Source organism: Myotis nattereri (assembly GCF_964212035.1).
Source record: "Myotis nattereri genome assembly, chromosome: 8".
Classification (NCBI taxonomy): domain Eukaryota; kingdom Metazoa; phylum Chordata; class Mammalia; order Chiroptera; family Vespertilionidae; genus Myotis; species Myotis nattereri.
In genome coordinates this window covers 29178122-29322300 of record NC_138083.1, presented here as the reverse complement: position 1 = coordinate 29322300, position 144179 = coordinate 29178122, and the positions used below count along the sequence as shown (strand labels likewise).

At 43.2% G+C, this 144179-nt stretch overlaps 1 protein-coding gene across 1 annotated transcript; it reads right to left on the bottom strand.

The window, feature by feature from the left end:
* Window positions 1–61766: 61766 nt before the first annotated feature.
* On the bottom strand, window positions 61767–123383 carry GPCPD1 (glycerophosphocholine phosphodiesterase 1). Its single transcript, XM_081096802.1, has 20 exons — window positions 123200–123383; window positions 116864–116940; window positions 114910–115006; window positions 107545–107629; window positions 100433–100508; window positions 98422–98463; window positions 91780–91903; window positions 86912–87143; window positions 82707–82869; window positions 82256–82388; window positions 81195–81249; window positions 80472–80564; window positions 77697–77774; window positions 76744–76783; window positions 75422–75483; window positions 72261–72326; window positions 70861–70997; window positions 70030–70165; window positions 69463–69623; window positions 61767–63758 (listed from the first exon to the last, which is right to left on the bottom strand). The coding sequence occupies exons 2-20, from the start codon at window positions 116910–116912 to the stop codon at window positions 63569–63571; spliced, it is 2019 nt and encodes a 672-aa protein (XP_080952928.1). The 5' UTR covers window positions 116913–116940; window positions 123200–123383; the 3' UTR covers window positions 61767–63568.
* Window positions 123384–144179: the final 20796 nt, after the last annotated feature.

The following is a 144179-nucleotide window of genomic DNA, read 5'->3' as shown; positions in this document are numbered from 1 at the left end:
AAACGCAGCTGTAATAAAGGCCTCAGCCAAGCTCATGGCGGGCTCTGGAGCCAGAAGGCCCTTCAGTACAAGTTGAGATTCGGGGTAGGGCTTTTATACTTCTGCTTGGACCAGTCATTGGTTGCTCAATGTCCCTAGGGAAGGAGTATGACCTTGGGCAAAGCAGTTTCCCAGGGAGGGACCGAGCTGTGAGCCCTCAGCAGGTGACACTTCAGCAGCTTGGGGATTAAGTGCCTTGATTCTGTGGTGGATTCTGGGTAGTGAATCACAGCATCCACTGCAATATACGGATAGGGCTCCTGCATATGTCTAGATAGGGCCCTATCTGCCTATTGAGTGCTATCACTCCCTACTTATACGACCTTGGGCCAAGTTAAGGACCACAATATTATTAACATTTCTAAAGCATAAGTGTATTAACCAGCCTGGGTTGAAGAATTTGGGTAGAGATGGAAAAAAGCAGAGCTCCAGGTACAAGGATTGGCACTATCCACAGAAGACCTGTACCAGACATTGCCAGGATTCTCTTCCAGAGACAGCTGCCAGGGCCCTCCCAGCTTTCCTGTTATCCAGACCAAGCTCCTTGCTCTAGGCCCAAGCTCCCCAGGAGGCATTTGGGCTTCCCCTGTTGCTAGGCTGCAAAGACCAAGTGAATGTGGCGGTGTTCTGCCCTGAGAGGTCAGCTCCTCTGACTATGTAGGCATGAGTCCCAATCCTGAGTCTGAGACAATGAGATCAAATTTCTGAACTGGCGGCCGCATCAAGGAAATGACCCCTTGTGGGGAGCTATGTGAGACGTCAACACGCTTTTCCCGGGCCTTCAGCACAGACATGGTCACTCTTAAATGACTCTGGACCCTGCAGAGCCTGGTGGCATTCTGGTGAAGCCAACCAGACAGGTAACAGGGATTATAGGGAATGCATGGGAGAAAGGAGTCCAGGTAAAGAGAGATACAGCTGAGTGGTGACCATGAAATCCACATGTGTGCCAGTGGTTGAGGTCAGCATGGAACCACTGAGTTTGTCAATGTGGGGCTGAGCATTAAAAAAATGAAGGAGCTTGAGTTTTATTTATTTATTTATTTTTAAATTGATTTTACAGAGGGGAAGGGAGAGGAATAGAGAGCTAGAAACATTGACGAGAGAAACATCGATCAGCTGCCTCCTGCACACCTCCTACTGGGGATGTGCCCGCAATCAAGGTACATGCCCTTGACTGGAATCGAACCTGGGACCTTTCAGTCCGCAGGCCAATGCTCTATCCACTGAGCCAAACCAGTTAGGGTGGAGCTTGAGTTTTAAATAGGCAGGACCAAATTACTTAAAGGATTAAGGAAGTTCACTTTGTTGTAGGGACAATTTGGTGCAAAAACCCCAAACCTAGCCCAGCTCATTTAATTCCAGGGGTGTCCTTGCAGGGGACTGGGGCATCTCACAAAGTTCACAGCAAGAAGACAGTCCATGAGGACAGAGAAAGGGACATGAGATACCCTGACATGGGAGGAGGAAGGAGGCTCCATAAACACATCACAGCCATTTCTTCTTAAAGTGATTTGAGCTCAGTGCTTTTGCTAATACTTGTGGGAACGTGAAGAAGCAATAGAAATAACTCTTTGATAGTCAATGACCCCTTACTAAAGCTGAATCTTGTACACATTTTTGAAAGGATCCTGAACATTATTCAAAGACCTCTAGAGAGCAGATTAGGATATTAGGAAATGTAACAGAAAGCAGAAAGAAGTTTAACTGAAACATGCAAACTTCAGATGCATTAGTGTTATGGCCACCAGCCAGATTATCCCAATTACGTCCCTAATTGAGCCCATCAATAATTTATATCCCACCATTTGTGTCTGGGGCAAAGGATTTCTAACAGCAAATGCTTAAGTAGCTGTTAAGGTCTAATGATTTCCAACTCTGAGTTCATCCGAACTCCTGCAGGCTATGATTCTAAGGCCCCTCTTGAAGTAATTTGGTGGGAATTACTCAAGAATGGAGAGGAACCGTTTTCAGTGTCTCGTTGGACCTGTTAGCGAAGAAATGAGCTCACCTCTCTTTGCTTTTAACTTTGCCATTGGCTTCAATTAAGGTTGAAAACCAAATCCATGAAAATCAGAAATAAAACGGACAGCAAAGCTTTGAGTCTCTCTGATTAGCACTCAGACTTCTGAAGCAAAAGGTAATTTCCCCTTTCTGATAGTCTGCACTTGTTTCAGGTGTTTTTACGCAGCCTGGTGAATTTTCACAGCTCTTCTAGGTCTTTAAATTTTTTAGTTTGAGTATATTAACATATGTATAGTACAGTGAATGAAGGGCACACTTCTTAAATACAGAGCTCCATAAATGATTTTGCAAATGGATTCACACATGTGATCACCACCCAGATTGAGAAATGGAACATTCCAGCTCCCCAAAGGCTCCCTTCCTGCTTCCCAGGGTGCTTGGTGCCTCCGTGGAGTCCGTGGAGAATGAAGCCCAGATGCGTGGATGCCATAGGATTCATGTGGAGTCCTCCGCAAGGAGCCACTGAGGATCCTTCCTCCTTGAGATCAACAGCCCAGCAACTATGGGCAGACCGTTTTAGAATTCAGGTGCCCACGGGGCATTTGATGGTGAGATGCGTGTTGGCCCAGCCATGGGGAAAGGCCTTGTTTGCTTCCTGCCAAAAGCCATGGGGCCCCTTGTCCGGAGGCCCTGTCCAGGGAAGCCACCGCTCCTCTGTCCAGAAGCCTATTAAGTGTCCTGTGATCCCGGAAGGCACTTGCATGGCCACAAAGGACAAGTGGCAGCCTAGGTGTTTGGTTTGGCTAAGGGACACCCGGAGGCCTCCTGCCACTGGTCACTTCTAGGGAAGAACCAGGTCAGGGGTCCTACTTTGTCAAGACCCGTGATGCAGGATTTCAGTTCTGTGAATGAAGACCCGTGATGCAGGATTTCAGTTCTGTGAATGAAGACCCGTGATGCAGGATTTCAGTTCTGTGAATGAAGACCCGTGATGCAGGATTTCAGTTCTGTGAATGAGTATTAGTACAGGGTTGTGCCTGGCAGGGGGAAACCGCCATTTTCTCTTGTACACATGGCTTTTGACCCTCGGGGAAGGGGTGGCTAATAGCTCATATTCACTGTACATTTTTTAAGTGCCTGGCACTGTGATGAACACATCAGTAATCTCATTACTCTGTAACTGCATTGACCAATATCTTCATTTTAGAAATAATGAAAGAGAGGGAAGACACAGCTACTAAAAAGGTTATTGGGGTGATCACTTGGTAAGTTATATAATGTCTAATCACTGGGTTATTCACCTGAAACTAACACAATATTGTATGTCAACTGTAATAGAAAAATAAAAATTATTTAAAGTTAAAGAAAAAGTGGCCTCAGACTCCAGAACTTGCAATCCGGCTCCAGGGCCTTGGCGTTTCCCCGAATGGCCCACTGCTTCCCACAGGGTTCCCAGGGAGCACTATTCATTCTCAGCACCTTCACTCGCACAGGGGCCTGACTCTGGGCAAGGAAAGGAAATCCAATTCACCCGACTTAGGAGTTAATTAAATTCCTGAACCTCGGCTGGAAACCAACACATCATAAATCAAACCTTTACTTCCCAGAGGCACAAAGTTTTATAAACGGGAGTTCTGTTTCTGGAAATCCATTGATTTCACAAAAATATAAAAATTGATAAAAATAAAACAAAAAATGCAACACACACACGACAAAGATTTATTTATTTTTTAAATATATTTTTATTGATTTCAGAGAGGAAGGGAAAGGGAGAGAGGGACAGAAACATCAATGATGAGAGAGAATCATTGATTGGCTGCCTCCTGCATGCCCCCTACTAGGAATTGAGCCTGCAACCTGGGCATGTGCCCTTGAGCAGAATCAAACCTGGGAGCCCTCAGTCCACAGGTCGACATTCTATCTTCTGAGCCAAACCAGCTAGGGCACGACAAAGATTTCTTAATTAGAATAAAGCAAATAATAGAAAACATGTTATAAACGTTAAATTGGGTGGCCTTTCCTGCAAGGGCTGGATTAACTAGGGTAACTTAAACATGAGCTAAATGAGATTTAGAATAGAGTTGTCTTCCACCTTTTCAAGTACAATCTCCCTGTAGCAAAACTAGGCATTCTTTCCTGTTCCAAGGACTTTTGAACTGAGCTCAAATCAAGGGCATCTTTCTTAAAACTTGCCAAGGCACCTGAATCTTTAGATAGTATTACTGCTGCTTCGGTCATCTCTTCTGCTTTGTTAGAAGTTGTTGTGTAACTGCCATGTGAGATTTCGCCATTACAGTGGCGGGGGGCGGGGGGGGGGGGCAGGGGGGGCAGAGATGTTTTAGGATGAGAAAAGATATAATGATGGGAGTGCCAATTCCTGTGGTGGAGAGTCAGGGATCAGCCTGATGCTCACAAAGCCGCCAGGACAGCCCCTTCCCCTCTTCCCCCGTGCCCCCCTGCACCTCCCCCCCCATCCCTGGTCTCTGTACCTCTGCCTGGCTGCCCGGGGGTCCAGGATCCTAGGCAATAGGGTTAGAGGTACAGTAAAGGTATGTATAGGGTTAGAGGCAAACGAGTGAGGGAAAGTGGAAGGGGTGGGTCCAGCCAATGGCTATCTTACTTTTACTGTCTGTCCAAGGCAGTCAGAGCTGAAAAACAAGTGCTTCAACGGATTGATGGCGGCCCTGCTCATTTTATAAGTGTATGGAATCACCGTGGCTCTTGTTAGAGGGCTGATTCTGATTTGGCTGGTCTGAGGTGGGGCTTGAGACTGCATATCCATTGAGCCAAACCGGTTAGGCCTGAGACTCTGCATTTCAAATAGACTCTCAACTGATGCCAGTGCTGCGGGCCTGAGGCCTACACCTTGAGCAGCAAGATTCACAGATAGAACAATGGAGCAGTTGTTCATGTCTTGCCTTTACTTGGTGCAAAGGTGTCTCTGCCCTAGGCAATACTTCCCTGGGGTCCCCATCCAGAATCACTTAATCTCAGGTCATCGGTGCTTTTACTCTTGGTAGCTTTATATTTGGTCATAGTAATTAGCCCATTCAATATTTAAGCCTTCTCTGAGTCAAAATAGAATAAGGCTTTCTTAAGGGGCTCTGTTGAAATTCTTAGGCCTCCTCCTGCAGTATGCCCTTCTCCAGACTTGCCCCCTCCCCGCCTTATCCCCAGAAATCTCACTCTGATCATTTTCATCCTTTGTTCTTTGACTAAAGGCTTGCCCCGTCTGATAAATCTGTGCTTCAATTTGCCTCTTCTCCGGTTGTTAATAAAAAGCTGATCTATGTTGGTGATTTTGTGTCATTTTGGGTGTATAGGAAATTTGAAATAAATGAATGAGGTACACAGCATATTTCAGATGAGATTCTGGGGTTGGAAAACCAGGCTTATACAAAGTAAATGAATAAATATGATTCGGGCTGGATAAAGCACTGGAAGATTAATCACAAGCTGGCAGCTGGCTAAAATTCGACCCAGCGTTAACAAGCCAGATCTAAAATGCCCGCTGCTTCGGGAGACGCTCCTGTGATTTCTCATCACAGATGCCTGAGGGGACATCCAAGTGCGCACTGACCTCCTCCTCTGTGTCCCTAGCCTAATTACAGGCCCACGTTGGACGCTTGTGAGGGTTGGAGAAAGAATAAAAATGGAGGCCCTCAAACCATTAGTCTAAATATTTAAAATTATGAATCAAGTTAACATACTGTAAATAAAATGCTCTACCTTCTATGTATCTCTATAGTCACTGGAATGGCCAAGTTTAATGTCAGAATTCTTGGATTCCTTGGGTTTCTGAACCCAAACATGGTGGCGCCAAGGCAACTGACCCCTTGCTTGTAGCTTCCTCCTATTCCCTTTCTCTTCACTCTCAGCTGCATCTCACACAAAGGGGGACCTGCTCGCATGTGTCTGGACATTCCCGCCTTTGGTCCAAGGTCCTTCCACACCCCTCCTAGCAGCAGCCCTTGGCTACTCCTCAAGCCCAGCGGAGTGCACACCTAGGGTGGGGTCTTCCCCTGGAAGGAGGCCCTCAGGACCCACTCAGCTCCCTGAGGGATCGGGTTATACTGGAAGGTGAAGGAGGAAGGAATTGTCTAGTTCAGGGTCACTATGAAGGGACACATCTCCAAGGATTCGGGGCTGTGATGTGCTTCTCCTGGGACATCCACAGGCCCTGCTCTGTGCATTGGGTTCTGCTCTGTGAAGCAGGCCAGGCCGCATCTCTTGGGCAAATCCATACATAGATTTTCGCGTTTGCTCTGTTAAAATGGGCAATTAGCTCTTTAGAGAAATCACTGCTGCATTTCTGGCATGGATAACATTGCAGGGCTGTGGGGCAGGAACCTCCCCTGTAATTTGATTCATGTTCTGTTGGAGAGAAGCACAACCTTCTACAGTGGCTGATGGCTTAATTGCCACATGCATCTCGTGGGGAGCCCTTACTTGGCACCTCTAGGCTTGATTCCCTGGCCTTGGGAAGCAGCTGACACCTGGAGGGGCCAGAAGTGTTGGTGGCTGCCACCCAGCAGTGAAGGAGGAATTGGAAACATTCCTCTCTTGCACCCATTTAAATCACCTCTTTGTTTTTAAGGACCATGTGATTTGGTGATATTTTAGCCACCAGGGACTGCACCTTAATTGTTCATATATTGTATCCTTTGTACCAAGTGCAGTGTCTGGCACAGGCCAGGGGCTTAGCAATGTCTTTTTGGTAAAAACACACAGTTCTCCTGCTAGCCGATTTGGCTCAGTGGATAGAGCATTGGCCCGCTGACTGAAAGGTCCTGGCTTCAATTCTGGTCAAGGACATGTACCTTGGTTGCAGGCTTGATCCACAGCCCTGGTCGAGAGGCAACTAATTGATGTGTCTCTCTCACATCGATGTTTCTCTCTTTCTGTCTCTCCCTCTCCCTTCTACTGTCTCTGAAAATCAATGGAAAAATATCCTTGGGTGAAGATTAACAACAACAAAACAAACAAACAAAAAAACAAAACACACGGCTCTGGGCTGGTTCTTTCAGAATGGCTTCATAATATTCCTAGTCTCCACAGCCCACACTTTTCCCTTTTGGTAGATTGCACTATTTGTCAACAAAGATTCCTCTTCCCCGCCCCTGTCTGAGGTGGAATGCATTTCTGCACCCCACGGATGTTGGGCTCGGCCTAGTGACTTGCTTTGGCTAATGGCCTGTGAACTGAGGCGATGCAAGCAGAGGCTTTAGAAGTGATTATATGATCTCACTTATTACACTTTAAATGCAGTGATAAAAAAGACAGTGTTATGGTCTGCTAGTTTCCCTTTTTCATGGCCAAATAATTTTACAGAGATAGTGGAAATAGTGTCTGTTTATCAGCCATGTGTGCCGAGTGGAACATGCTATAAGAGCAATGCTTTGGAAATTGCCTGGTGAACCACTTGGCCTTGACGCTATTAAGAAGACAGGACAGTGTGTGGTGAGGTGTATGGCTGGCGGCAGGAGGGGTTGGGAGGAAGCAGCATGGTTGACATCATGAGCACTTTGAGGATGGGAAACAGATCATTTATCTGTACAAAGGGCTCTGTTTCAATCTACGCACGTGTGAAAGAAGAAACTTATTTCTCCTCATCTGGCCCATGTTTTCATGACCCATTTGGGGGCCCGTTTTTTTCACAGCCCATTTGGGTTCCCACTAAATTCCTCTGGCCACACTTATGCCTTGGGCTCCTCAAGCTGGAAGGCTTTGAGAAAACACCACCCTTGCTAGACCAAAGGCTCCTGAAGGAACACATTTAACATTATTCTTCTTTGTTTCTCCAGCACCTGTATGGTTCAGTCTAAAAGAACATAATCAAAGCAACCAAAAGCAATGTACAAATATTCAAGTTCATCCCAGGCACTTCTCACACTCCAGAAAAGAGATCCAAGTCTTTAGCAGTACTTCTTCCAACCCCTGTGTCCTTCTGCTGTCAGCTGCCCTCAGTACCCCATGGGTGATGACTCCCCCTCTTTTCCATAGCTCTCCCCACAAAAGCTCATCCTCCCATCACCCCTATTAGTCACCTGTTTCTTCCTCTCTTTGCCCATTCCTCCCCAAGACAGTCTAGAAAACCCTTGAAAGATAAGGGACCTACCTAGTGGACCACGTCAGAATTCCATGGAGCAGACAAAAGCAAGGAGAAGCTGGGACACTCTCACATCATCATCTAAATTTGCCCAAATTATGGCAGCTAAGACACAGTAGGAAGCTCAATAATTATTAGTCGAATGAATGAATAATCCAATGAATCATGAATACTCTTAGTTCCAACCTCTCCTTTTCAAATGAGGCCCAGGGAACTGAAGGGACTTGTCCAAAATCTCCCCAAGTTAGTGGCTGAGTTAGAGCAAGAACTCAATCTCCTGACATAGGCTCTTTCCACCATGGCTACTCTGAGCTGTTATCAATGTTTCTTTTCTTTTTTTTTTTTTAAATATATTTTATTGATTTTTTTACAGAGAGGAAGGGAGAGAGACAGAGAGTTAGAAACATCAATGAGAGAGAAACATCGATCAGCTGCCTCCTGCACATCTCCTACTGGGGATATGCCCGCAACCCAGGTACATGCCCTTGACCAGAATCAAACCTGGGACCCTTCAGTCCGCAGGCCGACGCTCTATCCACTGAGCCAAACTGGTTTTGGCGGCAAATGTTTCTTGTAGATGGAGGTGAATGTACAATTTATCATCTGCACTTGGGTACTTTTAGAGGAAAAAGGGATATCTCTATATATAAAAGCCTAAGTGACTGTTATGACCAGTTGACTGAATGACCAGTCAACCAGGTTGCTATGATGCACACTGACCACCAGGGGACAGACACTCAATGCAGGAGCTGCCCCCTGGTTATCAGTGTGCTCCCACAGCCAACCTCCCTCGGCTGGCCAACCTCCCATGGTCCCTCCCCATGGCTGGCCCTGATCGACTTAGATCGGGACTGGGCAAGGTGGCCCCAATTGGCCCTGATCGCTAGCCAGGCCGAGGGACCCCACCCGTGCACAAATTTGTGCACCGGGCCTCTAGTTGTTGATAATTATCCAACAATAATAGGTGAAAATTAGGGTGGTCCTGGGCAAACTGAGATGCATGGTCACCTCATCTGTAGGTCTTGGTTCATTGGATGACAACGACTTCGAAGACAGAACACCTGTCCTGCACTTCTTCATGCTCCCCACAGCATGGAGGGCCGGTTTGCGGGCTCCACATTGCATTGCACTGGAAAGAATCCTGCACACAAAATGGTTGGGATTCCACTGTGGATCTTGGAGGGATGTTACAGAACTCAGATGTGCAACATGTTTGCAATCAGAACATGTGTTTTTACTGAGTTTTACTCATATTGACACACTGCAAACATCAGGTCACAGGAGTAACAGGCTTTTGAAATTCTTCAACCCTTTAGTCTTAGACAGCACAGCATCTGAGGAAGAGAGAGGGAGAAGCAGAGAAGGGAGCGAGGGTGGGAGAAGGAGCTGGAGGGGAAAGCAGAAGGAGAGGGGTGAAAATAGAGAAAATGTAACAGGAAAATAAAGAGGGGAAAGAATGGAAGGAGAACAAGCAAACGGGGAAGAATAAGGAGCAAGAGGGAGTAGGAAGTCTTAAGTAAGAGAGAGAAAGAGAAGGGTAAAGAACAGGAGGACCCCGTGGGAAGGCAGCAGGACAGAGTAAGCTGAGCCTCCCCCCTGTGATGCTATTCAGGGGTGGGGGTAGGTTTGGGGCCCATTTATCAATAGGCTTTACACTCACTTCAGGTCAATCTGATAAATAAAAATCTGCACTTACAAATGAATTAGTTTTATCACCTGATGCTACAGAATGATGAGAGTAGTTGGCATCCCCTGTTTTTGCCTGCCCCTTGCCCATCCCCCTCCTCCATTAGCAGCACCCAGATTTTCCATGGGGAATGCGGGTTCCTCTGTGGTTTGGATAGGTCCCAGGTGGCCACATGGCCCAAGCCTTCCAAGTGGAATACTCTGGTCCCTGGTCTTTGTGAAAGGGCCAGGGCAGGACAGTTTCTATTTCTGTCCTTTATTCTTCTCTTCCCCTCTCTTTTATCTTTCCCTCCTCCTCTCCTTTCTCTTTCCTTCCTTCCCTCTCTTTTCTTCTCTTTCCTTCCTTCCTTCCTTCCTTCCCTCCCTTCTCAGTGTTGTACTAAGTATCTTTGTCAAAATCTGTCCCTTGGGTCATTATTAGCACTTTAAAACATGAATCTTGCAAAGCAAGATTAAGAGACAGAGGGGCGTCTCCATCAATGAGCTGGGTTGGAGATCAACCCTAGTGGTTTGTCAAGGCTTTAGACAGATATTGGAGAGAATTCCGTCTTTCCAACTTCAAAACAGCCCCTCAAGCCTTCCCAAGAGGAGGGACTGAGGCCCCGCTTGTCCACTGCTCTTCATTTTGCACCCAGGAGGCCACAATCTCCACCAGCTTGTATAGTGTTTTATGGCCCCATCTGGCCTCTTCTCACTGCCTGCTTGGCCTACGAGGCCCAGATTCCTCATCCTTCTCCGTTTTGACCCTTCCTTCCGCCAGGGGATGGTCCACAGGGAGCTGGGATGGAATGTCAGACTGCATGTAGCTTTCACTGAAACATGTTCAGGAAAAACTAGTCATATTCGTTTCCATCTGCTGCACCTGCAAGGGTCTAAGGCAGGGGTGGGCAAACTTTTTGACTCCAGGGCCACAATGGGTTCTTAAACTGGACCAGAGGGCCGGAACAAAAGCATGGATGGAGTGTTTGTGTGAACTAATATAAATTCAAAGTAAACATCATTACATAAAAGGGTACAGTCTCTTTTTTTTTAAGTTTTATTCATTTCAAATGGGCCGGATCCGGCCCGCGGGCCGTAGTTTGCCCACGGCTGGTCTAAGGCCAGACACTCATGCTGGACGTGGGGCAGTGGTCCCTGAGGGTGGCAGTGGTGGTCGCAGTGGTGATGGGGCCCTAAAACTGACCATGAGGCCATGGCAAGCTTGGGAACTATGGCACTTCTGAATTTTACAAATGAAACAATGCAGAGAACGAGAAACTTAGAGCTGCAAAGGCTGTGATAGACCCTGTGATCTGGTTCTCTCCTTTGACCCTGTGGTTAAGGGAGTTTCCAGATCATGTAATCCCCTTAGTAGTGGAGCAAATGAGTGGATAAAAAACACACACACACACACAAAAAACAAAAAACAACTGGTGGCACATTTACACAATGAAATACTACTCAGCTGTAAAAAAGAAGGAACTCTTACCCTTTGCGACAGCATGGATGGACGTGGAGATTATTATGTTGAGCAAAATAAGAGTCAAAGAAAGACAAACACCATATGATTTCACTTATATGTGGAATCTAATGAACTAAATAAACTGATGATGCCCAGCTGGCGTGACACAGTGGTTGAGCATCAACCTATGAACCAGGAAGTCAAGGGTTTGATTCCCAGACAGGGCACATGCCAGGGTTGTGGGCTCCATTCCCAGTGTGTGGTGAGCAGGGGGTAGCCGATCAATGATTCTCTTTCATCATTGATGTTTCTACCTCTCTCTCGCTCTCCCTTCTTCTCTGAAATCAATAAAAAAATGTATTTTAAAAAATAATAAACTGATGAAGAAAATAGAACCAGATGCATGGTTACATGGAACAGACTGACAGAGGTCAGACAGGAGGGGGTTGGGAGGAACTGGATAACAGAAAGTGAAGGGAATAGTCAAAGGACATATGTACATAGCCCATGGACACAGACAGTGTGATGAAGGCCAGGAAAGGGGTGGCGGGGGCTGGGTGGAGGTGGACAAAAGGTGGGGGAAATGGAGGACATCTGAAATAGTGTCAACAATAAAAAAAATAACAGCAAGATTTTTATTTCAGGGTGCCAAAGGGATATAGCACACTTTATTGCACTTTAAAAATAGGAACTGCAAGTATTAAAAGAGCAAAGTAGCACATTTAATAGTTACAGTTTGAGGCTTAATCATAAATTACTACATCTACATAATACATTATGTACTTGTAAAAATAACTATTAGAGGAAAATTTATGGAAATATAAATGCTGAAGTATAATTAGTTTTATCTGCAACAGCTATCTGTTGTTTTTGTTTTTTAATCCTCACAGAGGATATTTTTCCCATTGATTATAAATATATATATATATATATTTTTTTTATAATAATAAAAGGGTAATATGCTAATTAGACCAGATATCTTCTGGACGTCATTTGGGACATCCTTCCTGACAAAGCCGGGGCTGGAGGGAAGATGGCCAGGGTCCCGGGTGCTTGCAGGTGGCCAGAAGAGGGAAGCAGCCCAGGTCCCAGATGCTGGAGGGAAGCCGGTGCCCGCAGCCGGGGGAAGGAAGGCCTACTCTAGCATGAATTTTCATGCATCGGGCCTCTAATATATATATATATAATTGATTTCAGCAAGGAAGGGAGAGGGGAAGAGAGAAACAGAAACATCAATGATGAGAGAGAATCACTGATTGGCTGCTTCCTGCAGTTCCCACACTGGGGATTGAGCCCGCAACCCGGGCATGTGCCCTGACCTGGAATCAAACCATGACCTTCTGATTCATAGGTCGACACTCAACCACTGAACTATGCTGGCCCAGCCCTATTGATTTTTTAAGAGAGAATGGAAGGGAGGAAGAAAGGGAGAGAGAGAGAGACAGACAAACACTGATGTGAATGAGATGTATCGATTGGTTGCCTCTGCCCGTGCCCCAACCAGGGCCTAGGCTGGGGATCAAATCTGCAACCCAGGTATGTGCCCTTGACCAGGAATTGAACCCAAGACCCTTTCTTTGGTGCATGGGTCTATCCTCTAACCACTAAACACACTGGCCAGGGCGCTACCTGTTCTTAATTATCTCTTAATCAACCTGGCTTTGCCTGAGTTCTCAGAGGAGCAGGACATCATATTTATCTTAAATTCATTTAAATAAAAAACATTCAAGAACATATACCCAACACAAATGCTTTGGGGTTACTGAATAGCAAAAGCCATTTCAGAGCTGAATTCTATTTAGTGATCTTCTCCTTATTAAAAAAAAGGTTTTAAGAACCTGTTTCTAACATAACCAGAAAGTATTCCATGACTTTCTAAGATTCCCAGTTAGTTCTCAAATGCCCCTTTTGACTTCCTTAACTCTTCTTCACAAAGGAGAGAAAGGGTCTCGATGCAGCATGACCCCTCTGATAGGAGTAGGACCGTTTCCTTATTGACAGAAAGGTGTGGTCTCCTGCTTGCTCAGGAAACTCTCTCCAGATGCATCTCTGGGAATCAGCCCACAATTAACCTGCAGCTTCCCATTTATTTCTGTATTTATGGCTTGACTTTGACACAGACTTCTTTTAAGGATATCTGGAGTAAATCATTCTAACCCTCTTCTAGAAGGGACTTTACATTTCTTTCCTTTACTAGGGGGGAAGAAAAAAAAATTCAAGGTATTTGCAGGCACAAAACAAAACAAAACAAAAAACAAAACAGGAGAGCTGTGAAAAGAAAGATGCTGTGAAAGTTGGCAATGCACTGAGCAGACGGCGTGGAGGACAGAAGCTCTGACCACGCTGCTCCTCCAACACGTGCTTTGCTGGTAAAAATCTTCAGAAGCGCTTCCTGGAACAAAACCATGTTAGGAATCTCGATTCTGTCCACAGACAAGGCAGACACAAAGTCAGTTCCACCTCTGGGGCGTTTCCTGAATATTTCTCTGCTGTTCTGTAACTGAATATATTATACAGGTTAAAGCATTCTCGATCTCAGCTTCTACACAGAAATTGGAGTTAAACCCAAAAGAAAAGCAATTCTCAGTTTGTCTGTGGGTCTGTTGGTTTTGCAGAATCTGAGGAGAAAAGGATAATTTGGTGGTAAATGAATACTCCCCCTTCCCACCTCCTGAAGAGAAACTCTCAGGACACAGCCCCTCTGAGAGCCAGTCTCCACATAGGGCATTGTGCACGTTTCCTCCTAGAGATACCCTGAATGCCCGCCTCACTCTGTCCCAGACCCCAGGACTGTCCTCTAATCACCCTATTTTTCTTCCCAATGAAGAGCCGCCCCTTCGTTATTTCTATTTTTTCTAGACAGATATGTGTGCGCTTGGCTAACCAACCATTCCATTATCAATGTAGTACTTTAAATATATTTTATTGATTTTTCACAGAGAGGAAGGGAGAGGGATAGAGAGTTAGAAACATCGATGAGAGAGAAACATCGATCAGCTGCCTCTTGCACACCTCCTACTGGGGATGTGCCCGCAACCCAGGTACATGCCCTTGGCCGGAATCGAACCTGGGACCTTTCAGTCTGCAGGCCGATGCTCTATCCACTGAGCCAAACCAGTCAGGGCATCAATGTAGTACTTTAATATAACATATGCTGTTGAATATACAAACCACCCTGCCCGAGGACATGTTACCATTCTCTGAGGCTCAGAGTCACCAGGACAACTCAGGTCACTCCAGTCACTGGCAAGAACGGTCCCCAAATCAGTCTTCTGCCAACTTCATTATAGCCCATAATAATTTTGACTGACTGTTTCTTGGAAGAGCTCAGTTTTGAGGCTGAGGCTGGGGACTTAACATCAGCAAATGCTCATACTGCTGTGGGGGAGCTGGGTTCAGTGCTAGTCTATTCCACAGTGTTCATCTCACAGCAGAAGGTATTCTGGACTGAATGCTTGTCCTCACCCCCCGCCCCCAAAAATAGTCATTTGTTGAAATAAATTTATTTATTTATTTATTCATTTACTAGAGGCCTGATGCATGAAATCGTGCATGGGTAGGACCCTGAGGGGAGTTGGGGGGGGGGGCAGGATGTGATTGGCCCTCTGGGTGGGTGGTGGGACACCCTTGCTGGCCCAGGATCCAGATCCGTCCCACTGATGTTCGCACAGGTTGTCGGGAGCTTCCTGGTGGCCGCTTTTATATCCATTTTCCTTGAGAAGCATCTAGGGAGGGAAAGCAGCTGCAGTGCCCAAGGCTGACTTCCAGGAGGCCAGCAGTGCTGTTGGGAGGGATCATGCCAGTGGCACTGGTCCGTCGGTGCCTCGCCCGTTCTCCGGAGATTGGACCTGCAGGACTACTGAGGGAGTGGCTGCCACCAGGATGGGTCTGTCAGCTGAGCAGCGCTCCTGCTGTGGGAGCACACTCACCACCAGGGGGCAGCTCCTGCGTTGAGAATCTGCCCCCTGGTGGTCAGTGTGCATCATAGCGACCGGTTATTCTGGTTGTTTGGTAGTTTGGTCGCTTAGGCTTTTATAAATATAGATTTTGTTGTTGTTAATCCTCACCCAAGTATATTTTTCCATTGATCTGTAGAGAGAGTGGAAGAGAGAGGGAAAGACAGAGCAAAACTTTGATGTGTCTCAAGGAGGAGTCTGTAACCAAGGTACATGCCCTTGACCGAAATTGAACTTGGAACCCTTCTGTCCACAGGCACTCTATCCACTGAGCCAAACTGGCTAGGGCCATCTGATCCCCAATGTGATGGTATTTAGAATTGGAGCCTTTAGGAAGTAATTGGATTAGTGCCCTTATAAGAGAAGACAACTCAACCATGCTGGCACCCTGGCCTCAAACTTCCAGCCTCCAGAACTGTGCAAAATATATTTCTGTTGTTTATAAGTCACCCAGTTAAAGGTATTTTGTCAGAGCAGCCCAAACAGATTAAGACAGAGATAAGGCACTGCAGTTCTGAGAACTTGGGCTCCTAGTACCATGCAGGGTAGACCCCTTCTTCAAGGCAGCACTGTGAGCTGGACATCAGGCCCATTTTACAGATGGGAATTGGTGGCTCGGGGAACTTAAGGAAACAGCCAAGCTTCAGAGCCAGGATTTGGATCCCACCTTCCCAAAGCCCACATTTCATCACTTTTTTCCATACTATTTCAGGGACCCAAAGAAAACAAGAACCCCCTGTGCAAAGCCACTGTCCCACTCCCTGAGCTGGCCCCTGACATTGCCCATAGGCCAAAGGACCAAACTCTTAGCTCAAATAGAAGGTCCAAAGTTTGTCCCCATTCTCTGAGCCATGCATGAATGTACCTGCCCTTCTGCTCAGAGCCCTTAACCCTCTCACCACTCAACTTGGGCAGCCACGGCTTTGAGGGGGCAGCAGAGAAGCCTGTATATGTCTCACGTTTCTTTGGGTGGAACTGTACCATGAATTCCTACCATCCCACAATTATCTTATATCTGTGACTCTGACCTGAGACACCAATAGAAGCTATTGTCTGCCACATTGGCCCTTGGCTGGCACACACAGAGTTGAACCATCTGCTGGGCAGTTTGCCCAAGCCATGTCTTGCTGTCGGCAGCCTATATTTATCTACAATGGGCCCCTCTAATACAAAGAACGGCTTTGCTGGAGGCCAAGGAAACACCGAATAGGAATTGTGTCTCCTTCCCTGGTTTTCCAAGATGCCTTTACAGAATCCCCAACCTCCTGACACTTGCAGGCTATCAAAGCCCTTCCCTTTCCCACAATTGTAGTTAAAAACATCAGACGAAGGTAGAGCAAGTTGGGAAACTTGAGGAAGTGTCCCTGAGAGCTGTGTGGGGAAGAGGCCAGGCCAGCCTCTGATCCTTTCCCCAGTCTCATGAGCAAGGCAGGACAGGGCTGTTATTCCCACTTGCTGGGACCAGGAGATGACACGTCTTGCTGAAGGTAAAAGGAGCAAAGGCTTAGAATGAGCTTCCATGGGACTCTCGCTCTCCTCTCTTGCCACTCATCCTGCTGAGGATATGTACAATGAAATACTAGCGTGGGACAAAAATAGACCCTGTGCTAAGAGAATTACTGCTCTCACCTGGGTTGTCATGTTATGAATTGAAATGTTGGGTGCAGAGGCTTCAGGCACAGTCGTCTCTCTGGGCCTTGCCAGGTACCCCTCCACATTCCTGCTTCCATCACACCTCTCATCCTTACTGCACAACCCCAGTGGAACTATCCAGAGTGCTGAGCACAGCACTTGGCACTCCTGGTGTGGAAGATGTCTTGGCGTCCTCATCCTCCATGGATGCACCTAACTTCTGTACTAGTGGCTTAGTGACCCACTGCTGACCAGGACCCGTTCCATACATCTCATCTTCAACTGTCTGCCAAGAGGAATCTAAATAAGCATTCTCCCTTTAGACCAGCGGTTCTCAACCTGTGGGTTGCAACCACTTTGGGGGGTCGAACAACCCTTTCACAGGGGTCACCTAAGACCATCGGAAAACACATATATAATTACATATTGTTTTTGTGATTAATGACTATGCTTTAATTATGTTCAATTTGTAACAATGGAATTGTGGGTCGCCACAACATGAGGAATTGTATTAAAGGGTCGCGGCATTAGGAAGGTTGAGAACCACTGCTCTAGACAAAGTGGAAAAGAGCAATAGCCAAATCAGGACTCAAAGAGGGGAGAGTAAAAGATAATGACCAGATATGACGACGTGGTGATGTTGGACCCAAGAAAATTCAGCACCAACCATGTAAAACCCCCTCCTGTGCCCAACGTTGAGGATCAACACACGGAGCCCAGAGCTGGAGCCTAGAGATTCCTCCCCAATCACACCAGGAAGCCACAGGAGCAGGGCTTGTGTTTCTTCCATAATTGTATGATTTCAGGGGCAATTTATTGGGTGCTTTCATCTTCCGCAGGTCTTGCCATGCTCTAGTAAGCGTAGAAATTGTTGATGGTTTTACCTTGAAAAAAGGTACATGAAATTTCTTTTTAATTAAGTTCTTAAACTCCTTAAGCTAAATTGTTGATGAGACCATCTTGTTCTGAAAGTCACATTCACACTGGAAAAGACCATTCGGTAGACTGATTCTTTTTTGTCAAAGATGGTAGCAGCTTCTTTGAAATGTTATCACATCTTCATCTGAATGGTGAGAAGACCATGTCCTTATGGGAAAAAAAAGCATTTTTCTCCAAATTCTTTTTATGAGAAGTTAGTGCCTTGGACATCATGGTCACTTCCATTGAAGAACATCTTTTGATAAGTAGGAATAGTTTTTCAATCAAGAATCTGATGTTTTAAGTCCAATAACTTGTTCCAACAGTATGTCAAATTCTAGTATGGAGAGAATGTTCACAGATGTGGGAGTTTTTTGGGTTTTTTTTGCAAGTTTTATGAGTTTTTTTAAAAAAATATATATTTTTATTGATTTCAGAGAGGAAGGGAAAGGGAGAGAGAGAGAAACATCAATGATGAGAGAGAATTATTGATCGGCTGTACACCCCCTACTGGGGATCAAGCCTGCAACTCGGGCATGTGCCCTGACTGGGAATCAAACCATGACCTCCTGGTTCATACTCGATGCTCAACCACTGAGCAACACCAGCTGGGCAATACAAATATATATATATACATATATATATATTTTAAAAAGATACCTTAAACATATCATTTTCAAAACATCATCCCATTGGTTTCCTCGACTAAGCAGCATTTTTTTTTCTGGAAACACAGGAAATGTGAGGTTAAAGAAAGGTTTTCTTGAAAATAATTCCTCCATTTCTAAAATGCAAACCAGGCAGGACAGATATGACTGACAGCTACCTGCATCGATTAAGGAGGCATTTCTGAGATAGTTTTCGTGAAGTGGCAATTTTGCAGACACTGTGGAATTCAAAACCACTACGACAAGTCAGGCCCCGATGTGCCAAGCACATAAAACAGCACCTGGCAGTTCCTCCTTGCAGGCCTCCTGTGCCAGCATTTCACTTATAAGGAAAGTCTTCTTTCCAGCAATCTTCTGAAACACTTTAATTTGACACTCTCTGAAAGTGATACTTAAGTTGTGGGAAATCACATTTAATTGCAGCAGTCTAGTTGCTATTATTTTACTGCTGCTCTGATTTCTCTCTAAGCTCTCAAAGGCCCTGGGGAAAAGAAAATATCTCTGAATTTGGTGTGCTCCCATGCTTAATGACTTTGTCCATTCTAGGCCAATTAGTTGGACATAGGCGAAAGCAGCAGTGGTCATACTATAAGGTCAAGAAAAACTAAACATCACAGCTCCGCACTAAGAGCTCAGTGTTTGATGCCTGTGTTTTTATCTCACTCGTTAGGATGTAACTTCCTTAAGGGTCTAGATCAGTGATGGCGAACCTTTTGAGCTCAGCGTGTCAGCATTCTGAAAAACCCTAACTTAACTCTGGTGTCGTGTCACATACAGAAATTTTTTGATATTTGCAACCATAGTAAAACAAAGATTTATATTTTTGATATTTATTTTATATACTTAAATGCCATTTAACAAAGAAAAATCAACCAAAACAAAATGAGTTCGCGTGTCACCTCTGACACGTGTGTCATAGGTTCGCCATCACTGGTCTAGATCTTGTGTGAGCCACGCTGTATCCACAGCACCTGTTTCTCTACCTCAGTGATGTTTGAGTCATGAATTTACAGAGTGACTACGAGCCATGAGGCTCTGACCTGGGGTGAAGACACAGATAGGGGAGAAGTGAACCAGTGATCATAAGACAGGGTGGCCAGGCTGCTGAGCTTGTTTCCTGAGGAACTCTGTGCCGGGGACTGGGCTGGCCCTCAGCAGTCATGGCCACTCTTCCCCCCAGCAACTCCACGAGGCAGGAAGAGAGGAAGGGACTGAGGTGCAGAGGAGTTAGGGAATGTGCTCAGGTTTTCATAGCTGCTTGGGGGTCAAGTTGGGATTGAAAGCGAGGTCGCTTCACAAATACCATATGATTTCACTGACATGTGGAATCTAAAGAACAGTATAAACAAACAAAATAGAAACAGGCTCATACATACAGAGAACAGACTGATGGTTGCCAGAGGGGAAGGGGGCTTGGGGGAATGGGTGAGAGAGGTGAAGGGGAAAAAAAAAAGTGAAGGGATTGAGAAGTACAGATGGGTAGTTACAAAATGGTCATGGGAATATAAACTACAGCCTAGGGCACATAGTCAATAATACTATAATAACTGTGTATGATGCCAGTGGTTACTAGAAATATCGGGGGGTACACTTTGTAAAGTATATGATTGACTAACCACTATGCTGTACACTTGAAACATAATAACATTGAAAGTAAACTGCAGCCCTAGCTGGTTTGGCTCAGTGGATAGAGTGTTGGCCTCTGAACTGAAGGGTCCTGGGTTCGATTCTGGTCAAGGGCATATGCACGGGTTTCCAGCTCAATCCCCAGTAGGAGGCGTGCAGAAGGCAGCCGATCAATGATTGTCATCATTGATGTTTCTATCTCTCTTTCCCTCTCCCTTCCTCTTTGAAATCAATTAAAACACACACACACACACACACACACACACACACACATTTAGAGGCATAAAAATAAACTGCAATATAAAATTTTAAAAATTGGTCCTAAAAAATAAAAATAAATAAAAAAGAAAGAAAGAGAGGAAGGGAGAAAGAAAAAAAGAAAGAAAGAAAGAAAGAAAGAAAGAAAGAAAGAAAGAAAGAAAGATCTCTCCAGACCGTGATGGAGGTTGCCGTGCCATGGAGGTCAGAGAAGAAGGCAATGACAGTCACTGTGAATGTGGCAGAAGTAAGGCAGAGGAGGCACCCAGAAATGATGAGAAATCAAAAGGTTTTCTTTATAATGATTAAGGATGGAAGGAACCCTCAAAGCTATCTGGACCAACTTCAAAGGCACAGAGAAATAAGGTATTCTACATGTTACTACTCAAAATACTCAAAACAGTATGCCATGATGAATTGGCTGGGTCAGAAGAGGGACCTTTTGCGGGTCTGCCTAGAAAAAGCAGTGGATGTTGGAATTTTGGTTGAGAAAGAACATAAGGGGATTCTAGAAAAGATGTCATATTGAGGTTTTCCATTTGGGTGGGCCAATATTAGCTCGTTGGGAGAGAAATGCCAGATGGCCTGTTAACTTTAGGGCACCAATATCCCGAGTGTAAGGTAGAAATGGCATCTGACAACTTCCACCAGAGCAGAGGGATGTAGGGAAAGACCACACACAGCGTGGGTCAGCAGACCAGGGCTCACTTTCTAGAACCTGGTTCTTAATTTCTTCATCTGTAAAAGGAGGGACTTGTCAAGATCTTGCTAATATCCTGTAGTGGGTTTTAACTTTATTTTACATTACTTGATGCAAAAAATCACCATTACTTTCTTTTCTAAATCTGATCTAGCTTTTCCAAGTCTTCACCCTCCTGGATGGAGAATTTTTCTTCACTCATGTTCTCTAGGAGGCCCTGGATCTCATGCAGTCTAGAACGTTCAGGTATGTATGCCGTGGTCTTCTAAACACTTTGGTTTCTTTCATGGGTCCATGGTTTGGGCCACCTTTTCCATTCTCCAGCTGAGCTTTGAGACAGCATTTTTGAGGTGTCTGAGAATGTGAGCTCCCTGGCTACCCCTTTGAAAGTTCAGCCACCCTCTGAAAAACAGCAAGGAGAGGGGTTTGTTCTCTGCTACTCCCAGAGCTCGTCCTCACCGTGGGAAGCAATGAAAGCCTCTTTCCCCTTTCATTAGATCCATTCCCACCCCTCCCACCTGTGGCTTCTCTCTCCCCATCACACAGTGAATCCATTACTACCATATGCTTAATTTTCCCAACACATAGGCCATGGATGAAGAATATCTTCTGGCCCTGGCTGGTTTGGCTTAGCGGTTAGAGTGTCGGCCCGCAGACTGAAGGGTTGCAGGTTTGATCCCTGGTCCCGGTCGGGTGCAAGAGGGAGACAACCAATTGATGTGTTTTCTCACATCGATGTTCTCTCTCTCTGGCCCCCCTCCCCTTCTTCCCTTCCACTCTCTCTCTCGCTCTCAAAAAAAAAAAAAAAATCAATGGGAAAAAATATCCTTGGGTGAAGATTAACAAACAAAGGAAAATAAAAAAGGATGTCTTCTGGGTGCCTAAGAAATTCTGCATTTGGTTGTGTGCTGGATGTGGTATTTGTAAAATATTTGATGGAAATAAGTTGAGGCAAAGGCCTTTCTCTGAAGATGTTATTTGCCTTTGGAAAGGACCTTAGGAAACAAGCAATCCAAGATCACATTCATTCAAGTTCAGGTACTCTTTACAAAGTTAAATATTTTAACAATTGATATAGATGTACAGGTGTCTCCCAACTGAATATCAGTCTAAATACCTCCAATACTTAGGTTAAATTCTTATGAACATAGTTATGTAAGATATTGCCCCCGATTTTAAACAACAATCATTTATTGTCTCTCATGGTTCCAGTGAGTCAGGAAACTCAGCAGCAGCTCCCCTGCGTGGCTCAAATTCAAGGTCTCTCAAGATGTTGCCGGCTGGGGCTGGAGGCCCCACTGCCAAGACGGTTCACTTACACGGCTGGCAAGTTGGTGCTGGTTATTGGCAGGAGGCCTCGGTTCTTCTCCACGCGGTCTCTCTACAGAGTGACTTGTCTGTCCTCAGAGTGGTGGTTGGCTTCTTCAGAGCTGGGGATGGAGAGGTCAAGGCAGAAGCTGCAAAGCCTTTTGTAACCTAGCCGCGGAATTCACACATTGTCACTGTCACTTCCACCATATCCTATTGGCCACCCAGGGATTCGGTATCCAAGGGAACTGGGCAGAGCATGTATACCAGGAGGTGGAGTAAACGGTGGGCTATGATGGAGAATGGCTGTCACACGCAGAAATTAGGGCTCAAATCCAGGGCTGTGCCATGGGAAAGCCCCTGTACCTCACCGTGCTGCCCTCCCCAAGCAGCCTCTTTGAAGTTGGGGTCCTTCTGAGTGTCACCGCCGTAAGCCTGCAGCAGCATGGTGTAGGTAAACTGATGATCGTAAGGGTGTCCTGAGAGAGGCAGAGAAGCCTGGAGCACGGCATCAGGCGAGAGAAATGGGGACACTGAGCAGAGGAGAGGGCCAAGAACGAGAGATGGGAGGGGCCAGATAACGGCCACTCACTGTACATTTTGCTTTTTGCTGTCCCTGACGTCAACGATCAGAAGGTCTCTGTGCACCCTTTAAACCGTTAACAATCCCGCAAAGCGTCTTATCGGTAGGTTTGGGTTTTCTTAGGCAGTGCCAGGATTTTAGAACAGAAACGGACTTGTTCCTTCCCCAGAAAGTCTGCACCGACTGGCTTCACCGATTCTCAAGAAACTGTCCATGTCGATCCCCAGGGTCTGCCGAGCGGAGTCTCAGTAGGAAACTCTGCAGTGGGCGGCTCAGTGGTTTTTCTCCAGTTTATTTATACCGATACTTAGTGCTTCTTTGGTGGTGTCTGTGCTCATTATGTAAACCCTGAACATTGGAGCCCTGCGGCTTTCACAGGAAACACCACCGTTGACGCACTGTGGTGAGGTATGTAAATATTGCTCTTAATTCCGCGTACAGTGACCACTGGGATCATTTTCCCGGAAATGATTTTTACTATTTTAAAAGGTAGGCTTTGCGTTCGGACTTAGGAAAGGCAACGGTTTCCTTGGAGGTCTCAGCTCTCATCAGTAAGTTTTTCTTTACTTTTCTTTCCCTTTATACTGCTTTATTCATCCTCCCTGCGTTTCTTTTGTTGTTGATGACGCCAAAGTTACCAGTATATGAGACTTTTGGACTCAGAATTTGGCAAGTAAATAATCATCACTTACTCGCTTGTATTGTTATTTTCAAGCATTTCGTTTAATGTGTGTTATCACTCAATAAAGCACATAGGACAAGCCCCCTCCCCATTTTACAAATGTGAAAGCCAGAGCCCCAAGTATCTGAGGTGCTGTAGGGCTGGTTAGATCCAGAGTGAAGTCTGGCCTCCCACCGGGGCCTGGGAAACATAACGTATGTTATGAATACATGCCTTTGCCTATGGAAAGTTGGGGGGGGGCAGTACCCCAGATTAAGATAGGCTCTGAGGAGCTGGTGGGCGCTCTGTTATTTTAGAAATTATTTTAAGTCATTTTTTGGTGGTTTCCTTGGATTTATTTATTTATTTATTTTTAAATATATTTTTATTGTTGATAGTATCACAGATTAAACCATTTTTTCCTTTCAGTTAAAGAAATGGGTCCAGCAAACAATTGAAGAACCAATTAGATTTATCAGAGCTGATATTTTGCCATATGTGCCTGAAATTCATCCATCTGTCTCTCTTATGAAATGAAAGGTGACACAAACAGCTCAATCTCTTATCCCCCTCCCCACCTTTCCTTGTCTCCTCCCAAGGTGGCCTCCACCCTCCCCACCCCTCACCAATGGTGCTGAATTCTGCTATATATATATATATATATATATATATATATATATATATATATATTCCTGCCTGCATCCTATACCATCATCCTTGTGGTTTAGAAGGACTGGCATGGATAGTTTCCTTCTGCATAGACCCATTTAGGCTCCCTTCTGAATGATTGCAGGCTGCCTTTGCTTTTCTGAATGTCTCTCTCTCCTGGTTGTTTGTGGGAGTCTCAGGAAGACTCGGGAATGGCCAGAACATTGGCGGTTCCTCCTGCAGCGAGTGCTGCTTCCCGTGACCGCGGTTCCCTAATTGAGGCAGAAGACAGGGGACCAAGCTTCCACGTGGACTAAATTGCATGGCCATTAACAAGGAAGGTTAGAAGAGACGATGGCATCCCAGAACAGGCCGGAACTCGAGCCCAGCCGTTTCACAGACACCAGTGCCAGAGCAGAGGATGATTTTCTTAAGGTCACACGTCCAGAAGCTGGTAAAGCGGGGACCAGCTCAGGGCGCATGACGCCTTTGCACCAAGTCTCGCTCTTCATCCAGCAAACAAGGGGCCGTCGATTTGGTGATCTTCTCGCCTCTGCTTCCCCGGGGGAAGTGCCAGCAAACTGTGAACGCCCATGCCAGTCTGGCCAGCTGCTTGGGACTCATGTGCCCTTATCGGACAGTTGCGGAATTTGAGGGCGATGAAGTGAAAGGGGTGAAGAGCCTCCTTAGGATCCTTTTGCCCGGAGCGCCCTCTGGTGACTGAATGTGTGGCAACCCTTTTAATTCACCATCTGAAATGCAGAGCGCCCTTTTACTGCTCCTCTGGGAACTTGCTCCTCCTCCCTCATGAACGTGCCCCGGTGCCCACTATGTACAGGACACGTTCACCTCTTACCGCACCCCTCGGTAACCGGCCCGCGGTCAGTATTTTGTGTGTGTGTGTGTGTGTGTTGTGACTGGAGCTGTGGGGACCCAGGAGGCCTTGTTTGGACCCTTAAGGAATGGGTGAGACAGGCAGGCAAGCTGACCAGACTCAGAGCCAGAGTGGCCAAGACTGGACGAAAGTGAGCCAAGGGCTGGGGGAGGCAGAGGAGGAAAGGCAGTGTCGGCCACAGCGACCCAGGAGGTCTTCCTGGGGAAGCCTTGTCTGAGGTCTCAAGGAGAAGCAGGGTTTCTGACGTGAGAAGGAACGTGGCCAACTCCTCCCTGTCTTCCCTTCTCTTGGGGCCTGGCCCTCCTTCCTCCCTCTTCAGTCACCACAGCCCCGGTCGCTCTCCAAATCGGGATTACCCCTAATGTCCGCTTTCCGGGAGGGATGGCCGCTCCTTGTGCCTCTTCCAATGGGAGAAGGCCAAAGCAGTGGTATTTGGGAAAGACTGTCACTAATCTCTCGTTCAATGGACTCACTCGCTCAGGGAACAAGCCACAGGCGTTAGCTACTGGCCTCTAGTTTCCAGCAGTCCTGGATCTCCTCTTGCTTCCAGATCTCGCCAGCCGGGTCAACTTGGGCAAATCACATCACCTCACCTCTCTGGGGCTCAACTTCCTCATCTGCTAAGTGGGTACAGAAACACCTCACAGGGTGGTTGTAAAGATCTGGTGGGGCAGTCCCTACTAACTCTTAACCCAGGGCCTCAGCAAATCAGAGCCATTATTAAAAAATAAGTGTTCCCAAATTAATTGAAACAGCTTAAATCTATATGGACTAATTACTGAAATCCACAATGCCTGACCAAAACAAATTGGTTGCTCAATGTAAGAATTAGAGTGCATGGGGGGGGGGGGGGGAAGTACAGTTCCCTAATTTTCAGCACATTAGGAAGAAAAGGTGTTTTAATCTGTTCAGGCTACTATAAAACAAAACAAAACACAAAACCAAAGACTAGATGGCTCAAACAACAGAAGTTTATTTCTGAAAGTTCAGGAGGCTGGAATGTTCAAGATCAAGGTCAGGGAGGACTCAGTTTATGGTGCAAACTACCTTCTTGGCTTGTGGATGACCACTTTTCACTGTATCCTCATGTGAGGAAGATGGAGATAAAGCTGATGTCTCTTCTTAAAGGGAACCGATCCCATTGTGAAGGCCCCACCCTCATGACCTCATCTGGACTAATCCTCTTCCAAAGGCCCCAACTCCAAATAACATCATGTCGGGGGGTAGGGCTTCAAAATATAAACTTTGAAGGACACAATTTATCCTAATCCTTGGCATTCCCTAAGGTGGCATTCTTCTAATACACCTTGGGCTTCTGGGACTAGTAGCAAAATGAGATTGGTCTAGCTTTATTCTGACACCTTCCTGATCTTAAAGGGTCGTTTCGAAGAGGTGGCTCCTGACTTCTTGCTAGATAGCTGCTACTGTGCGTCCTCTTTACGAGGGTGAATATATTTTCGGGCCCTGCAGTGTTAAGCCAGAAGGAGCCTTGAGTACAGATAGTGGCTGAGCCTGTGCACCTTGCCCCCAGGCATTCCCCATCCAGCCTTCCCTCTCTCCTGTCTGACGTCCGTCTGTCAGGCTCTCCTGGCTCCCAGGTCCTGTCTGTCTCACAAGCAGCTGGTGATTGGGTAGTTGGTCACCAGTTGGTCAGGTGGGCCATGCTTCCCAGCCAATCAGGATCATCGGCAGTTGGTTCCTTGGAGATAGAATCCGTTAAACGGACAAAGCCTCCATCAGACGGTCCAGTGTCTCAGGGAGTCAGGACCATTTGTGGATCCCGGTCAGTCGGTCAGGAGGGCAGTTGCTGGAATGTTCCCAGTCAGGTAGGCGGCCAATGGTCAGCAGGCCAGGCCACACAGGGACAAGTGTGAGCCTGCGCTGGGCCCTGGAGAAGTGCAGACACCTGGTGGCTGGGGAGTGGGCAGAGGAGCTTGTGAGGATGGAGAGTCACCCTCTGCCTGGAAGGGGGACAGCACGCAGCAGGCAGCCCCGAGTGAGGCGTCTTCCGGGGGCTGATGCCTCTTGGGAGCTGAGGGCAGGCCTCCTTCGGAGCCCACTGCTGACCTGGGAGGAGGAGCAGCAGCTCTGGGCACAGGGACGAAGAGAGAGGGCCCTGGGGTCGGAGCTGTTGGGTGGAGAGGGGCTGCCTGTCCCCGGGGCAGTGAGAAGAGCACCCACCATGGCCCACGTTGGAGATCATGGTCTGAACCTGGGTTTAGGTTTGACCTCATTCCCACGGGGGCACAGAGGCAGGGGCCATGGGAGCTGTGGCCCAGCAGGGAGGGACCCTGGTGCTGAGCTCCTCAGGACTCAAGTGCCCTCACCTGCTGACCTTCGGAGCCTGTCCTTGGAGGCTGTGCCACAGGGGCCTTCACACCCGTGGGCCCAGTTCTGACGTGATGACATGCCTGCTTGTGCCTGTTTCCCTGCATTTAATGTCAGGACCAGCCCTCCATGGGGGACCCTGTTGTGTTGTGTGAGAGCATCTCCCAATGGGAATAAGTCAGGATCGGGAGTGATTAATGTAATAGGCTGAGAGCTCTGCCTGGCGTCTAGGACCACCAGGCACAGTCAGAGGGTGGGAGGAATTGAGCAACACAGAATATCCCACCCGCAGGGCACACATGCCCATCAGTGGTGACCAGGAGCCATCCCGGGATGTGGAGACATTGGGCTCTGTCCTCTGTGCAGGGAGATCCCATTGGAAGTGTCATTGGCAGAGTGGAGAGGGAAGGGACCACAGCCACAGCCAGGATGGCCAGGGGCCCCTTAGCCACTGGGCACCATGTGAGCAGTGCTCAGGGACACAACCTTATGGGGCCCATGAAAATAGTCTCCTGTGCTCATCAGAAGAGTCACCTGGGCCCTCAGGCCAAGGGGAGGTTTGGAAAGATTCCACAAACAGAGAAGAACAATCACAGACAAAGCTGCACTGAGACGCCACATTCAGACACAGCTGCATTCCTCCTTGCAGCCCAGAGTTGGCGTGAGGTCCATTGCAGTGGCCAACAGCTGACATGCTCCTCTGAGCACAGGGACCAACATCCTCCTCAACACATCTCAACTCAGCAAGGACAGGGTCCGAGGCCCAACCCTTCCTGCTGCAGGGCCATGGCCACATGGAGAGCCACACACATCACTGGGCCTGGGGCTGAGCGGCTCAGGGGAGGTGACAGGAGTGAAGGATTCGGTCACCAGGCTCAACTCAGAGGGGTGGCTAGGCTCCTCTGCACAGCCCACTCCCCCGAGGGTCTTCAGTGGACAGGTAAGGCCTGACTCTCTAACTTGGGCTCCCCATACTGCAGGCGGGCAGCCACTTCTGTGCTAGGCACCAATTTTCCCATATAAATACCTGATGTCTGCCAACCAGGCTGCCATCCAGGCTTCCATAGTATGTGCAGCCTCCCCCCAGCACACCTGGGCTGGACCCTGCCATGTAGATAACAGGCTATGGTCACTTACTTTACTGTCTCCTATGGCAGTGATGGCGAACCTTTTGAGCTCGGCGTGTCAGCATTTTGAAAAACCCTAACTTAACTCTGGTGCCATGTCACATATAGAAATTTTTTGATATTTGCAACCATTGTAAAATAAAGATGTATATTTTTGATATTTACTTTATATATTTAAATGCCATTTAACAAAGAAAAATCAACCAAAACAATGAGTTCACATGTCACCTCTGACACAAAACTTCTATTAACCCGTTGGGTGTGATATTGTTTATTAGAAGTCCAGTGCATGACATTTGTGCACTGGGCAGTGGGGGGTGGTGGTAGTGGTGGGTGTTTCTCAGCCCAGCCTGCGCCCTCTCACAGTCCGGGACCTCTCAGGGGATGTCTGCCTGCAGGCACTCAGACATCCCCTGTGGGGTCCTTAGTGCTGCCTTGGAGGCAAGAGAGGCTCCCGCCACCACCACTGTGCTCACCAGCCATGAGCCCAGCTTCTGGCTGAGTGGTGCTCCCCTATGGGAACGCACTGACCACCAGGTGACAGCTCCTGCATTGAGAGTCTGCCCCCTGGTGGTCAGTGCACGTCATAGTGACCGGTCATTCTGCCATTCAGTTGATTTGCATATTAGGGTTATATTATATAGAAAACCTCGTATGTTTGAAAAGCCCGATTCTAAGAGTGAAGGAATTGCAAACATAAGCATTAGCAGGGAGTCCCCAGAGATGAGCGAGTTCTTGCTGATTCTGCTGCAGCCGTTGCTGGGCTGGGCTGGACTGGGCTGGGCTGCAGGCATCAGGTGGTCAGACTCCCAGAGGGACCATCAGGGAGCAACCTGGACCCATGTGACTCTGCCCGAGCCAGTGGCACTGGCCACTCTGCCCAAGGAGTGGGAGGAAACACAGGGCTGTTCCCGACACCTGCATCTCCCACCACCTGCACCTGGACAGATGTTAGCCTCTCATTTTGAACAGAAAATGAGCAATGCAGACAAAGGCCCAGAGAACCAACAGAGCCAATAGGGTTAATGGGAGCCCTCAAACCTCTCACTCTCTCCTTGTCAGTTAACAGGTGCTGATTGGTTGGAAGCTGATGGAGCTAAAGGTGGTGGAGGCATGGCTGGCTCCCTCCTCCCAGAAGTGGACCAGGCCCCTCTGTGGCCTCAGGTTCAGGCTCCAGCCCTGAGGGAGGCCGTGGGTGCCCACACCACCTCCCTCCTGGACCAGGTCAGGCCTTGGACCCTCCGGGGAGATCCTGCCCCTTCCGGCTTCCCCTGGAAACTTCTGCCCAGCAGAGTGCTCTCTGCTGCCGCCTGGTCTTTGCCCTCATTTCTGCCGAGAGAGGGCCTGGACTCAGAAGGGAATCTGGAATCTGCACGCAGCCCCTGCCGGTTAGGCTGGGCCCACTGTGAGCCCTCAGGCCTCGGGCTCTCCTCCTCCGCCCCCTGAGCAGGGAGGCCCAGGGGAGTGTGAGCTTGGCAGAGAGCAGGGCAAGAAGTCCAGAGAACCAGGACTTGTCAGCTAATGCTCTTCAGATGCTGAGTTCAAAGGCCAGCTGGGCTGCCTGCTCGCTGAGTGCTGTCGGGTGGAAGGTGATCACAATAATCGGAATCAGCATCTTCTCTCTCGCTCAAGACAAACAGTGCAGTTACTCAGAGTACGTGGTGGGATTGCAAAGGTACCCAGAACTCTTGCTGGATATATCAAAGGGCGAGGCGTGGGTGGGCCTGCCAGGCACCCTGACAGCCTTGCATATATACACATAGGTCTCAGAGAGGCTTGAATCATAGGGAGCTGGACTCTTGGCAAAACCCCGTGATCCTCCTGCAACGCAAGGATGGGAGCTGCGCTGGGGGCCATGTCCCACTCACCTCCCTGTTCCAGAGAGGCTGCCGCGGCCTCCGGGCTTCTGGTGAGGTGTGAGGCTTCCCCCTGGAACCGAGCTGCAGGATATAGACCTGCTCAGCTGCAATCTAGAACTGGCTGTCAGCAGTGGGGCATCCCCAGCCTGTTAGTCTCCGGGCCCGTGTGTGTGTGTGTGTGTGTGTGTGTGTGTGTGTGTGTGTGTGAAGGACTCGGAGAGCCAGGGCCATTGGCTATTCATTCTTCCTTTCACCGTCATGGACATAATAAACAGGTTGGTACTAAAAGTAGCTTTTGTATCTGGCAGCGCTCATTAGCCCAGTGCCCCAGCCCCACCCTGCCCACCGACTTGTCCGAGGGGATCTTGGGCGCCCTGGAGCCTGGCCCCAGAGACAGAGGGAAGGAAGTGGAAGTCCGTGTCAGAGGAGGATGTGAAGGGTCTGGGTGAAGGGACCCGGAGGAAGAGGAGGAGGAGCCGCAGCACCCTCTCTCCGTGCCCACAGTCTCCCTTCCGGCTCAGGCCGTGGCAACCAAACCCTCCCCCTCTGCTCCCTCTGCCAGTCCCCGCTCCGCTAGGGGAGGGTCACAATGGGCCTGTGACGTCCCTGCAGCCCATCCCCACAGTCCTTTCTGAGAAAGGCCCCTAGAGCTGTCCCCGCCCTACTCCCTGTCCCAGGCGACCCACCCACCCAGCCGCAGCTCTTCATTCTAACGCTTATCTCCCCCTCACTCCATCCAACCCCCCTCGGACCCGTGTCACTCAGGATGTGTTCCCTTTGAGCTCAGGAGAAAAACTGGGGGCTCAGAAAGGGTGACATTCTCACTTCACCAGGTCGAAGCCCGCAAGCCCTGGACCCCTGAGCTCTGGGTCAGGTTGCCACCTGGGCCGCCGAGGGGCGGGGAGAGGTGAGGAGCCTGCAGGGGGTGCCCCAGGAGTGGAGAGTTGCCCCGCCCCCTCAGCTGACCCGCCCCTTGAATATCTGACCTGCTGTTTCTCTATCGCTGGGCGCTTGGGGTTTCCATGGGGATGGAAAACAAGCCTCTACTGCCCGGTCCACCTCTGCAGGACGCCACAGGCGCCCAATCTGACTTTGTCATGGAGACTGATAACGCAGGTGTGATGAGCAGGGCGGGAGCCCGGCCCAGGGGGGAGAGGTGTGCCCCTCTGGTCTAGGACTCAGGGCTTGGGACAGCCGCGCCTGGGAGGGGAGGGGGTTGAGCGTCTGTTATCCAGCTCCCTGAGAAGCAGCTGCCAAGAACAGACTAAACGTGCCAGGATTTTATTAGAGAACATGCCGGTTTGAAAAGAACACGAGAGAGCTAGGAAAGGCTGGGAGCGCCCTCAGACCTCCAGGCGGGCCTCCTCCTCAAGGGGCGAGGAGGGGAGGATGGGTAGGAGCACCCTCATCTGTGGTTCAGTCTACGGAAGGTTCCAGAGCCCGCGGGGACTCTGAAACACAAATCAACAAGAAGTTTCCGATCTCCCAGCGAGCAGTCCGACTCGGATCTCGCCACACTTGGTCACCGGAGGGGAGCTGTTGGCTTGGCACAGGTGCCCACGTGGACACGAAACGCAGCAGCCGGCCTGGGTCACCGATGCTCTCAGAGGAGGAGGTGGGCCGCAGGGACTCGGGCGCAGAGGCTGGGGCGGCAGGAGGAGTGGCTGAGAGAGCCCAGGGGTTCCTGTGCTCCAGTGGGCAAAGCTGGGGGCAGCCAGGACACACCTGCTGGTGCTCTGGGACGTTCTCGTTCTAGGGAGCGCGGGAATACTTTCTTGCTGGTGGGAGAGTTCTAGAATGGAAATAGGTGGGGCCGGAGCCTCCTGGGACCCAGGCATTGAGTCATAGTCAGGAGAAAAGCTATTTCCTATTTATTTTAAAAATATTTTTATTGATGTTTAGAGAGGGAGAGGGGAACATGGATGTGAGAGGATAACATGGATCAGCTGCCTCTCCTGAGCCTCCCACCAAGGATCTAGCCAAAACCCAGGCATGTGCCCTGACTGGGAATTGAACTAGCAACCTTCCGTTGCAGGGGGCAATGCCCAACCAACGGAGCCACATGGGCCAGGGATATTTATCATTTTAAAATCCAAGCTATACATTCACATTGAACCAATGAACCAACCACCAAATAACACTAAAAGCTCTATTTCAGAAAACAGCAACTCGGTCCCTCCTTTCCTTGTTGCCTGGCAAATCTGAACACAATGCCAACTGCAAGAGAAAAATGGTACCTGGATGTCAGCTGGGTGATCAGAGTCCAAGCTGGAATGCCCTCTATTTTCAATCAGAAAATGAATGGGAACTACTCCCAAAGAATCCTTTTTTTAAATAAGTTCTGACCATAACCACATTTTTTTTAAAAAAATATTTTTGATTTCAGAGAGAAAGGGAGACACAGAAACATCAATGATGAGAATCATTGGTTGGCTGCCTTCTGCACACCACCAACTGGGGATCAAGCCCACAACCAGAGCATGTGCCCTTGACAGGAATTGAACCTGGGACCCTCCAGTCCACAGGCCAACACTCTATCCACTGAGCCAACACTCTATCCACTGAGCCAACACTCTATCCACTGAGCCAAACCAGCTAGGGCCTAAAAGCAGTGGTTCTCAACCTTCTGGCCCTTTAAATATAGTTCCTCATGTTGTGACCCAACCATAAAATTATTTTCGTTGCTACTTCATAACTGTAATGTTGCTACTGTTATGAATCGTAATGTAAATATCTGATATGCAGGCTGGTCTTAGGCAACCCCTGTGAAACGGTTGTTCGACCGCCAAAGGGGTCGCGACCCACAGGTTGAGAACCGCTGGCCTAAAGAATCTTCTTTACCTACTGTCACAACACCAGTTACATTCGTGCACAGGCCCACAGATGAGAGATGGCATCACTTTCAGTGCTCAGAGAACCAGCATGGCCATGTAGGCGGAAGCAGGGTAAGGGCAGAAGGACTAGTGAGCAAAGGGAGGTTGGGAATCGTCATCTTTTGGATTCAATTCCTCACTTTAACTTTTTTTGCCAACAGCAAGCATTTGAGACAGGGGTGGGCAAACTTTTTGACTCGAGGGCCACAATGGGTTCTTAAACTGGACCGGAGGCCGGAACAAAAGCATGGATGGAGTGTTTGTGTGAACCAATATAAATTCAAAGTAAACATCATTACATAAAAGGGTACGGTCTTTTTTTTTTTTTTAGTTTTATTCATTTCAAACGGGCGGATCCGGCCCGCGGGCCGTAGTTTGCCCACGGCTGATTTGAGAGCTGGGTTATACTGTAAAGGCAGGGGAGCCATAGATGGTGCTTGAGCTGGTGAGGGCCCAGGCAGACTGGAAGCCTGGAGGAGGGGGAGGTTGCACCAACTCTGAAGAGTGGGAGGTCCCTGAGGGCAGGACTCAGGGCTCACTCACTCCTAGAGTTTGGATGCTGCTCTGTAAATATCTGCTGACCTGTCTTGGGTAGAATAGAATGGGAAAGGATAAGATGGGATAGACTGAACTCAAAATCTAAGGAAGAGGGTAAGTACAGGAACGGAGAGGAGAGGGCTGGGAGATTCCAGAGGCAGAAATAGCACAACTGAATCCAAGCCTCTTTCATTCTCTTCCCCCAAACAGCTAGGCACAGGTGTGATGCTGCCCCTTTTGTCACTGAGGATATCAGTGGAGGGATCTGTCTCACCTACTCCTCCATTTTCAAATAGTCCCCAGTTAAAACTGAAACGCCTAACCAAAGGGTCAGTGGGAGAGAGGCCAAAACCGTAGGGAATGAGCACAGAAGAGGCTCCAGGATGCAGAACTGCAAAAGGAGCTTGCAAAATGCATCCGTCCAAGAAGAGGGAGTTGAAAAGCCAAACCACACCCCTTCCTTGCAAGATGGTGCTGCGTGGGGTGCACAGGTCTGGTGGCCTCGTGTCCTCCTAACGAAGAGGAAGGAGCCCAGTGAGGCTCCACAGGCTGGCCACATTGGCAGGACGCAGTCTGTTTGATGGAGAAAAAGTAGAGGCTGCTTACTCTTGTGCCTGTCACTGTTGGCAAGGTCTGTCACTCTGGAATCGGGGGTATATATTGGTCTAGTAACTTTGGAAAAACAGTTTGACCTTACTCAGCAAGGTTAAACGTGGATCTCTCCTGTGAACCAGCAATTCTGCTCCTAGATGTACAAAAGTGTCATTCTCAAGCTGCTAAAAACAATTTTCATAGAAATAAGTGGCATGTTGTGTTAAGATTTTATTTCTCATTAATGAAAATAGCATAATTTCAAAATTAATTCAATGAGGACATGCGGCTTTTTATGTAATGTATGGAAAAATACTAAAATAAAATTGCTAAGTTCGATACAAAACGGATTACTATCCCACAGGACTTGGTGTTACCTTCTTTATAGAATACTCGAAAAAATCAACACACCTAACCAGTTTTCTACAAGTTAGCCTTTAACATTAGGGAGTTATAAGACATTGGAGCCCCAATAAACAGCAAAAGTCAGTCAACAAAATTTCATTCTAAGATAGTCAGCTGACCTTCAAGTAGACTTAATAAATGTCACACAATCATCTTTTCACTTTACTTCACATTTTTGAATAATTATGCTAAATAGCTACATGATCTATAGCAATTCTTGCACACCTGCCCCCCGGACACATTTCCAAGATTGTTCAAAACAGTATTATCTTCATTAGCAAAATTTAGAAACCACTCAAATGTTTATTAAGAAAGCAATAGCTCAACTAGTGTGGCTCAAAGGTTGAGCATCGACCCATGAACCAAGAGGTCAAGGTTCCTGGTCAGGGCACAGGCCCAGGTTGCAGGCTCAATCTCCAGTAGGGGTTGTGCAGGAGACAGCCGATCAATAATTCTCTCTCATCATTGATGGTCCTATCTCTCTCCCTCTCTCTTCCTCTCTGAAATCAATAAAAATATGTTAAAAAAATAAAATAGAGAGCAATAGACAAATAATCTTAACCAGGAAACACTATAGGAAAGTGAATAAACTACAACTACATATGCCAACAATATAATCTTGACATTATTTGCCTTTTGGGTAGGCAATTAGTCTTACTTTAGCCAATATAATTAGTGGATATGGCCCAAACAAAAACTAAAATGAAGTTGCATGTTTGGTCTTGATCTCTTATGCTTCTTTTGCCATCCAAAGCGCATGCCTCAGGGAGCCATAGGTCCAAACAGATCAGAGACATGTGGTCAGAGCCTAGATCCTGAACCCAATCCCAGCAAAGCGGCACTGGCCCGCGATCACACTGCCATGTGCTTATTGTGACATCACAATGAGATCTGGAATGGTTAGGTATGTTGCGTTATTGAGCAATGGTTACATAAAACAGACTAAAATCATTTATATAAAAGTTCTAGGACATGCAGATGCAGGTAATGAATTCTGTGAATGTATCCAAAAATTGTGGTAAAACTGTAAAGAAAAACAAGTGACTAATAAGCATAAAATTCAGGATAGTGTTTACTCTGGGTGTGAGGGAGGCGTGGTTGAAGGCACGCAGCGACCCTCAGGGATAACAGTGGTTTCTGTCTCAAGCTGAGAGGCAGACACACAGTTCATTTGTTCGTACTCACTGTCACTTACTATGCATACTATGAAATCTCTTGTATACACTGTATATTTTAGGTTCCTCCAGATAGGTAAAAATAATGACACACAAAATCTTGAATCACAAAAAATTATATTAGAGCCTATAGCCCCCATGAAAACTTGTACAAAAACTTAGTACCAGTAAACTCATTCAAATAGGAGTTATCAAAAGATGATGATCACTCAATGTAATCAAAGATGGAGCCAGAAAAGGGAGAACAGGAAACTCACCATCAAACATTAAAAAATGCTGCCACAAGGCAAATGAAAAGTAGGACCAAACATTTCAGTCAACTTAGAGTTAATGAAGTAATCGCCTCTGCAAGCAAGAGGCAAATGTAGAGATACGAGAGACTACGGAAGAAATATCAGGGGTAAAGGATGAGATGAAAAGAGAGTTGAAGGAGATGAGAAGGTCAAATTACTAACCATGCTTCGTTCTGAGAGCAGACAGTGGGGGAGGAGGAGGAAGTTCTTTGGGTGCCACATAGAGCTGCTTGCCTCTTAAAAGCATGCAAATTTGTAGCTTGGATTTTGAGAAATGATCAAAAGCACCTTTTCCTACCCCCACCCCATGTCTGAGGCCCCTTGGCCCTATCCCTGCAGCAGTGCTTGGGCCTCCAGTGCCCGGGAGACCCCCACGCTGATCCAGGTGTTTGCCCTGTTCTCAACAACTTCCAGCACCCAGTCTTCCCTCCAGCCAGTCCCAGCTCTGCGTGCTGGGGCCACATGAGCATCAGGATTGTCTAAACCATGCCTGCACTTGTTGCTCAGCATAACTTTGATCCTCAGCCCCTCCCCCACCCCCACCCCCCACCCCCCACCCCCGTTCTCCCAGGCACTGCTGCTCTGCTCTCAAGGGTTGAAGACCCTCAACTCAGAGCCTCAGAGCCCCCGGCCCATTGCGACTCCCATGCTGCCACTCCCAGGGTCTGGCCCCTCACCTCCAGGCTCCATTCCCTCTGATTCTGTTGGTCACATCTGGACATCCAGCGTGAACTAGGATGAGAGGGGAACGGGGCAGTCATGGGAGGCTTATTTACCATCACCATGAAAACCTCAGTTCCTCTACAATGCGGGGAGGGGGCCTAGGAGGTGGCAGGTTCCCACATCCCGGGAGCCTCCTCATCCCGGCTCATTGGGACTGTTGGGCATTAGGAATCTGTGAGAGGGAAGACAGCCCTATGTTACTGAGCCCTGGATCCAAGGGCTTACCACGCCGCCAGCTCCATGTGGTCTTGAGAAGACAGCCTTCTCTGAGCCCACGTTTTATTTTAACCTCTCGAGTGTGAACTCTTTCCTGGCTCCGTAAGGAACGGTGGGAAGGTAAAATGGAGAGAGAGGCAGCCCAGCTGAAGACAAGATGGTGGGATGGCTCCCCCCGCAGCAGGGACGCCGAGAGTAAGCAGACCCTGGGAGCTGTCTGTGGATGTCACAGAGGGAAGGAAGGGAGCATGGGTCTCACTGAGACCCAGTGGCCACTGAGAGGAGATCAGTCTTGTCCCAGGCCCTGGGACAAGGCGGAAGGTAATCTTGGGCCCCTGCACTTTTTCTGATGCATCTCTTTCCAAATGCGAGTCCACTGGTGAGTCCCTCTGGAGTCACAGGGGCCCTGGGAGACCTGGGTAGCAGGGTGGGGATGGCTGCTTCAAGAAGACAAGACGCCGTGGGGGTGGGGCAGGTGGCAGGCAGAGTCTCAATGTAAAGCTCAACAAATCAGGTCCAAGCTCTCTTCAAAAGAGGGTCATGTTCCAGGGGCCACTTCTTCAACCTTGATGAAACCCACTTAGAGATACTTGGACACTCCCTAATCAGCAAGGCGTTGAAAAGAATTGAAAAAACAGACAGCGAAATGAGAGGAGAAATATGAGAGGACATGAGAAAACGAGTCCTCAAACGGAAGTGCCTAGGCGCATTTAGACTTGAACCCACTGGAGCTAAAAAACATCAAAGCTCACCATCAACGTGGTAGAACTACAGACGGAGAGGACAAGGTTGGATTGATATTGGTGACACCACCAGAAATTCCCAAACCTGGCAAGTTTTGTCTGAAGTTTAAGGGAGCCTATAATCTTTTTTATTTTCTTCTGGCACAGTCCATAAAAAGACACTATCAGGGGATCAACAATGGATTTAGCAGCTCAAAACTGTCACCAAGGAATAAAGAGGAGCCAGCCAGCGTGGCTCAGTACTTGAGCGTCAACCTATGAACCAGGAGGTCATGGTTCGAATTCCGGTCAGGGCACATGCCCTGGTTTAGGCTCCATCCCCAGTGTGGGGCATGCAGGAGGCAGCCGATCAATGATTCTCTATCATCATTGATGTTTCTCTCTCTCTCTCTTCCTCTCCCTTTCTCTCTGAAATAAATTTAAAAAAAAAATTTTTTTAAAGAAACAAAGAGGGAAATATTGGAAATATCATCAGATTATGAAAAAAAGACAAACCAGCATGGCTCATCCAAAGAAGCAAATTCCAGAAAAGAGTGGGTGGAGGCGAGCTTCAGCTCTCCGGGGAGGTGAGCCACAGGAAGGTAGTTGCTCTGTAAAGCCCTGTGAGCAACCAGCAAAGGAGCCGCAGGGAGAGTAAGAATGGAAGAGAACCGAGTGAGTGGAAGGGAAGTCAGAGCCCAGCAAGAGAAACACTCCAGCCATTAAAACCTGTGATACTGTCTCCAGGATGATCCAGTCATGAAACCTTCCAGAGAGAGGCCCTCAAACCCAAATTCGCTGTTTGGGCCGAGACCAACACAGGCCTGGGGCCCGTCACCCCAGCCATGTTCCAGGTGCCAAGAACCTTCTCCCCTTTCAATGAGAGAGACTGGCTGACATTGAATTTGGGCCTGAAGAGGGGCCTTCCCCTCACTTCTAGGGGATATTGACTTGATGACGTAAATGACACGCATTCCCATACTTCTGTTTCCTGCCATTCAAATCGAACAGGCACACCCATACCCTCTCCTGGTGAGTCTCCCGTGGGAGCTGGACCCACTGGCCATGTCTAAAGGACTTGGACTTGGTGAGTCTGGAGGGAGAGAGACATGCCCCGCAGGCTGGCTCCGGATGAGAGCCCTGGGCCTTTACCTCATTTTACGCCAGAGGCTGAGCATGAGGTCCACATGCCAGGAGCGCAGCCTCTCAGAGGTCAGCTCTCCAGGTCTCTCCCGACAGCTGGTTGTGAGAGGTCTGTGCACTACATCAGTTGAGACCCCCAACTTGTCAGCAGAGTTGATTCTCTTGTTGAGGACAACACAGGAACAGAGAGGTTAATAAACTTGCCCCAGAGCACTCAGCGAGCAGGCGGCCCGGCTGGCCTTTGAACTCAGCATCTGAAGAGCATTAGCTGACAAGTCCTGGTTCTTTGGACTTCTTGCCCTGCTCTCTGCCAAGCTCACACTCCCCTGGGCCTCCCTGCTCAGGGGGCGGAGGAGGAGAGGCCGAGGCCTGAGGGCTCACAGTGGGCCCAGCCTAACCGGCAGGGGCTGCGTGCAGATTCCAGATTCCCTTCTGAGTCCAGGCCCTCTCTCGGCAGAAATGAGGGCAAAGACCAGGTGGCAGCAGAGAGCACCCTGCTGGGCAGAAGTTTCCAGGGGAAGCCGGAAGGGGCAGGATCTCCCCGGAGGGTCCAAGGCCTGACCTGGTCCAGGAGGGAGGTGGTGTGGGCACCCATGGCCTCCCTCAGGGCTGGAGCCTGAACCTGAGGCCACAGAGGGGCCTGGTCCACTTCTGGGAGGAGGGAGCCAGCCATGCCTCCACCACCTTTAGCTCCATCAGCTTCCAACCAATCAGCACCTGTTAACTGACAAGGAGAGAGTGAAAGGTTTGAGGGCTTCCGTGACCCCTGCTGACTCTGTTGGTTCTCTGGGCCTTTGTCTGTATTGCTCATTTTCTGTTCAAAATGAGAGGCTAACATCTGTCCAGGTGCAGGTGGTGGGAGATGCAGGTGTCGGGAACAGCCCTGTGTTTCCTCCCACTCCTTGGGCAGAGTGGCCAGTGCCACTGGCTCGGGCAGAGTCACATGGGTCCAGGCGCTTCCTGACGGTCCCTCTGGGAGTCTGACCACCCGATGCCTGCAGCCCAGCCCAGCCCAGCCCAGCCCAGCACCGGCTGCAGCAGAATCAGAAAGAACTCGCTCAGCTCTGGGGACTCCCTGCTCATGCTTATGTTTGCAATTCCTTCACTCTTTTCCTAGAATCGGGCTTTTCAAATATATGAGGGTTATAAAAAAATAATATCAGTGCTCCCTTCGACAGCACATATACAAAATTGGAACGATACAGAGAAGATTAGCATGGCCCCTGCACAAGGATGACACGCAAATTCGTGAAGCGTTCCATATTTTTTAAAACAAACAAGAAATAATAATATCAAAAGTTTCAATTTTTTCCTGTGACTGTGATTCCCTAAGAGGGAGTGAAGTATGTGACTGTATTCCTGTTATCTAAACTGGACAGGGAGCGTGCAGGAGGCAACCAATTGATGTGTTTCTCTCACATCGATATTTCTGTCTCTCCCTCTCCCACTCTAAAAATCAGTGGGAAAATATCAAGTGAGCATTAACCAAAAAAAAAAAAAAAAAGTGAAGTTTAATAAACTGCAGGGTCCGGCCCAGGGGAGCTGGTGGGAGGCTGTGCATGCTACGGCAGCCTGCCTGGCAGACATCAGGTATTTATATGGGAAAATTGGTGCCTAGCACAGAAGTGGCTGCCCGCCTGCAGTATGGGGAGCCCAAGGGAGAGAGCCAGCCTCACCTGCCCACTGAAGACCCTCGGGGCAGTGGGCTGTGCCAGGGAGCCCGGAGAACACGCTTGAGTGAGTTGAGCCTGGTGACCCGCTCCTTCACTCCTGTCACCTCCCCTGAGCCGCTCAGCCCCAGGCCCAGTGATGTGTGTGTGGCTCTCCGTGTGGCCATGGCCCTGCAGCAGGTGGGGATGGGCCGCGGACCCTGACTTTGCTGAGCTGAGACGTGTTGAGGCGGACGCTGGTCCCTGTGCTCGGGAGCATGTCAGCTGTCGGCCACTGCGATGGACCTCACGCCGCCTCTGGGCTGCAGGGAGGAGAGTGCGGCTGTGTCTGAATGTGGCGTCTCAGTGCAGCTGTGTCTGTGATTGTTCTTGTCTGTTTGTGGAAACTTTCCAAACCTCCCCTTGGCCTGAGGGCCCAGGTGACTCTTCTGATGAGCACAGGAGACTATTTTCATGGGCCCCCTAAGGTAGAGGCCCTGGGCACTGCTCCCAACATGCCCAGTGGCTAAGGGGCCCCTGGTCATCCTGGCTGTGGCTGTGGTCCCTTCCCTCTCCACTCTGCCAAAGACACTTCCAATGGGATCTCCCTGCACAGAGGGCAGAGCCCAATGTCTCCACATCCTGGAATGGCTCCTGGTCACCACTGATGGGCATGTGTGCCCTGCAGGTGGGATACCCTGTGCTGCTCAATTTCTCCCACCCTCTGACTGTGCCTGGTGGTCCTAGATGCCAGGCAGAGCTCTCAGCCTATTACATTAATCACTCCCGATCCTGACTTATTCCCATTGGGAGATGCTCTCACACAACACAACAGGGTCCCCCATGGAGGGCTGGTCCTGACATTAAATGCAGGGAAACAGGCACAAGCAGGCATGTCACCTGCAGAGGGTGGCTCTGTCATCACGTCAGAACTGGGCCCACGGGTGTGAAGGCCCCTGTGGCACAGCCTCCAAGGACAGGCTCCGAAGGTCAGCAGGTGAGGGCACTTGAGTCCTGAGGAGCTCAGCACCAGGGTCCCTCCCTGCTGGGCCACAGCTCCCATGGCCCCTGCATCTGTGCCCCCGTGGGAATGAGGTCAAACCTAAACCCAGGTTCAGACCATGATCTCCAACGTGGGCCATGGTGGGTGCTCTCCTCGCTGCCCAGGGGACAGGCAGCCCCTCTCCACCCAACAGCTCCGACCCCAGGGCCCTCTCTCCTCGTCCCCGTGCCCAGAGCTGCTGCTCCTCCTCCCAGGTCAGCAGTGGGCTCCGAAGGAGGCCTGCCCTCAGCTCCCAAGAGGCATCAGCCCCCGGAAGACGCCTCACTCGGGGGGCTGCCTGCTGCGTGCTGTCCCCCTTCCAGGCAGAGGGTGACTCTCCATCCTCACAAGCTCCTCCGCCCACTCCCCAGCCACCAGGTGTCTGCACCTCTCCAGGGCCCAGCGCAGGCTCACACTTGTCCCTGTGTGGCCTGGCCTGCTGACCATTGGCCGCCTACCTGACTGGGAACATTCCAGCAACTGCCCTCCTGACCGACTGACCGGGATCCACAAATGGTCCTGACTCCCTGAGACACTGGACCGTCTGATGGAGGCTTTGTCCGTTTAACGGATTCTATCTCCAAGGAACCAACTGCCGATGATCCTGATTGGCTGGGAAGCATGGCCCACCTGACCAACTGGCGACCAACTACCCAATCACCAGCTGCTTGTGAGACAGACAGGACCTGGGAGCCAAGAGGGCCTGACAGACGGATGTCAGACAGGAGAGAGGGGAGGCTGGATGGGGAATGCCTGGGGGCTCATCCATAGGCTCTTGGGTTCATTTTCTATCTTCTCCCTTTTTAAAAAGGGGTTTGCTGAGATATAAATCTCATGGTGTACAATTCCCCCATTTACAATGCACATTGGCTTTTAATATATCACAGAGTTGTGTGTCCATCACCACAATCTAATTTTAGAACACTTTTATGACCCCCCAAAAATTCTGTACCCACTAACAGTCATCTCCATTCACCACAACCCCCAGTACTAATTGACTTTGTTTTTTACAAATTTGTCAATTTGGACATTTCATTTAAATGGAGCTTATATCCTATAGATCTTTTGTGACTATCTTCTTTCAGACAGCATGTTTTCAAAGTTGATATTTGTTGAATCGTGTCGCAGAACTTTCATTTCTTTGTTGCTAAAAGACATCCCATTGCATATATAAACCACATGTGTTTGTCCACTCGTCAGTGGACAGACTCTTGGACTGATTCCAATATATGTCCCTATGGATAAATCTTCTATGAACATTTGTGTAAAGCTGGGGGTAGATATCTATAAAGCCCTAATATGCAAATAGAGTGAACAGCAGAACAACCAAACAACCGGTTGCTATGATGTGTGCTGACCACCAGGGGATGCATGCAGAACATGGCAGGCGTTGACAGTAGGTGGCAGTGTGTGGAACATGGTGGGTGTCAGCTGCAGCAGGATGGTGGAGCAGGTGAGCAGGGGTGCCAGACCAAGGCGGCAGGGCACTGGTTGCTGTCATTGGGGCCAGCCTCTGGTGGTTACTGAAAACTCTTTGCTTCCATGCACCAGCAAATTCTTTGCTGCTGCTTGCACCTGTTGCTGGCCCTGACCGTCCCTCAGGGCTTCTCCACCTCCCCTTGCTCCTGAGGGGTGATCGGGGCAGGCAGCCACCACTTGCACCCGCTGCTGGTGCCAGAGCCACTGCTCTCACCTGCTGCTGGTGCCTGGCACTGGTCCCAATCGCTCGGCACCGTCATTGGGTGCGAGTGGCAGCTGCTGGCCCCGATCACCCCTCAGGGCTTCTCCACCTCCCCCTGCTCCTGAGGGGCAATTGGGGCAGCAGCCGCTGCTTGCACTTGCTGACGGTGCTGGCCCTGCTCACGCCCACTGCTGGTACTGGCCCCAATCGCTCTGCGCCGTCAGTAGGTGCAAGCAGGGCCAGCCCTGTTAGTGTGTGGGAGCGGTGGTGATGGGAGCAGGGTTGCTGGCAGATAGGAGACTGGGGGCCGCAGTGGGAGGGGCCAGGCGGGAGCATTGAGGATAGGCCGAGACCTCCCCCTGTGCCCACTGCAGCCTCGAGGCCCACAGTTCCTCTCAAGGTGCATGAATTTGTGCATTGGGCCCCTAGTGTATAATAATAAAAGTATAATATGCTAATTAGACTGGACGTCTTTCCAGATGATCTTCCAGACGAAGCCGGGGGGCGGAGGGGAGGGGAGGGGGGGGGGAAGCTGAGGCAGAGGCGGCTGCTGCAGCAGGTGGGAGCTGACCCCCTTGCACAAATTTTATGCATTGGGCCTCTAATATGTTTACATTATTCTTGAATACCTAGGACTGGAATCTGGGTCAAGTGGAACTCTACAGTCAACCTTGTGAGGAACTGACAACCTGTTTTTCAAAGTGCATTATCATTCTCACCAGCAATATGTGACCATTCCGTTTTCCCCCATGCGGACAGAAAGACCTATTACTGTCTTTCTTATTATCGCCATCCTAATGGGTGTGAATTGGTATCTCACTGTGGTTCTGATTTACATTTCACTAGTGACTAATGGTGTTGAGCATCCTTTCATGAACTATTGGCCATTTGTATATCATCCTTTGGAAGTGTCTATTCAAATACTTTGCACATATTGTTTTTGTTGTTATTATTGTTGAGTTTAAAAAACCCTTTATGTAATATGGGTGAAAGTCTCTTATCAGATACATAATTTTCAAATATTTACATTCATTCTGTGAGATGTCCTTCCACTTTCTTGGTGGTGTTTTTGAAGCACAAAAATTTAAATGCTGATGAAGGCTAATTTGATTTTTCTTTAGTCACTTGTGTTTTTGGTGTTTTATCTAATAAAATACTGCTTAACCCAAGGTCACAAGGATTTACTCTTATGTCTTCTATGAGTTTTATAGTTTAGTTCTTACATTGAAGTCTTTGATGCATTTTAAATCAATTCTTGTGATTTAAAATGGTGTGAGGTAGGGGTCCAACTTTATTATTTTACCTGTGGCTGTCCAGTTGTTCAGCATCATTTGTCGAAAAGACTGCCCTTTCCCTATTGAATTGTTTGGCATCTTTCTTAAAAACCTCACCATAAATTCAAGGGTTTTTTCTTTCTGTACCCTCAATTCTACTCCATCGATCTATGTGTCTATCCTTACTGCCAGTGCCACACTGTTTTCATGAGTGCAGCTTTGGGATAGGTTTTGAGAGCAGGAACTTTATTCTTCTATACCACGTCTGTTTGGCTGCTATGTGTCCCTTGCATTTCGGCGTACATTTCAGGATCAGCTTGTCAACTTCTGTAAAGAAGCCAGCAGGAATTTTGAAAGGTATGGAGTTGAACCTGGTGTTAGTCAGGGTTCTCCAGAAAAACAGAATAGGAATGCACATATATAGAGAAAGATTAGTGTTTTTTAAAAAAATTGGCTCACATGATTATAGAGGCAGTTGAATCTGAAATCTGCAGTCTGGGCCAGCAGGCTCAAGACCAGGAAAGCCCATCTTGTAGTTCTAGTTTGAAGACCAAGGAGAGCTGATGGACAGTTCCAGCCCAAGGTTGCTGGCTTCAGAGCCAGGAGGGCTGATGGTGCAGCTGAAGTCTGCAGGCTGCCTTTCCTCCGCCACCCCTCCAGGGCAGGCCCTGTGTTGGAGAGCACGGCTGTAAAGGAAAGTCTCACTTCCCTCTGGGTCAGAAGCGGGTCTGAGAATTCTTGCTTCTGCTCAGGCCCGAGGCCCCTTCTTCTGAACTGATACACCTACTGGCACCACTGCCTGGAGTAGCAGCGGCCACACACCTGTGTGCAGGCAGGGAGGTGGGGCCCAGAGGCGGCTGTGCCCAGGAGTGTCTCTGGACATCCACATGCACGACACAGCCGACCGTGTCCCCAATGACCCAGTTTATCACTGAGAACCTGCGGGGTCTGCACCCTCACGTGGAGCCTTAGACCCCACCCCCTCTTCTTAAAGCTCCATGGGCTTTGCCTGGCATGCTGCCCGTGGTCGCTACTGTGCCAGGAGGGGACAGGTGCCAGGAACCCGCTATCAAGCAGGCCCTTGAAATCACACATGCTCTACCCCGATTTTCTCACAAGGCCACAATGTGGGGCCCCACATGGGACCCCTTCAATGCACCGGCGGGAGGGTCCTTTCCTCGGTCTCCGGGCTGGAATTGAAGGTGAGAGCCCTGCTGTAACCATGTGGTGTCATCCTGGCTGCACACAAGGCCCGCGTGGGAGCGTGCCCAAAGGTACTGCCGCCAGGACCTCACTTCCCCTGTCCCTGAGACAAGTGCTTTGTGGTGCTGAGTGAATATCAGGAGGCTTAAGTCCCCCCCACCCCCGCCCCTCCCCCCCCACACACACATCATTGCAAAGGCTGTTCTGGGGTGAGGTGCACCAAAGCTGGGTCACCTGTCTGGAGACAGGACAGGCCCTACAGTGCGATTCACACTCCATAGCAGCGGAGACTAGGTGTCACCACACCCCTGAGTGGGCAAACCCCCTGCCACTCCCTGGGAGCAGCCCCCATGAGTCATGTGCTCCTACATGCTGCACCCAGCTCTGCTTCTAGGATCCTAAACAAAACATTGGGGACGGGGGGAGATACAGTGTGTGTGTGTGTGTGTGTGTGTGTGTGTGTGTGTGTGTGTGTAGGGGAACTAAACGTGTTAAGATGGAGCTGTGGGAATGTGGTGCCAGCGAGGGCCAGGGTGGTCACCCCAGGCACCACGTGCAGAAGTTCAGGGTCAAATGAGAATAGGAGGCTGGTAGCCATGGGAACAAGGGTTGGGATGGACTGGGGTTCTGAGGGCAGATAGGATTGAGCCACAGTTGTTCCGAATTTGTTGTTGTCATCTCAAGAAATGTGCCCATGAATGGAACAGGGAATGGAAAGTGGGTAGACCTCAGGGCAGGATTAACAACAGCAATGAAGTGTGAAGAGAGGGATAAACACAGAAATGACCAAAAGCAGGGCCCTGGGTAGAAAGGAGTCCGTAAGGGGAGAACTTAACCGCGGGCGGGGAGGGACACAGACTGTCCAGGCAGCTCTGCGGGGTCCTTCGGATGCCGGCCCTCTTCACAAGCGTTTGTGTAATTTGAAGGTTGTACACATCTTAATGTTTCTACCTTAATTCTGATTTATTTTATGTTTTTTTTAAAATATATTTTACCGATTTTTTACAGAGAGGAAGGGAGAGGGATAGAGAGTTAGAAACATCGATGAGAGAGAAACATCGATCAGCTGCTTCCTGCACATCCCCCACTGGGGATGTGCCCTCAACCAAGGTACATGCCCTTGACTGGAATTGACCCAGGACCCTTCAGTCCACAGGCCGACGCTCTATCCACTGAGCCAAACTGGTCAGGGCTTATTTTATGTTTTTATTCATTCAATGATTTAACAAGCATGTATTGAATGCCTAAGTGCCTCACATGGTTCTGGACCCCCAGGCGCAGCTTTGAAAAGGCAGATGAAATCCCTGCCTGTGCAACTGGCACCCTGAGAGGGAGGGAAAACCAGCAATAAAGACACAGAGTGACAGTGGGTGGCGCAAATTACTACAACTGAAAACATTTTGGAGGAGGGACGGAGACTTATTCTTGTGAACCGTCGTACATTACCTGCCACTGTCAGCCGGGTAAAAGGTGAAGGATGAATGTTAATACAAATTTTAATGTATTTGCAAAGAAGTAAAATAGAAGGGACTCATGTACACTGAGATGGGTGCGACCACTTTTGGAAGAGTTTGGCCTTATCCAACGAAGAGGAATGTGCAACTCTGGGCCTGCCACTCCGCTCCTGGAGGAAGCGTTGCACGTGCCCCGGAAGATCTCGTTCATGGGAGCAAAACTACAACAGCCCAGCTGTACGGGGACGGAAGAATGAATACATGAGTCATCATAGAGCCATCACAGTGGACTCCTTCATGGTGGTAGAAATGTGCAAACCAGCACTCTACGCTCCAATAGGCAAGAAAGTGCAAACAAGGTTACAGAGCAGCAGCGGGAGCCCAGGCAAACCTCTCCACTGTATCTCGGCAAATGCAAACCGTTGTAATGAAACTACACACAAAGGCAATTGACTGAGAACCTGACATTCCGAAGGGTGGTTCCAGGATGCGGCTGGTGACGCAGCGGCCTGCAGACAGCACCACAGGGCGGTTCTGGAGCGGAATGGCCACCGCGGGAGAGGTTCTGAGATGAGTTCTCTTTTTGCCTCACACACACAATTGTATGGTTTTTCATGTTGGCGGCTGCAGTTCATTTTTTAAGATGGGGAAAACACCCAGACACAGAAACCTGGGCTCCCACGGTAATGTATGAAAACCTGGGCCACAGCGCTCCGCCCTCCTCCAGACGAACATCCCGCTACAAACGGATTTGAGAAAAACTGCCCCGTTCAAAAATAGTCAGAAAGTGCTGGAGAAAGTACAAAAACGCTACAAAAAGAAGCACGGAAAAGGACAGGAGAGGAAAGCAGGTCTTACTGAGAACACTCCCCAGAAAACCATTGCCTTAGAGCGGAGACAACTATGACCCAAATTGCTGCAACAAATGACAACACAGCGAGGATGAGATCTCACTGCTTCCAGAACAGAAGGGGGACGGCAGGGCACCTTGGACTGCAGCTGGCATTGCAGGACGGACGTGGGGAGAGGGAGGGACGATCAGAGAAGAGGGTTGCAGCTTAGCTCAAAAAGGAGAAAACGGTTTTCTGAGGGGGAAAGGCCAGGGGGGAGGTTGCTGTTTCCTGAAATAAAACCCTTTAGAAGTTAGTTGTTCAATCCACATGAATGAACGAATTGAATATTAAATATAGATACCAATAGCAGGGAGCCTCTTTCCGGACCACCACCGGGTGCTGACCCACTGAGGGTGCTCCTGTAAGTCTCAGGCCTCTGCTCACACAGCACCAGGCTGGGAGAGCCACCTTCTCCCCCAGCACTCCTCCCCACCTTCTCCCCCAGCACTCCTCCCCACCTTCTCCCCCAGCACTCCTCCCCACCTTCTCCCCCAGCACTCCTCCCCACCTTCTCCCCCAGCACGCCCCCCAGCTCCCTCCCCACCCCCAATCCAGGTCCTTCCTACCTGCCCCAATGTGTCTTCCTCAGATGGTCCTAGCGCTGGCCACAGGAAAGAGCCAGGAGCCTCCCTCAGCCTCACCTGCTTCCCAATTTAAACTGCTGAAACCCTGGTTTCCTGTGATCACAGCTGCTGCAAGGTCCAGAGACCTTCCCTTTCATTTTCTGACTTCCCAAGGCCTGGCCACTCACCTGGGGGTTCTCTGCTCTGCACATCTGGGCTGTCAGCCTTCGGTTGTGTTACTCTTTGAATGTCAGTTCTTTCTTTCTGGTGCAAAGTTGGGACGTGTGACTGACTTCACTTTTGACAAACAGGGGAGGGACAGGGGTAGCGAGAGCAGGAGCTGGAAGGGGGGAAGGACGGTAACTGGATGAGTCCCTCTGAGAGTGGGAGTTGGGCTGGGACAGGTTTGAGAGGCAATTCCCAGAATCAAGTAACCACGGGAGGGGCAGTGATGTCATAAGGGCCCCATTGTGACACCCACCCACACATCAGGAGGGAGCGAGGATTGGCCAGGAGGACTCAGAAGGGTATACAAGGCCCGTGGCCCAGCAATCTACTAGACATCCTGCTCTGGGTAGAACTCATCAGGGTCAGCTAACAGCTGCAGGGTGCAGCAGAAGCATGTTCCTCAAACTACCACCAGATGGCAGCACGTGCGCACAGTATTTAAAGCTCCTTCACCAGGAGAGAAGGTTGCCTTTAAATTGTCTTCCAGTAACGCCCCAACATCATGGAAAATCCTACGCTTAAGGGCTCATGATGAAGTACGTTTTTATGAGAATGTTTTGCAAACACAGCTTGAAGTAGATACATGGACTCAAAAGATGACAACCGTCGAGTAGTTCGAATTCTTCCTTTTGGTATTGTACTTGAAACCAGAAATCATGATTCTTTTTAAAAAAATTTAATATATTTTAAAAAATATTTAATTGATTTCAGAGAGGTATAGAAACATCAATGATAAGAGAGAATCATTGATCGGCTGTCTCCTGCACGCCCTCCACTGGGGATCGAGCCCGCAACCCGGGCAGGTGCCCTGACTGGGAATCGAACCGTGACCTCCTGGCTCATAGGTCAATGCTCTACTGAGTTTCTATAGCCCCTTTCTTTGCACGCTTTGGAAGCTCTTCACATGCCAAAGATTTCATGCTTTGTTTTTTGTTTTGTTTTTCCTCTTAATATGACTGCTTCAGAGCCACATAGGCAGAAACAGAGGGAAAGGGGGAGACAGGGCATTCTGGAGGACAGGAGACAGATCTGAAATGTTACAGTGAGTGCCTGGCTCTGGTCTAAGTGCTGGGGTTAAGCTCTGTCCGGGGGAGAAGGGTAGTAGAAGTGAATTCTGTCTGCCCGCCCAATCTATATTTTAAAGCCCTAACCCCCAACATGACATATTAGGAGGTGGAACCTTTGGGTAATTAGGTTTTGATGAGGTCATGAGGGTGAGCCTTGCAATGGGACTAGTCTAGTGCCCTTAGAAGAAGAAGTACACAGTAAGATTGCTCTCCTTCTGTGTGCCTGCAATGAGGAAAGGCCACGTGGGACACAGCAAGGAGATCCTGTGCAAGCCAGGAAGAACCTTCACCAGGAACCGATCAGGTGGCACCCTGCTCCCAGACTTTCCAGCCTCCAGCTCGGTGATAAATCCGTCCCTGTCATTTCAGCCAGCAGGTTGGTGGTGTTCCATACAGCAGCACAAGCAGAATAAGACAAAAGCACGAAGCACTGTGCTAAGAGCTACAGGTGGGGCGCTGATGCCAGTGGGTTCTAGATAAACCCTGCCCTTGTGCAGGCTGCCCAGTGCCCTGGGGCCCGGAAGTAGCTGGCCTGGAGGTAGTTGGCCTGGAAGGGCAGGCCACATGGTTCATGGAAGGCTGCCCAGGAACTGGCAGGGATGGGCAGAGGGGGGAGCTTTGCGTGTGGGGCTTTGCTCATTCTTGGCACCATCTGGCTTGATTTCATCGGCACAGATGCAATCTGGATTGACAAAGCGGTTGGTTTGGCTTAAGGTGACTTGTCTGAGTGATAGTAGGGTGACAATAACTCGATGCTGTTATCCAGGGAGCCCCCTGCTTTTCCCAGGGCATGCAGGCCCCAGGTGTGACCCAGCACCAGGTAGGCAGTGGCTGGAGTCTGAGCAGCATTGGCCTTGTGTACCCCATGGGAGTCCTCTATGGCAGGGCATCACGAGGGGTCCTCGGGAGCGTCCCAAGTCTCAGCCTTAAGCACTTCCCGCCCGCAGGTCATACAACAACGATCTCTAACAACCAAGCAAGCACCCATCTAGTGCTAGGCTAGGTGCTGTGTACATTTCTATAGCCCGCACCATGCTCTTCCAGTTTGGGACTCGTACCCATTTGCCAGACAAGGAGACTGAGGCTCAGACAGACAGAGTCACACAGGTGGAGACAGGATTCCAATGTATTTGACGTCGTTGATGTTAACCCTCATGAGCAGGTAACCACATCCTCACTGCTGAGGCTCTAGTGCCCCGCACAGCACCATCAATGACTTGGTCAAACTCAGGGTATCTTGTGGATGTCACTGGAGTATGTAAAGTCATGAGCAGTCCCTGCACCCCAATAGTACCCCACAGGGAAACTGAGGACTCAGCAATAGATGCTACAGTGTTGAGCCCTGCCCATACTGGACCTACTCCATCCAGGACACATGGCAGGACCACAGACAGCAGAGGGCTTGCTGCTTCCACTTTATTTATTTATTTATTTATTTATTTATTTATTTATTTTTGCTTCCACATTTTTAACATCACAAGCTCCCGGCTTCCTTATTTCCGAGTGCCTCCCAATTTAAAAATAATTGCAAGAGGTGCAAACATTTTGGAGACTTCTCCTGAACTCAAACCTTATCAATGTGCCAATAAAAGTGCTGGATCCTGCTCTACCTGGTTTAGCTCAGTGGATAGTGTTGTTGGCCTGCGGACTGAAGGGTCCCAGGTTCAATTCCAGGCAAGGGCACATGCCCGGGTTGTGGGCTCAATCCCCAGTGGGGGATGTGCAGGAGGCAGCCAATCAATGATTCTCTCTCATCATTGATGTTTCTATCTCTCTCCCTTTCCCTTTCTCTCTGAAATCAATAAAAATACATATATATTTTTAAAGTGCTGGATCCAGCTCCAAACAGTGTTGTGACCCAAGAGATGCTTTGGAGAGGAAGAGGGTGCTGGTTCTTGGAGTTCACCCTGCTCCACTGGGATTTTGAAAATCCCAGACGATTATACCCAGCTGCCAATGGGACTTTCCTGTTGGGTGTCCCTCACCACTTACAGACAGGCCCGGAGGGGGATCACTCTATCGCTCCCATCAGCGCTCGGCAGGTCATCCACCCCGTTGCCCGAGCCAGAGACCTAGAGTCCCAACCAGCATGTCCCGTTCCCTGATCCCTCACACCATGTGCCACATCCACCTGCAGATCCCCTGCCCCCTCACTCCTGCCAGGCTGGTGCTGAGGGCGCCATTCCTTCTGAGTGTCCAGCGGCCTCTTCTCTGGACAGTGGGAGAGCAGTGCCTGCCTTGCTGGGTGGCCATGAGGAGCAAAACAAACACGAAGCAGCAACTTCCTCTTTCCTCGATTAAATATCCACCCATTCAGTAAATACTGGATGTGTGCGTTATTTCCAGATCAGCGAGAGCTGATTATTTTGTGCGCACTCGAAGGGCCTGTGGTCCAATAGAGGGAACACATGAAAACTCACTGACTAAAGGTTGCAGGTGCTGCAATAGACGCCTATATGGGAACTGTGGAGGGAGACAGAGGAGGAAGCCAGTGGCCCATTCAACCCAAGGGAATTGGGAAAGAGTTTGGGGAGGAGAGATGGGGAACTAATAGGTCAAAGCCACTAAGCGGTTAACAGACTGAGCTTGCACAGGAGAGCCCATTTGCTGCAGCCCACACCTCCTCCAGCGGAGGAATCAGAACCTGACTTGCCAGCCCCATCTGTTTGCTGCTTCTGCCTTCGCTGCCCCCTCCGTTTGACCTCCTGCAGGTCCAAGTAGGAGAGTAAACCTACTGCCTGGAGTCCCTGGGGGTCCAGATCTGCTGTTTGACATTTCTGCTGACTCACTCACGGTGGCTTGCTTGTATGTTTGGCGACCTTTTGCGTGGACTAACCCTTGGCTTACCTTCAAGGACTTCCCAGGGGCCTGGTGAGAGTGACTCCTTCCACGTGAAACCTGCATTCGATTCCGCAAGGTGCCCCAGGCTACCAACCAGGAAGCACTTGAAAATTATTTCTCTGTCGGGGTGTCTTTTCTGTTTTCTTTTTTTGATGGTATTATAGTGTAAATGCAAACCTGGAACCTGTGTGAGGTTAGGCCCATGATGTGAAATTTTAGGGGAGACTTTTCTACCCCGTAACTCTGAGCAGAAGCCCAAGACAGATAAGTGACTTGCGGGTAGTGGTTTCTTTTTGTTTTTTTGATCACCCTTTCACTCAAACTGCAACCTTTTGGCTGTAGGGACTGCGCCATTCTGCTACCTTGTACAGGCCAAAGACAGTGAGTATCTCCTCTCCCTCCACATGGTTTTTGAAACCCAGTCTCTAGTTTTCTAGAATAGCAGACTCTACAGGGCAGCTGTGGCCTCAATTTTGGTTTTCTTTTGTGGATTTTTCTTGCTTCCTTGAGAGTTTGCCTATTATTTTAAATGTGTTTGTTTTGTGGGGGGAAGTTGTTGCAGGGTATCTCATCTGCCATATTGCTGAAAGTGGGTTTCCATGAGAAATGAACAAAACCAAACCTTGATTTTGGACTTCCAGGCTCCAGAACAGTGAGTAAATAAATTTGTTGTTCATACCACCCAGTGGTGTTTTGTTATAACCCTGACAAATAACAGTGCCTGTCAGTCAGCTTCAATGATTATTAATGTTCTGCCCTTGTTTCCTAATATCCCCTCCCCAACATTCACTTTTTAATTTTTTGCTGAATTATTTTAAAGCAAATCCATAGCATCACTTTACTGGTAATTACATCGTTACCTATTTCTAACAGGCAAGAACTTTTTGAACACAGCCACAGTCTCCATGTGGCTTTTGACTTAAAATCCCATTTCTCGGGATCGATTGTGGGTACCCTTCACACATGCTCCACTGGCCTTTGGGGAGGGAAGGGCACCTGTGGTGGGGCTTGTTGGCAAGGTCCCGCCCCCCTTCACCTTACAGCAGGCCAGGCTTCTGCTGCTCCCAGCACCTTGCTATCCACTCACCAGTCAGCAGCTATCTACTAAAGCCCCCACTTCCACCAAGTCCCTTGGACTGGATGGAGATGTGCAATCTGCCCACCTCTATTTCCCTAAGAGTTTATTATTATTTTTTTAATCCTCACCTGAGAATATTTTTCCATTGACTTTTAGAGAGAGTGGAAGAGAGAGGCAAAGACAGAGAGAAGTATCAGTGAGAGAGAGATACATCGATTGGTTGCCTCCTGTATGAGCCCCGACCAGGGCCTGGGCTGGGGAGAAGCCTGCAACCGAGGTACATGCCCTTGACCAGAATCAAACCTGGGACCTTTTAGTCCACAGGTCAACGCTCTATCCACTGAGCCAAACCAGCTAGGGAAAGAGTTATTCTGTAACTGGAAGGTTGTACCTCTTAATCCCCTTCACCTATTTCATCTGCTGAAAGTAAGTTAACGGATTGGAAGACTCCATCTAAGTACTTCATGTATGTTATGTATGCTATAACCAAGGCATTTCTAGGGGCTACCCACAGGGCCAGATTGGTGACCTCAGATCCAGGCTCCATGGTTGAGGACACACAGGGCCTTGGTCTCTTTAATATGCAACTCCCAAGTAAGTTTCTGACAGTTTAAGAACTAGAACCAGCCACAAGGGGGAAAAAAAGGCCATTGGTTGTCACCCATTGGCACCCAAGGTAGATGATGCTGTCTCCTCTCCAATTACCAGCCACCTGGAGGGGTAACAAAGATCCCCAGTGCCAGGGAGAGATGGGAAGACAAGGAAGATAGTCAGAGGGTGTGAGGGGTTTCATGTCATGAGGGAGGAAGAGGTGTGAGATGTTGGGGAGACAGTTACATGCTATAAGTGTCAGGAAGCAGAGTCAAATCCCTTTTTGGTCAGCTGGTTTCTTCACTGTCTTTGGGGCTGGGTTCTGAAATAAATTTCCTGTGTGAGTGTTGGATCTGCTCACTTACTGGATCAAACAGCATGAACATGCCATCATGGGCACTCAAAAGACAAGGCAAGTGTGTGGGTATCCAGCCTTGAGACAAGCCTCTATGACAGCAGTTCTCAACCTGTGGGTCGAGACCCCTTTGGCGGTTGAACGACCCTTTCACAGGGGCCGCCTAAGACCATCCTGCATATCAGATATTTACATTACGATTCATAACAGTAGCAACATTACAGTTATGAAGTAGCAACAAAAATAATTTTATGGTTGGGTCACAACATGAGGAACTGTTGAGAACCACTGCTCTATGACATGCCATCAAAGCAAGGTATCATTGTCCTTTACATCCTGGACTCAGACACATAAGTAACAAGGCAATAACTGTCAGGTAAGAGACAGTTACTTTGCGAATTCAGGGGGGAAGAAAGGGCACAACCCTGTAGGCTGGGGTAGTCACAAAAGGCTTCAGGTCATTGAGCTGGTCTTGTAGAAAGGAGAAGTATAATAATAGAAAACATGATAAAACCAAAACTGGGCTCCTATCAATAAATGTTTTTTGTTTGATACTAAATACATGTGTAAGGAAAATGCAAGCTGCTGAGCTGTGAGCATAGTATATAAAAATTATACTTGAAAACTTATGCTTGTAGATGCACACACTTGAAAGGGTCCATATTCTATCAGTCAAGTTTTCCTGAGTGTAAGCAACAGAACTGCCTCTAAGGAATTTACCAGAAGAATGTAGGAGATGTCACAGAACTGAAAGGAAGGCCAAAAAGAGCAAGGTCAGAAAGAGCAAGGATCAGGAAGATCCGATGGGCTTCACTGCAGAACCCACTGAAGTTGCCCTGCAATGTAAACACCGAGTCTAAACTGTTCTATCCTCTGGTTGCTCTGATTAATATACAATGATCCATGAGCAAGTCCAGAGTCCAGTTGGTTTGGCTTTGTTCGTGTGCCCCCAACTATTGGCTGGGGGAAATGAGTATATTTCATTTTTCATTCCCCAAAGATTATACCCAGCAGGGGAGAGAGAAGTCCCAAAAAGGCAATGCCACTCCCAAAAGTAGGAGGTGGACTACTGGGCAGCTCAAGAACCACAAATCTCCACTACACACACCACATTAATTCTGGTTTCCTCTGGGGAGAAGGAACCTAGAACACAGTCCTCTGGGATAGTGGGATTTTTAACACCGTGCAATGATTTGGTAAGTTTATGCTAAAAAATAAATCTTTGTTCCAAACACACAGGAAAAATGAGCAGGCTACAAAAAGAGAGGCTACATATATACAAACAAACACACACACACACACACACACACACACAATCTCCTTGAACCAGAAATCAAAATGTTACCACCAGGTGACTCTGGTCTGGGGTGCAATATCCCCAGTGTCCTTATGGGCATTTATTACCAGTTGTAACCATATACCTGGATTTATATTGCGGTCTTGAAGCTCTTAAGGGAAGCAACCACAAGACCATCAGAGAGGTTGGAAGAGTGAAGGAAAGAAAACCATAATCTTACAGAATACATGAGGAAACTCAATGTTAAGATAGCCAATAAAATCAACAAAAGCAGAACAGGAATTCATTCCAGAATAGCCTGAAAGGGTCAAATAAATTATGTTGAGAATATTTAGAGATAAATGAAAGTTATACTTTCATTAAGAAAGAATTATAAATTATTTAACAAAAATGAATTAAATAAAACCAAATGCACACAATCAATTAAAAGTCATGGAAACAAAAATATAGTTTAATATTTAAAATGCAATGAACAAAGTAAGGTAGATATAGTAAAGAGTGAATGAGTGAAACGGAATACTGAAAAAATCACCCAAAATGCAACACACACTCCCCTCCACTTACATGACTAATAGACACTTCAAATATTTTTAGCCAAGGCACCCCATCTTCAAATCACATCTTTATTAGGATAAGCAAAACAAGTCAAAACATAGCCATTCCGGTTGAAGTGGAAGTGGTAGGACTGACCTGTGTTATTAAATGAGCATTAGGGTATAACGTGGTAATTCCATTGTTCTCTTGGAAATTGCTACAGTGATGCGTTTTTAAAAATCATATATTCGCCCGATTAAATAATGATCATGTTGAAGACAGAAGCTGCTTTATCCTCCCATTCAAGCCCTCAAAAAGTATTTTACCTTGGTTATGGTTTAATGAATTACAATGTAAGAAAATTCAGTTCACTCACATTAGCTAGCAACTAAAAAATAAGGTTTATGTTTAAATTGTGAGGGCACTCTAAGGTCAACTCTATTGTTCCATTGTCACAGAACTGGAACTGTATTTAACCATGAGTTAGATTCAACTCAAGAAGCAAGAAAAGGTGCAAAAGAATCCAGATTACGTAGAAATCTAAAAACTAAATTTAAGAGCAGTAATGAAATAGTAAAAAAATTTGCTCAGTACTAGAACCTAGTATACATATAATAAAATCGTAATATGATAATTAGACCAGACAGCTGAACGATCTTCCAGATGTCCTTGTGGACGACCTTTTGGACGAGGTTGGGCCTGTGAGGGCCAAGCCCTCTGCACGAATTTCGTGCATCGAGCCTCTAGTGTGTGTATTTGGCAATCTAATCAAGAATGCAGTCCCTCACCCAGAGAAAATATTAACAAAAAAGTGGTCACACTTAGGGAAGATTTTATGCAGACACACTTTCTCTCACTAAAATACAACACATAGCTTTATATATGTGTTTATGTTGTTGTTTTTTAAGTCTAGGAAAGCTGGATGATTTTCCCAAGGAAATATAAATTCAATGAAAAAGTAGGGAACATGAACAGACTATAACTAAAGAAGAAATTTTAAGTGTAGTAAAAAATACTTAAAAATATGCATATCGTTTTACAGGAGAGTTTATCAAATCTTCAATGAACAGATGATTCTCATGTTATATAAACTATACCACTAGATAGAAAAAAAATAGAAAGCTACTTATTTTATAAGGCTATCAAAAGGGTCTCTAAAACTACATATAGCATAGAAAACTAGATCATCTCATTTATGAGTATAGATAATAAATCCGAAACAAATTAGCACATCAGTTAGTCATTCATAAATAGGTTTTATATAAATTATTAAAGGGGTAATTCAATATTAGAAAATGTTAGCTTCAGTCACTCCATTAAAATTAATAGATAAATGAAAAACTATGATTGTTTTCTAAATCTTTGAAAACTCATTGGATAAATTCAAAACCTATCCCTTGAGAGTAGGGGAGGAGGGGGGAGGAAACCAAGAAAAGGAAATTTCCGTAACTTAACAAAGGCGATCTAGAAGAACCTTCAGCAGCCATCACACTTATTTCCCAAGACACTCAGGAAAGAAACAATTAGCTAATGAATAAGACATTATTAAAAATCAGAAAAATGCATTTTCAGAGAAAATGACTAGCTGCCTAGAAAATCTCAGACTTAAATAACAAAACTATTTTGACTAACTGAATTCAACAAAGTTGCTAGAGTAAACTAAACAAAAATTAACTATGCTTTATTGGTGAAGAATGTACCTAAGGAAATATAATAGGAATTTTTTTTAAAAAGCCAATTCATAGAAGCATTTTTTCTTCAATAAAGGAATAAACTTTAAGTACACAATACCTAAATGGAAAAAAAAAATCTCACTTTACTGAAGGACATAAAAATTCTGAATAAATGGAGACACATATTCTGTTCTGGATAGAAAAACTTCATATTTTTAAAAGTGTTAATCCTTCCTATACATTAATCTAGAAAATCAATCTAACACTGATCAAAATCCCAAGGGAACTTTTCTGGCCCTTGATGAGTCTTATATTAAACAAACAAAATGGGTGGAAGGCAATTTTTTGAATCCAAAGAACAAATGGGCAACTGACCTACCACATATCATAATAGAACACGGCATTAATCTCACGTTTTCAGGAAGAGAGAAATCGTGGGGGACTGGTCAGCACCTCTTCCTGAGACGCAGCACACTGGGGATGGGGCGGAGGCAGAGGAGGAGGAAGAGCTTAGCCGAGGGACAGGAAATGTGATGCCCATTAAGCCCCTAACTAGAGATGGGCAGACAGCTGCAGGTGTGAATCGGGAGCTTGGGAGAGGTCTGGGCTAGAGATACTCTTGAAATCATGGGATGCCATGGAGCTTTTACTAGGCTTTTAGTTTTCTTCCTGTGAAATTATATAGGTTGGCTTTGCAAGTAAGTTTCAATTCAACCATTCCACCCACGCTTCAGTTTGGATCAGTTTAGTAAAGGATTAGATAATTTAACCTCTGTTCTTTTATTATTGCTGTACTATACTTTCTTCACTATTTTAAAATACTTTTTAATGTCATTTCCTCTTAAAATCATTAGGATGCAAAGCCTCTGGCACTCAAATGTCCTCTCCATTGTTGCAATGGCGTCTTCATCTTCCCTGAATACACCATGAACACTTCCCTGGCCTCTGAGGTCACAAAGGCTATAACCCAAATTGGCTTTGCAGCAATTCTGACCTCTTCTCCATGCAGTAAGAGCTTGAGGTTCATGAAGTCTGTTCCACCCCAGGATCTCTCCTCACCTCCAACACACTCATATGATCTTAATCGTATGCTCTCTTGCATTTTAAACATTCAAATCTATTTCTCAGACTATAAACCCACTAAGAGATTCTACTTGAATTTCCACTCATGAATACAAAATTAATACAGTATATTTAATATAATTTGTTTTCTAGACCCTAAGTACATGAACCAAACCTAAAATGCTAGAGTAAATAAGTTATATCCAAATTAAATGAACAGGACTCCACTGTCACTCTAGAGTACCAAACCAGTAATAACGTGATCGACAACATGCAGGTAAGTTGTGAAGAGAAAGCGCCAAGATAAGAGGGCAATGATGGCCCATCAGCACTCATAAGACAGCCACCCCACTGGGCACTTGAGTCCTATCCAAGGCAGCACTTTCCAGAAAGGGCAACCAGGCAACTGGAAAGGAAACCATACCTTATCCCCATAATTGTCCTCACTCAGCATGAGGTAGAAAACTGGTTTTTAGTAAAGCAAATATGTGAGCTCAACCAACCAGGGCAGAATAAGAACTCCATGTGTCAACATGCAAATACACATGAACACACATGCACATGTGAGCACACACTCAACAATATGGCCAAGCATGCCATATAAAATTGAATGTATACTGTGAAGCAATCTGAATTAAGAAACTAGGGTTGTTGCCACCGCCATTTATTTATCTAGTTCATAACTAAGTATAGAACACTACAGTAGTGCTGGAAATGCAAAGAAATCCCTGCCCTTAAGGGGCTTACAATCTTATCAGGAAAATAACAGGCACATAAGAAGTTGGACTTTAGAAAGCATATGCTAACAAATGCCACGAGAACTCAGAAGGCAGCACAGTTTACGAAGACAGCGTAGTCCCAAAACCCAGTTCCAGTCCCAACATGGTCAGTTAACTTCTCTGGGTTTGTTACCTCAGCTGCAAAATGAAGTAGTGAGCTTGAGGCTGTCTGCATTTGTTTGCATCATGATTCTGATTAAAAGCTGAGGAAAGTTCTATGGAGTAGGTGGCACCTGAGCTGGACACAGAAAGAAGACAGAAGGCATTTCCAACAAGGACAGGGGGCTGAGGTAGGCGTACACATGGGATTTGGAGGGGAAGACAAGCGTCATAAGGAAGAAGGGAGTGAGGTAAAGGGTGGCCATGGTAGCCCCCAGGCACTACTGACACAGAATGAGCTGTATTCCTCACACTTACATCCATCGGTTACAGTACATAATTCCAGAGAATAGGAAATACCAAAGAATGGCGGCATTTTATCAGACATTTCACTCAATTTCCAGAAACCATAAAATCATTTAACATTATACCTCTATGACATCAATAAACCATTCCAATTGTTAAAATGTAAGTCAATTCAAAGTTTACATTCTTAGTGAACATAACTAAATCTCTTAATTCAAGAGGACATTTGCTATGAATTATATTGTCTCAATAATTCCAACATTTGTTTTCTATGTTCCATTTACTGTGAAAATAAAAATGAGTAAGATAAGCTTCCTGCCCTGGAAGAGCCCGCATCCTGGTAGGTGAGGCAAACATCAACTGCGCCTACCCACAATGTCCTGTGATGCACATGATCAAGGTACAACCACACGGCTAGAGTCCAGGAGACAGATTCACCCTTCTGAAGGAGCTTCGCAAAGGCTCAGGGCAGAGAGGTCGATGGCTCAAGGAGAAATGAATCTGGCAAGGAGGTGTTTGTGGGCAGCAGAGGGCACAAGGCTTCCGACAGGGAGCATGATGTGGCCAGGGCCTAGCATAGATATAGTGTGTGGCTGGAGCAGAGTGCACAGGGCAAAGCAACTGATAAAGCCTGGACTTAGTCCTAGAATAAAGGGGAGACACTGCTTGCTATGCTTTAATCATCTACAGGAAAGTGAGCAGTGAGGCTATGAGCTCTTCTCAGCATATTATACTGTTCAGCCCTCGCTGGTTTGGCTCATCAGCCTACAGGCTGAAGGGTCCTGGGTTTGATTCCAGTCAAGGGCACATGCAAGGGTTGCGGGCTTGATTCCCAGTTGGGGGAGTGCAGGAGGCAGCCGAAAAATGATTTTTCTCTCATCATTGATGTTTCTCTCTCTCCCTCTCCCTTCCTCTCTGAAATTAATAAAAATATATATTTTTTAAAAATTACACTGTTCAGGAAACCCCCTAACCCACATCGCCTCTCCTCCTTCCCCCATTTTTTCCTTTTATGATCTGCAAGTTTTCAAAGTGGAGCTGGAATGTGAAAGGCACAGGGGAGGAGCCAATGAACAGGACTAGAAATGCACACATTCGGCTAATCAGGTGACGGTAACTGTACTGTACAAGTCTGTAGATGAGGAAAACAACAAAAAAACTTTTTTAAGGAGTTTTCTAAAGGCACCTAATACACACCAAAATGTTGGAGAATCTCACTCAATGTGGGGGAAAAATACTTAGAGCCCTGGCAGAAGACTCCATTTTCCGAAACTATTTTCCATTAAATATCAGTGTTACAAACACAAAACCATACAATTTCAAAGCCTATCTTCACACAATTAAGATCTAACCAAAATTGCATTGCTTGGCTTAAAAAATAAAAAGATACAATGTGTAATTCCAAGTCTTAGGTCTGCAGCTACTACCAAAATATGTCAATACATGAATAAACTGTCTAGTGAAGAACATGCAGTAAAAGGTAGATGGAAATAAGACATCTCTTTAGGGTAGACTCTAAATTCCAATTTCTCATAATATTATAGAACCAATTCTACAAAAGTAACACCTTCTTGCAATTTCAATTTATATTGAAGAAAATAATTCTGTGTGTTTTATTTAACATTCATTCTTAAATTACAGTTATGCCAAAAACAATCAGCTTCTAATGAAAGAATCCTTAGCATAACTCTCAAAACATGCCTATACATTTAGTCGGATCTTCTACATTTCTAAATAAATTACATGCATGATATACATTAATCAATAAAGAATACCAATATGAGAATTCAGGACATTTATTTTTTTGCAAGGAGATTTAACTACTGTACAACACACACAGCACACACACACACAAAACAAACCCATAAAGCAACGGTGTGTAGTAGGTAGTGAGAGAGACCTAAAATAAGCATATTTTAAATGCCTGCAAACAGGCCTTTTTTTTTAGGCAACGAAGTATTTATTTTCAGTCCTTGACACCTTCTCACACTTACCTAGCACCACAGATGCAAGGACTTACGGTAAACGTGTACAATCTCATGCTTAAAACCTAAAGCATGCATTGAGTAGAATTTACACATAATGATCTACTCTACTAAGTATGCAATACACACTTCTTCTAACATTTTATACATTAAATTACCCTGCAGCATTTAAAAAATTTTAACATTTATGCAAAACAATTTGTGAAACAAGTTTTCAAGGATCACCTCTAGGCTGTTTACACAGGCATTGGTTTGGTTAAATGGAAAAACGGCAGCAGCCTCAAGGTTCATACTGAATGAAAATGGTAGATGTGCATGTCAGTCCATGTAAAAAATACATATATACACAGATGGCACAAAAATTTGTGCAGTTGGAATCACCAGTGCAAATGCATGCATTTGAGGTACTTAATTTTCCCATGGTCAGGTATAATTATGCATAGTCATGTTCCTCAAGTGCTAAATATTTCAGACCTGATTGAATGAAAAACTGTAAGAAGAGTAAATATAAGATATTTATAGAGTTAATTTCAAAGTGCTATGATTTTAATGGACATTTGTTTAACATTATCCACTTACATATATAGTTTAAAATATTTACCAACCAATACATTTTCTCATTGTAAAGAGGCTGACTGGTAATTATACCTGGCCAAGTGATTTAAATAGCATACTTGAAATTCTAGCAAGAACTGTAGTGAAACAGTAAAATACTTCATTATTGCTTCATTGGACTGAGAAACTAAAAGGCATAGATAAACAATGCTCATGAAAAGTGAATACCCAGAACAGCAGTGCATGCCCCCCGATGGCCTCTGCCCCATAAAAACTAAGCACTGTCCATGCTATCAATGCCATTGGCATCCACATGGATACCAGGCTCCTCACACAAAGATGAGGAAGCAAAGTGGCTAACAGAGGGACACAAACAGCTCTTAAGCTCTGGCAATTCTTGCTTCAGGCGTTCCAACTGCTCCACTTGGAATATATTTGGCTGTTCAGGCATCCAATCATATATCCTATGATGAAACAAACACAAAACACATAAAATAGGGTAATTTGTGTTTATTTAAGACCAGTCTGACTTAACCTTTTTACAAGAATGTGTTTACAGAATGCCTAGCACATCCAGATTACAAGAATCTTTTTTTAAAAAAGATGTATAAGCACTAGTTTGACAGGGTGTCTCCAAAAATGTACATACACTTTGAAATGTATTTTAATAAACACTGCTTTCTGTAATTATTCAAAATATGTGTATACATTTTTTTGGGACACCCAATACTTAAAAGTATGTCTCTTCTCCCCTGTCTTTCTGATAACCCAGAATAGCAGCATTTCCTTTTGTGCCCTGGGTGCAAAAGAGCTGATTAGAAAGCAACTGAATCAGAAAATGAAATCTGTAGCTTACTGGTCATTCTTCAAGTATCTTCTCTCCAAGTCAATTAATTGGCAATGTCTTATTTTACAGACGGGAAGCTATTTAGAGCTGGAATTAATACCCAACTCTGACTTCAAATCATGAAGACCAAGATGAGAACTTCTCACCCGGTTGAGAACCATGCTAAAGCTGTGCAATATTGGCAGGTAGACCCAGTCACCAGCACAGAAAAGCCCCAGGTGATGGTGGCAGCACTGTCACTGCAGATCAGCAGATAACATGGCCGTGCATCCCTAACTGTGAAAGACAGGAAACTTCTAAGAGTCACCACAAGGCAATCTTTATGATATCACAGTGGAAAAAAATTCATAAACAAGATAAAAATATGCATTGACCCTATTAAATATGTGACTATTATAAAACAAAGACTTTCTGTTCATTAAAGACATATAAGAGAATGAAAAGTGACATCTGGGTCAAGGAATCATCTAACTTGAACAGAATCATCTAACTTGACCTTTCCCCATACCCTCTCCCCTACTCCACCACCCCCCCCCCCGCCCCCCGCCCCCTGGCCCGTTAAAAATAAAGCAAAGGGATTTAAAAAAAATTTCAGGAGTATGGGAAAAACCAGAGACAACAGTAACTAACTTTTGAGAGCTGGAAAATAGGTGGATCATAAAGTGTAATAAAGTGTTTCAGTTAACAGGACAGAAAAGGCCAAATCACAAGCTAGTAATGGGAAAAATGCAAAGGCTGAGTTAAAAGCAGCACCAAATTTCTCCAGAACTGGGAGTGAAAGGGAAAGGGGCTGAAACAGGGAGGGTGAAGACTTCAAGCAGCAGCAACTTAAATCCCTCCTAACTCCCTGCCCCAAGACTGCCCCTCCCCCACACTAACTGAAGTTATTTCAAGCATTAGACAGGAAATCTCTTGGAATAGGGGACTCAACCAGGTGAGGGTTTGGACATTTTACAAAACCTCCAGCAGCACCAGGGAATTAGAGATAGTACATATATATAATCAATGCTACACAGAGACATGCCCTCTCTTCCCCAGCTCTCTGACCTCTCTTGGCTCCAACAACCCTGGCAGCCAGACTCACGTCTATGTAGATATAGATTATTCTAGGAGCAATCTGATAAATCAAAAAGTAAATTTCTAAATCTAGTGATATCAGAGGTCTGATCAAACAGGCCACCTAGATCACCCATAGTGAAATCCAAGTTAACACACTCCAGCTTCCAACAAGCTTTGTAGATTCTAATCTCTTAGGAGAAGCAGCCAAAGATTTCCAAACATCTGAGGAAAACTTCTAACAGGTGAGTAAAAGAGAAGAAAATTCCAAAAGAACAAACAAAAACTTCTGCTTTCAGAGAAATAGTACTTTCATAAAATGAAAACAGGATGTTACACATACAGAAAAAAGAGCATTAGGGAAAAAAGACAGTCCTTGGAAATGAAAAACACAACAGCAGATGTGAAAACTTCAATAGAATGGGTAAAAGGTAAGGTTGCAGAAATCTTTCCAAGTGGAGCAAAAAGACAAAGATTTTTTAAAAAGTCAGAAAAATGGAAGGGACAAAAATCTAAGAAGCAAGTCATGAAACTTTTCACATTTTCAACAGACTAACAGGGCTAACAAGTGCCTGGCACAATGGGTGAAACCAGACCCATAAGACCCATCTCTATGAAGTTTTAGAACACTGGTGACAAAGACTCTCCAAGCTTCCTGACAGGAAACAAAGAAACCATATGTGCGGGAACAGGAATGAACATGGTTTCTTGATCCTCAACAGCAACACTGGACTTATGAAGGTAACAGAGAACTATTTCTAAAATTCTAAGGAAATGATTTCTAACATGGAGTTTTATGCCCGGCCACAATGCTTGCAGAAACCTTTAATCTCTGTGTGCACTGGGTTGCTATGTAAAATGCACATCTAATTGGGTTGGGATCAAAAAGGTTTGAAAGTCACTGCCCTAGAGAAACTTTACAAATATATTCTAGACCTGGTCAACAATATTTACAGCAAATGCTGTAATAGCAAAAACTTGGCAACCACCAAAATGTTCTCAAATAGAATAAATTGTAATAGACACATACAACCATAAATGTTCTACAGCCATGAAGAAGGGCAGATTATAGCTGCATGCAACAAAATACAAATAAAGCCATGCAAAACTAAATGGTATATTGTTTAGTGATAGAATTAAAAGAAATGTTAATGAGAATAATAATTTGATAAGCAGTTATATGTGAGGGAGAAGATAAAGGAACAGAGTTAGAAAGAGGCTCATGGGGGACTTCATAATTTAATGATAATGTTCTTTAAATGTGTTAGTGTATTTTTAAAATTATTTGAGCAGACACAGTAATTTTTTTATAAAAAGAGGGACATTGCCCATTTACTCTACGAAGCAAGTATTATCTCCACACCAAAAATCAAACCATTCAAGAAAGGTAATTAAAGGCCATCTCTGTCATTATCATAAATGCAAAAATTCCAAATATCAGAAAATCAAACGTACCAGTTTATATGATAATATATCATAAAACCATGATGAAATGGAAATCTACTGTGTTAATTCCTTTGTAAAAGAAGAGAACAAATTAGTTTCTGATTGACTAAAATACCCATCCTCATCATAATTCTCCCCAATGTAAAATGAATGAAAGACTATGAATCAATAATCATTCAAAATCTTCTATATAATGTTGAAATTTGATAATGAAAAAATTATAGCATAAGCACATTAAGTACCAGAAGAAACAACTTTAAAAAATTAGGGCATAGGAACTCAGCTAGAGACAATGAAAGGGACAGGAGTAGGGGATTGCCTCTTTTATTGACTAATTAAATGATTTGAGAGAGAGAGAAACATCAATTTGTTGTACCACTTATTTATGCATTCAATGGCTGATTCTTGTATGTGTGCAGACCAGGGATCGAACCAGAAACCTTGGAGTATCAGATGATACTCTAACTGACTGAGCTACCCGGCCAGGACCTGTTGTTTTTTATTATAAATTATAAGTCTTATAAAACTATTTACATTTCTAAACAATATATATATATATATAATGTAATTTTAAGCTATATATGTATATATATACACAAAGACACACAAATAGTTATGCATACATATGTACTGCTTTGAGTAAAATTTTTAAAAAACTTTCGAGGGTAAAAACCAATTCTAACACAACCCACCTCACCTGTCATCAGACTCTAGCAGGAGCCCAGTGCTGGGTGTCTCCTCAAAATCCTCCACACCTTCAACACAGTCCTGCCCTGATTCATCTAGCCTCTGCCTAAAATGCATATCCTGTCAAAACAAATTTAACCACACCCCCAAATCCATCTCAATGCTTCCTCTTTAAAATTATTCTTATTGACCTCGGGCCAGGAAGAACTCATTTTCTTTAGGGCTATATATATCGCAGAGCATCTTCCTATTCTCAATTACATGTCAGTATTTGCCTCCAAACAAGTAAGGCCCTTGAGATGATGGGTCTGTCTAAAATGTGTATACCCTACAAAGTTATACATGGTATAACATCACAATACATTTTCTTGCCCAAAAATAATTACAATCATTCCTCCTTCTTCCTCAAAGAAACAAACAAAAAAATCTTCAAATTTTTGCTAAAGCAAACACTTCCTTCAAATTGTTGATTTAAAATTTTATTTTTCCTTTAATTAGTTGGATATATCTATTAAAAGGACCTATGAAATCTGTTGCTTAAAGCAAAATTAACCAAGTAGTTAAAAGAAAGGCAAACATTATCTGAGCTGCAATTTTAAAACCAGACTCATTCAGACACGACGGTAAAAAAAAGTTTTATTAAGAAAGTGATATAACTTTATAGGACAAGCAGTAATATGAACTAAATCCAAGGAAGGTGTTTTTTAAAGCAGGACTGGTAAGAAGTTCATCACTCACTCTTTGCGTGATGCTGCGCGAGTATTAGCAAGCAGAGTAAGTACATCCTTTCCAACCCCACGTCTTTATATTAAGCAACCTTTTCATTTCTCAGATTAGCGACTCAAACTTACATCTAAACACTCAGGGAACTTATAAAAAAAGAAAATAAAAAGATTTGTTCAACAAATATTTGAAGGCCACTCTGTATCAGATATTGTTCTAACCTCTGAAGATGCAGCAATGAACAAAACAGGCAGAGTCTTGCCCTCATGCAGCTTATGTTTGTGTTGGGTGTATTGGGGTGGGGCAGGCCAGGCAGAAAATAAACAAGTAAAATATTATGTCAGATGGTGGTAAATGCTAGGGAGAAAAGTCAGTTGTTCACTGTGAATGGCAGTTGTTATCTGAACTAGGATATTCAGGGAAGACTTTACTGAGACATTGACATTGGCGGGGAGAGGGGGTGGGGCGGAAAGGACCTGGAATTTTACTCTTAGGTTTTAAGTAGTAACATGATCTGACCGAGATGTTAACAGGCACCCTCTGGCTGTTGTGCTGAAGACAGACAGCAGGGAGTCAGGGGTGGAGGCAATGGGCAGTGAGAAGGCTCTTTCAATAATGCACCTTGGAAATGAGGTAGCTTGCGAGCGACAACAGTAAACATGGTGAGTTGATAGATTCAGGATATATTTGAAGATAGAATCAACATGATTTTGTTTGACTGGATTTGGGATATGAGATAAAGAACAGAATCATGAAGGACTTCATGAGAAACTGGAAAGACAAGAGTTGTCATTTATACTGAAATCGGTTAAATCTATAGCTAGATAAAAAAAAGTACAGAGAACCAACCAACATGGCTCAGTGACTGAGTGTTGACTTATGAACCAGGAGGTCACAGTTCCATTCCCGGTCAGGGCACATGCCCAGGTTGCAGGCTAGATCTCCAGTGGGGGGCATGCAGGAGGCAGCTGATCAATAATTCTCTGTCATCATTAATGTTTGTATCTCTTTCTCCCTCTCCCTTCCTCTCTCAAATCAATAAAAATATATTTATATATAAAAAAAAGTTTAGATAGAGGTCAAGGGAAAGATCTGAGTTGGAGATATAAAAATTTAGGAATATATAAAGGTATGAAAAGCCACAGAACTGGGTAAGATCATTAAGAAAGCTGGTTTAGACTGAAGTGGTCTGGGGCAGACAGCCTCACCCTCAAGGTAACTTAGAGCCCAGTCACCAGAACAAGCTTCCCACGTGATTTCCAAAGTATGAAAAATTCCACTGACAAATGTTAAGATAAACCTCAGGCTGAGCTACTGAATTTTAACTAAGTTTAATAGTATTTATGCTATAAAATGAAAGCTACTTTTTTGCTAACAGTTCATGAAAGTTTTTCATGAAAAACAAATACCTATCATAAATTAGACCATTAACTCCAAATTCCTTCAATTTCTTCCTGTTTTCCGGGTCGTTGGTATCATCACCCCAGCAGAATATGACTAGTCCCTTAGCTTTTGCCTCTTCAATGTAGGATGGGTTTCTGAGCAGATCTTCAGTATGTGCATTTATCCCCTAATGGGAGAAAAATAAATTACTCATGAAAAAGTAACTTAATGACTGCAAATGCTAAATGGTCATATTCTAAATCAGTGCTCTCCAAAGTTGAGTGGGCAGGAAAAGACAATGTATAATTTTTCTTACACAACTTATATTATTAAGTCATTTCAGACAAATCATAAAATCCACTCAACTACAAAACTTACTTAATGTAGGCATTCAAGGAAATGTATATATTTTTTTGTTCAAGTAATTGCTTTTGATTCTGAGACCTAATACTCTCATTTTTAAGTAGAACTATCTGCTTGTTATAAATAGGTCAAAACTAACCAATTAGATGTATAATGGAACATGAAACTTTATTTCTTCTCTAAAGAGCATTTTTAAAAAATGAAAATTAAGAAATTCAAACATAACTTACCAGTAGATTTTCAAACTGTGCAAAACTCATTGCAATAGCAGTTGTCCGAGATCTGAGGTCCATGAGTTCAGGGTAAATATCAGACTTTCCTTGAGTCAAAAATAATATGGGATATTTATTCTGCTTGTGCCGAACCCTAAAAAAGACAATTTAAAAAATGCTTTTCATTGGGATGATAATTATAATATATTGTTTTGAAGCTTTAGACCCCCCCCAAGCATAATCCCATTACTGAGATATAATCACCATTAACATGTGCGTATTGCCTTTCTGACAAAAAATAAAAAAAAATTTAATTTTTCTATACAAGACCTAAAATATTCTCAGAAATGGGCAACAAGAAAGCCTTTAAGGGCCCTGACTGGTTTGGCTCAGTGGATAGAGCATTGGCCTGCAGAATGAAGGGTCCCAGGTTCAATTCCAGTCAAGGGCATGTACCTTGGTTATAGGCACATCCCCAATAGGGGCTGTGCAGGGGGCAGCTGATCGATGTTTCTCTCATCAGTGTTTCTAACTCTCTATCCCTCTCCCTTCCTCTCTGTAAAAAAATCAATAAAAAAAGAAAGCCTTTAAGGGCTTATAATTTGCTAAGGAAGATGTTACATGCAATACAGGGTATGATGCATTAGGACCCAGTGGGTATGGAGTTTACAGGAGTGAAGGGCATCCCAGCAGGTAGTCCTGAAGGGAAGTGAGAATATATATAACTTTTCTGAGAGGATAAATCAAGGGTAAAGTCTGAGCACTTCCCCACCTCCAACCATAATCTTTGTACACTAAGTCCTAACTACAGTAAGAGAGTATACGAGGAAAAAAATGACTATTACTCACATTGTGCAAATATCTGCATCAAATGAAGAAAACACTATTCTTCTCTTTCCAGAGTTTTCTAAGACAGTTTTTAAAATGATATCCAAAAACAGATTCATGTCAAAATATGTTGATAAGTTACCATCCCACATTCCATCCTATGTAGAAGAAGCAAATAGGAAAACAAAAGCCATTAACTACTCTGGAATCACAGTGCTAGGAAAAAAATCTTGAGAACACCTAGTCCAACTCTTAGTTTACAGATGAGAAAAGCAAAGGCCTGAAAAATGAAATGACGTGCCCATGAACACATTGCTACTTAGCGACAGTGCAGCTGTCATAATTCAGGTATAGAGACGCTTATATGCAAAGCAATTATACCATTAATAGACTTTTGTTTTAATGAGATAAATAAAAACTAAAACTGGAAATTTGCAATCTACTGTGACTTTTTAAATAGTTTTATATATTCTTCATAAACTTTGTTAACTCACTGCAAACAACAACAAAACCTGGTAAATATGAATTACTAGTTAAATTTCTCATTCTTTGGATCTTAGGCCTATCAAGTACCCTCATCTGATACATTCAATAGCTGTTCTCCTCGACCAGAATATAGGTTCCAGGAAGGCAAGGCTTTATTCTTTCACTACTTGATCCCAGCACTTAGAAAATACCTGGCCTTTAACAGCTTTTCAATATGTAATTATTGAACAAAACAATGACTAAATCTGTGAGTGATTTAAAACACATTTGTAAAAATTTATTTTCCTGGTTAATTATTACTAGCTACTAGCACTTAATAGAAAACTGCTTAGGACATTATTATGTGTTTAGATGGGGAAGATAAAATAAAAACTAATCAAAGTTATAGAGTTCTGACTGTCCAGTGTTCTTATTGTTCACCTATGAGCATACCCAGAAACCACCCATATAAATGTGCACGAGACACATGAACATGGAAATTTCTACTATAATACATTCATTACTACTTTTAAGTAGCCACAAATTAGTATAAGTATATACAATATGCTTTATTGCCTGGCCAGTGTGGTTTAGTGATTGAGCATCAACCCATGAATGAGATCATCATGGTTCAGTTCCCAGTCATGGCACAAGCTCCAGTAAGGGGTGTACAGGAGGCAGCCGATCAGTGATTCTCATCATTAATATTTCTATTTAAAAAAAACAATTTTTTCTATTTATCTCTCCCTTCCTCTCTCTGAAATCAATAAAAACATTTAAAAATAAATAAATAAAATATGCTTTATTTAAAAGGTCTAAAGGCACTGTGCTTACTGGAAGACACCACAGTAAGTTTTCAGTTTCACTTACTCCATATTAAAGCAAAAAGATAAGAGTGAATGTATTTAAAACACAGAGGAAAAGGGAAAGACGAGAATACACAAAGAATTACTTACCCTTTGTTGGCAGATCCACTTTATTTCTATGTTATACCCTACATCTTCTGGCAAAGACTCTAAAACCTAGAGTTTTGTTTGTTGGTGGTGAATTTTGTTTTATTTTTGGTGAAATGAATGGTAGAATAAGGGGGAAAGAGAAAAACAAAATTATTAAAAAAAGCAATCTGTAAGAAAATATATTGCTAGTAAGAGTAAAATGCTTTCAGCATTAAATCACTAGCTTTTCTTATACTCAACTGACAATCTCATTAATTAAATTAAGAGTCAAAAGAAATTAAACAGCAAAAGCAACAGTCCTAGGTACTATCTGCGATAACTGATCACTACTACCACAAAGATGGATCCCTAACCTGAAATTCTTCTCAGCGTTACTACTGGATATCCAAAGTGAACCGCAATGAACTTATGCGACCTCAAGGATTTAAGAAGACATTTGTTGTGTTTTCTGAATTTTATTCAAGTATATCAATATACTAATACTAAGTCATGGTTATATGAAAAACTATGTTTCCTAACTTTTTTGAAGGTGGTGATGCTTAACAATATCATGCTGGTAACCCCCTGAAAAGATGTTATCTCCAAATGAAAGATTATGCCAAGGTTCATTAATAAGGTTATGAGTATATAAATGAACAAATAATATGGTGTCAACTTATTTAAACTAAGTTATCTAGACATTTTGCAATAACACCATTTTGGCATCATAAGTAGAAAATAAAATTGAAATTATAAAGCCAGGCTATTATACTACAAAAAGCTGACTTGATTAGTCTTCAAACATGAAGGCCGGGCAAATACAGAAACATGTACAAGGCAAAATGAATTTGAAACAGACTGTGTTTTTAAATTCAATTTATTTCAAAAGTTTAGAAATCATTTAACATAGATAATACGTATGATGTTTGATTTTATAACAGCAAATAAAGCACACTAAAAAGACAATGTAATAGTAAGAACATAGCTTGGTAGCCTGGTGACCTGGGATCTAGCCCTGGGTCTAGACCAGTGATGGCGAACCTATGACACGCATGTCAGAGGTGACACGCGAACTCATTTTTTTTTGGTTTTCTTTGTTAAATGGCATTTAAATATATAAAATAAATATCAAAAATATAAATCTTTGTTTTACTATGGTTGCAAATATCAAAAAATTTCTATATGTGGCACGGCACCAGAGTTAAGCTAGGGTTTTTCAAAATGCTGACATGCCGAGCTCAAAAGGTTCACTATCACTAGTCTATACTAACTAGCTGAAAAGTACAGTACCTAAAACAAGTTGTACTCAATTTTGTGTGGGGCTTTTGTCTTTCCCCCTGATATCTTGAACAATATTTATTTTACATACCGTCACTATTTTTAAAAATATATTTTTATTGATTTCAGAGAGAAAAGGAGAGGGAGAGATAGAAACATCCATGATGAGAGAGAATCATTTATTGGCTGCCTCCTGCACACCCCCCACTGGGGATCAAGCCTGCAACCCGGGCATGTGCCCTTGACCAGAATCCAACCCAGGACCCTTCAGTCCACAGGCCAACCCTCTATCCATTGAGCCAAACCAGCTAGGGCACCTGTCACCTTTTTACTGGACCAACACAAAATTAAAAAATAAGAACAATAGTATATACTAGTATATTAATAGTTCTGAGATTGTTAAACATCAAATTTGCAGAAAGATCCTTCTTTAGCCCTAGCTAGTTTGGCTCAGTGGATAGAGGGTGGGACTGCAGACTGAAAGGTCTCTCCTAGGTTCGATTCTGGTCAGGGGCACATGCCTGGGTTGTGGGCTCGATTCCCAGTTGGGAGCGTGCAGTAGGCAGCCAATCAATGATTCTCTCTCATCATTGATGTTTCTCTCTCTCTTCCCCTCTCCCTTCCTCTCTGAAATCAATAAAAAATATATTGTTTTTTTTAAAAAGATCCTTTTTTATACTGAGAAGACTGTATTTGGCCTTTTTGGGGCTTTGAAATTTCTCTGTGATTCAATTATTGTGATGTCAAAGTGAGTGAATAAATGTGTGTGTTGAACTTATTTGACTAAGCAAATATTGTCAAACCTTTCACAAACAATTTTTTTAAAAACTTTTTTCCACTCTATGAAGTCACAAGTTTAGGAATCATGAGATTTCTAAGAACTAAATGATTTCGGAATTTTGGAATAGAAAGAATGACTTTACTTAGCTGGGCTTCAGAAATATCTGAAAAATTATTCAAATCATGCTTTAAATGCACTAAGACAAAAATAATAAATGCACCAATAAGACTGTGTCCATTTGAGGATTTCTCTTGTAGCATCCTTTCTGTAGGGTGAATAATTGTGATAAATTGAAATGACCTATTTTTGCCTTAAGAAATCTATAGGTGACATCACCAAGAAAAGATAATGGAGAAGAGTAGAAGTTAGGAAATGGAGCCAGTAGAATAAAAAGCAGACTTAGCATAGCTAAGGAGAGGGTCTGGTGTCCATATAGGCTTGCCCGATTCTGTCAGATAGATTCCTGTATAAATTGTCTAGTTTCAAAATATTCATGCTAGTTTTTCTTATACTTTTCCAGAATAAATTCTTTAAATTTGTGTCTCATTTTATGTAATGAGGGTCCTTATTTTCTTTGGAGGATCTAATTTCTCTCCAAAATGTTAAGGAACAGTTAAATGCCTTTCTTATAATCACATCTCCCCCAACTCCTTGTTCCCTGCCCTCTCCTTCCTTTTTATATACAGAAATATGTGAATTTCCTATTCTTATCAAATTAACCAATTGAGGTGGGAATTTGTATTAAGCAGGTAAATTACTATCTTTTTTTAAAGTAGCATAGGTACGCCACATAAGAATATATCTTCTCTATAAAACATCAATGATGACAAGTTTATATTAATACTAGAGGCCTGATGCACAAAAATCGTGCAAGAGTAGGCCCTCGCAGCCCCGGCTGCCTTGCAGCCTCGATCCCCCCTCCTCCCCAGTTGTTCCGGGAAGTCATCTGGAAGATTGTTCTGGAAGGTTGTTCTAGCCGTCCAGTCTAATTAGCATGTTAGCTCTTTATTATATTGGATTGCCTTTGATACAACCATATTAGTACCCATTTAAGAGAATAAAGTTATTCAGATATAACAGAATTAATGAGATAGCCTTGCCCTAGTTTTCCTAAGGAACTTACCATCTTAAGAGAAGGAAATGGCTGATTATCAGATAAAGAATTTTCTTCTTCAACCACAGATTCTGAAAAATTTAAATTATAAAAACTCAGTAGATTAAAAAAAATACCATTTTATCACTAAGATCTCTTTCTAAATTTGTAGGCAAAAAAAGACATGCTAAAGTAATTATGAAATCCTTTCATATGCAGTGTTTGAAGGCTCTTATATTTATTATTTGTAACCATTAAACCCCTGATTTTTAAAATAAGCATCCTTTTTGAAGACTAGTATGCAACATTTAACAGAAACACCATAGTTTGTGGTCCTAACAATGATTATTTTCTCATAAAAGTTGTAATACTTCTTTTAAAAAAGGTATTCACAAGAGTGTTTTGTTATTTCTTAATGGAATTAAGAGCTATGTCATCTTGCTAAGACTATCTGAAATATCAAAATCCTCTCAGAAGTTAGAAATTAAGAGAATCTATAGCCACTAATGTACTTTGGTTACCATTACATTTAATCTAAAATAGATTCCATCTTGAGACACAGAAGAATTTTTTCCAAGACAGAAAAAATTAATATCAAGCTTTTCTTTAAAAAAAAAAGACCGCTTGGTGTGGCTGAGTGGTTGAGTGTCGACCTATAAACCAAGAGGTCATGGTTTGAATCCTGGTGAGGGCATTTGCCCAGATTGCAGGCTTGATTCCCAGTGTGGGGCGTTTAGGAGGCACCCAATCAATGATTCTCTCTCATCGTAAATGTTTCTATCTCTCTCCCTTCCTCTCTGAAATCACTAGCTCGAAATACATAAAAACATTTTCCTCACCCTACAGAGGTTTACAGTCTAGTTGAAGAGACAGGGCATATATAAAAATAAAGGGTAACAACAAAGGATACACTAAGCCTCAAATGAATGGCATAGACTATTATGTCCCATGGGAGGAGAAAGTAAAGTGGAATTACAAAGAGATTTTGTAGGCAGAATAAGCTTTGAGGAACCTGAGGCAAGTAAACTGCCCAAGGTCACAATTGGTAAATATTAGGTAGAGGTGCCTTCATTTTCCTGGCTTCTATCCTTGCTATAGTCTTATCATTTTGTAATGTGAAGAATGTTGGAAATACTGAAAGGTACAAAATGATAAAGACCTCTGATCATCTATACAATGACATATATGCACTTGAAGATTAATATATGTAAAGCTTTCATGTTTATAAAATTACTTTTGGATAGCCCTGTATTATATTCATTAAATGACCAACAGTGTGTCAAAATGGATAAGGAAATATTGTATATATGCTAACTATGAAATGAAAACAGTGTTTCCATATTTGTACATACCTTTTAGATCTTTAGATTTTAGTGCAGTCACATGAGTAAGCTAGAAAACACACACAAAATGCAATCATTAGAAAAAGCCTTAGTTTATGAAGAACTTTAACTTGAAGAGCTAGTAAGTTAGAGAAAACTATAAAATGTAGAATTATAAAAATGTATATATATATATATATATATATATATACACAAACACACACACACACACACATACATACACACACACACATACACATAAGATCATAATCAAATACCCAAGTAGGGAAGAAGAATATAAAGATTCTTAAGTTAGGAAACTTATACTCAATCAACCATTTCTTTAGGTATCCAATGGGAATAGAAAGGGGGATCATATAAGATTACATGGAATAACAAAATATACAAAGATCTTAGCGACATAAGTATAAAGCCAATAATAGCATAAAAGGCCAATTGTAGTGAGTTATATAAAGAAAGGCTAAAGTAGAACAGAGGCAACCTAAAATTATGGATGAGAAGGGCTGACAAAGACTTATAGCCTAGCCCCGTGGTCAGCAAACTGCGGCTCGCGAGCCACATGCGGCTCTTTGGCCCCTTGAGTGTGGCTCTTCCTAAGCCTTAGGAGTACCCTAATTAAGTTAATAACAATGTACCTACCTATATAGTTTAAGTTTAAAAAATTTAGCTCTCAAAAGAAATTTCAATCGTTGTACTGTTGATATTTGGCTCTGTTGACTAATGAGTTTGCCGACCATTGGCCTAGCCCCTTGACATATGCAAAAACCAAGGGGGTTCATGAAAACAGAGAAGACAGATAGATCGGCACAAACCCATTCTTCCTAATAGAACAGAAAACCAAAGCATATACTCTATGCATGCTGACTATATTATCTCCATGTGCAGAGAACATTACCATATACAGACAGGTACAAATACTCTTAAAATAAAAAATTATTTACATTTTATGCTATTATTACTACCTTTAACAACTGGAGTTGGTCAAATGTTAATTCCTTTACTGGAATTTCAAATAATTCAACCGGATCAGCCTCAAATTTCTAAATAGAAAAGAAAAAGAAATATAGGCCTCAAATTATTACTGAATGTTTACCCCAGGCAGGACTAATATCTTAATTTACTGAATGACAAGAACAATTATTTGATGACTACAGTGAGCCCATGTAGAGGAGCCCTTCTTATCTAACACTACACCTCAGCTCTTAAATTCTGGTTTTTGGTTTTAATGTAAGTGGCAGTTCCTGGAAGAAAGAAAACAGATGGGAGCAGGTTATGGCACTGGAGACACACTGAAAACAAAGCCAGAGGTTCAGTGATTACCTCTATTTCCTGTCATCCTGTATATATTTTATTCGCCATATATCTATGCCACATGACTAGGCAATCAACATGCAAGTACTATGTAAGAATTAATTTCTGTTAATAAGCTTTTAACCTTTTCTAAACCTTTTAAACTTAAGTTTGGTTAAGAATAGCTGCAGAAATCAATTGTTATTAAAAATGTTATCCTATCTAATAATAGACAAACATGGTAATTGACCATACCTTCGCTACACCTCCCATTGGCTAATCAGCGAGATATGCAAATTAACCGCCAACAAAGATGGCTGTTAATTTGCATACGTAGGCACAAAGTGACAGAGCAAAGACTGAAGGCGGCTCCGGCAAGAGCAGCGAAGGCTTGAAGGCGGCTCCGGCCAGAGCAGCGAAGACTGAAGGCGGCTCCGGCCGGAGCCAAGGCCTGGGTCCCGGGTGCTAGAGGAAAACCAGTGCCGGCAGCCAGGGGAAGGGAAGGCCTATTGCACGAATCTCTTCGTGCAACAGGCCTCTAGTTAACTATAAGTAATACTTAACAGGAACTCTATTATAAATGCTTTCCCCTTGAGCAAATCTGTTTTATTAGACTTTAATATCTTATCAAATGGCCCACTGTTTAGGCACCTTTATCTTAATAAAAGTTAATGTACCACAGATAAACCATCAATCCAACAAATACAGGGCTGGACAAAAGTAGGTTTACAGTTGTAATACAAATAAATAATAATACATAGTAAAAGAATAAACTGTTTTGGGTACTCAAACTCACAACTATAAAACTACGTTTGCACACCCCTATACATTAAAATTTATTACTTTTATACTCATTTATATACATATGGTATGAGTTTGTATATGCATACAGTTTTCTGTGAGAATACATATTATTAAGAGTAAGGGAATGTGGCCAAGGGAAAGGCAAATTTTTATTCAAAATCTTATGAACTATTGCTTTTATTGAAAAATACCAGCTTAAAAATTAAAACTAAAAATATACACAATTCATTACTCTCATTCCCCAATTAACTCATCCAGATTCAAATTAAGAGCGAAACAAAGAAACTAGATTCATTAACCGCCTTCTTGGTTATGCATTAGTTTCCCCACAGCAAAAACAACCTGCTCCATTTCTATTATGTTATCCTACTTCTGTCATCTAACAGGTGCATCTCCTTCCCTCCCTCTCCTAATGTTTCACAGAAACAGAAAGGTCCTATTCTATACATCATAGTAATCCCAAATCAAGTGACTGATTAGAATCCACTAGCAGGCCGAGCCAGGTGCCTTGTCATCTACTTACATAACATGCAGGGTCTGGTGCAGTGTTACATATGTAAGCAAACCAGCCTTAACTTCAAACCAACTCAGTGGAAAATAATACTTAAAACCATTTAAAAAAAAAAAAAGTTTTAAAGAAAATGCTAAATAAACCCCAGTAGTATAAGTCCCTATGAAATCACTTGGTTAATTTGTATACTGAAGTTTAGGCAGTTGTGATATATAATTACCACAATTCTGTTTGCACAACAATTATAATTTTTAAGAAATTATATGCATTTTCAAATCTTTATCATGTCCTCCTCTCCACTCTCAAAAGTGTCAGGCTTACCTTATCTTTGGCCCACATAACTGTACCTCTTGCCTCTATTCTCCGTCCTCTTTAAATTCCCCCTTATATCAGATATCAAATTATTAATCTGGAAGTTTAGTTCTGAACATTTCCCTTCTTGGCTCAAAACCCCTTCACAGAGGCCTCCACTATCTGGCTCCAAAGCACTTCTAATTGTAGTTTTCATTGTGGTCCTTCCCATTTCAGCCAAATCATGCTAGCCTATTAATTTGAGAAAGACCTTGAAGAAAAAGAAGGGAGCCTAGAAAACAAACACGCTGGTAGCTTCCTCTCCTGCCTCAATATAGAGACAATGGCAGACTGGTAAAGAAATCACCTAAAATGTTCTTTTGTTAGATAACTAGAGGCCCGGTGCATGAATTCGTGCACAGGTGGGGTCCAGCCGACCTGCCCCAATGGGGGTCAATCAGGCTGGGCCGGTAAGGGAGGGGCCGCAGGAGGTTGGCTGTCGGCCTGGGGGAAGAAGGGTCCCTTTGCGGGAAATTGGCCGGGGGGAGGGGCTGCAGGAGGTTGGGGGAGGGCAACTGGGGCCCCAATCAGGCTGTAGTGTGCATCATAGCAACTGGTCATTCTGCGTTCTGGTTGCTTGGCTTTTATATATATAGATATAAAAAAGCCAATTCAGCAATATAAAGAACCTACTCTTGGAGATTAATATTCCTGTCTCTCAATGTTGTAGGAGCTTGAGAGAGACAGGGATTGACAGTAACTCACCAAGAAAATTAATTGTCCAACTCTATTTAATAAATACTTATCTATATATCTTATAAATAAAAGAATTTCAACATACCTTTTTCATAGTCAAACAACAGGTAAGGTCATGATACACCACAGGCACAAAATCTTTTGAAAGATGTACATCAAATTCCACAAAGGCTGCACCCTGACAGAAATAAAGGAAACAAGTATTTTAAAAAATATTATCGAGCTCACAATACATATAAAACTATAAGGACATAAAAAATCTACTGTTCACTATAAAATCATAGACTTGTACAAAAATAAACAAACAACAAAAAACTTTCACATGAATTTAATGCTACAGTTTAAGCTTTATCCTAAAAAGTAATTTCTTCTCTTAAAACCATTATAAGTATTTTCCTTTTTCAATAGCACAGCAATTGTTTCCTGGAACCAAAATAGGAAAGGAAAGGTCTTAATGAAATCCTCTCTCAAAAAGCAGACCCCTGCAAGTTCTCTGCAGGGATCTTCATGTGTGTGTGCCTTGAACAGGGATCGAAACCACAACCTTGGCTTCTTGGGAAGAAGCTCTAACCAACTGAGCTACCTGGCCAGGGCTAATTCCATTGTTTTCATCTCAGTCTGCACCATGAATCTAAATACAAATGTCTACAGATGCTTCACTGTAGAAACATGTTCAGAAGAAGCATAAATACTCCCCCTTTTAACCTATTCATGCAGACTGGAGATTTCCCAGACCCACATTTATCTACTTTTCTACCTTTGAACCGCAACAGTTCAAAGTTGTTTGAAGAAAGAGAGGTTCACTTACATGACTAGCAGCATTTCTTAAAGAAGCAATAGTATTTTCTTGAACTTTAGCAAGCCTAAAAGAGAATACATAGAAATATAGTTATCATACATTATAGAGAAGATTAAGAAAACAAATATAATAAAGAAGCCAGCTATATACTCAACAATGGAAACAGTCCTTATTCTCTACTTTGCGATTAATTTTGCCATCCCCAAAGTAAGACTGTGATCATCACTTGGTTGGTGTGTACATTTATTCCATAAATTATAAGTGTTTACAAGCATATCCTATGTCAACCCAACTTCCCCAAGTGAGGTGACCAATTAAGGAAAAGAACCCTTGCAATGGCAGGAAGTAGTAGAGACACAGAAACTTGCTCCTTGTGATGAAGCCTCAGATGACTTAATACTGGCAGACAGGGGCAATGGGAAAAGGCTGACACACCAACAGGGTGGAAGTATGAAAAGTATATTGAGAACAGGTGAGGAAACAGACCAAGAGAGGGCAACATGCCAAAAGTCAGGACCACAATACAGACACACTGATGTCATCTGGCTGACTCATTCGGCATTAAGCTTTTCCCCTAGCTTTCTAGTTTGTTTGTTTGTTTGTTAATTTAATAAAGTATAGTTGGTATACAATATTACATTAGTTTCAGATATACAACAGTGATTATATTTATGTCTTGTGATAGGATCACCACAATTAGTTATTATGATATTATTGACTCTTATTCCCTGTCCTGTACACATCCTCCAGGCTTATTCATTTTATAACTGGAAGTTTGTGCCTGTTATCATCCTTCACTTTTTTCATCCTTTCCCTCACTCTCTTCCCCTGTGGGGGCTGCCTTTCTTACCATCAATCATCAATTCAGTAACATATTAAAAAAACACTTAACCAGAATCTTAGAAGAGAGTTAGTCTCTAGTTAATCTTAACTGGGAATCCCAATCACAAATTAAATTTAAATTCCAGGGTAAAAATAAAAGAATCATTTGACCTTTGGTCAGTCAAATTAATTTAACATTATCAAGTTTGAGCTACCAAATGCTAACACTGCTCAAATATGCAACCTACTTAGCAGTTGTTGTAGAATTCCCCGCACCTCGATGTCCAACATCCAATGGTGTTCTTGGCTTCCAATACTTGGAAAATGAAGATTTCATGTCACAACTGTATCCCGGTAATGGCTTAATAATTATATAGTCAACTTTTGTAGGGAAAAAAAGGGGTGGGACAAAAATAAAGACAATTAAAAAGGCCATGATGAGCTCAATTACATTTAAATACCACTCAAACTAGCTTTATCAATCTCTATCAAATAGGAAAGAAATCAACAAGTCAAAACTGATTCAAAGTAAAGCTTCCAGAAAATTCAACAGATATATCCTGTTGTTATATTAATGTTCTAAGACAAAACATTAATTTAATCTTTAACATTTTCAAAAGTCCAATTTGAAACTAATAAAAATTTTAACTTAACCTCTGCTACTTTGTAAAGGGCCACCCTGCTTTGTAAAGGGCTTACCTCTTACTTTGCCTATTGTTTGTCTGGAATTTCTGCTCATGATAGGAAGAGTGAGGACTCCAGCACTTTTCCCACTCTCATCAATGGTAGATGATAAGAGGCATGCTGTACCCACATGTCCAGGAAGAGTATCACCCTGAACTACATGTTCACCGAGATCTTCCTGAAAAAATGAGGTTTAAAATAATCTGAATTCTTATACTTTAATATTTTCCATTTAAATATCAAAACACTCTATGGAGGAGGATCAATAAGAAATACAATCAAATTTATATCCATGTAATTCTTAGAGCATTTTTGGTAGTAAACAATACTTTTTTTTGATATATAATATTTTAAGACTTTATGCCAGTGGTTCTCAACCTTCCTAATGCTGCAACCCTTTAATACAGTTCATGTTGTGGTGACCCCCAACCATAAAATTATTTTTGTTGCTATTTCATAACTGTAATTTTGCTACTATTATGAATTGCAATGTAAATATCTGATAATGCAGGATGTATTTTCATTGTTCGCGACCCACAGGTTGAAAACCGCATAAAGTTTATGCGTTACTTTATTAATCATTAACTCTGCTAATTTGCACTTCTGATCCTCTAATATGTATTAGGTGAATGGGAAGCACTAATTAAAAGTTACTACGTAGCACTAGCTGGTTTTGCTCAGTGGATAGAGTCTCGCACTGTGGACCAAAGAGTCCCAGCTTCAATTCCAGTCAAGGGCACATACCTCATTTGCAGGCTCTTACCCAGCCTGTGCCCTGGTCAGGGCACATGCAGGAGGCAACCAATCGATGTGTTTCTCTCACATTGATATTTCTCTTTCTTTCCCTCTCTCTTCCACTCTCTCTGAAAATCAATGGAAAAATATCCTGGGTGAGGATTGAAAAAAAAAGTTACTAAGTATTTTTATATTCAAAGACTAAGGTATACTGCCCTAGCCGATTTGGCTCAGTGGATAGAGCGTTGGTCTGAGGACTGAAGGGTCCCGGGTTAAATTCCAGTCAAGGACACATGCCTGGGTTGCGGACTCAATCCCTAGTAGGGGCGTGCAGGAGGCAGCCAATCAATGATTCTCTTTCATCATTGATGATTCTATCTCTTCCTCTCCCTCTCTAAAATCAACAAAATATATCCTATATAATAAAGAGCTCATATGCTAATTACACCGGACTGCTTCCAGATGACCTTCCAGATAAAGCCGGGGCTATGAGAGCTGAGGCATCCTGGGTTAGGAGTTGTGATTAGGGGCGATCAGACAAGTGGTTAGGGGTGATCAGGTAGGCAGGCAGAGGGGTTAGGGGTGATCAGGCAGAGGCAGTTAGGGGTGATCAGGCAGGCAGGTGAGTGGTTAGGGACGATGAGGCAGGCAGATGAGTGGTTAGGAGTCAGAAGTCCCAGACTGTGAGAGGGATGTCCGACTGCCAATTTAGGCCTGATCCCGCAGGAATCCCACAGGGCCTAAACTGGCAGCTGGACATCCCCTGAGGGGTCCCAGATTGCGAGAGAGTTCAGACTGGGCCGAGGGACCCTCCTCCCCCTCCTACCCCCGTGCATGAATTTCTTGCACCAGGCTTCTAGTCCTATATAATAAAAGGGTAATATGCAAATAGACCAAATGGCAGAACAACCAACCAACCAATCAAAGCAATATGCTAATGATACACTAAGGCTGCTCAACTGCTCACTATGACGTGCACTGACCACCAGGGGGCAGAGAGTCAACTGGTCGACCCATTGCTATGACGTGCACTGACCACCAGGGGGCAGATGTTCCAACTGGTAGGTTAGCTTGCTGCTGAGGTCTGGCCGATTGGTATTGAGCGAGATGGGCCGGACCTGCCCTGGAGCCCTTCCACGGTCCCTCCCCAGCCCGACTGTGGACCGGTGGGGTCCCTCAGTCTGGCCTGCACCCTCTCACAATCCAGGACCCCTTGGGGGATGTTGGAGAGCCGGTCTCAGCCTGATCCCACAGTCCACTCCCCTTGGGGGGTGCCAGACACAGGGCTCATGGCTGACAAGCACTGCTGTGGCAGCATGAGCCTCTCCCAATGAGGACTGATTGGGCATGAGCCCGTGGCAGGCATAGCAGGTCCAGAATGACTGGGAGTGGCAGGTAGGAGCTGCAGGCGGCGTTGGACTGCAGGATTTGGCTCAATCCCTGCAGGCCACTGAGAGGGATCCCACCCGTGCACAAATTCATGCCCCGGGCCTCTAGTATATATATATACAAGACTAAGGTATACCTGTAGTGAGCTTTTAATGTATATTATATTCTATGAAAACACATCCACACAGATGACATAGAGGGATGGTAACTCTCCAGGAAATTGAACACTCTGAGATTACATTGAGTATTTTTTTTTTTTAGCAGCCTAGTTAATAAATAAAATATTATTTCCAAAACTGCTAACCAAATGAAAGGGAAGTTAGACTGTTCAAGGAATTACTGAAAGGTAGGTCCTGCCCAGCGGGTGTAGCTCAGTGGTTGAGTGTCGACCCATGAACCAAGAGGACCCCAGTTCATTTCCTGGTCAGGGCACAAGCCCAGGTTTCTGGCTCAATCCCAATTGGGGTGCATACAGGAGGCAGCAGATCATGATCCTCTCTTATCATTTATGTTTCTCTCTCTCTCTCTCCCCCTTCCCTTTCCTTTCTGAAATCAATAAAAATACATTTTTTAAAAATAAGAAAACATTCAACCAAAACTTTATATTTTTATAATAAAATCCTACAGGTCATATTACTTAGGTAAGACCTAACTATAGTTTTCTTTTTTAAAAAATAAAGGTATTTTTAGTTATTTTTTGGGGGAAATACTGTAAATTCCATCTAATGCAAAGCAGCTAAAAAGCCACTCACAAAAGCTATGTCTAAAGGAATCATCAAATTAAACAATTCAAAGATTATAATTTTAATTACACACAACAAATGTTATTCATTGGGTTTAAATCCATTCTGAATTGTGCCATTTTCAAGAAACCATGGCTACTTGCTACCGCTGAGCAAGGCACATACTCTACTCTCAAAGATTTAAACTTTAGAAAAGTAAAAATGGGAGTGAAAGTGCCAAAAAAAGAGAAAGTAGGGAAAGCGATACATGTAACTACTGAGCCAGGCCCAATAGAGCAAGGACCTCAGGGGAGGGCTCGGTATTATCTGTGGAGAGCCGTAGCCGATTTGGCTCAGTGGACAGAGGGTTGGCCTGAGGACTGAAGGGTCCCGGGTTAAATTCCAGTCAAGGGCACATGCCTGCCTCTGTAGTTCCCCAGTCCCTCAGCCCCCCAGCCGCCCAGGGCCAGCCCGAGGTACAGGCAAGCCTCGGATGGCAGCAGCCCAGCTGACGCCTGAGCCACAGGCAAGCCTCAGATGTCGGCTGCCCAGCCGCCCAGGGCCGCCCAAGGCTCAGGTAACCAGAGCCAGCTGAGGCTTGCGCTGCCAGCAGTGGCAGCAGCAGAGGTGTTACGGGGCATCGCCTTCCCCTGATTGCTGGGTCGCCTCCTGCCCCTGAGGGCTCCTGGACTGTGAGAAGGGGCAGGCCAGGCTGAGGGACTGCCCCCTCCAGTGAATGAATTTTCATGCGCCGGGCCTCTAGTTCTTATAATAAAATGCCTCAATAAACCATAGACTTTGGTCATAAAAAGGGCTCAATCATGCTAGTTTCATCAGGTTGCCCAACAACAGTTATATTTAGCACAGACACAGACATCAAGACATCTGATCTTTATTTGAAACCAATTTTGCTGAAGTTCTCAATTATATTCTTAATTACAGGCCCGATGCACGAATCCGTGCACGGGTGGGGTCCCTCAGCCTAGCCGGTGATTGGGGTTGATTGGGGCCATCTAGCCCAGTCCCGATCGGGGCAGACTGGGGCCAGCTGGCTGGCCAGGGGGAGGGACCGGCCTGCATTGAGCGTCTGAACCCTGGTGGTCAATGTGCGCTATGCGACTGGTCAACCGGTTGTTCAGTTGACCGGTTGTAACAATCGCTTATGCTTTCATATATATAGATATATATAGGTAGTACTTGTGTCTGTCAACTCTTAAGTTTTTTAAGCCTGCCAAAATATATAGAAGATTAAACATCTAAAATGCTGTACAAATCATGGGTTTATATAAATCAGACTACAATAAAAATGAAAACATACACAAAAGTTCATGCCTACATTCCTTCTCAACCCTCTTAAGTTAAAGAATTACTCACCTCAAAAAAATCAAATATTAGTTCCAAATTATCTGGTTCCATTGTCTGTATGCTATATTCTGTCCAACGATCAGGCTGTAAGCCATACCCACAATCCGGCTGTGAATGCTTGCACTTGAACTCAGTGTCGCTAATCAAGGATATCTCCAGGGTATTGGACATTTTGTGAAGAACAGTGGGAGACACCCTATCATCATCATCTTCCTCCAGACCCTCTAGTGTCAGCTTCACTCTAAACAAAAGGAAAAAATAATGAATTTCAAAAAGTGGAACTAAAGGAAAACTCATAAAAATGTTATCTAAATGCTAAAATTTAGAAGTGCTCCCTGAATATGCAAAATCTTCAAATAATAAAATACAAGGTGGAGCAAAAGTAGGTTTACAATTGTGAGTACATGAAACAGAGTTTATTATTATTATTATTTATTAATTATATTTTCCATACAGCAACTGTAAACCTACATTTGCCCTACACTGTGTATTATATAAAGACTACACACACTATAGGTTAAGGCAATGATGGCGAACCTTTTGAGCTCGGCGTGTCAGCATTTTGAAAAACCCTAACTTAACTCTGGTGCCGTGACACATATAGAAATTTTTTGATATTTGCAACCATAGTAAAACAAAGATTTATATTTTTGATATTTATTTTATATATTTAAATGCCATTTAACAAAGAAAAATCAATCAAAAAAATGAGTTCGCGTGTCACCTCTGACACGCGTGTCATAGGTTCGCCATCACTGGGTTAAGGCATCAGCTATATTTTATAAAATACTGATGTTTTAGCCCTAGTTGGTTTGGCTCAGTGGATAGAGCCTTGGCCTGTGGACTGAAGGGTTCTGGGTACGATTCCAGTCAAGGGCACATGCCCTGATTTTGGGCTCAATCCCCAATAGGGGGTGTGCAGGAGGCAGCCAATCAATGATTCTCTCTCATCATTGATGTTTCTATTTCTCTCTCCCTCTTTTTTCCTCTCTGAAATCAATAAAAATATATTTTAAAAAGTACTGATGTTTTAATCTACATATATTTCTGTAAAGTATTAAAATGAGACAAATGCTCATTAAGCCTAAGGCCATTTCCATTAATTCTTTGGTTTTTAAAAAAACGAACCTAAAAAGGTACTTACTATTACCCTCCATCTATACCTGGCCATTTCAATTTCTTTTGAGATGTCTCACAAATGCCTATGCATAAAACAAGCACAAAAATCGAACCATATTCTGCTAGTCTGCATTAAAAGACTGTTAAGAGTTAGAGATTATAAACTATTTTCACCTTTCTTCTATCTCACCACAGTGAGTCGGGGGTACTTTGTGAAAAGTATATTACTCAAGAAAAACACTGTATTAAGTACATATATTTGTCTGTTATGTATCCTTTATGTGTATCTATGTACTTTTTTAAACAAAGCAAACATATAAACTAAGAGTCTAAAACTCTTATAGGCCTCACAGCAATGAAAACAAAGACCAATTACCCAAGCCATAGGGCTAACAGAGACTAATCTACTCCCAATAAAAGGCAATTACTTGCACGAAGCACTTGTAATGCCCCAAAGTACTCAATTCTAGAATATACAAGAATGTACCAACTGAAATGCACTTAAACAACTTTAATATTATTAATGTAGGAAGTTATGTTAATGTATACAGCAGCGATTTTCAACATTTTTTAAATCACAGCACACATAAACTAATTAATAAAATTATGCAGCACACCAAAATATTCAATTGTTTGCCAGTGTGACCAACAATTTGATTCATTCACACTGGACGGCTATTGTTGTGTTGGCTATTGCCATTTTTTTAATTTGACAATATAAGGGAAAAGAGGCGAGTGCCCCTGACTAAATAGTCAGGTATTACATGTTTTTAAAATTCTGCAGCACTCTGGTTGAAAAGCGCTGGTAAGAGTAATAAATAGCTAAGCTCCAAAAACTTTTCAGTCTAGATTTAAATGGGATCTGATTGATAATAAAAATAATGGAACTGTATTAGTGGGACCTGCTTTCTCTGCATGACCTCCTGTCTCCAACCACTGCTGAGCCTTATCACATAGCCACATAATTCTGAAGTCTTCCTGAGGGAACATCCATATAGATTATTCAACTGGTAATACTGTACTAATCAAAAGTAGCACTTCAATAATAAAAAAACCCATCATCTCTTCTCATAAACCAAAGCTCTTAGGAATAATTCTGGACAACCGATTCTATTGGTGAACCTGAAAGAAGAAACATCCTCTACCAGAGCATATGAAAAGAGACCACAAATGGACAGTAATGAACAGGCAAGAAAGGCATGGAGATAAAAAGGCTATACTGTCATCAGCAATGTGCATCTACCCTCCTCCCTCACCTGCAGAAAAGAAAGAAAAGTCATGTTTAAAGGGATCTATGAAAGAATTTGTTAAAGGGGTTCTTCAAAAAGCTATATAAATGTTATAGTCTATCATAAAGAGACATTGCTTTCCACTTACTGCTGGAGTCAACTGAAAGAGAAACTTGTGCTTAAAATTTGATAATAAAATAAAATAGCATGTTTAGTGTTTTAGTTAAAATGTATAAGCTGTTGCTAAGTTTTTAAAGTCCTTATAACCTTGCAGTTAAAATTATTTCCTATACCATGAAGGTTTAATCTAACACTAATACAAACTTGGGGGGACGGAAAATGGTCAGAACACCAGTTTCTAGCTATGCATGATTATTTCAACAGGAATCAGCCCTGCTGGCCGTGGCTCAGTGGTTGAGTGTTGACCTATGAACCAGGTGGTCATAGTTTAATTCCCAGCCAAGGCATATGCCCAGGTTGCAGGCCCGATCCCTGGTGTGGGATGTGTAGGAGGCAGTCAATCAATGATTCTCTCTCATCACTGATGTTACTTTCTTTCCCTCTCACCTTCCTCTCTGAATTCAATAAAAATGTATTTTTAAAAATACGAAATAGTTGTTAATTTGTAGAGCCCAACTAAGTATGGTTATATTAAATATTCCAACTTAAGCCTAAGCAACACTATAATATATACAAATACTCAAAATAATATCTAGAAACAATAAGGGGTAATGGGGGGGGGGGGCATATGTAATACATTTAACAATAAAAATTTATAAAAAAAAAAAACACACCACCACAAAAAGCTGCAAGAGAACCAAGCACTTTGGAGACTGAAGAAAACATAATTTTGAAAAATATGTATAGAAAATAAAAGTTAACTTTTCATAGAAAAATAAAAAAGAATGGTATAGGACTCAGTATGTATTTGCAAAGCAATGAGAACCCCAACCATTAATATCTATGAATTTCTTAGTAAGTCTTATTAAGACCAACCAACCAAGGCTTTTACTGCTTTCTTTATTTCAAGGTCTTATGGCTAATGAGACATTTTATAGTTATTACACAATTTGCTTCCTTTAACATTTAAATAAGATATTAAATTATAGCCCTAGCCGACTTGGCTCAGTGGATAGGGCGTCAGCCTGCGGATTGAGGGGTCCCAGGTTCGGTTCCGGCCAAGGGCACATGCCTGGGTTGCGGGCTCGATCCCCAGTGTGGGGTGTGCAGGAGGCAGCCAATCAGTGATTCTCTCTCATCACTGATGTTTCTATCTCTCTCTCCTTCTCCCTTCCTCTCTGAAATCAATAAAGAAGTATATATTTTTTAAAAAGATATTAAATTATATGACTAACTGGTTAGAGAATCTTTGCAGTCAAATGGATCTTGCAGATCAACCATGTGGTCCCAAAACCTCCATTTTTTCTGAAGCAAAGCAGAAGCCTAGAAATGCACAGAGACAAGGTACACCCAAAATCCTTTACTCACTCTCAGAAGAGCCAATGCAAATAACTATGAAGTATTACATACCCGTTCCCTTATGTACTGTATAATTTATTTTATGTATTAAAAGTTTTATGATATTTAAGCAGTTATGGTAAAACATTTATGGATTTTGCAACTGCAGTATTATTATGAATTATATCCAAATGACAGAGCTGCCTGGGTCACTAAGAAGCCAGCTCACTCAAAGGCATATATGATGACATTACAGAAAAATAAAGTTACTAAGTATAAAGTTTTTGTGTAAAGTTTTCACACAAAACTTGACATCTATTTTTTAAATTAATATATGATTAAAAAGAAACTAATATGGAACTGCTATGATAACTGCTACCTTTCTTTGTGGAAAGGTTTTCATTTGTAAGCTACAAGAAAGTTTAGGGCACTGAAGGATATTTCCAACAATCATTTTTCTGTTTACCCTCATTTAGCAAGAAACCATTTCTCTTATATCAATTTAAAACAAGCAATTTATTGCTACACTAATAAATTTTAAATGGTATAAACCATACAGAAGTATAAGCTTGGAAATCATTTATTTACATAAAAACACAGTGTTCTAGTTTCAAATTTAGAGATTAAGAATAACATAAGTAGCCGAAACCGGTTTGGCTCAGTGGATAGAGCGTCGGCCTGCGGACTGAAAGGTCCCAGGTTCGATTCCGGTCGGGGGCATGTGCCTGGGTTGCTGGCACATCCCCAGTGGGAGATGTGCAGGAGGCAGCTGATCGATGTTTCTCTCTCATCGATGTTTCTGACTCTCTGTCTCTCTCCCTTCCTCTCTGTAAAAAAATCAATAAAAAATATATTTTAAAAAAAAGAAAAAAAAAAAGAATAACATAAGTACATGTAATTGCAGCAATCTGAGACAGGGAAGCAGTTCACTCTCATAAGACCCTGTAGTTATTAGAAAACGTAACATTAAAAGTGTGCTCTTTTTTAGTTTATACACTTAAAGTCTAAAACCAGAAATCTATAGCATTAGTGAAAATAAATGGCCTAATTAACAAATACACATGGTCATACCTAAATCTAGATTTTTTAAATTTCTTCTTGGTTATAGAGACAGGAGGCTTTTCAGAATAATGCAAACGTAATCTTATTTCAGTCTGACACGTCAGCCATCCCGAATCCAAATTCTCAACACCATCTGGCAAGTAAATACAAAGAAGAGTAATTATTACACATATTTTTAAACAATCCAATAAGTATAATACACACTGACAATTCTAGTTCACCTTCAGATTTTAATACATTCAGGTTATGTCACTGGTACTTCTCTCCAAAGCAAATATATGCGTAGTCTTAAATTTATCATTGAAAAAGAACTTTTATATGAAGAGGGGGGGAAAAGTTAAATGAATGTTAACAATAGCCATAGTTTAACTTAATAAAACTATTCTAATTAAATCCATTATCGAAATAATACACATTCATTTCAGAAAGAATCCATGTTTCAAGATGACTTCTAACCTACATTTGTTCCATTGGGAATTACTATTACACTTCCAAATACTTCACATGAGGTATTTTATTCAGCTGAAACTAATTATACGACTAGTGCTAGGGACTGAAATATGAGATGGTAAAAATAAAACTGTGAGTCAATTCTGTATTCTCACATTTATACATTCTGCCGTAAATTTCACAACTGTGATAATACTGTATTAGCACTGTTTAACTTGAAGTTTCCTACTAACATAGGCAACACATTTTTCAAAGTACTATTGAACTATCAACTGTTTTGGACCTAAGTTTTTCAATAGGACTTAAAATACATACCAAGAAACATTTATCTTTAGAAATGTAACTTTAAAAATGTTTAGTAGTTAGCAAATCTATACTAATAAAAGAGTAATATGCTAATTAGACCGTGAGACCTTCTGGACGTCCTTCCAGACAAAGCCATGGCAGCGGGCGGAGGCAGAGGTGGCTGGGGCGATCAGGCCAGGAGGGGAGGGCAGTTGGGGGTAATCAGGCTGGCAGGGGGAGGAGGCAGTTGGGGGTGAGCAGGCCAGCAGGGGGGGCAGTTGGGGGGCGATCAGGCCGGCGGGAGGGGGCAGTTGGGAGCAAGCAGGCCAGCAGCCAGAGTGGTTAGGGGCGATCAAGCAGGCAGGCAGGTGAGCGGTTAGGAGCAGTGGTCCTGGATTGCGAGGGGGTTGTCCGAGTGCTGGTTTAGACCCTGTGGGGTCCCAGATTGGAGAGGGTGCAGGCTGGGCTGAGGGACACCCCTCCCCCCCCGCCCTGTGCACGAATTTTGTGCACCAGGCCACTAGTTTTAAAAATAAAAAGAAACCACAGGAGTGGGTGGGGAGAGGTCAATGAGGGGAAAAGGAGACATACATAATACCTTCAACAATAAAGAATTTAATTAAAATAAGAAATATTTGGGTAGAAATAAAAAAATAAAAAGAAACCACCATTATTTCTTAATTTTAAACTATTTCCAGGAATAGACAAAGTTGGAGAAATGACTTTGCATCCTAAAAGCTAATAGCCCACTGTACACAATAAACATCTGTAGATGCAAGTAGCAGACCTTCCTCACACACCACGCACATCTATTAAAAAAAAATGTTTTCCCTAAGTGGCAGTCCTGACCAACTTTAAAATAATTTTTTGTGAGAATTTTTAGCTGAAAATATTCAAGAACACCCAAATTGTAATATATTTATTTTTATAATATTCATTGCAAATTGATTTTTTTAAATTAAATTCAAAATATTGTGGCACATGGGGATGGTTTCCGTTTTGGATGCGTGGCTGTTAACTGGCTAAAACTGAATTTAGAACAACAATAAAAATTTATATGCAGTTATAACCATATATAGTAATTAATACACAACTGAAAAAAAAGAGAAAACTATCCTAATAACAGACAAACATAGTAATTGACCGTACCTTCGCTACACCTCCCATTGGCTAATCAGCACGATATACAAATTAACTGCCAACAAAGATGGCGGGTAATTTGCATACTGCAGGCAGGACAGGACAGTGGAGCCGCCAGTGTGAGAGCCACCATCCAGGCCCCCTTGTGTCACCCCAGAAGCTGTCCAGAAGCTGGTGATCGGGGGGGAGGTGGGGGTCCCCTGCCCAGGCCTGAAGCCTGGGCTAGAGGCGTCAGGCCTGGGCGGAGGGCTGAGCTGGCAATCGGAGGGTGATGGGGGTCGACGCCTCTGGCCGAGGCGTCAGGCCTGGGCGAGGGGCCAATCCAGTGAGTTGGCAATCAGAGGGGTCTGGGGGTCCCCTGCCCAGGCTGACACCTCTGGCCGATGCATCAGGCCTGGGCGAGGGGCCAATCCAGTGATTGAAGGGTGATGGGGGTCGACGCCTCTAGCCGAGGCATCAGGCCTCGGTGAGGGCGTAGCCAGCTATAGGAGGGATATGGGGGTCCCTTGCCCAGACCTGACACCTCTGGCGGAGGCGTCAGGCCTGGACAAGGGGCCGATCCAGCGATCGGAGGGTGATGGGGGTCGACGCCTCTGGCCAAGGTGTCAGGCCTGGGCAAGGGTGGAGCCGGTGACTGGGGGGAGATGGGGGTTCCCTGCCCAGGCCTGCAGCCTGGGCCAGAGGCGTCAGGCCTGGGCCGGGGGGCCAAGCTGGCGATTGGTGTGAACTCCAGAGGAAACACCTTTTCTGACCACTCATTGGCTAAGCTCCCTGTATGCCACTGGTAATATTCTTTGTAACTTGGGTAATAAGAATCCAAAAAGGTGATCTACGGTTTTTCACCACTCCTGGCGAAAAAAAACGAAGGTCAGCTGCTGGAGGGCTAAGAAATGTCATATCCTGCCCTAACCGGTTTGGCTCAGTGGATATGACAGGGTCTGGGTTCAATTCTGACCAAGGGCATGTACCTAGGTTGCAGGCTCTTCCCTGGCCGGGGCCCAAGTCAGGGCTCATGCAGGAGGCAACCAATCAAAGTGTTCCTCTCACTTTGATGTTTCTCTCTGTCTTTCCCTTTCTCTTCCACATTCTCTAAAAGTCAATGGAAACATATCCTCAGGTGAGGATAAAAAAAATTAAATAAAGAAATTATTATTATATGAAAGACACATCTTGAAAATGCCTAAAGAAAGTTGTCATTTTTTTATGGTGAAGAGACTGGAGTCTGTGTTGATGAAAAAACCTTGGTGACTGGCAGTGGCTGCAGCAGCAGGGTGATGGGGCTGGTGTCTTCCTCTGATCAGCCCGGTCACCTCCCACAAAGGGAGGCCAGACTGCGGCTTAGGCCCTATCCCCAAGGGGAGCCAGGAGTGGGCCTAAGCTGTCCCTAGGACATCCCCTGAGGGCTCCCAGTATGTGAGAGGGGGCAGGCTGGGCTGAGGGATACCCCCCCCCCCCCGTGCACGAATTTCATGCACTGGGCCCCTAGTTCCTATATAAAGAAAGCTCTTGCCTTAGCCGGTTTGGCTCAGTGGATACAGTGTCAGCCTGTGGACTGAAAGGTCCCAGGTTAGATCGCGATAAAGGGCACATGCCCAGTTGTGGGTTCTATGCTCAGTGGGGGGTGTGCAAGAGGGAGCCGATCAATGATTCTCTCTCATCATTGATGTTTCTATCTCTCTCTCCCTTTCCCTTCCTCTCTGAAATCAATAAAAATATATTAAAATATATATTTAAAAAAGCTCTCCAAAACATGTAACATAAATACCATCTTTTCTAAATAAAGAGGACAAGACTATAAAACACTAAAGCTATTCAAGTATTTTAGACTACCTGATGATATAACACAAATAACCTCAAATAAAATCCAAATTCCTATCCAAACACTGCCAAAGCATGTACATTCTGAAGTGTATAAACACATGTCCCTATTAAACCACAACCAAAACATTCAAACCTGTTCCTTCCTGTTCTGAATAGGAAAGCAACTGGTTATCAGCAATTTATCTCTGGTTCAGTCAGCAAAAGCACACATTCTGCCCACTCCTTTACACAGTAAAGTATTTAAAAATGAAAACGCAATCAACTGCATTTAAGGAAAAAATAATAAAATAAAAATGCAATTTAGCATAATGCTGACACATTATAAGAATTCAAGTCCCTGAAAACTTGAATTCTCAAAGTGTTTACTGAAGCAGAAGTATACAAATGAACAACACTTTGAACATATTCAGAGGTAAAAGGATTTCTAATGTGCTAATTAAATGTTAAAGACTAAGTCAGAATTACTAGAATATTCTGCTTAATCTGGATTTTACCATAAATGCACATATAAACATACAGAATGCACAAATTAGCTCAAGAGTAATATTTCAAAAAAAAAAGAGTAATATTTCATATCTTAAATGTTTAGAACTGCTAATATCATTTTCAAGCATAATACAGCAGGTCCTGGGGTTACGCCGGAGATCTGTTCCTACGGCCCTATGTAACGCGATTTTTGCCGTAAGTCCGAATTTACCTACATAGTCACCTACATCACTTACATGGAGCACATACACAGCAGTAATGAAGTGAAACAGTAAAAAAAATTTAAAAGAAAGATAACAATTCCTGACCTTTACTTGTGGCAAATAAATAATAAAAAACATAAAGCACATATGTACATGCGTCAAAATGGAACTATTTTTTTTTAATAAATAAATGGGAGATGGTGACATAACCACGAAACAACATACATCGAGTCCGAAGTATCCCGAGGACTGTCTGTAGTGTTAAAAACTGATGTTATTACTAACTCATATAACTGAAATCACCTGTCAAAAAACTTAAAGCATAAGAATTATACAGGGCCCAGCCACTGTGCTCAGTAGTTGAGCATCAATCTATGAACTAGGAGTTCATGGTTTCACTTGGTCCCCAATGGGGGGGGGGGGGGGGTATGAAGAGGCAGCCAATCAATGGTTTTCTCTCATCATTGATGTTTCTAATTCTCCCTTACTCTGAAATTAATAAAAATATATTTTAAAAAAAGAATTATACATGGTGGAGCAAAAATAGGTTTGTAGTTTGTATAAAAAATACAATAATCCTATATAATAAAAGCCCAGTGACTGAACAGCGGAAAGACCAGAACGACTGGTCTACCAGTCACTATAACATGCCCTGACCACCAGGGGTCGGATGCTCAACGCAGGAACTGCCCTCTGGTGGTCAGTGTTCCACCCCAGTGGGAGTGCCGCTCAGCTGACTGGGATGAGCAGCTGTTCCCGCTGCAAACCCTGGGCCGATGGGCAGGAACCCGGGCTGTGATCGTTGCCTCCTCACCCCAGGCTCCTCCTCCTCATAGAGCTGACCTCTGAAGCTGGGAGGCGGATTCGTGGCTACTGTGGGACTGAGGCCTACTCCACTGCCTTTCAGTGCTATTGTCCCTGGGCCTGGCCCTAAGCGGGTCCCCTGGAGAGGCAAGTGCGAGTGACACTGGGCAAGGCTTCTTAGCCTCATCTACCAGACGACGGGCCTCTATGTCCAGGTCTCCAGGTGCAGGCTCCCTCTTTTCCCCCAGACAAAGGTTATAACCACCCATGTCTCTTGCTTGCTGTTTGTGGGGAAGCTGGATGAAGTAGAAGCCCCTGGGCTGTCTTCTTCCTGGCATGGCCTCTGTAGCATTTCCCCTCTTGCATGCAGCCCCACATTTCAATCTTCCTTCTCCTTTTCTCTTCCTCAAGCTGTCATAGTTTCTCCTTATGCCTTTCCACTTGGGCACTTAATTCTTCCTGCATTTTCAGGCGAACGGCTGTTTTAGCAGCCCCTCTGACTCCAGAGCCCGACGCAATGACCCTGCTCCCTGACTCGCTCTATGGTGGCCACAGTGCTGCCAGATCACGCCATGTCAGCTCCGGCTTCTGGCTTCTGGCTTCCTGCCCCTACCCCTACCTAATTAATTTCCTTTCAATGTGCACGAATCTGTGCACCGGGACACTAGTTAATAAATCCTATAGAATGAAGAGCTAATACGCAAATGGTCACCACGCCCTCACGCCATCACAGCTCAGACACTTAACACTGGGGAGAAAGGAATGGGGACCAGCAAGGCACAAATGAGCTCGCAAGAGAGGAATGGGGACCAGCCAGGCACAAATGAGCTTGCGAGAGAGGAATGGGGACCAGTCAGGCTGTGGCCTAGGAGAAGGATAAGCCACCCTCTCCATGGTCCCGGGCACCTGCAGCAGCAGCCCGGGCAAAGCCGCCTGCCCACGGTCCCCTGTGGCTGCAGCCCACCTGGGCGAAGCTGGCTGGGTCCCGGGTGCCTGTGACCAGTCGGAGGAGGAAATCCTGGGTCCCGGGTGCAAGGTGAGGCAGAGGTGGTTAGGGGTGATCAGGCCAGCAGGGGAGCAGTTAGGGGCAATTAGGCCAGTAAGGGAGCAGTTATGAGCGATCAGGCAGGCAAGCAGGCAAGCAGTTAGGCGCCAGTGGTCCTGGATTGCGAGAGGCAGTCAGACATCCCCCAAGGGACCCCCCTCCCATGCATGAATTTCGCGCACCGGGCCTCTAGTAATAATTTAAGAATAAACTCTGTGTTTCGCGTACTCACAACTGTAAACCTTTTGCCCCACCTGTAGTGGAAACTATTATTTAAGAGAATGGCATTTGTTTCTTAGATTTAGCTTCTATTTCCAATATCATACTCTGTCATATTTCCCTATATCTGTTTCTAATGAATGTTATGTAACATCTCAACCATATCAGTAAAAATTTTTAAAGCTCAGTCTCACTTACTGTGGATTCCAAATTGTCCATCGTCAATAATAATTTCACTTTCTAGAATTGAAGGAAAATAGAAAACCTAGTTAAAATTCACAATGTATACGGACAACTGAGAGATTACCCACCTTAAGCATTTTTAAAAATATGAAATCTAAAATTTTAAAGCAGCCCAAAGTGAATAAGCATATTTATTGTAGCCCTCAATAAAGAATTCCCTTTTAAGAAGGCTATCAAACAATCAGTTCTTACATACTCAGTGATTATTCAGATGTTACAAGGAAGAGAAAGAGGACTCCTCAGATGGTGCTCTAGAGGCACTGGGACAAACTTCACCCACAATTTGTGAGCCTGACATATTGCTAGACAACAGGATCTCCTGGTTCATTTTTCAAACCAAAGGTCTTGGCACAATTAAAATGCTTATTCTTATGTAATGCATTTTCTGAACTAATCTAAAATGTAATTCTCCTCAAATCTCCACTATTCTCAATAGCCAACTAAAAGCTTTACAAACAGTGTAAACTTACCTGTATACTCAGAGCTGTGAGGAACTATCAAAAGAGTAAGTTCTAGCACATGCCCTTCTAACAGAAATCTCAACTACATAGATAAGCTACTAAGCCCCACCTTCTGAATAACATACTAATTCCCTGCTCTTTCCTTTCCTGTTTACTTTACACACAGGTCTGAAATACTTGTCAAAATTAATGCGACAGTTCCCAAGGAAGGTTCTCTGACAGATTTCATGGAGCTCTTAAGTTTAGAGAGTCTATTTTCCAGATATAAATTTCTTTTTAAAAGATCAGAAACATAATCATCCCACTTTTCATAATAATAAAATATATTTAACTGCAAGATGCTTCAAAATGCAAATTATTTTAAACTACTCATACCTAATAATTCCCAACCTCAGTATAGAACTATTATAATTCTGAAATATGCTATCAGAAAAATCCTAAATACAGTATCAAAAATGTATTAAAACATATAAAAAGAAAATTCAATAAAGAGGATGGAATGAGATAGCTGTTTAAACAAAACCTGTCTACTGTAGGGTAAAGCAGAATCTCTCACTACTTTCTAAGCTGGTAACTAGAAAGCCAATTATTATCTTTATATTCTAATTTTCCTTAGACACTGAAAGATGCATTTCTCAGCAATGAGTCAATTTAAAGATGAATCGATAATTTAATGTATGTGAAATAAACTTCAAGTTTTAATCTTAGTATGGAAAAGGAAATTAAAAAAATACTTGTATGAAGAGAAATGCCTTTTTAGGCATAATAAGAACACGGAATAATGTTTTTTATAAATTGATCTGAATATTCATTTTAACATAGCCAGCAAGGTACTTAAGTAAATAAGGAGGAAAATATGTCTGCTACAACCAAGAAATTTTAATTTATTCATACAAATTTATTCAAGTATTTACTATTTAAAAAAAAACAACAGAATAAATAGAATAACTTGCTCTATTCTCACTAAAGTTAAAAATGTAAGAATCTTTGTTTTTGCCCTGGCTGGGTAGCTCAGTTGGTTAGAGCATCATCTTGATATCCCAAGGTTTCAGGTTTGATCCCTAGTCAGGGCAGGAACAAGAATCAACCAATGAATGCATAAATAAGTGGAACAATAAATCAATTTCTCTCTTTCCTTCTCTCTCTCCTTTCCTCTTTCTCTAAAAGAAAAAGAAAATTCTCTAAATTATCTGAGCAAATAATCAATAAAGCCATGGATGCTCAGCAAAGAAGAATGTTACTTTGTAAACTTTGTCACTACTCCAAATAAAAAGTCTACAATAAATTAATCTAACCCTTCAAAATAAAAATAATTAAGCATTTCTAATAGTTTATAGAGAAAGGCAATTAAGAACTATTTAGTTTTGAAAGTAAGATTCATGATATGCTAAGTGAAAATTGACCTTAAACTTCAGAATAAAAATTTATTAAATCCCACTAAGCCATTGTGCAGCATATTAGTAACTTATGCATATGCCTCAAACAGATGCAGTTAATGCCCATACCTAAAGGGGTTATTGATCGTGGTTGTAGATGAGTCTCCCACTTGTGAACTATGACTTGACATGGACCACCGATAGTCTGCAATTTAAAAGTTAAATGTCTGCAATAATTTCTTATATCTTATATTCTACCCATGACTCCATTAGATGTTTGTGGCCTAAATTAATACTACATATGAAACCAAAAGATTCATCCTGTTAATTATCAATATTATATGCCCCTAATCAGGAATGTACTAGGTCACAAATCATGATGAGTGCTGGAAGAAAATGGGGATGAGAGAGTAAACAAAGAAAAATGGGATGAACTGGTACATAAAACTCATTCTTAAATCTGCCTACAATACTCGATTTTTTTCAAAGAAATTTTAATTTTTAACTGATATTCTGTTCTAAGTTAAAGTTAACCATAAATATAGTTTATGTTTGGTATATCAGCCAGTCAATGGGGTGTGTTACTGGGTAAAGTATCTCATCTTAAGTATCTCTTGAGGTGTTTGGATAAAGCCTAAACTCTATGACCATAGGAATAGTAGAAACAAGTACTTCAAGATCAACTATCACAAGTTACTCAAGAAATGTGAGGACATAATACAGTTCTTTACTATATACATTTAAGAATAGTAAGTAGATAACAGGAAGAACATCAGATTTCTCCTATCACAGTAACCAATGTTTCTAAAGATCACAGGAAACCCTAAAAGAAAGGAGACACACACGGGTAAATTTGAAGAACAAATTTGATAAAAGTGAAACTAACATCCAGTTTTACTTTTTTATGCCTTTGAGTTTCTAAATTCATAGTGTGATAACTCCTAATATTGTTCCCTATTATCAAGTTCTTTTACTAAGAAAATAAAACTTTATGTCAATAACATCTACACGATTTTTAAAACAAGAATGAACCTACCAACAAAGATTTCCGACATATAAGAGACTAAAGTATTAAATGCTTCCTAATTATCCTTTAATTACTTTTTAAATGACTAATTAAACTTATGTGTCAAAATGAAACCCTTAAATACATATTTTAAAAGCAAATTTTGACTGTAACCTTCATGTCTTCTGAAAAAAATGTAGTAAAATACAGGGATGCAAAAAGGAAAAAAAAAGTCACCCATTATCACACTACTTAGGGTTAATTATTATCAACATTTTCATACACAATCCTTAAGCCCTTTTCTAGGCATATCTAAACATACTATTAAAAAGCCTAAAACATGTAAGCTTCTCTCTATATATTATACATATTTAGATGGCATTAAATACTCTCCTATAACACGTTATAGGATTTCAATATTGATATTTTTAAAAGTCGCCAAGTGATAACAAATAAGTAACAGATTAGGCACATTAGGTAATTAAACACAAGAGATAATTCTGCCACTTAAAATAACCAGAGAGCCTGGCTGGTATGGCTCAGTAGTTGAGCACTGACCTATGAACCAGGAAGTCACTGTTTGATTCCCAGTTAGGGCACATGCCAAGGATGCAAACTCGATTCCCAGTAGGTGGTGTGCAGGAGGCAGTCAATCACTGATTTTCTCTCATCTTTGATGTTTCGCTCTCCCTCTCCGAAATCAATAAAAATGTATTTTTGCCCTAGCCTGTTTGGCTCAGTGGATAGAGCATCGGCCTGCAGACTGAATACTCCCAGGTTTGATTCTGGTCAAGGGCACATGCCAGGGTTACAGGTTCAATCCCAAGTAGTGGGCGTGCAGGAAGCAGCCAACCAATGATCATCTCTCATCATTGATGTTTCCATCTTTTCCTCTCCCTTCCTCTCTGAAATCAATAAAAATATTTTTAAAATAATAATAAAAAATAAATAAAATAAAAAATATTTTTAAAAAATAAAGTTTAAAAATCTTTTTTAAACTTGCAAACTTTCGGAATTTGAAAACTAAAATAGCACTAGATCCTCATTCAAATCACTTATCCTAGGATAATACGAAAAATGCTCATTTTCTCTTGACAAATACCTTCTTGTTATAAAGTTTACTTATGAATTGGTAGACTGGGTAGGTGTTTTTAAAAGGGAAAATGTGAAAACTGCTCATCTTAAAGTACAAATTTAACTTTCTTAAAAACTAAAAGGAGATGCATTTAATCCTACATTTCCTAGATTTTTTTTTACTATAACTTTTTCCTGTTATAGTGTTCCAGTTTTTTTAAACATCAAACTTTCTAATCTTCAAGAGATGCAAATTGCATACATTAAAAATAGGAATCATGTTTCTTAGCAATAATAAGCAGCCAGAAAAAAACTAACCTATTCTTCCCATGTTTCCAACATACCCTACCCAAAGGAAAAAAAAATCTTCTTCACTAAAAGAGGGTATGGGTTTACATTCTTATAGAAGTTACTAATCAAAGGTAACTTAAAGGATGCCATGAATATATTAAGTCTCAGCAAGGATTAAAAAGTGGGTAGAGGAACCCTAGCTGGTTTGGCTCAGTGGAGAGCATTGGCCTGAGGACTGAAAGGTCCTGGGTTCGATTCCGGTCAAGGGCACATGCCCAGGTTGCAGGCTCAAACCCCAGTTTGGGGCATGCAGGATGCAGGTGACCAATGATTCTCTCTCATCATTGATGTTTCTATCTCTCTCTCCCTTTCCCTTCCTCTCTGAAATCCATAAAAATAAAAATAAAGTGGGTAGAGGGGAAAAAAAGACGTTTTTGTTTTAATTGATTTGTCAGGGGAACTTTACCATGCACATAAGAATAGCCCTGTTGATTAAGTATTTGATAGGGTATATGTTTTAGTAGTAATTTTAATTAACTCCATCCTCATATGTTTTAGTTACAGCATACAACAATTTGGGCTTGAACAGAATGGAGTATTTGAGTAATCCAAAAGGCCAATTCAACAGATGACTTACAATTGTGTCTACTAGCATTCACACTACAAATCTGTGTTGTTTGGTACACAAAGTGTTGTAATATTAGGAAAAAAAACACACCCAAGTTTTAAAATACCACGAATTTCCAAAATTGTTATAACTAATTTATTAAACTTTAGAAGGTCATCTTAAATTTTAGCTTACTGAAGTCCTTTTAAATTTTTTAAAAAAACCTGAGCATTGACATATTAAAAATCTCAACAGTGACTCCAAAACATGCAATCCTTTTTAAGGCTCTATTACATGAAAAACAATCAAGATCTTAGAAAAAAAGAACAGCTCTCCCTTCCTCTCTGAAATCAATAAAAATATAATAAATAAAAGAAAAGAACAGCTCCATTCTGTAAAAGGCTGTCACAATTTTAAGCATTTTGGAGTTAAATGGAAGGTGTATCTTTGGAGAAAAAAAGAAACAGTATCAGTCCAGGACAGTATTCCATTAGCAGTACTGGTGGAGTTATTTTACAATTTAGTATATATTAAATCAGATGATTGCTAGAATGTTTTCAAGCATGCACACTAACAACGACAACAAAAAACCACACAAAACAATAAAACAAAACAACAAAAAAGACACCCCAAAACTATGTTTCCACATACACACAAGTGTCTTACTGATTGCTTCTCAAACAATTATTGACATCACTCAGCTACATCAAGCACTGAGAGAAATTTAAAATATCATCCAATATGTAGTCTGAAATTTTTGTTTTAACAAACCACCAAACAAATTATCAAATACTTATGTAATAGCACTGCTTCTAACTATCATGAAAAATGTAAATGTGCACTTTTAATATTTTACTAACTGTTTTCTTCCACTATTTTGGGGAAAATGTGCATGTAAAAGGATCTCTGAAAAATTTTTATCTATGCTGTCTGAGGCCAGACCATAGTTACTTAAGCATCACTATTTTTAATAAGACCATTAAGGAAAATGGTCACCTAGGAAGGAGTACAGCAAAGGTAGGTGGATAGATATCTCTATACGATGGTTCAAATATGAAGTTAATAGCTGAGGGTATTTAGCATTTAGAATTTCATTATATTTAATAAACCACTGGCAATAAATAGTTAAATTGAAATTAAAAGAACACCATCCATTTACAATAGCATCAAAAAATAAAATAAAAATATTTAGGAATATATTTAATTCAAATGTGTAAGATATATACACTTAAAACTACAAAACAGCCCAGCCAGTGTAGCTCTGGTTGAGCACTGACCCATGCCAGGAGCTGACCCATGCCCAGGGCTGCAGGCTCGATCCCCTATAGGGGGTGTGCAGGAGGCAGCCGATCATTGATGTTTTTGTAGTTCTCTATCCTTCTCCCTTCCTCTCTCTAAAAAAATAAAAATAAATAAAAAATCAATAAAAACAGCCCTGATCGGTTTGACTCAGTGGATAGAGTATCAGCCTGCGGACTGAAGGGTCCCAGGTTTGATTCTGGTCAAGGGCACATGCCCAGGTTGTGGGCTCGATCCCCAGTGGGGGGGCGTACAGGAGGCAGCCGATCAATAATTCTCTCTCATCATTGATGTTTCTCTCTGCTTCTGGATGACTGTTAAATCAATAAAAATATATATATTTTAAAAATCAATAAAAATATATTTAATAATAAAAAAAGAAACCATTGTAAAAAGAAGCCAAAATAACCCTGGGCTGTTCTAAATGAAAATCAAGAGAAATTAAGAATAAAATAAAAGTTTATAATGAATCTAATTATAAGTGAATGTTAACACCTATAAAAATTGAAAACAAAAAGTTACTGCAAAATAAAGAGCTACGTACACTGAGATGAAGGAAGCAGTTCAAAGACAATATAATTAAAAATTGGCTAACACTTCTGTATGAGGTAACTACCCTAATTCTAGCCACAAGAAAGAAGGGGTGGACATGGATTAAAGAAATGTTTAAATTGCATGTTAACTCAAAAATTACTTTGGTGAGAATGTGAAATTAATGGACTATGCAGGCTCATACCAATGTTTTCATTCCAGGAATATCTACTACCTTTGATTTCTATGTTTATATAACTTAGTATTTTGATTTGTCACCAATAAAATTATCTTAAAATTCAACATATTAACCTTATTCTAATTCTACAAAGTACAAGAGAACACGTAGCTATGAAAAATTAAGAGAAAAAGGACTGCCAGACTCAACTTCTAAACTAAAAGGAATATGCCAGAAGGAGCAAAATATAAGAGAATATGAATGGTAAAATTTTATATTACTTACAATAAAATGGACCTAAGAAATTTATAGTTCAAACCCTTCATTTAAAAGATGAGGAAGCTAAAGTCTAAAGGTCAAGTGACAAGATCACAAGGTTTTTAGCTTAGGCTTTACAACTGCTTTAGATCACCTTCTAAAACTTTGACCAGTAAAATTAATCTTATTACCCATTTCAGCTTTTTAATGCTTTCATAATTACTTTGGTTTCCTATTATTCTTTATATTTATAACATATATATTCCAATAATTTACATCATTGCATGATTTTAAGATTCCTTGCACATTAGTTTTATCATTTGACAATGTACAATTGCGACATTTTCATAATTACTTTTACTAAAAAGTAAGTTTCATTTAAAAAGCGCCACCAACTTACAAAAAAAGTGTCCCTTTAAGTTTGCATATGGGGGGGAAAACCCTCTAGCCATATGCATGGGATTTTATGTAGGTATTTACTCTATTCCATGAAAAACATACTTACCATGGCAGCCCCTGCATCACACGGTACATGTGTACACGATACAGAGCACCTACTTAAAGAAACACACTCACCAACACATACTGTAAACTTTTGCAAGTATTACAAGGGGAAAAACTTGTTTCTTACTGTAAGCAGACTTCTTGCCAATTTTTTCAAAGGCATTTTGGACTGATTTGCTGCTTTTGGTTACATTTTCAATGAAGAGGGGAAATACTGTAGATTGGCTTATTTTAACCTGTGTTGACAACAGTCTTACTTTAGAAAACTATGCCCAAAAGATTCATTATGATTTTTCTGGTCCAAATGCCCCTTTAAGTAAAATTTAGTTGAGTTCACGTTACAAATTTCACATACCAGGATCCACAAATAAGCTTTCAACGTCATGAGTGCTGTGGATCTGTGTCTGTGCATAATTGTTCAATATGTACTGAAGAATTATGCCATGATGCATAATCCCTATACTAAGAAATGTTCTTTTTTTAAGTCATAAAGTGAGACCATTGTCAAGATAAGCCAACAAAATGATTAACCATAATGTAATTTAAGTTTAATTACTGAGTATTTACAATATATTCTTGGAATAAACGTAATAGGTGCAAAAGACAGCAGAAGTGGGTTTGTCAGTTTTCTTTTTTTATAATGGTGGCTAAGAGAATGAGGTAACAGTGGCTGCTTGCATTTTTCATATGTTACAAGTATTCAATGACCCTAAAGGGGAAGAAATTTTCTTAAAAGTTCTAATCCATTTTTTGTGTCCTAGGCTCCTGCCTAAGCCCTTGTTCACATGCAGCCCAAGTGTGCTCAAAGGTAAAACTCTGAAGGAAAAGAATCCTTTCAGCAAATGAGTATCTTTTAAAAAGAGGAAAAGAATCAACTTTTTTTTCTAAATACAAAAACACTCCCAAAATAATAAATCATTTTGCGCAAGCAGATTTATATTCAATAGACTCCAAAGGCATTCAGGAAAGATCCTGGTCTGTCAACACCATTGTTGAAAAAATCTAAGAGAAATTACTTCAGTTTTTAAAGAAGTTAAACAATGCAGCCACTAAGAGACAGCTGCTGTGAAATAATTTTTAAAAATAATTATTCACTAAAAGCTGGCTATATACTCCTCTAAATGTACTTATACCACTTCACGATTAAAAAACAAAAAAAAACACCTTGTAACTGGTTACTAATTAGTTTACAAAAGTTACAGAAAATGCATACCTACCTATCAAAAATATTTATTTATCATTAAAACCTATATCATGATAACAATACTGCAACATACTTACTATTAGTCTTATAAAAATTCCATTACAGACATCAGCTGTCTCTGAAGTGGCTACTTCCTTGCTTTTTGTACTAAAATGTTATTAATCTAGAGTTCTATTTTCTTTATTTGATCAATACAAACTCGTTTTACTTTTAATGTTTCCAAACTTAAATTAGTTGCTTTTGAAAGAAGTCTGCTAAAGAAACTGGAAACTAGGTGAAGAAAACATACCTTTGGTTCTAAAAAGCACCCTTTGAAGTAGCGATACTGAACTGATTCTCCTCTACTGAGAATAATGGTTGCTTTCCAAAACATGCTGTGAAGGAAAAAAAAAAAAATTAAAACAGCTACAACAATACCAAACTAAAATGCATAAAAATTTCATAATTCATAAAACCCCTCAAATAAGGTCTGTGACCCAAACCACTTATTTATTCCTGCACAAAATTTACTCCAGGCCTAATCTGTACCAAGCACTGGAAACACATTGATGAATGAGGCAGAAAGAGCCCCATTTTCAAGAAGATTGCTTTCTTGTGTGGGTAAACAACCAGGCAACATACACTGTAAGAGCTATTTGAACTTCCTGATATGACAGGAAGTGCTGGAAGAGGCTTTTGGATGGGAGGTCTCAATGAGGAAGAACTGTCTTAGCTGAGACCTAAATGATGGGAAGAAACCAGCCATACAAAGAGCCAGGAGAAGTATTAAACAGAAAAAGCAAGTAGTGCAGAGGTGGAAACTAGAGTCAGGCTTTCCGAGCTAGAGATGTTACATAGCTGCTAAGAGGCTTTGGGGCCAAGGCCAGCAACTCATGTTCCCAATTGTCCCTTGTTCTAACTGTCCTGCCCAGACTCTGGCTATTCTCCTAGCCAAGCAATCAGTATTTGTATCTTACTTGTTTCAACCCAATGTCCTCCTTTGAACTATGCTATTCTAAAATTCACTACAATGCATGATTAGAAGTGGTTATTAGCTTCAAACCACAGACCACCGGTATCCAAAGTGTGGCTCCAAGGATGGTCAGTATCACCTAGGACACTGATGGCGAACCTATGACACGTGAACTCATTTTTTTGGTTGATTTTTTCTTTTTCTTTTTTTTTTCTTTTTTTAAAATATATTTTATTGATTTTTTACAGAGAGGAAGGGAGAGAGATAGAGAGTTGGAAACATCGATGAGAGAGAATCATCGATCAGCTGCCTCCTGCACATCTCCTACTGGGGATATGCCTGCAACCCAGGTACATGCCCTTGACCGGAATCGAACCTGGGACCTCTCAGTCCGCAGGCCGACGCTCTATCCACTGAGCCAAACCGGTTTTGGCGGTTGATTTTTTCTTTGTTAAATGGCATTTAAATATCCTATCTAATAAAAGAGAAACATGGTAATTAGCCGTAACTTCATTACCCTTCCCATTGGTTAATCAGGGTGATATGCAAATTAACTGCCAACCAAGATGGCGGCCGGCAGAGGGGCAACTGACGCGAACAGGGAGGCTTGCTTGCTCCAGTGATGGAGGAAGCCAAGGTTCCCCGCCTGCCTGCTGGGCTCTAAGCTGCTCTCTAAGAAACATTGTTACAAATATAGAAGCTAAACAAAACCCCAGAAACCTGCTTTCAGTCAGCCGGCATCTCAGAGCTGGAGTCACAACAAAGTTTCAAATACAGAAGGTAAACAAAGTCCAGAAACCTGCTTTCAGCAGCCGAGGTCTGAGCTAAAGCCAGCACTCAGCTCCAGTGAAAGCCATAGAAGTAAATAAATCCAAGAATAAAAAAAAAAGGAAAAAAGGAGAGGTTGGGAGCTTCAGTCACCAGCCAGCCTGAAAACGGCCCTCATCCCCTCACCCAGGCTAGCCAGGCACCCCAGTGGGGACCCCCACCCTGATCCAGGACACCATTCAGGGCAAACCAGCCGGCCCCGACCCGTGCACCAGGCCTCTATCCTATATAGTAAAAGGGTAATATACCTCCCAGCACCGGGATCAGCGGAGCCGCAAGGCCTCCCGGCACCGGGATCAGCGTGACAGGGGCAGCACCCAAACCCCGATGGCCCTGTGGCTCTGTGTGTGACAGGGGGTGGGGCCACAACCCCCTGATCGGCCCTGCTCTGTGCCTGATAGGGGGGAGCTCCCCAACCTCCCATCGACCCTGCCTTGAGTGTGACAGGGGCGGTGCCCCAACCCCCCAATCGGCACTACCCTGAGCGTGACTGAGGGTGGCATCACAACCTCCCGATCCACCCTGCTCTGTGCATGACAGGGGGCGGCGCCCCAGCTCCCCAACCCCCTGATCGGCCCTGCTCTGTATGTGACAGGGTACGGAGCCCCAACCCCCCTGATGGGCCCTTCTCTGTGCATGACAGGGGGCAGCGCCCCAACACCCTGATCAGCCGGCTCTGTATGTGACAGGAGTGGCACCACAACCCCCTGATACGCCCTGCTCTGTGCATGACAGGGGGTGGCGCCGCAACCTCCCCATCGACCCTGCCTTGAGTGTGACAGGGGGAGGCGCTCCAACCCCCCAATAGGCCCTACCCTGAGCGTGACTGGGGGTGGCATCGCAACCTCCTGATCCGCCCTGCTCTGTGTATGACAGGGGGCAGCACCCCAACTCCCCAATCGGCCCTGCTCTGAGCCTGACCAGGAGCTGCAGGGCAGGCACCTAGGGATTGGGCCCGCCCTCTGCCACCCGGGAGCAGGCCTAAGCCAGCAGGTTGTTATCTCCTGAGGGGTCCCAGACTGCGAGAGGGCACAAGTGGGGCTGAGGGACACAACCCTCCCCCGCCAGTGCACAGATTTTTTGTGTACCAGGCCTCTAGTCCTATCTAATAATTAACAAACATGGTAATTAACCATACCTCCGCTACGCTTCCCATTGGCTAATCAGGGTGATATGCAAATTAACTGCCTACCAAGGTGGCGGCCAGCAGCCACACAGCTGAAGCGAACATGAGGTTTGGTTGCTCCTGCGATGGAGGAAGCCAAGGTTCCCCGCCTGCCTGCCGCAGCCCAGCTCTGAGCCTGAAAGCAACAGCTCCGAAATGCAACTATGTTTCAATTATAGAAGCTAAACAAACCCCAGAAACCTGCTTTCAGCCAGCCAGCCTCGGAGCTGGAGCTGCAACAAAGTTTCAATTACAGGAGGTAAATAAATCCCAGAATAAAAAAAAAAAAAGAAAAAAGGAGAGACTGGGAGCTTCAGTTGCAGGCTTGGCCTGCCTGAAAACAGCCCTCAGCCCCGCATCCAGGCTGGCCAGGCACCCCAGTGGGGACGCCCAACCTGAAGGGGCTGCGGGCAGCCTGAAAACAGCCCTCAGCCCCTCATCCAGGCTGGCCAGATACCCCAGCGGGGACGCCCACCCTGAAGCAGGAGCAGGAAGCCTGAAAACAGCCATTAGCCCCTCATCAAGGCTGGCCAGGCACCCCAGTGGGGACCCCCACCCTGAAGCGGGTGCGGGCAGCCCAAAAACAGCCATCAGCCCCTCATCCAGGCTGACCAGGCACCCAAGCGGGACCCCACCCTGATCCGGGGCACCCTTCAGGGCAAACCAGCCAGCCTCCACCCGTGTACCAGGTCTCTATCCTATATAGTAAAAGGGTAATATGCAAACTGACCCTAACAGCAGAAAGACTGGGAATGACTGGTCACTATGACACACACTGACCACCAGGGGGCAGACGCTCAATGCAGGAGCTGCCCTCTGGTGGTCAGTGAGCTCCCACATGGGGGAGCTCTGCTCAGCCACAAGCCAGGCTGAAGGCTGCCAGCATAGCGGTGGTGGTGGGAGCCTCTCCTGCCTCCTCAGCAGCGCTAAGGATGTCCGACTGCAGCTTAGGTCTGCTCCCCACTGGCAAGTGGACATCCCCCGATGGCTGCCAGGCTGCCAGAGGAATGTCTGATTGCCAGCTTAGGCCCAATCCCCTGGGGAGCAGGCCTCAGCCAGCAGATGGTCATCCCCCGAGGGGTCCCAGACTGTGAGAGGGCACAGGCCTGGCTGAGGGATTCTCTCCCCCCCCACCCCCCCCCCCCAGTGCACAAATTTTTGTGCACCGGGCCTCTAGTATAAAACAAATATCAAAAATATGTCTTTGTTTTACTATGGTTGTAAATATCAAAAAATTTCTTTATGTGACACGGCACTAGAGTTAAGTTAGGGTTTTTCAAAATGCTGACACACCGAGCTCAAAAGGTTCACCATCACTGACCTAGGAGCTTATTAGAAATGCAAATTCTAAAAAAAGAAAAAAAAAGAAAAAATAAAGAAAATGCAAATTCTCAGGCCACCCCTAAACCTGTTAAATTAGAAAGTCTGGGGGGGGGGGGGGGAATACAATCTATCATTTAACTGGTAACTCTGATGACAAACACTTATGTTTGAGAGCCACTGTCATAGACCATTACCCAAACATTAATTCCACCTGAACAGTTCAGTGAATAAACGGCAGTTCCAAATGTTCTTCCATGACACCAGATGGCTAGCACTGCTTCCCACCTGGCTGCCAAGACAGGCTTTAGGCAGTATCCTCACTCTGACTCAATTGTAGTTCCTAAGAAATATCCACAGCCAGCTGTCACCCATAGTCTTAGCTTCAGCTATAAGAAAAATATGGTAGTTAAAAAATACACATACCCTGACTTTTTCCTGGGAGACTCTGCTTTCATAGGTCTGGGGCAGAGCCTGATCATATGGAATTTGATAAAATTTCATAGGGCACTGGATATATGACTGGTTGAGAATCACGGCTCTAAAGCAAGGAGAGCAAATGCTTGGCATATGTACCCCTATTACTTTTCCCTGATAGGCTCAGAATCATTTTCAACACAGGACTCCAAGCAAACGCTACCAACTATAAGGTGAAGTTTATTTCCCATCTCTGCTACCAAAAAAAAAAAAAAATAACAGGGGTGGGGGGGTGGGGGGGTGGGGGGGTGGCAGCAAATTCCCAGTACTATTTCATCCATAAAACAGTAAGCTAGAGTGTATAAAACTAGCCCCAGATGTGCACACTATAACTGGTGGGAAGCTCTGAAAAACAAACTGGGGCCCTTCTCTAATGCACTATTTCTCAATCCAGGAAAAAGGTCTAGGAATATATATATAATCTTTTTAAAGAACAGTTTATTGATTTTTAGAGAGAGAGGAAGATGTGAGAGTAAAACATCGATAGGCTACCTCCTGCATGCCCCCTACCAGGGATAGAGCTCAAGACCCAGACATGTGCCCTAAGCAGGAATCAATCTGGCAATCTTTTGGTGCACAGGACGATAGCCAACCAACTAAGCCACACTGGTCACGATTAGGCAGGTGTATAATTTAAAAGCCCTCAGAAGTTATTTTAATGTGTACCTCTGGTTAACAACCACTAAATAAAGAAAAGAGATGGAAAGCAAAGCAATTAGTCTTTTTCACTCTAGTTCTCCAAGCAAATGTAGCAAAGTTAAAAATGAAATGGCACTGCTCAGTGAGGGCAAGAATGAACATAACCTAATGAAATTAAAAATAAACCAGGCAAGTGAGAAGGTTTAGTGCACCTGCATGATTTTGAATTGCCCTCAAATCCTTCCCCAAAATCTATAAGGAGAGCAAGTAAAACCAAAGTGAGTCATATTTTCTGCATTGTTAGGAAACAATACCAAGACCTTCAAATTAACTAAGTAGAAAAAAAACCCAACAAAGCTCTTGTCACCACAAGTCTGTAGGTATGAAGAGGCTTAAGAGACTGTGAAAAAGGGGTACAGAACACTTTGATGCGAAGGCCACCTATTCTCTATTATCTTCTTGTATAATTTTGTATTATCTACTTCCTTTCTGCTTGTGAAGCTCTGTTTATCTGCCATATATGAATCAATATATTTCAGTGTATGCCAACAATGTGAAAAATGGCTGGTCTCAAGTGAAGTTGTTAGGTGTTGCCTCATGTTATTCACATCACTTTGATGAGGCTGGATGAAATGGACTTAAGATAGGTGACAGGGAAGCTCAAAAGTTCTGAGCAGAGGGGTATTTTAGGAACAGTTCAGAAAAACACAAGTTTCACTTCATAGAACTGGCTGATCCGAAAAGTCAAGGGGAAAAAAGCCACTTGAAAGGACTCAACATCCCTTTCCTCTGTGATTCCAACTTTACTTGTGGCTGAGAAAATGTGCACACTAATGACAAATAGTGACAAGGATGTTCTATGTATTTTTTATGTTTTTCTTTTTCTTTGCTTACATTAGGGTATTGTTTTATTTTCCTTTGCTTTGCCATCGGTGCTTCTCAAGCCATCTGCTTCAAAGGACCAGTTTTTGTTTGCTCGTTTGTTTTACCCAATCTGTCCTGCAACAGTACCCATTCAACAAGGTGTGTCCATGGTGACATGCATGGATGCCCTAGCATGTCAAACTGCCATGAACATTTCCAAATGCTTGTTCTCAATGTGTATATTTCTCACATCGTGCACTGATTTAAAAAAAAAAAAAAAAAAAGGTTTTTGTCTAGCACTGGTCCACAGGCCACACTTTTAGTAGTGCTGCTCCATAGGAAAACAGAATTTGAGCTTCATAATCACCAAATTTAGTATTTCTCCCTAGGGGTATAGCATATATTTATATACTATTTAGAATCTCATCCCTCCTTACCACCTCCCCCCCCACACACACACACATACAACCCATAACATTTCCAGATATTCCCAAGTAGAGAAGCACCACCTTTGTTGACATTCACTGATTCTATCCTAAGCCCTTTACTGTGTAAATGAGGTAACCAAGGTCTAGAGATATTAGATGTGCCCAAGACCAGTTAACTGCAGAACTGAAACCGACACCCAGATCTACCTTTCCCAGCCCAGTGCACCAATATACCCATGCTAAGTTTAGTGCTGTATTTAATGTTCATAGCGAACTCATTTCATTACCTTAGCTTAACTATCTAAACAAGTATGTGCTCCATTCTGTTACTTTTAGTTAATACTATACACATCTGAAAAAAAGTTACTTTAGAGCAAAAATTAAATCTTTTATCAAGAATATGTACTGAGAAACCAAAAGATACTGCCTAAAAGTTAAAAAAAGAAAAGAAATAGCAATATAAGTCTATTATTTAGAAACTAGAGGCCCGTTGCACGAAGAGATTCATGCAATAGGCCTTCCCTTCCCCTGGCTGCCGGCACCGGTTTTCCTCTGGCACCCAGGACCCAGGCCTTCGCTGCTCCAGCCAGAGCCTTCCGTCTCGCTCCGCTGTGTCATGCCTATGTATGCAAATTAACCACCATCTTTGTTGGGTGAATTTGCTTACTCTCCTGATTGGCTGGTGAGTGTAGCGAAGGGATGGTCAATTTACATGTTTGTCTATTATTAGGTAAGATGTGGTGGTACCAGAAAAACCAACTAAGAGTTGAAAATGGTTATCTGAGAGGTAGAAATTGAGGAACATGAACTTTTTCCTCACAGCAAACTTTGTAAAGCTATTTCACTCTTTATCATCTACATACATGTGATAACTTTGATAAAAATTAAAATTAAAAGAAGAAAAACATACCAAGCCATCTTAGCCCCCAATTTATAATCTTAACATTGCAATTATTCTGTAACCTGACATTCGATGCTTACCTTTCATCTGTCTCATTCTCTGGAAGGAGAGCCACAGCATTTTGAGGATTCCAGTTTCCCAAAGCATCACAGCTTCCACATATAGCAAAAACTTCTCCTAAAGAAACAGAACACCAGTTACGGTGGCAGAAATAGAAAAGGGCCCACTTTTAGTTTTAAAGCTCAGTCAGTGGTATGAGTTTGACCGGATGCAGAGTACCCTTTGGCAAAGATGGAGGACCCCACTGGAAACGTGGGTTTAGATCCAGGTATTACACAAGCATCTGCATTATTAACTTGACCCACCTTTACATACCCAAAACCAGAGAAAAAGAGGGATGTGGAGGAATGAGCTTGCCTTCATTTGTTCAAATATTTATTGAGCCAATAAAAAGCACCAAGATGACTGACTAATCAAACCATAGTTCCTGCCCTCTAGGGAGCTTCCAATTTAAAGGGGCAATCGCTAAATGCATACAAGTATTCTAAAGAAATAATAATTTATATTTCCTGAAATTCAAACAGTAGCTATTAGCAAGTTAAAGATCAAGAAAATTATCAGTGGGACAGAAGCAATGTAGCAACAATAAATATCCTAAAAAAAAAATTGAAAAATCTAGTACACCTTATAAAAATAATGACTGTCATCAGAACACTTCTCATCAATAGACAAACCAACATATAGTTATCTATATTTGCTAAATTTCATTTATTTAGCAAAAGTCTAAACCTTCTGCAAGGCGGGTGTGGCTCAGTGGTTGTGCATTGACCTATGAACCAGGAGGTCACAGTTTGAATCCTGGTCAAGGCACATGCCCAGATTTCGGGTTCGGTCCCCAGTAGGGGGCATGCAGGAGGCAGCTGATCAATGATTCTCTCATCACTGATGTATCTCTCTCTCTCTCCCTTTCCCTTTCTCTCTGAAATCATTAAAAAAATATATTTTTTAAAAAGTCTACCACCTTCCTGGATATAAACACACGGAAGTCTTTGACTTATATCAACACTTTCTGAATTAATATAATTAAAATTCATAAAGAAAAATATAATGAACTGAACCCAAATGATAAAGGTCAAGACAAATTCCTTCACATTCTGATAGTAGCTCGGTTTCTAGCTTTAGGCACTACTCTGGAAAAACTAGAATTACAGTTGGTTTAGCCACCTGAATGAGCATTTTGTAAGCTTGGGCTATAAAACCTAACTAAAATTATAGGTATGAGAATCATTCAGGAGTTTTCAGAGTTCTAAATACATGCGTAAAGCACAGGGTGATTGAGTACAAAGATTTCATGTCAAAATATTTGAAATACTTATATCCTTTAAAGTAAACATATTTCTTATAATAAACTTAGGTTATTATACCTTCCCTGATTTTTCTTTTTTAAAGGATAAATAGGGACCTTAATCTAGTTGAAAGTATGGGAGATTACAGTAAAGAAAGTTAAGTGGGGTAGAACACAGATCTAGAGGAAATAATTTGAGAAAATCCCAATGGTTCTAGAAAAGAAATGCAACAGATTTGAGGAACTGCCTAGTATAGCCAGAGTATATTAAACAAGGAGGTATATAACCCAGGACGATACTGTTTTGACATGCTATCTTACATAAAAATTATTTCACACTGCTTAAGTAGACAGCAAAAAAAAAACACAACACAATAAAGCTAAAAAAAAAAATTTATAAATTGGGAACAAAGTTATCTTAACCAAGTGTTTTTCTAATTTCTTGCACTAGCAAAACTTCCCTTATTTTTATGCTATTTAAAAATCATAGCCCAATTATCTTTGTCATATGCAAAATTAAATAAAATCACAGCTTTCTTGGAAAATATTAGTTTTTTTGTTTGTTTTTCCCTGAGTTTACTATGCTCCAAGCATATTTCTGGTATAAGACAAGCCATAAGGATATTTTCATCTAATAACACCTCCATATTTAAGATAAACCAGATAAGAAAAATGCTCATTTACAATACCTGGAAACAGAGTTCCTCTTATTTCAAAGGTAACCTGAGAAGGTGTCATTCTGATGGATTTATTTGAGGATGTTGTGCTAGGAAGAAAAAGAGAAGATGTCATTTATAGTATATGAAAATATTAGCTCTAGACAGCTATACAAAAACAAAAATGCTATCCATTATCACTTTTGAACAAACTTGTCAGCTTCTTGGTCCAATAAAATTTATGATGTGAATATAAAGGAATGTTTTGGCCATTTAAGCTAAAAAAAATTTTGTTAAGGTATACCATTTAAAGTTGATTATGTTTTTCTATTTTGTTAGTATACATGCGTTATAATCTTCAATATAAATATTTTTAAGATGGCAAAAAAAAAAAAAAAAAAGAATCTTAACTTGTGAGCAAAAGACTTCACAGACCTTATATAGAGACTGAATTACTTAGGAAGTACCTAGCAAGTTTTAGGGACTTAATGTTACAGACCTGTTCCATAAGAATATATGGACCATAAAAATTGCAAAACAAATGTGACCTTTCCCTCCCCACTCCCCCCCCCCCTTTTTTTTAAAGGATGCAGATTCTCTTGTCACATACTTTCTCTTCTGATAAGCAGCTGTTCTAAACTCAACCTATCTTTCCTGCACAGGCCCATGTTATGGTGAAAGGAAAAAAACGATAGAGAAAAATAGAGGCTCAAGAGAAGATTTGTACCTTAACAGAAAGATTTTAACTTCAGTAACAGGAAAACAACCAAAAAACAAAATATCACCCACTGAAACAAACTAGTCATGTTCTGCAACAAGTTTGAGAATGTGCTTCTTGTAGCTAATGACAAACAACCAAACACCTTCTGCTACAAGTCACTCTTCAGATTTTCTCTTTATTATCCTTAGGACCATCAAGTCCAGTTCTGCAGACTTAAATTTAGAGTATCAACTTTGCAATTTATTACCAAACCCTGTATTTGATTATATATATATAATATATATATATATGCCTTTCTTTCTAAAGCTTGAACTTCATTCATAACCCTAATTCTCCTACCAGTATTTTGGCTTCTAAATCTCCATATTCTTGGAATCACTTTGATTATTTACAGAAATCTAAACCCCTAAGCCTTTGATGTCTTTAATCGCTTATCCACATTTTTTCTCTCTGAATTTTCACTTCTTTGCTATTTCCCCCAGCCAAATCAATCTGTTTACCATCCTCTAATTTAAGTACCTGAGGGACGATAGGAAATAGGTTTCTTTTTAAATATATAATGTCAATTCTCAAGGTTATAGAATTTAAATATAGAAAGAACATGCCTTGGCCGGGTGGCTCAGTTGGTTGGAGTGTTGTCCCACACACCACAAGATTGCAGGTTCGATTCCCAATCAGGGCATATACCTAAGTCCTAAAGAACCTTTCATAGTGATTCATTCTTCTATTTCCCCTTTGTTCTCCCTTGGCTCCCTGTGAACACAAGCACTACTCTGCAATGGTCATTTAATAAATACTGCTACTACACTTCTAAGACAAGGCAGATAGATTTATAGTAGTGATTCTTACTGGAGGCATTTTTAAAAAAATTTTTATGAAGTGAATATACAGCTTGTTTTTAAATTTTTCAATTATAGCCAACATTCAGTATTATATTCATTTCAGGTGCACAGTCTAGAGGTTAGACATTAATATAACTTATGAAGTAATCCCCCTGATTGATAAATCTAGTACCTGCCTGTCACCATATATAGTTAACACAATATTATTGACTACATTCCCCTATGCTGCCCTTGTGACTGTTTTGTGACTACCAATCTGTACTTCTTAATCCCTTCACTTTTTTCATCACCCAATTCCACTCTCACCTGGCAACTATCAGTCTGTTCTCACTTGGAGGCAATTTTGCCCTCCAAAGGTCGAGAGACATTTATGGTTGCCACAATCAATCCGGGGAGATGTTCCTGGCATCTAGTGGGTAGAGGCCAGGAGAGCTGCTAAACACCATAGAATGCACACAGAACAGCTCTCCACACATAACTGTCCAACTCCAAATATCAACAGGGCTGAGATTGAGAAACCTGATCTCTAATTTGTATCCACAGGGGGCACCTAAGGGGATCAAGAGTGGAGGCTCACCCTGGCTGTATGGCTTAAGTTTGTTGGAGCAATGTCCTAAAGCACCAGGGTTGCAGGTTCGATCTCCAGTCAGGACACATATAAGAATCAACCAATGAATGCTATATAAATAAGTGGAATAACAAATGCATCTCTCTCTCTTAAAAAAAATCAATAAATAAATTTTCAAAAAAATTTTTTTAAAGAGTCCAGGCTCAGTGTTAGCTATAAACTATATATCATCCCATTTACATCAATCAGAAAATGTAAATGTTGAATATATATAAACAGGACCATCAGTCAATGTGGCTTCATGTTATACTTGGATAAAGACTTCCCTATTTAGCAGCTTGACCACTTCAGTTAGAAAACCCAAGACTCTGCACTGGAGAAAAATCTGTCCTTCCTCAAAATAGTTTCTAAGATATCTAATCTACTTCCTTTTTGTTGTTGTTGTTAATCTTCACCTGAGGATATTTCCAGCAATTTTTTTTTTTGAGAGAGAGAGTGGGAGAGAGAGGGAAAGACAGAGAGAAACATTGATGTGAGAGAAACACAATCAACTGGTTGCCTCCTGCATGTGCCGGGGACCAGGACACTAATCTACTGGTATTTTCTAAGAGTAAACATGATCTATTTAAAGCACATACATCCAGTTCTAACACTACTGAAAAATATCCTCAATCTAAAAATACCTTGATTGTTAACCACTCCAAATAGCCTATTATTATCCAAAAATTTTAATAGTTCTCTTTTGCCCTAGCCGGTTTGGCTCAGTGGATAGAGTACCAGCCTGCGGACTGAAGGGCCCCTGCTTCAATTTGGATCAAGAGCAAATGCTAGGGTGTGGGCTCAATCCCCAGTAGGGGGCGTGCAGGAGGCAGCCAATCAATGGTTCTCTCATCATTGATGTTACTATCTTTCTCTTCCTCTCCTTTCCTCTTTGAAATCAAGAAAATATATTAAAAAACATATATATATATTAAAAAGTTCTCTTTTAACATGACATCTGATATGAACCTGAGTATATAACACTGAGTATAAATATTTCCTTTTCTAATTAATAAAATGGCTTATTGAAGCACTGCAATCTTCCATTTAAATTTATATCAAAAAGAAACCTTAAGGCTAGCATAAGAGCTTAAATTTTATGTTTCTGAATTAATTTTGAGACATAGCAAAAGCTCCATTATCCAGCAAAATTGCTGAATACCCAACCTCAATCTCAACCAATAACACTTTCACCCAGTGTTTACTACCACAGTTCTCAACTAAGGAGAGTCTTGTCCACATAATTACAGTACATAGTTATTCAAAATTGATCAACTAATAGGTGAATACTATTTTAACCAATTTTAGGGAAATCAGATGTAATTATTCCCATGCATTAAATTTAACAACTGATAAAAATATTATCTCTAAATTTCTACTGCATTAAATGAGAAAATTATCTAAATTTAATTTAATAAAAGGGAAATCAACTGGTCATTAAACTTGAGTTTCTTATTCTTAAGGTTGTAAGAGCGGCTATAATAACTTGGCTGGACACAGCTGCAGTAAATACAAAGCTGCAGTACTATACAAAGCTAAAAATGCACAAAGATAACCCCACAAAACTTCCCCAAATGTCAACAAAGCATCATCTTCCACTTATATTGCCAAAAGTAGTATAATTTTGTTTAATTTCCACCCCATATCCCCCAGTTTAATACCATACCAATAAAAGCTGGGAGAGCTGCTGCTACAGCAGTTTACTTGATCGTGGACAGAAGCCAAAATTCTGGTGCAGGATTGAAGCACCCAAGCACCAGCTATCACAAAAACAGTGGTGACTAAGTAAAATACTGTTCTGTGGTGAAAACACGAAATTTACACACCCAATAACACTTCCTCTTCGTTAAAAACAAAACAAAAAGAAACAAAAAACCTTGAACAGGGGAGGTCTTCCAAATATACATAAAATAAGATGAAAAATGCTACATACATGAGCTGACTGTATATGTAATTTTATATATCATTTAATCAACTCACCTATCACTCTTTTATAGATTGCTTCCTGACAAAGGTTTTTGGTTTTTTAATATAACCTCCATTTCGTTCTTTTAGATAAATATTAAACAGCATTCTTATCTGAGATTTTGAGTAGCATTTAACACTACTTTAATATTTTTTAAAGACTCAAGCAACTAGCAAAATATGACATTGCAACTTACATTTTAAAATATTTGAGTTTACACTAGCTAGCAAAATAAATTTTACTCTCTTCTTTTAGTCAAAGAAACTATTCCAATATGTGACCTTACTAGTTTACCAGCTTAGGGGACAAAAAGGAGATTTAAGCAAACCAAGGTATAAGAACATTTTAACTTAGAGCTAAGTTAAAGATACTTTTTAGCTAAAACATGTTTCTCTCGCCAAAAAGAACATCTCTCACTGTTTTCCTTTCCCCCAATTTTTTTCCAAAGAAAAAGCTGTTTCCGATTCTCTTTGCTCTTTCCTAGACACCAACAGCTTTGAGGATCATAACTGGCTGTAAGAAAGGACTACAGGAAATGCCTACATTTTCCCGAGTTAATTTCTTTGTTTGGTGGAGGACCATTATGATCCCACTACTCTGACCACCGTATACTTTGAGCCAATGTTTTAGTAAAATGTATGCAGATATGAAGAAATTTTTATTAAGAAAGGATTTCTGGATTTCATTAAGCCAAGTTAATGCCTTAATCACTTTCTAAACAACGCAGTAAAGTCTTTCGAAACGTTTTCCTTTTCATATATACTTCATATATTTTTCTTGGTTAAGTTAAACACCAAGATTTGATTCATCAACCTACTTTTTGTACATAAAGTTTTACTCACTTTGCCACTGTGAGATTTATTTCGTGGTCATTATTTCTTTAAGTCCAACTTTCCTAAGTCTTATTTTGTCTAGAATACTGGCTCGCCCTAGTTCTTTTTAAAATTAATTTTAAAAAAAGTTTTTTAGAGAGAGAAACAAACAAACATCAGTTTGTTGCCGCACTTATCTATGCCTTTCTTGGTTGCTTCTCTGAATGTGTCCTGACTGGGGCATCAAACCCGCAACCTTAGCACGTGTGACCAACGGAGCCACCTGGCCAGGGCCTCTCCAAACCAAAAACAGGTAGGACCGTGTGCCGTTCTACCTGTTTATACTGCGTGACCTGTAGCCAGCACATTAGGAGTTTGGAAAAAGTACTGATAGCCGGTATTTACTTTTTAGCTAAGTCACAACTGTCAGAAATGTAGCAAGATGGAGAAACATGCAGGGGAGGAGTAGCGGGCAGGAGCCGGGGAGAAAAAGGGGGACGGTGAAAGACGAGGATAAAGAAGACATCATAAAAAAAAAAAAAAAAAAAAAAAAAAGGAAGAAAAAACAGCAACACAAAACATCCTCAGGTCCAAACATCCTGCCTGAGGCCATCAGCTCCCCTCTGCCGGTGCCACATCGGACTCCACAGCTGCCTCAAGGTGACAGAATTCTCTACAAATCAGGGCCGACTTGAGGGCAGACCTCCCCTGGACCAGGGCCGCGGGGGGCAGGGGGGCTGGCGAGGCACCCCGTGGAGGGAGGCTTTCTCCCCGAGCTCATCGGGCAAACGATGTCGAGGGCACCGCAGTCTGTCTATTCCTGGAACCTTTTCCTGGGAAAGCAAGGCGCTTGGGATTCTTGGAGTAACTGGATTATCCAAGCATGGCCTGGACCTCGTGCTGAGGGCAATGGCAGAAAAGAAGCGGTTGTCAAAACACCGCGACTCAGGGGTCGATGAAGAGCGTGGCGCGGGGCTGGGCGCCGGGACCCGCGGTGGGTGCGGGTCCTCCGCTGCATTTGCGTGGCCTCGCTCCGGAACTCGGTCCTCCGTGTACTCCGGGGGTCCTATGCTCTCTGCATGCCGGTAGATCGAAAACACTTCACAGTGTTTTCCCCGAGAGGAACTAAGCGCTAGCCAGCCAGCCCAGCGGAAACGTGGCAGCAAACAATAAAAGTCGAATAAAGATGCTACCCACCGACTGACCCAAGGGAACGTCCAGGCCGGTGTTTCCCCCGGCAGGCAGTGCCCGGCCCGGGCTTGGGGGGACCCAGCCCATCCCTCGGACCCGCCGCCGGTCCCGGCACCCCCCCCGCCCCGCCGTGTCCCCCGGGCCGGGCCGCCCTGACAGCTCGGCTGCCACGTGAGTGGCCGCCCAGGCCCCCGCACCGAGCTCCCGGCCCACCCGGCTGCCCGTCTCACCTGCCGGGTCCGCGTCCGCGGGTCCCCGCCGCCGCGCCCGAGAGCGAGTGCCGCGGGCCGAGCTGCCGGGCTCCGGGCGTCCGCGCCTCGCCAGCGCTCCCCAAGGTGGCCCGCGGCGTCGCCCGGCTGCAGAAAGCGGCTGCGCTCAAACCGGTTTCAGCTGCTCCAGACCAAACCGCCAGGCCACCCCGCGGGGCGGAGCCGGACGGACGGGAGGGCGGGGCCTTGCGTCACGCCCGGCGCCCTCCCGGCCAATCGGCGGTCGCGCGCGGGGGGGAGGGAGGGTGGGCCCTGGGTTCCTGGAAATGAGTGGCGTCAGCGGCTGGGGTCGCCGGGCAACCCCCGGGCTCCCGCGGTCGCGGTCGGCGTTTTCTGCAGACCCGGAGCCGCAACGCGCAGCGACACGGAGGAGACGTAGCGCTGGGTCATAGACGGGCTCCTTGGTCCCAGAGCCTGTTTAAGGTCGCCAAGTGTGGAGGCTGGCGATGTAAATCTGAATGGCGTTTTTTTCCCCCGTTCGAAGGTGAAGAAAATTAGCAGGCCAGATGTTTTCTGGGAATTTTTCTCTTGCAAAACAAGCACATTTGGACCACATTTTAAAGTTGAAAGCGAGAATTAGGTGACTTACGGCGGTTGAGAATTGCTCTGTTTGGCAACGCAAAGCACGGTGTAAAGCCAGCGGCATCACTTGGGAGCGGTCAAAACTGCAGTCTCAGGACCATCACAGACCTGCCCAATCAAATCTGCATAACAAGATCCCCAGGTTATTTTATGCAAATTGAACTTTGAAGGAACTTTTCTGAAAGCTAGAAGGATCCTCTGCCAAAGATGTAGTCATTTACTTATTTAAAAATAATAATCGGCCCCACCAAAACACAACAAAACAAACAAAAAACAGGATTTTTTTTTTCTCTCCTTTGATAGTCTCAGGACAATTGATCAGTATTTGCTAGGTACCTCTAACTTAAACTGTTACCTTTCCAGCATCAAATTTAATTTCTGGCTAACCATTAACATAAAAGTTATGTTATCAGATTCCTTAAAATTAGTGAAATACTGAAAATGAAAAAGAACCACTTTTGTAGAGAATATTGAAGGACGCATAAGAGAGATAGCTTGAGTTGTAAATTGGTTGGAATGAGCCTAATGAGGTGTTTGGTTTAGATGAGCTTTAGCTTTAGACAGCTTCTAGTAATCAGAGGTTCTCAACCTGGGGGTCGCCTAAGACCATCGGAAAACACGTATATAATTACATATTGTTTTTGTGATTAATCACTATGCTTCAATTATGTTCAATTTGTAACAATGAAATTGGGGGTCACCACAACATGAGGAACTGTATTAAAGGGTCGCGGCATTAGGAAGGTTGAGAACCACTGTATCTAGTTCATGACCACATTTGATATCTGAGCTTGAATTAGATCCCTGGACATTTCTGACGTCATCCATTCAGTTAATAAATAATTATTAATTGCCGTCTTTGCTATAGGCATATGATGCAATGGTTTGTGTGTGTTTAATATATAATACATTTTTATTGATTTCGGAGAGGAAGGGGAGAGGGAGAGAGATAGAAACATCAATGATGAAAAAGAATCATTGATTGGCTGCCTCCTGCACACACTCTATTGGGGATGGAGCCCACAACCCAGGCACGTGCCCTTGACCGGAATCGAACCCTGGACCCTTCAGTCTACAGGCCGGCATTCTATCCACTGAGCCAAATCAGCTAGGGCTTGTGTGTGTTTTTAATCCTCACCTGAGGATATTTTTCCATTGATTTTTAGAGAGAAGAAAAGACAGAGAAACACATTGTGGTGCCTCCTGCAGAGAGAGGGAAAGACAGAGAAACACATTGATTGTTGCCTCCTGCACTCAGCCCTAACCAGGGACCGAACCTAGAAGAAGATTGCAACCTCAGTTCTATGAAGGAACAACCAGTTTCATCAACTCTAAGAAGTTTATCATGAGACAATACTAAAATTTTTTAAAAAGTGCTGCCCTTTAACTATTCCGTAATACTTTCTTATAACTTAGAATGTTTCACTTTACTTACTAAAAGTATTCTTTTACACCTATGAGGCATAAGTTTTGTTATGCATGCATACAAAAGAAAATACCAGTGAAATAATTAATTTGTTAGGTATTCCTCAAACTTCTTCACATTGATAGTTCAACCCTGGATAATATTGCAATGTTCTTGTTTTTCGAAACAATATTATCCAATAACATTAATGATGTAGCATATTTTAAGTGCTCAAGTAATATCCCTGGGATTTTCTCCAAGCCACTGATGCCCATTGGGCAAGTTTTCATGACATTGCTATTTTTGATCCCAAGAGAAGGTATCAATGAAGGTCTATAGACAATAGCCAGTACTCTTCCTCCATCTTCAAATGCTTCTCAAATGGTTTGTACACTGAGACACCCAGGGATTATAGTTCTTAGTCATGCCAGCAGGAAAAACAGCCACATTCAAGTAAGCCCAAGGAATGACCAGTATGTCAGGACCACTGCCTGGCCACCAGTGATTTCACAGGTTAAAATTATAAAAGGAAGACCTTAGGATGGGTGAAATAAGGTACTACCCATCTTAACTGAATTGTGATAAACTAACTGCATAGATAGATAATCAACCTACTGTTATTTATCCTTTAGATTTCTTATTTATTTAGTTAGTTATTTAATCTTTACCCAAAGATATTTTTTTAATATATTTTTTATTGATTAAGATATTACGTATGTGTCCTTATCCCCACGTTACCCTCTACCCCCCCACCCCCCGCTCCTGCCCTCACCCCCCCGTTGTCCGTGTCCATTGTTTAGGCCTATATGCTTGCATATAAGTCCTTTGGTTGATCTTTCCCCCTTACCCCCACCCTCCCCTACCTTCCCTCCAAGGCCCTACAGTCCAATCAATGCCTCTCCGTCTCTGGATCAGTCCTTGTTCATCAGTTTATGTTGTTCATTATATTCCACAAATGAGTGAGATCATGTGGTATTTATCCGCTCTCCAGTTCCATCCATGCTGTGACAAATGGTAAGAGTTCCTTTTTCTTCTTCCTCTTCTTAAAGAATACCTTTCAGCATTTCATATAATGCTGGTTTGGTGGTGATGAACTCCTTTAGCGTTTTCTTATCTGTGAAGCTCTTTATCTGACCTTCTATTCTGAATGATAGCTTTGCTGGATAAAGTAATCTTGGTTGTAGGTTCTTGGCATTCATCACTTTGAATATTTCTTGCCACTCTCTTCTGGCTTGCATGGTTTCTGTTGAGAAATCAGCCGACAGTCGTATGGGTACTCCCTTGTAGGTAACTGACTGTCTTTCTCTTACTGCTTTTAAGATTCTCTCTTTGTCTTTTGCTCTTGGCATTTTAATTATGATGTGTCTTGGTGTGGTCCTCTTTGGGTTCCTTTTGTTTGGGGTTCTCTGCGCTTCCTGGACTTGTAAGTCTATTTCTTTCACCAGGTAGGGGAAGTTTTCTGTCATTATTTCTTCAAATAGGTTTTCAATATCTTGTCCTCTCTCTTCTTCTGGTACCCCTATAATTCTGATGTTGGTACGCTTGAAGTTGTCCCAGAGGCTCCTTACACTATCTTCATATTTTTGGAATCTTTTTTCTTTTTTCTTTTTTGGTTGGGTCTTTTTTGTTTCTTCGTATTTCAAATCTTTGACTTGATTCTTGGGATCCTCTTGTCTGCTGTTGGATCTCTGTATATTATTCTTTATTTCAGTCAGTGTATGCTTAATTTCTAGTTGGTCCTTTTTCATATCCTCGAGAGTCTCACTAGTTTTGTCGAGGGTCTCAGTAAATTTATCGGCGGTTTCCATAAAATTCTTGAAAAACCTTATAAACGTGGCTTTGAAGTCTATATCCAGTTGTTTGCTTTCCTCCATTTCTGTCATTTGTGACCTGTTTCTTTGTCTCCGCATTTTTTATGCTTCCCTGTGTTGGTAGAGTGGTTTGTGTGCTAGGTGTCCTGTAGGGCCCAGTGGCTCAGCCTCCCCAGTTAGCTGAGGTGGACACTCTTGGTGTACCCCCTTGTGGGCTTTTTGCACAGTCTTATTGTAGTTATGCCTTGATTGTTGTAGGATCACTGGGAGGAATTGACCTCCAGGCCAATTGGCTGTGAGAATCAGCTGTGTCTGCAGTGGGAGAACTTCTGTGCTGAAGACACCCTTCTGGGGCAAGACTTGCTTCAGTGGGGTTTTGGTGCTCACTGAGTCTGCACCCTGAGTGTGCCCCTTATGGATCTGAGGAGTTGTAATCTGGATGATCCCCCTCTGACCACTGGGTACACTGGCTCTTGGATCTAAGGAGGTGCTAATTTAGCCTATGCCTGAGGTTACACAGCAGGAGCTACAAAGAGAACTGCAGATTCCCCTTCCTTTTTGGGGGTTTGGAGGTACCCTGATGAGGCCCAGCTGTGAAGCAATGCAAGCCGCTGTGGGGCCTTGGGCCTTCTCTTGGAAGTTCTGGGTCTGTCTGGCCCAGCTGCAGTTAGGTAATTTTCAGGTTGCAAAGGGCCAGGGCATTCATATGCAAAAGCCTCTGCCGCAGCCTGGGTGGGGCGGGGTCTCAGGGAATCAAAGGGCAGAGCAAGCAGCTATGGCGGATTCTCAGCCCTGCCCTAAGGGGCCGCGCATCTCAGTGTCCTGGTAATTGCTGCAAGCACCTCTGAGGGAAAGCCGACCTCAAGTTCCGAGTTCTGCCTGCTGCCAGACAGTCCAGTTTCTCCCCGTATGAGTCCTGGGTCCCCAGAGACTTCCCGAAACCGGAGATCAGAGCAGTCGGGAGCTTGTGACTACCTCCGGATTCAAAAAGACAGCCGCGTCCTCAGGTGCCAGCCCCTTTCCGCGCGCGCGAGCCTCCTCCGTACCTCTGCACTTTACTTCCGCAGCTCCTTTGGCTCTCAGTGTGCTTTTCTTTCCTTCTAGTTGTAGAATTTCCACTCAGCAAGCATTCCTGTAGTTCTGGATGATGTCAGTTTTGTCTTTATGTTGTTTTTTTGAAGTTGTTGTGGGAGGCAGCAATTTCCCGGTATTTATCTATGCCGCCATCTTAGTTTCTCCCCCCCCAAAGATATTTTTTTCATTGATTTTTAGAAAGTGGAAGGGAGGAGAAGAGATAGAGAGACATCAATGTAGGAGAGACACATCGATTTGTTGCCTCCCACACGTACCCTGACCAGGGCCAGGGATTGAGCCTACAACTGAAGTACATGCCTTTGATGGGAATGGAACCTGGGACCCTTCATTCTGTAGGTCTACACTCTATCCACTGAGCCAAACCAGCTAGAGCCCACTAGATTTCTTTACCCATTTTTAAAAATTTTTATTGATTGATTGATTATAGAGGAAGAGAGAGATTTGTTGTTCCATTTATTTATGCATTCATTGATTGATTCTTGTATGTGCTATGATAGGGGATCAAACTCACAACCTGGACAAGCAAAATAGAAAAACTGAGACAGATAGTTAAACAGCAGTTTGCAGCCATCGAGTAAATCCTATTTTCCCTAAACCTGGAACACTTAAGAGTAAATAGTTTACACTTCTCCTCCCCAACAGAGGGTAAATAGTTTAAATCACCCTACTTCAGGAGATAGCAGAAATCCAATTAGTGCCATTTACCAACCATGCCCAAGGACAGATGAATTTAAGGGAATAAATCTCATTTTGGTAAATCAACATAAAGCTGATGAATATTCTATTGATCCTCCTCTAAGAGATCCCTAAACCCTCAGCTTTTAAAACCCCTCAAAAGAAAGGTCCAGTGCATGCTCCCCCTCCCAGCCATCTGTGCCTTCCCTCCCCGGCTCTATCCCTCATAGACATACATCTCCTAAACTCTAAGGGTCCCCTCCCCTCAAGGCTTGCAATGGGCAGTTGACAGTTCATTCCAGGCAAACCCCCTGAACCTGTCCCCAAAGTCCTCTTTTCTCGGACTCCTTGGGGAGCTAAAGCAGACCAGCCTAGGCTCATTTCCCCAGCCCTTCCTGTTTCACTGTCCCCAGCTTTAATAAACGTCCTCTAAAACTCACCTGAACTCGTGTTGTGAATTTTTTTCCTGCACTAAGAGCCCCCACACCAGTGGCCAGCCCTAGACACACTGCTCAGGACCAGGTCCCCTTTGCAGTAACATAGAGACAATGCTCTAACCGACTGAGTTATCTGGTCAGGCCCTCCTTTCCCAAGTTTTAAATATACATAATTAAAAAGGGAGAGCTTCAAAAAATTATTTTTAATGAAGGAACAATCTAGAAAGATTTGTCAGTTACTATATAGTCTCCTCCACAAAAAGGGACAGTAGAATAACCATTTTTTTTAATAACTGATTGGGAAAATCGTCCATTTAATTTTAAGGTAAGTAACTTTTCATCTCTGAAGAAGTCATTTGTGGATCACCAGCCCCTTACCAGTGTTAATGCAAATGTTCATGTTTCGTTAGTGCAGCATTCTACGGAAACATCCTGATTAGTGAGTGCTGTTTGTAAGTTTCTACTATAGCAGTGAAACTGGAGACCATAGAACAGTCTCTAAAGAAAAATCAGCACTGGTGACATAATTTTGAGAGGATTACCTAGAAATGCAGGTAGATAGGGCAGGGCAAAACAAAGGCAGGGGCTGGCATGGCAGTTTGAGCAAGCCTAATCAGAGAAACCAACCAAGCAGAAACAATAAAATGTTCCTGGACTCAAAGAGGGAGGCATGGGAAAACAAAGTGGGTGTGTGTGGGAGGCAGGGGGGGGGGGGGCGGGGGGGGGCTGCAGCAACGAGGGCGATAGGCAACAAGGTGTACAAATGCATAGAAACAGAGAAAGTTCAGCATAGGGAACGGAGAGAACACATAGAAACGGAGAAGATGCCTGTTGTCTTAGGAGAAAAGAGGTAGGGAGAGATCAAGAATAAAAAAATATTATCTGACTAACTTGGAGAGATTAAAAATGGCGGCAGAGTAGGAGGAAGCTGCTCCAACATGCTCCCAGGAACAAGCTGGAATTACAACTGACATACGGAAAGGCTTCCTGAATAGTCAATGGAAAACAGGCGAGAGCCCTGATACCCACGGACCAAAGGTGGAGGCCGCATAGAGACTGGTAGGAGGGATGGTGGTGCAAAAGGGCTGGCCAGGTGCCCACAGACAGGAACTGAAGTCCCAGAGAGATATCTCAGTTGTGGGGGGGTGCCACTGAGAGCTACTAGGTTCTAATCCCAAAGCTGGGCTCCCCAGCAGAGAGCACCAAACTGAGGAGGGTACCCACAAAATATCTAGTTGTGAAAAGCAGTGGGGTGCTGTCTGCCAGGGAGTGGAAGCTCAAAGTTCCAGCACCCTCTTAAAGGGACAATGCACAAAAATTCCCTGTGGAGCCACCCACCTTGTGCTCTGGCAGAGGGAGGGTGAAGTGGACTAGAGCTGTGAGAGCAGAACCCAGGACTGGGGACTCTAGGGATAGAGCTCAGAAGGCAGGCACCCCAAGTTTCCTGGGCTGAGTCATTCCCTCACACAGTGGAGGACATCTTTCCCACATAGACATCTGCCTTGCCTGGGGGAAATACAGTTGACACACCCTATTGGAAAACACCTTTCCCTGAGGCCACTTAAGAGATTAGAAGTAACAATTAGCCTCCAGGAAGAAGCAACTGCCCCACCCTGTTGAAAAAATTCTCACTACACCTGAGGACAATTACCTGGGGGCAATTCAAGTCAGAATCCTATTAGTCTGTAGACAGAAGTGGTCTCTGGAGGCTTTGAGTCTTTGCCTGATCCAATTAGTCAGAAATAGCCTTCAACACTATTCTGCACTAGAGATTGAGAGGTATAAAGGATCTACCTAAAACATAGTCATAAATCTAAACAGACAACCAAAATGAGTAAACAAAGAAACAACTCCCAAATGAAAGAACTAGAGAATTCTAGTTCTAGAAGAGAACTAGAAGAGAATTCTAGAAGAGAGAAATGAAGTAGAAATAAGAAATTTATCTGAAAAAGTTCAGAGTAATGAAGTTAAAAATGCTCAACAATATGAAAAAAGATATAGTAATTATGAAAAAAGAACAGTCTGAGATAAAGAATGACATAACACAAATAAAGAACACATTGGAAGAAATACACAGCAGATTAGGGGAAGCTGAGGATCAAATCAGTGAATTAGAAGACAGAGTTGAAAATATCCCTCAATTAGAGAACCCAAAAGAAAAAACAATTAAAAAACAGGAGGACAGCTTAAGGGAGCTGTGGGACAATGTGAAATGTAACAATATTAGAATAGTAGGTGTGCCAGAAGCAGCAGGAAGGAAGAAAGGAATAGAGAAGGTGTTTGAAGAAATAATGGTAGAAAACTTACCTAACCTGGTAAAGGAAAAAGTCACACAAGTTCAGGAGGCACCGAGAACCCCAAACAAGAAAAACCCAAACAGACCCACGCCTAGACACATCATAATTAAAATGCCAAAAATTAAAGACAAAGAGAGAATTTTAAAGACAGCAAGAGAAAAGAAAACTGTTGTCTACAAAGGAGTTCCCATAAGGCTGACACCTGATTTCTCATCAGAAACTCTACAGCCCAGAAGGGAATGACATGAAGTACTCAAGGTAATGGAAAGCAAGGATCTGAGACCAAGGTTACATATCCAGCAAGACTATCATTCGAATAGACGGTTAAATAAAGAGCTTCCCAGACAAAAAAAGGCTAACAGAGTTCACCACCACCAAGCCAGCATTACAAGAAATGCTGAAGGGATTGCTATAAGGGATTGCTGAGAAGAAGAAACAGAGAGAGAAACCTAGCCATACAGAATTAAAATGGCTATAAATAAGTACCTATCAATAATAACCCTAAATGTAAATGGATTAAATGCTCCAATCAAAAGATGTAGGATAGCTAAATGGCTACAAAAACATGACCCAACTATATGCTGTCTACAAAAGACCCACCTCAAAACAAAAGACACACACAGGATGAAAGCGAAGGAATGGAAAAAAATCTTCCATGCAAATAAAAAATAAAAGCTGGAATAGCAATACTCATATCCAACAAAAAAGACTTTAAGAGCATCACGCTAAGTGAAATAACCCAGTAGGAGAAAGATAAATATCATATGATCTCACTCATTGGTGGAATATAATGAACAACATAAACTGATGAACAAAAATAGAACCAGAGGGAAAAAATATATATTAGAATATAATAGGAATAATCCTGTTATTTGTAGATTTTTAATATTTTCTACAACTTTTGTGATATCATACTATGTTAGTACACTTTTGGTAATATAATTATACTTAAAATCCTTCTATTCTTGAAATATTAATGTTTATTGCATGTAACATTATTATATTTAAGGTCTTTTTCTTGAAATATTAAGGTTTGTTGCATGTAACATTATTACATTTAAAATTATTTTTCTTGAATTAAAAAAAAATTGAAAGAACAAAAAAAAGAAACAGGGAAAGTTCAGGTCCGTTGAACAGAACAACTGAGGGAATCTATCAGGTGATGACATGGATAGATACAGAAACAGGCTTGTAGCAAATATAAACCCCTGGACTACAAGGCTTTAAAAGGCAGCCCATTATTGGGCCCCCCTCCCTGTGAGGGGAGTCTAAATTTGCTTGTAATAATTTTCCCACACTTTTGCTTACATCTTCTGGTTCACGGAGCTCATTCTTCGGTGTCGTGAGACACTGCCCTGGGAAAAACCCTCAGCTCACCATTCCGGTTATCAATTTGGCGTAATGGCAAATCTGAAGAGTGTCTGACCTATAGAGTCCTTAGGAGTCCAGAGGGTGTAAAATTAAGAAACAAAAGTTATATCAGAAAACACTGCCCTTACTGGTGTTGCTAAGTGGTTAGAGCATTGGCCTGAGCACCAAAGGGTCTTGGGTTTGATTCCTGGTCAAGGGTGTATACCTGGGTTGCAGTTTCCATCCCCAGCCTTGGTTGGGGTGTGTGGGAGCGGCAACCAATCCATGTGTCTCTCTCACATAGATGTTTCTCTCTCTTCCACTCTCTCTAATAATCAGTGGGAAAAATACCCTCTATGGGATTAACAAAAACAGAAAGAAAACACGGAACTGAGCCTTTTTTTTTTTTTTTAGTCTGTTTCTCTTATAATTTTTTGTCCTTCCAAATGCCTTTCAGTCTTTTGCATTCTGCATTAATATGAATTCCCCAAGGGAATTCCCTTTATTGCTCAAATTGTTCAATAATTGACTGCCATTGTATCACTTTAGTGAAAATATAGATGAATGCAGAATGAGCTTCTCTTTTCAGAATATATCCTTATTCTGAACAAAAAAATGCTAACAGCACTGCTACCACACACCAGGCTCAAAAACCCAACTGCGCATACCAAACTGTCAGTGGGCCAGAGAGAGCTGGGACGGAAGTCAGGAAGGCAGAGGTTCTTGGCAATGGCAGTGTGTTTATTACATGGATGGTTTAGATGAGGAAATTGGAGGCAATGAATCTGCTTCCCAATCTGCTGTCGACTTGCTTGCTCACCCCATTCCTTTATTACTTTACCCCTGAAATGAAAATGAGAACTAACACTTTGTTGCTTTTATCTGTTGTATCTCTATTTTTCCCTCCTGTAATTAAGCCCTAAGAGCAAGGACTATATGTCATTAGTAATCTTTGCATCTCAGCGTAATACCTGGCACATAGCAAGTATAAACATGCTCATAGAAATCACTGAAAATTTCAGGAAAAGGTATTAAGTGTTGGTTCTAGATATCAGTATTTAATAATAAACAAGACTGCATGTACCCATTTGAGAAGCAGGGATTCAGTTGCTGTGGGTTCCACTGCATGGCCTGCTCTTATACCCACATGACCTTGTCCTATAGGAGTACCACTCTGGTTATCAACAATGACATTTAGTCCAATGACTTATCTGACCCACAGCTGTGGAAATATGGCCCACACAGTGATTTTTTAAAAATTAATTTTGAATGCACATGCTAACCCAACACAGACGCCACCACTCTGTTTCTCATCCATTGTCCCAGTCATACATTTTATTTATTTATTTATTTATTTATTATTTATTATTGCTAGAGTCCCAATGCACGAAATTTGTGCAAAGGGGATTGGCTCTCACAACCCCTCGCAGCCCCAGCCAGCCCTGACAGCCTCGGCTTTGTCCAGACAGTCATTCTGCTGTTTGGTCTAATTAGCATATTAGCTCTTTATTATATAGGATTACTAGAGGCCCAGTGCACGAATTTGTGCATGGGTGGGTCCTGCTGATCTGCCCTGATCAGGGCCCATTGGGCTGGGTTGGCTGGGGGGAGGGGATGCGGGAGATTGGCGGGCCGGCCCCACCCCTGCATGGGTGAGGCCCTCAGCCTGGCCTGTGTCCTCTCTCAATCCAGGACCCCTCAGGGGAATTCAGGCTCATAGAAATGATTGAGAACGTGACCCAGAAGAGCGATTCCCCAGATTGGCTTCTAATATATATAATATATATATATATATATACATACACAATACATACACATGTGTATGTATATACATACATATATATTCATACATATCCTATCTAATAAAAGAGTAATATGCAAATTAACCATCACTCCCTCACTCTATCACAAAGATGGCAGCGGCCACGGAGCTGGAGTGAGCAGGAGGCTTGAGTTGCCCCGGCGATGTAGGAAGCCAGGCTTCCGCCTGCCCTGGATGGCCCTGAACTCTGCTCAAGGCTACAAAGTTTCAATTATAGAAGATAAATAAACCCCAGATACCTGCTTCCAGCTGGCGTGGCCTCCACTCAAGGAGGGGCTGGGAATCTGAGTTGCCAGGGGCAACCTAGGCTTCGAGCCAGACCAATTGCAACAAAGTTTCAATTATAGAAGTTAAATAAATCCCAGATACCTGCTTCTAGCCCGCAGGCATGGCCAGTCTGACAATGGCCCTCAGCTCCTCACCCCGCCTGGCCAGGCACCCCAGTAGGGACCCCCACCCTGAAGGGGCTGTGGTCAGCCTGAAAACAGTTCTCAGCCCCTCACCCAGGCTGGCCAAACCCCCATGGGATGAGGGTCCCCACTGCAGGGCTTGACCAGCCTGCAAACAGCCATCAGCCCCTCACCCAGGCTGGCCAGGCACCCCAGCAGGACCCCCACCCTGATCTGGGACACCCTTCAAGGCAAACCAGCCAGCCCCCACCCATGTACCAGGCCTCTATCCTATATAATAAAAGGGAATTATGCAAATTGACCCTAACAGCAGAACAACTGGGAATGACTGGTCACTATGATGCACACTGACCACCAGGGGGCATATGTTCAATGTAGGAGATGCCCCCTGGTGGTCAGTGCGCTCCCACAGGGGGAGCTCTGCTCAGCCACAAGCCACCTGATGGCTACCAGTACAGCGGTGGTGGCAGGAGCCTCTCCCGCCTCCTCAGCAGCACTAAGGATGTCCGACTGCAGCTTAGGCCTGCTCCCTGTTGGCAAGTGGACATCCCCGGAGGGCTGCTGGCTGCCAGAGGGATGTCTGACTGCCAGCTTAGGCCCGAACCCCCGAGGGGTCTCAGACTGCAAGAGGGCACAGGTCGAGCTGAAGGACACCCCCCAACCTGAGTGCACAAATTTTTGTGCACTGGGCCTCTCTCTCTATATATATATGCCTATAATATATATATGCATAACCCATGGGCAATTAGGTGGTGAAAGCCTGGGGCAGGGGGCTGGCACGGGCTAGAGGGAGTTAATAGGGGGAAGAAAGGGGACATATGTAATACTTTCAGCAATAAAGATAAAAAAACACCTATATAATAAAAGGGTAATATGGAAATTGACCAGGGGGTGGGGCTGGCCTGCCAACTACCCAGGGCCCCTCCCACCGGTTGGCCCCTCCCCTGATCAGCCCACCACACCCCAATCAGCCCCCACACCCTGATCAGGGGTGTGGCTGGCCTGCCAACCTCCCACATCCCCTCCCCCCAGCCTCTTGCTCCAGAGAAAGACCCCATTGCCCTTCTCAACACAGTGCTCCAGGGAGTCTTACAAGAGACTGGGTTTGCAGGAAACACAATAGCTCTCCCTGTCTAACCATGAATTTGTCCAACTCAGTTCTCCCTCCATCTCTCTTGCAGCATTCGTGAGAGGTGTAATTTACCAGTACTACATGTCCCTGTGCGTATCCCATTATGGTTGTTAAATGCCCTGGGTTTGACTGCACTCCTTCTTAGGACTCCCTCTCCAGAGAGAACATCACAGCAACCCCAGTGACAATGACATTATTCCTGCTCTAATTTATTTTAAAAAGTAATTTACATACATTGGTATGCAACCTAAGCTTTCATCCTGATCCAAACAGAATTGCTTTCAACAATTGCTCAAATGCTTCCTTATTTAAAAAAAATTATTTCATGTGCTTGGACTGCCATTCATAAATCATATTTAAGCCACAACCAGAATGCTGCACCCTGATTGTTAGCAGTCAGAAGTATTTTAAATTTTTTTCTTTTTTGCATATTGGTACTTTCTAATGTTCTACAATGAATATTTATTGCACTCGGAATGGAGAAAACTGCATATCAGGCAATGTGCTAAGAATTTTACGTGCATTAGCTTATTAAATCCTCCCAACCATTTTGCAAAAAATGGAAACAAAAGCTATTCAAGTTAAATAACTTGCCTAGTTCAGCTCCACTACCTGGCTTTATCAACTGATTATTTTTTTTTTAGGCTTTCAACTTTATGGTCTATAAAATACAGAGAGTATCTATCTCATCAAGTGTAAGGATTAGAAAAGAATGTCAAGTATGAACAAGATCTTATGTAAAACACTTGGTATAAGTAAAAATTTTAAAGTTCTCTACAGATGTCAAGGACAACTATTAAGACACTCCTAAGCAATAGGGTACAGAAGCTAGCTCGAGTGTCAGCTGCGCACATCTCCATCCAACTTCAAGTTCGTTGTCCTCAGGTTGGTGATTTGAAATTAGCCATGGTGTCAAAATCCAGCAAACATTGCCAATCAGGGCCTTTCCTCTTGGAGAGCTGGTTGCTGGCTGCTTACCAGCACACCACAGCTCCCAGACTGACAGTTGATGGATTTGCTGGTCTGACTCAAATTCAGCTTTTATTATGTATTTTGGGGGAATGATTCATAACTTGGCTCCGCAAATCCCGAGGCCTATTTTCCCAGCTGGAATGTGAAGGAATTCCAAGAATGGCAAAAAAGCTCCAGAAAAAGATTTTTCCCCTTTCAGCTTTTTCAATCTGATCATGGAAACACAATACACCCCACATAAGGTCTTCGGGTGCTGATGCTAATTGTTTTGTTTTTATTGTTGAATCTCTATCCTGCCTGTTGTTGCCATAAAGAGCCCAGATTAATACTTTTTCCCCCCTTCAAATTATAAGAGAAAGTCTATTTAGAAAGTTACAGAGGTAGTAGAAGTAAGCCAGCTGGGCTGCGTAGGCTCAGGAAACAAGTTACAGAAGCAAAAAGGGGCCCTTGGAGCTTCGGAGAGAGAGAAAGGCAAAGGTAATGCGCCTGAGGTGGGGGAGGGAAAGGCTCAGGCGAGCTCCAGAGAGGGAGAGCACGCTCAGATTAGTAATTTCTCTGCATAGCCCATTTTGTTTGGCATATTTGTGCCTTGGAGTTGCTAGTTTATTAACCAGACAGTGTTCCTTCTCCTGCGGAACCATATCTTGTAAGAATGTCTGGCACGGAGAAATTAAGATATTTCATCAACATACGGCAGTATTGGTCAACATTATTTCAGTGGTTGGCGTTCAACCATGAGAAGCTTCCATTTCCACTGTGATCAAATATCAAGACTCCTCCATTATGGCTGAAGAAATGGGAAACTTTTTATTAGAGTTCATTGTGCCCCCTGAAACTCCGGCTCAAGCCAATGGGGAACTGATGGGTGAGTCTTCTTCCCCTCAGTGTCTTCAATCCACTGGCCACACTAACTGGCCTTTCTCCAGTGGGTCTTAGGCTGCAGACTTTCCTGTGTTAGACATGTAGGTCCAACTGCCCCACTCCTGGATGCCAAGGCTGGGAAGTAAAGTGAGGCTGATCAGAGGGAAGCCAATCAGCTTCTCTCAGCAACTTCGGCCAGGATACTGAATTAGTTTCCTAGGAGTCCTGCAACAGAGAACCACAAACTTGGTGGCTTAAAATAACAGAAATGTATTCTGTCATAGTTCTGGAAACCAGAAATGCAAAATCAAGGTGCCAGCAGAGCCATGCTCTTTCTGAAGGCACAAGGAGAGAATCTGCCCCATGCCTTTCTCTTAGCTTTTCGTGTTGCCAGCAATCGTTGGCATTCCTTGACTTGTACAAGCATCACTCCAATCTCTGCCTCCATCCTCACATAGCATTCTCTCTGTGTATCTGTCTTCACATTGTTCTCCCTCTGTGCATGTCTGTCTCTGTGTTTCTTCTCCTCTTCTTCTAAGGACACCGGTCATGTTGGATTAGTGACCACCCTAATGACCTCATCTTGTTACATCTGCAAAGGCCCTATTTCCAAATAAGGCCATATTCACAGATATGGGGTTTAGAATTTGAACATATTTTTTTAAAATATATTTTTATTGATTTCAGAAAGAAAGGGAGAGGGAGAGAGAAACATCAATGATAGAGAATCATTGATCAGCTGCCTCCTACATGCCCCCTACTGGGGATTGAGCCCACAACCTGGGCATGTGCCCTTGATCAGAATCGAACCCAGAACCCTTCAGTCCACAGGCCGACGCTCTATCCACTGAGCCAAACCAGCTAGGGCTGAACATATTTTGTTTGCAGGACACAGTTTATTCTATAACAGACACCGTGAAGGAAGTCTTCAGTAAATGCTGTGTATTCAGGCCCAGAGTTTGTAAACTATCAGGTCAAGTCCAAGATGAGTCCACAGAGGAATGCAATGGGAAGAGGGAGAGACAGGCAGAAGAGATGTACAGAGGAAAGCAGAGAAAAAAAATCCTGAAAGATGGAGAGTGTGGTTTCCGCTGTATTCCGTCCATTAATTCACCCATTCCCTCCTTATTTATTTATTTACTTATTTATTTTTAATTCTTTATTGTTGAAAGTATTACATATGTCTCCTTCCCCCCCCCCCTTGACCTCTCCCGGCCACTCCCACCCCCCCCCCATCCCCCCACCCCATGCCCTCAGCCCCCTAGTGTCTGTGCCCAGGAGTTCTGCTTATATGCATGCACACAAGTTCTTTGGTTGATTTCTTACCCCCACCCCCACTTCCCCTGCCTTCCCTCTGAGGTTTGATGGTCTGTTGGATCCTTCTCTGTCTCTGGATCTATTTTTGTTCATCAGTTTATGTTGTTCATCCCTTCTTTTATTTTTTGTTCACTTGAGTTTCTCTTTCTATACTGTGAAGCCATTAGAAAGAACCTGGATCAGAAGAGTAATGTCCCCCAAAGTCCATGTGGAATGGGTGATGATTCCTCAGGACGTGTTTACCAGCCACAAGAAAAGTGAGAAACGGAAAGGAAATGTCCTAAGTTCTCCATGAAGCCAAAGTTATCCCATAAATAGATATCATATTATAAATGGCATTAATTTTTATGTTTTAAAGTCCATTAAAATAAAAATGACAAGAGTTTGCTTTGTTTTCTAATGTTCTATTTGGCAAAATTAAAAGCTGACAATCCTATATCTTGACCTAGAATTTTTTAATATTTACTTTGTTGGATCAGAATTTCTTTCTTTTTTTTTATTATTAATTAAATCTTTATTGTTCAGATTATTACATTTGTTCCTCTTTTTTCCCCCCATAACTCCCCTCCACCCAGTTCCCACCCCACCCTCCTCCCTCACTCCCCATCCACTGTCCTCATCCATAGGTGCACGATTTTTGTCCAGTCTCTTCCCGCATCCCCCTCACCCCTTTCCCCCCAAGAATAGGCAGTCCACTCCCTTTCTATGCCCCTGATTCTATTATAATCACCGGTTCATTCTGTTCATCAGATTATTCACTTGATTTTTAGATTCACTTGTTGATAGATGCGTATTTGTTGTTCATAATTTGTATCTTTACCTTTTTCTTCTTCTTCCTCTTCTTAAAGGATACCTTTCAGCATTTCATATAATACTGGTTTGGTGGTGATGAACTCCTTTAGCTTTTTCTTATCTGTGAAGCTCTTTATCTGACCTTCAGTTCTGAATGATAGCTATGCTGGATAAAGTAATCTTGGTTGTAGGTTCTTGGCATTCATCACTTTGAATATTTCTTGCCACTCCCTTCTGGCCTGCAAAGTTTCTGTTGAGAAATCAGCTGACAGTCGTATGGGTACTCCCTTGTAGGTAACTGACTTTCTTTCTCTTGCTGCTTTTAAGATTCTCTCTTTGTCTTTTGCTCTTGGCATTGTAATTATGATGTGTCTTGGTGTGGTCCTCTTTGGATTCCTTTTGTTTGGGTTTCTCTGCGCTTCCTGGACTTGTAAGTCTATTTCTTTCACCAGGTGGGGGAAGTTTTCTGTCATGATTTCTTCAAATAGGTTTTCAATATCTTGCTCTCTCTCTTCTTCTAGCACCCCTGTAATTCGGATATTGGTAAGCTTGAAGCTGTCCCAGAGGCTCATTACACTATCTTCATATTTTTGGATTCTTTTTTCATTTTGCTTTTCTGGTTGGGTGTTTTTTGCTTCTTTGTATTTCAAATCATTGACTTGATTCTTGCAATCCTCTAGTCTGCTGTTGGGAGTCTGTATAATATTCTTTATTTTAGTCAGTGTATATGTAATTTCTAGTTGGTCCTTTATCACAACATCGAGGGTCTCATTAGATTTCTTGTAGATCTCATTAAGTTTATCGGCAGTTTCTAGAAAATTCTTGAAAAACCTTAAAAGTGTGGTTTTGAACTCTATATCCAGTAGTTTGCTTTCCTCCATTTCTGTCATTTGTGTCCTTTTTCTTTGTCTCCGCATTTTTTATGCTTCCCTGTGTTGATAAAGTGGTTTTCTGTGCTGAGTGTCCTCTAGGGCCCAGTGGTTCAGCCTCCCCAATTACCTGAGGTGGACACTCTTGGTGCACCCCTTTGTGGTCTTTGTGCACAGTCTTGTTGTAGTTAAGCCTTGATTGTTGTAGATATCACTGGGAGGAATTGACCTCCAGGCCAATTGGCTGTGAGAATCAGCTGTGTCTGCAGTGGGAGAACTTCTGTGCTGGAGACACCCCTCTGGGGCAAGACTTGCTTCAATGGGGCTTTGGTGCTCACTGAGTCCGCCCCCTGAGTGTGTCCTTTATGTTTCCACGGAGCTGCAAACTGGATGGTCCCACTCTGACCTCTGGGTTTTCTGGCTCCTGGATCTCTAGGGAGGTGCTAATCTAGCCTTTTCCTGAGGCTATCCAGCCAAAGCCTCCCTGCAGGGCTTGGGCAGGGCGGGTCCCACGGAATCAACAGGGCGGGGCTAGAAGTTATGGCTGCTCTCAGTCCAGCCCTCAGATGCTCTGCTTCTCAGTGCCCTGGTAATCGCTGCAAGCCCCTCGGAGGGAAAGCTGCCCTCCAGTTCCGACCGATGCCAGACAGTCCCGCTTCTCCCATATGAGTCTGGGTCCCTAGAGACTCGCCCGGAACTGGAGCTCAGAGCCTGAGACTCCCTCCTGATTGAAAATGACAACCGTGCCCTCAGCCGCCAGCCCGCTCCACATGCACCTCCACACCCTAGTATTTTACTTCTGTACTGCGCCTCCTCTGAGTCTTGGTATGCTTTTCTCTTTCCTTCTAGTTGTAGAATTTCCACTCAGCCAGCCTTCCTGTGGTTCTGGATGATGTCCGTTCTGTGTTTTAGTTGTATTTTTGAAGTGGTTGTTCGAGGCAGCAAACTCAGGTGTTTACCTATGCCGCCATCTTGGTTTCTCCCCTGGATCAGAATTTCTGTCTGGTAACCACTGACCTAAGCACACTGAAGTCCGTGAGTTTCACACACATCACACCCACAAGCTTTGCTGAGTAAGAGGTGCAATTCCTTTTGATTCCACATCAGCTTCTTTCCCGAAAGTCTCCTTTCATATAGATTTTCACAGGCTGGGAGTTCCTTAAGGCCCCCTTGCAGTGACAATGGGGCTGACAACTCTTCATGGTTTGGGAACTGCGCTCATCTATAAGGGTGGATAAGAGCTGGCCAGCTCTGTGCTAAGAGGACCAGCCTCCCTGGCTCTAACTCATTGGCCCAGAGGCGAGAAAGAGTGTCAGCTTGGAACAACTGGATTTCTCTCTTCTATTATTTTAGTTTGCATTTCTCCAAAGCAAACACTGAGACGAAGATTTGTGTGCAAATGGTTTATTTGTGGGATGGTCTTAGAAAGTATTGTGAGGAATAGGGAAAGGGACAGGGGAGGGAGAAAAACCAAGAAAAAATGTGTAAGTCAATGGTTTAAGGGTAAATGTTGAACAATTGGCTCTCCAGAAAAAAAAATTCTGATTTGTAGCATTTGCTGATTTCCATGGTATAAATACTCCCACCATAGCCATTTTTAAACTATCAATGTGCTATCACTGAATGTTGAGTTGGGAGGAAATGAACAATTGCAAACCATTAAATAGTATTTTACACCATACAAATATAATATAGGAAGTGAGTTTTTATTACCTCTTTAAAAATATATACTTTTATTGATTTCAGAGAGGAAGGGAGAGGGGGAGAGAGAGATAGAAATATCAGTGATGAGAGAGAATCATCTATCAGCTGCCTCCTGCATGCCCCGCACTGGGGATCTAGCCCAAAACTCGGGCATGCGCCCGACTGGGAATCGAACCATGACCTCCTGGTTCATGGGTCAATGCTCAACCACAGAGACTTACCAGCCTTGCAGGAAGCAGTTTTATTTAAAAAAAAACACACACACACACAACAGAGAAAATATTAATGAATTTGACTACATTAAAATTGAGAATGTAAGCCCATTTAAAAACACTATAGAGTAAAACATGATAAAAATTAGGGGAAAATATATAATGTAAGTCTAAGAATAAAAAATTAATGATTGACCTATACTCTTTAAAAATGTCGCTCCATTTTTCTTTGTTGTTGGGAGACAAAGACAAAAAAATGTTTTAATTAAAGGAGACTAAAGAGAGAGTTACACAGTTAAATGTAACCTGTGCTCCTGGACTGGATCCTGTATCAGAAAAAAAATTTCTAGAAAGGACATCTTGAGACAAATGCTGAAAGTGGAATATGAACTGTAGATTAGATAACAGTATTATATCAATGTTAAATTTATGAATTGGATATCTGTATTGTGATTACATAAGAGAAGATCTTTGTTCTTAGGAAATATGCCCTGAATTATTAAGGAGTAAGAGGTGCTTGATCTCAGAGAAAGAGAGATTAGAGTGGTGGTTACGAGGGCTTGGAGGGTGGGAAAAATGGAGAGGTATGGGTCAAAGGTACGCACAGTTACAAAATCTAATGTACATGGGGATCTAGTGTACAGCATGGCAATTATGGCTAATAATACTGTATTATATACCTGAAAGTTGCTAAGATGCCCTTTCCTGTGCCCCTTTAAGTGACGTAAGAGGCTAACACAGAAGGGCAAATTCTCCGTAAAACCCAGAAAGGAGACTGTGTAAAACTCCTCTTTGGATCCTGTCTGAGTCACGCTGAAGCAGAAGAAACTTTCTTTTCAGTTTGAGCACCTTTGCGATATTTTTACATAGTCTGTAGCATAGTGATACATTTAAATTTAACCTTAGCTTTGATGATACATTAAGGTATGCTTTTTAAAATCTTCTGGGGATGCCATCTAGTATTTTCAAATAGATAAGGGAATTTGGATACTTTGGTTATCTTTGAAGATGAAAAAAAATCCAAACAATGGAGCATACGTACTTAAGGCTTTTCCTAGACATCCTTTGAGACAACTGAGCAGAATGTATCTGGAAGTTTTTTTATGTCTGTTGTAAAGGTCATTTAAAAACTTTTCTTAAAAAAAAAAAAAAAAGAAAGAAAGAAAGTTGCCCTGGCAATGTAGGTTAGTGGTTAGAA

Bases quoted from the DNA above. Each gene is read 5' to 3' on its own strand.
- GPCPD1 (XM_081096802.1), bottom strand. From the start codon at position 116,912: ATGACACCTTCTCAGGTTACCTTTGAAATAAGAGGAACTCTGTTTCCA. The intron at 82,389-82,706 runs GTAAGCCCTTTA...TCCCTACAAAAG, and splicing joins AACAATAGGCAAAGTAAGAG to TTGACTATATAATTATTAAG. The intron at 76,784-77,696 runs GTAGTAATAATA...TGTGTTTTCTAG, and splicing joins ACCAACTCCAGTTGTTAAAG to CTTACTCATGTGACTGCACT.